This window comes from Bacillus rossius, chromosome 13 (genome assembly GCF_032445375.1).
Source record: "Bacillus rossius redtenbacheri isolate Brsri chromosome 13, Brsri_v3, whole genome shotgun sequence".
Lineage (NCBI taxonomy): Eukaryota > Metazoa > Arthropoda > Insecta > Phasmatodea > Bacillidae > Bacillus > Bacillus rossius.
The window spans coordinates 46,659,512-46,769,733 of record NC_086340.1 but is presented as its reverse complement, the minus strand read 5'-3'; the positions used below and the strand labels follow the sequence as shown (position 1 = coordinate 46,769,733).

General features: G+C 43.6%; 3 protein-coding genes across 10 annotated transcripts; 2 read left to right on the top strand and 1 right to left on the bottom strand.

Annotated features, from left to right (window-relative positions):
- Positions 1–10,617: 10,617 nt before the first annotated feature.
- Positions 10,618–28,695, top strand: LOC134538526 (gastrula zinc finger protein XlCGF57.1-like). Of its 8 annotated transcripts, none has more exons than XM_063379930.1 (4): positions 10,618–10,866; positions 13,511–13,600; positions 14,407–14,545; positions 19,765–21,792. In XM_063379930.1, exons 2-4 carry the CDS (start codon positions 13,514–13,516, stop codon positions 19,782–19,784), a joined length of 246 nt encoding a protein of 81 aa, XP_063236000.1. In that variant the 5' UTR covers positions 10,618–10,866; positions 13,511–13,513; the 3' UTR covers positions 19,785–21,792. The 8 variants fall into 8 exon arrangements, with proteins under 8 accessions (XP_063236000.1, XP_063235996.1, XP_063235997.1 ...); XM_063379926.1 differs by lacking the exon at positions 19,765–21,792 and adding an exon at positions 26,300–28,695 and having other exon boundaries at positions 10,624–10,866; XM_063379927.1 differs by lacking the exon at positions 19,765–21,792 and adding an exon at positions 26,300–28,695 and having other exon boundaries at positions 10,624–10,870.
- Positions 28,696–45,685: 16,990 nt separating this feature from the next.
- Positions 45,686–62,050, bottom strand: LOC134538524 (uncharacterized). The gene is made up of 2 exons (XM_063379918.1): positions 61,702–62,050; positions 45,686–51,903 (listed from the first exon to the last, which is right to left on the bottom strand). The coding sequence occupies exon 2, from the start codon at positions 51,857–51,859 to the stop codon at positions 47,492–47,494; it is 4,368 nt and encodes a 1,455-aa protein (XP_063235988.1). The 5' UTR covers positions 51,860–51,903; positions 61,702–62,050; the 3' UTR covers positions 45,686–47,491.
- A 9,080-nt stretch (positions 62,051–71,130) lies between these two features.
- LOC134538523 (uncharacterized) lies at positions 71,131–93,401 on the top strand. The gene is made up of 2 exons (XM_063379916.1): positions 71,131–82,743; positions 88,643–93,401. Exon 1 carries the CDS (start codon positions 74,907–74,909, stop codon positions 77,028–77,030), a length of 2,124 nt encoding a protein of 707 aa, XP_063235986.1. The 5' UTR covers positions 71,131–74,906; the 3' UTR covers positions 77,031–82,743; positions 88,643–93,401.
- Positions 93,402–110,222: the final 16,821 nt, after the last annotated feature.

Genomic DNA, 110,222 nt, shown 5'->3' with positions numbered 1-110,222 from the left:
CTGCTCCTCACACGCATGGAAGTGGAACACCGATCGACGCACTCAGGGGGCAGGTAAGGTTGAAACCTGGGCGTGGCATACCTGGTGAATCGGTTATAATTGAATAAGAAGTGGTTCCGGCATGACCCATCTGAGGGGTGTGACTCGTGAGCCCTGAGGACTTTCATTGGTATGAGATTGCGGGCCTATTAGCAGGTCGAAAAACGGGTGTGGGTCCCGGAGAACGCCATATCCTCCCTCGGGGCTCCGCCGCCATAATCTGACCCAGGAAGTAGTCCCCTAAGTGTGAGGGTAACTGTGGGACACGGTGAGATACTCTGCTAGGAAGTAGAATGGGTGTTGCCTGTTCCTGTCGCCCCCCCTGGTGTGCACTAGTCACCCCCCGGTCGCTTGCCATACCCTGTTTCTGTATGTTTCCGGTAACGTAGTCCTGCAGGTGGACCGGAGGGCGTCGTGCCCGCCTGGGAGGAACGGTGTTTTCACCAACATTAATATCTAAAACTGTCTGGCTCTCCCCCTCACCCCTGATCCTGTTAACAGTTGTGTGCCCTTTCCCAGAGCTTGTCGCGCCTCCAACTGTCGGTTGCGGTTGTGAGCAGCACGTGCGGGTCATTAACCGCCGCCGCCTCTACGGATACCGCCGCTGCACTGTCTCTCCCTCCCCCTCTGATGTAGGCTCCTCAACGGACATGGTAAACGTGGACTCGCTCAAGCTGACGTCCAGCGGCCACCAGGGCTCGTCGACTTCGTCCTCCACCTTATTCGCGTCCCCATCGTCCGGTTGCCAGACTAGGTGAGTCATCTCCTCCTCATTCCGCGAAGTCGGGGCTGGGTTGGTCATTGGCGATATATCGTCCGCCGCTAGAGGCCGGATGTTAGGTGGGAGACAACTGGGAACTGGAGAGTCCATGATGTTGGTTATTGGCAATATATCGCCCGCCACAAGAGGAAGGAGGTTTGGTGGGGAACAATCGGGGACCGGAGAGTCCATGATGTTTGTGGACTCGGTTGGGGTTCCTGGTGCGGAACTCCCCGTGTCTGACACGTGTGTAGGTGTCGGGGAGGTTGTGTGGCTGTCGTGGTGTCCGCGTGAGCTGGCCACGTCCGGTTCGGGCGAGCCTGGAATAGGGCTCGTGGGCGTGTCTGGTGGTCTATCATTCGGGGTTCCCGCCCCTGTTGGGGCCGGGTCGTTTATTGCGAGACGCAGGTTGTCTCGGTGTACTTTGGCCGGTCGCCCGCTGGGGGTGCGCACGGTGTATGTAGATGGCCCGGTTCGCCACAGAATTTGGCGGGGTTCCGGCCAGCCCTGCGCAGAAGTTATTCTTTCCGGAAGACAAATGGTGTTGCCGCACATACACCCACTGCCCGGGTTCAAGCTGAGCCGGAGGGCGGGTGGACTGCGGTGTCTTTTGAGCCAGGAACTGTGTCTGTTTTATACGTGCCTGCTCCCTCATGGCTGCAATTTCCTCCCCCCATAGGTCCTCGGTAGCCGCCGCGGCCACCCGACACTCTCCAGGGAGGGCCAGGTTCTGCCCCAGGAGTAGCTCGGCCGGAGAGTGGCCCGTGACCACGTTGGTACGTCGTCGCAGACAATACAGTAATTTAGGAAGGTGTATGTCCCACTTCGAATGGTCCTCTCCGAGGCGGAGGCGGAGCTGAACCTTTATCTCCTGGTTCCTCCGCTCGGTGGGATTCGCCTCAGGGTGGTATGTAGGAGTTGTATGGTGGAAAATCCCCCACCGGTGGCATCCGGCTCGCCAGCGCCCCCCGGTGAACTGGCATCCATTGTCCGTTAAAAGTACCTTCGGGAAGCCGAATCGTGGATAAACCTCCGTTTCTAGGAGAGATAAGATGGTGCCTGACCTGACGTTGGAGACTGGGAAGGCTTCGACCCAGCGGGTAAAAAGATCGTTAATGACAACTAAAAATCTTTTCCCGCGTGACGTGCGGGGGTATGGTCCCATGATGTCTAAGGCTAGTGTATGAAAGGGTTCGGTCGGTCTGCGGGGCTGCTGCTGCTCTACCCCGTCGGCCCGCCGCGACTTGCGCTGCTGACACAGCTGGCACCTTCGCACGTAGTCGCGGACGTCCCTGGTCACACCGGGCCAATGGAATTCCCGACTTAGCGCCCCTCGCGTTTGCTCTGCGCCCGGGTGGCCGGCCAGGTCGTGATCGTGGTAGAAGTTTAGGACAGCTAAACGGGCGGCTGCGGGTATGTATGTCCTCCAGGTCTCCATGTTCCCTGGCACCCGGGTCAGCAGCTTCCCGTCCACACATCTGTGGTACGGCTGCACCTGTTCCCCGCACTTGGCCACCCACCCCCTTGCGAACTCGTCATTGTGCTGCGCCTCCAGAACGACACGATGTAGGGCCGTGAGCGTGTCTGGACGAGACGTATCTGGGTCTGTGTTGGAAGCTGTGGCGTACAGAACGGCGGGTTCGCCTGTCCCCAGGTTGTGCGCCGGGTGTCCTACAGGTGGTAGCAGCTCCTCCCAGCTGCCCTCGTCATGATACTCGGTGTTAGGATCGGGGTGACGTGATAGCTCGTCAGCCAGTTAATATTCGCGCCCTGGGACGTGTTCGACGTGGAAGTCAAAGCTTTGGAGCGTCAGGGCCCACCGCGTGAATTTCGACTTCCGGCCCTGTACCGAGTCGAGCCACTTGAGACACTGGCTGTCTGTACGCAGAGTAAATGGCCTACCCTCCAGATGGTGTCGGTAGCATCCTACCGCCCACACGACCGCGAGGCACTCCTGCTCATTGACGTGGTAGCGGCGCGCCGCAGGGCTGAACTTGGCGCTCGCGTATTCCACTACGCGCCGTTCGTCCTCTGGGCCTACTTGGTACAGCACCGCCCCCATCCCCTCCTGACTAGCGTCCATTTGCAGGAACACGGGCTCCTCGGGGCGGAGGCGGGCGAGGGTGTGGCACCCCGGAACAAGCACTTCACGTCAGCCAGCGCGTGGTCCACCTCGTCCGTCCACCTGAACCTGTTCTTGGGGGAGAGCAGGGCTGTCATTGGTGCCGTGACAGTGGCGAAGTGGGGGATGAAGCCCCTCAACCAATTGAGTAGGCCTATGAGTTGCTGCAATTGTTTGCGGGTACGTGGTGCGGTTTTAGACTAAATAAGGTCGAGTTGCGCTGGCAGGGGTCGGCATCCGTCCGCGCTCACAATGTGACCCAGGTACTCAAGTTCCGTAGCGCCGACGTGACATTTATGGGGCGCACAGGTCAGCCCATGTCTGGCCAGCCGCTCGAGGACCATGGCAAGGTGCTGCGCATGTTCCTCCCACGTCCGCGACCAGACGATCACGTCGTCCAGGTAGGCCGCGGAAAACTTGCCCACGAACCCATCCAGGACGCGGACCATCATGGTCTGGAAGGTCGCGGGGGCGTCCATCAGCCCGAACGGCATGGCGCAGAACTGAAATCTGCGGCCATCGGGAGCGGTGAATGCGATTTTGGGCCTGTTCTACGGGCATACTGGGACTTGCCAATATCCTGATTTAAGATCTAATGAGGTGAAAACGCGGGCGTCCCCCAGCCCTGCCAGAGCATCCGTTATATTAATGAGAGGTGGGGGTGCTGGTATGGTGACGGAATTGATGGGTTTAAAGTTGACACAAAACCTGAGCGAGGCATCCTTTTTCTTCGCCATCACCACTAGGCAGTTGTAGGGCGACTCGCTCGGCTCAATAACCCCGTCACGTAGCATTTCTGCTATCTGTATCTGAATGGCCTCATGTTCTTTGGGTCCGAAACTGAAAGGTTTTACAAATTTAGGTTCATGAGGGCGTGTAGGAATCGTGTGCTGCGTCACCGTGGTGCGGCGTAACATGTCCGTGGCCGCGAACACCTGGGGGTGCTGTGCTAGAACTTCGTTGAACCGGTCCACGTGTTCTGCAGGTACCTCATTGTGTAACTCCCCCACGGTGATGGCTGGCGCGGTCACAAGTGGCCTGTCCCCGCCGATGCTGTACACCGTCCTGCGACTCCAACGTCCCACGTGTACCTTACCGTCCCTTACGTCGATGGACGCGTCCTCCTGGACGAGCCATGGGAGCCCCAAGATGAGGTCGTCCCTCAACTCCCGCAGCACCAGGGCGGTGGTCTGACTGCTCATATCTCTTATGGTGATCCTTACATGAGCACGCCCAGACGTGAGCGCGCGGGTCCCACGAGTGGCCAGGAGGACGTCCTCCTCCCAAGGCTCCAGCTCAGCCTCAGGTACCAGGTGGGCGGCGATGTAGGAGTGGCTCGCCGCAGTGTCCACCAGGGCGTGGACAGGTCGCCCGTTGACCAGGACCGGCACATGGATCAGGCCCCCCGCGTTGTCACCTGCTCGTCCCAGCCGGTTTGGTGTTGCCGTCCGCGCTGCCGGGTGCGCCGACGAGTCAGCGTGGCGCGGCGGCAACCCGGGGCGGGTCGGCGACACGTGGTGCGTGGCACCACCGCCTGACGTGACAGGTGGCGGTGGTGCGAGGCCGCGCCCCGCAGGTGGTGCCGGAGTCGCCGAGTGCGCTGACGAGTCAGCGTGGTGCGGCGGCGACCCGGGGCGGGGCGGCGACACATGGTGCGTGGCACCACCGCCTGACATGACAGGTGGCGGTGGTGCGTGGCCGCGCCCCGCAGGTGGTGCCGGAGTCGCCGAGTGCGCTGACGAGTCAGCATGGCGCGGCGGCGACCTGGGGCGGGGCGGCGACACGTGGTGCGTGGCACCACCGCCTGACGTGACAGGTGGCGTTGGTGCGAGGCCGCGCCCCGCAGGTGGTGCCTGAGTCGCCGAGTGCGCTGACATGTCAGGGTGGTGCGGCGGCGACCCGGGGCGGGGCAGCGACCCGTAGTGCGTGGCATCACCGCCTGTCATGGCGGTTGACGAGTGGGTGCGGGCGGGCCTGGTCTCTGGTGACAAGGCCGTGATCTGGGGACAGTAGCCCGCTGGTACGCTGCCCTCTACTTGGCGTTTCCCGCCGGAGAAGTCTCCTGAACGTTGAACTCGCTCCAGCGTAGCGCGGGTAGGGCAATCTCCGTGCCAGTGATATACCACCCCTTGGCAATATCGGCACCTAGGTGGTCGTGTTTGCTGTTCGTTTGCGTGTCGGTTCTGTTGTGCTGCTTGCTCGGGCTGGCGTGCGGCCGTCGGAGGGATGCGGCCCCGCCTCTCGCCCGCCGGTGTAGCGTTTGAAGGTGCCAGGGTTCTGTAGGGCACTACCGCCAGTCGATCTTCCGGTGCTACAGGCTGTGGCCGCGTCGTCACCTGTTGACGTGTCCTTGTCGTGAGTGCCTGTACGTCCCGCTCGATCTCTCTGGCCAACTGCACGAAGTCCTCCAGGTCACGCCCGGTGGCCCCCCTCAGGTGGGGCCGCAGCTCCCGCCTCATCAGCTCGACCACTATTCCTTGGGCCTCGCTCAAATAACCTCCCGTGGCTAGGCGGCGATGGAGCCGCACCTTGGCCCGTATGAAGGCCTCCACGTCCTCGTCGTCGCCTTGCAGGGTGCAGAACAAGGAGCGTCGGCACTGGGCTCGTTCCCGCGTGTCGTCGAACCGGCTCTCCAGCCGAGAAATGATGTCGTCGCATGCCATCTCGCCTTCTCCGACCATGATCCACCAGTCCCGGGCGACCCCTCTAAGCTGGTCACTCACTCGCTCTGTCCACTCATCGAGTGGAACGCCGTAACGGGCCAAACGGTCTCGGCAGGTGCGGCCGAATGCTCCTGGGTCTTCGTGTTCCTGCCCGGCGAACTCGGGAAGACTAATCCCGGCGCCTGCGCGGGCTAGGCCGGCCATGACCGCTACTTGCGTCGGCGAGGTCGCCTTACATTCACACGCCTGGCACATGAATAGTCCGTCCCGGAAAACTAGGAATTCTCGCGCGACTGTACATGTTCGGTGGTGTACCGTGCCGCACTGGTAGCAAGTGGCTAACTCGTCTGACTGTCCGCGGCACTGTGCGGCCCCGCACTCGCCCCCTCGTACGTTCGGTTTCTGCGGCTCCTGTTTTGCGGGTTGGTCACTCTCGTCCCCGGAACGCCCCGCGGCGTCTGTCTCCGCGGTGTGCTTTACCGCCCGCAAGCACGTCTCCCATGGGTCGTCCCCGTTCATGTTGACGTGTGACCTGTCACGCGTTCGCGGCAGACTGTCCGGTCGACGGATCAGGACGTCGATGACAGGGCGCGAGCAGGTAGGGAGGACCGCCTCCCCTCACCCCCGAGTCGGTGTCCCATGCTCGCAAGCCTCCTGTCCCGCGGAAGCCCGGTGATGCGTGCGCGGCTGTGTCCCGGTGACGTCACTCTGCACCGCGCAGGTGTCCTGCGGTTGCAGCGCGCCGTTCCCGCGGTTCCGAGTCGTCACCGATCGCGGTGAGACGCCGTGTAACTGATCCGGCCGTATCTCGCGATGCCGACGTTATCGCGTCGCGGCGAACCCGATCTTCTCGTCTCCCGTTACTATCTCGCCGCGCCGTCTCTCGTCGCTATCTCGCGGCGCCGTATCCCGTGTCCTGGCGCGCCGGCTTCTGCTGCCGCCTTGGCGTGAGACTCGCGTTAAAGATATGAAATAAAATTTAACATTTCTTAAAAGCAAATGTTCCTTATTGAATAGTCCCGAAATGTTGTACGAGTCACAGAACTGAATGTCACTTGCCAGTCTTAGAATTCACTCGTGATAAATTAATTTTGAAGTACTTTAAAATTCGAAAACGTTTAAAAGTTCGCTTTTCGAAAGCCACACTAGTTGTGCGTCAAATGACGCCACCCCCGCTGCCTGTTAAAGTTTTTAATTAAATGTTAGTGTTGAAAAGATCTCAGGGGTTTTAACGGGGTTCGGCCTTGTGGCTGCAAGCAGGGGTGCGCCGTGATTCTAAACTTCCCCGGGCTGTTCTGGCCACCCAGGACGCCTTGTAAATGATTAACACACGAATTACAAAACACTGCACTTTATTCAGCATTGATACACTGATTGGTCCCGGTACTGGCCGAGTCCGTTGTCGGACCGCTGTGACACGCGTATCAAAGAATGTAAACGGTGCGCGCGACCAGGATAGGTTGCAAAGTTATATCAACGGGCTGAAATGATGGACACTCGTCCCTATGTAATAGTCAACAGAAAGACACGGAATTGAGATTGCAACGATCTATGCAGTCACGTTAATACTTAGAGAAAATCCCGTGTTCAGGATGGTTTGCGGTCTAGCCTGCGACGAAATATTAATGTCTTTAAATTTACGTAAAATGCCAGCGGCTGATGTACTCGCTAAAGTCTCTTGGATCGGCAAACTAGTCACTTAAAATACACGTTATAATTTACACTATTAAAATGAAGCAAAGTAAGAGGCGAAAGTTAGTCAGTATTATTCTCAACACTGATAACGAAGGATCTTCGACGATGATGATTAATTGGTTAAAGAGCCGAAAATTGCGTACCACTACTACGCGGTCCTTAAACTGGACATGGAATTACGTATGACACTAAAGTTCCCTGTTGGGATGAATTAATTAAGTTAAAAGTCGCACGTAATATTGTACGACTAAGTTGGGGTCGGCGCCGAGCTGAATAAAAGATTTATAAAGACTTACACTATTGCTGAAATGTTGAAGAGAAGCTAACGTTGATGGCCCGACGTTCGCGGAGCGCCCGACCCCTTCGAGCTCCCGACGGTAACTGAGCGCGAGACCGCCCTGCGGCCTCGCGCCTAAACACGTGGAACGCGGGAAAACCGACCCGGCCAGTTTTGGACTTGAAGACAAGTTACACAACATATGCTTATATTACAATTAGACATAATTTTCCCTTACATGAATCCTTTTTTAAATTGTTATTAATTTAGTTGTTTAATTTAACAGAATAATTATGTGATTAATTAGGCGCATTGCCACACCCGGCCGGGCGCTGTCGTCACTTCGGCGATCGTTGCAGCGCACTTTCCTACACTCGGCGGTTATCACGCTCGGGCGTGTTCGACGCACTTAGGGGCAAGTGTTGTTGTGGCGAACGACCTTAGCGGACCAGAGGGAGCACCGGCGGTTGGCGTCAATTTTATACTTGACAATATTTATAAACAGGTAACAATGAAAATTCTTATTTGTTAGTTGAGCTACGTTCCTAGATTTAAATTCTTCATAAAATTCCGTTTAGGCCGGTATTCCAAGACAATCTGGTTAGTGACACAGCTGCGTTCACGACTTGTTGCACCGGCTTTGGTTGCTCGGTGCGAGAGCTATCCAAACTATCCTCGCAAAATGCACATGCGAACTGGCCATTGCGAAATTTTCGGAACTCGCATACATCAGTGTAAGTCCTATGCTTGCATGTGCCACACTGGTAGCACCGAGCCGTCTCATCAAGCTGTCCGGGACAGCCACCCACCATGCAATTAACACCTGCTGCTCTTCCCACAGTTTTAATGATCTGTTCAACTACTACTAGTGCCGCCAGTTTGCAAGCCTCCAAGAGCCTTACTAAGTTGACGAGACCCTGCAAGGCAAAGGTTAGAAAGTTGCCAGTCCTATTTATATTACCGTGTTATATTTACTTCTTGCAATTACTTTAAATTTTTGACTTTACTTGTCGTCGCCTGGTCGACTAGCCCCTGAAGTGATATTATTTTGCCGGCTACTCAGTGTTCGGTTAAGGGGAGGTCGGGCCGCGTGGCCAAGGGACTTAGTTACCTGAATAATAATTGACACACATGAATACAGTTTCCAGATTCTTTATACACGGTAAACCATACCCTTTACAGGGGGCTGCCACGTTTCCACCTGTGACTGTTTCAGTAGGGCGAAGCCCGGTTCCTCGCACTTATACTGTACTGGAAAAATACGTGACGTCCCGCTCGTGACGAGCATTACCCACGCCGCTAAGACTTGAACTCACTATGACTCGCGCAATAAGCTAACTGTCTGACTGGACAACACAGTGTCCGGGATGGCCCGTAAATCACTGTACACGCAATGGCGAATATCCAGTCCACAAAAGTACTCCGCGACTCGCAAACCTCCAGAGAAACACACACGCGAGAAGAATGACAAACTGCAAACCGCTAGTGAATGACGAGGTGACACACTCGCCTGAATGACAATACTACTGTAAGAAGATAAATTCCTTCTCCTCGGCAAGGCCTGAACTACAGCAAGACACCGCGCCCATTCCACTCTCACCGTCTTGGAGCGATCTCGCAGACACATCCGCTGTCTACCACGCCCAGCTGCCGACTGACTGCTTCCCCACCTGGCGCGCCCTAGTGTCCGCGTCCCTCCCCTCCTCGCGAGCCCGCGGAACACGCTCATTGGTCACAGGCGGAAGCCACGGCCTTGGCGTCCGGTGAACAAGTGAAAACTTATTATACATAATACTTCAAATAATAAAATAAACTATTTACAATAAAGAATGTTAAAGAATATTTACAATAATTAGTCATGTCCGGGTCTTATGTATTTACATTAAATTTCTTCTCTTAATTTTTGCGTGTCGTGGTTTATTTTTGCAAATTGGACATTCGCCGTCGTATGTTCTGTGCTTTTACATTTCTCCCCGGTCATTGTGGTGTACAGTCGGACAGACATCCTATTGTGCGCTGGTCTTAGAGAATTCTTTCCCTTACAGTGTCAGTAATACTCCTCACGGGTGGGAAGTCCCGTATTTTCATTAACATATAAGTGCGCAGAACTGGGCTTCGCCCAATAAAGAAATAGTCACAGGAGGAAACGCGGCAGACCCATGTAAAGTGTTCTTCTTCTTGAGGATAAAGATACAGGAATCTTTATTCAAGTTGTTCTCATTTCAATTCTGGAGACTAAGTCCCTCGGCTACGCGGCCCGGACTCCCCTCTACCGAACCCTGAGTAGCTGGCAGGATGGAAGCATGTCAGGGACTAGTCGACCAGCCTACGACAACGGGCTGTGAAAGCTGGGTCGACACTTGGGTCGATGTCAAACTCTTGCTACATTAAAGTATATTTGTTAATTAAACTGATTATATGGTTATCAATTATTTATCAGTATTACAAAGAGACTATTTATACAAAATATTTTAATTAAAAATATTTGGAGTTATCTTGAAATTTATATCTTGTTGAATAAAGGGCTACATTTTTGAAAAAAAAAATTATTTTATAATTTAACTATTATTTAATACAATACATACTAAAGCAATTGCATTAAAATTTTCCACACACATTTTAACACATAAAAATGACATTTCCATAATTTTATCACAGCTAGGTCTACGATATCTTATATACATAATCTCACAATATTGTTGTAATATGTTAAATAAGTTTGTTAAATTAAAAATTGCCAAATAATTAAAAAGGGGAATTACTATTGTTAGAACTAAATAGAATTATCTTTTTATCTTTTTACTTTTTTTCAAAAATTAATAAATAATACACAAATTTAGGTATCCGAATGTATTTGATAAAGCCTATTTTACTCGTTTGTAAAAAATATATATTTGTGTATTTGTTAATTTAAGTTTCTTTGAACAAAATACTAGAAATTATAATAAATTTAGTTTAAGATTTAAAAAAAATTTGTATTTTTGTTCATAAACTCTACTTGATTTATACCAAAACAAACCAACTTCATTTAAGTCGTGGAGTTAGGAATAGTCATTAAAGTTAACTGAAAAACCGCGAATGAATTACAAGAAATGTGTTGCTTAGTGAAAAAGTTGAAAATTTATTTTAAAAAGAGAGTTAAATTTAAGTAATTTTAGTTAGTCTCATTTTAACAGTGAAATTGGCCTTCAGTTTTTTTGTAACGATAGGAAAAACATTTTTAAATATGGCTTCGTAGTACCAAACTTTCTTATGGCTAGAATGGAAATGTAGGCCAATACGACATACGTGTATTACGGTTAAGTGGCAAGTAGGTATAGATAATACTTATTTTTTATAGATATTGTTTACAGTAATTGTTATTGGATATGCCAATTTTAATATTGATGCGCCAGAACAAATTTTTAACACATGAGTTTTAATTATTTAAACTTTTAAAATTTCTGCTAATGCTGGTGAGAAAATTTAAAATTCCAAAAATTGATTGAATTTTCTTCCAATTTAGCTTTCCCCCTGTGGCAAGGAGTCGCTCTTCTCCACCTTTAGTCTTTCCCTCGGGGCTCGTGTCCTTGCATCTCTCACCTCTGGCATTCCTTGCTCTAGCCCATTCCACTCCTCCCGGTCCTCATTGAGGCCCATCTACAGTTGCAGTGTCCCAACACTAGCCCACATGACCCTCTGACGTCATGCGTGGAGTGTGCCTCCTCCCTGCTCCTTGAAGGGTCCTGCCAAGCAGCCCCAGCACCACAAGCTGAATCTGCTTCGCCCATCGCAGGGTCACCCCTGGGTACTTACATTCGACGTCCTTCTTCATCTCCTGCCATTGCCAGTTAAACGCTTCCCTCGTAATCTTCCTCTTCTGCATGAATCTAACCGCCTTTGTCTTTCCAACATTCAGCGACACCCATTCTCCTCTGTCCATCGTTCTAGCCTACCATATCCGCTTGCATATGTACTCTTCCCCCACCACTGAATCAGTGAAACATTAATTATCGGAACCAACATCGGAATTAATTTTTTTCAGTGTTAGACCATCACTAATACAAACCAATTTAATGGATGGTTTTGGGCAGAGCTGCCTAGTTGGGTTGACATGCCGTGAGGCTGTGCCTGATTTGAAGTACACAGTTGTGTACTTGCGACCTTGCGTACTTCACTTGCCTTTGTGGCGTACTTGACAAGCCCATACAGGTTAAGTGTAGGCCGCTTCAAACATGATAAGCTAGCTAAACAGGTTGATAATTTTTTTCTTCTAATAATCAGTTTTATTGGAACAACAAGGTTTAACTGAAATTAGTATCATTTTAGTAGTGCCATTTGTATTTACAGCAGTTTACTTTATGATTCTATTTTTTCAAATTTTATATCGGTATATACAGGGCCTCTGAGAGAATTTGTGGGCCCCTGGGCAGCTGGGGTAGCAGGCCCACTTCCTTTTTTTTTTTGCATACCACTACTACGTAGGCCTATACCATAAATATATATGGTATCGTAAAATTGCATCCTTCATTTGAACATACATAACGATTTCCTAGTTACACAAAAAAAAAGAGAGCATTGGTATATATTATCTCAGTGCACTTTTACATTGTTAATTCCATTAAAGTACAAATAATAATTAATTTTGATGTATATATTGCTAAAAAAACAAAAAATCTTAAATTGTAATCAGAAATTGCATTATTATATGAGTGTTTAAAATACATAAGTATAATAATTTATTCTGAATGTAAATATTATTAAAATAATATAAAGTAATAATCAATTTTATTACTTCGAAAACATCAAACACACTGAACCACGTTCATTACATTGAAAAATTTGTAATACATATGAATTATTTATAACGTTCCAGGGACGTCGGAACGTTTTCATTAGTGGGGGGCGAACAGATGTATCACACTTACCTCAGTCATAAAGCGGGGGGTCCGGGGGCCCTCCGGAAAAATTTGGAATTTTAGATGCAAAATTGTGCTATTTAATGAGTTTCCGAACCAAAATATTAAATATACCATTCCAAGAATTTGATGACGTAGTATGTATTAAATACTACTCTGACAGTACATGTAGTACAATTTAAATAAAATACCATCCAGGAATTTGCAATCATTTTACAGTATATTGACAATCATAAATTTGATTTTCTAATTAATGTGATCACCAATGCAACGTTTGTAACTACTGGTTGAGAAAAATACTACTACACCAAACATTTATTCTGGGAAAAGGAGGGGTGCGAAATGCCCCGCCCTGCCCCCCCATGCATAACAGCACGGGGGCGACTCGCCCCTGCTGCCCCCCCTGTTCCGACATCCCTGTAACGTTCCCATTTCTGCTACTACGCAAGTATTTTGGTGTGAAATGAATGCTACAAGTACCTACTGCTCGGTTTGGTTATTGGTTATCGACTGTAGTTTTAGGAACACACAAAACATATATATATATATACCTATATATAGTACAAGATGTTTTAATAGCAGGGGGGAAATGTTTTTCCAGCCATTTATTTTCCACTTCCGAGCCGGGCGCCCGGGCCCCTAAGGCTACCGGGCCCCTGGGCATTTGCCCCTTTCATTGTCACGTTGCGCCTGAGCCGAGCGTGCAAGAACCGTCCAACCGCCGTGCGAGAAAATCTTCCGTAATATCAAACAGGTTAAGGCGGGCTTTTCAACTAATTGTTCGTGATTATATTTAAACACATCATTTAAATTAAATTTGCAAAAACTGTAAATAATATTTGAAAATTAAAAAGTATGCAATTTTTGATCAATGTTTTCTTATGACGTTATCACGTAAAATTATCGTCCGCAAACCGACTTTACAGACAACCCCCTTTTTTCCCTTTCAAAATGGTAGTGTTTCGTCATGAAGTGCGCAAGAAGTACTTCACTTGAGATGTCGAGGTGAATGCAGACACGACCGACCCTGCGCTGGTGTCAGGTGTGTTGTCGCAGGCGATGGCCAACGGCGTGTGCATAGAGCAGGACCCAGCGAGGCCTCGGCTGGTTCAGACGGAGATACTGTCCGTGAAGGAGGAGATCAAGGTCAGTGCCGATAGCTGTAATGTTCTACAGTCGCAGGTTTCTTGACAAACATATAGTACCTAAGCAATTGGAAATGGTATTGTTTGAACTTATTAATGTTGTTTAGGTAATTATAAAATTTGACATTTGTGAATGTAAAACATTAATAAACATTTTTGTCATTTTTTTTTTACATCATTTTACTCAGTTTTAAATTATTGTTTTACCGAAATTACAATATGGACCGACTGAAGTACAGTTAGTCTTTTTACTCTTTTTTTTTGTTGGGAAACACATTATATCTTAGTATATTTTAGTATCCTGACATTTGTGAATGTAAAACATTAATAAGCAGGCTAGCATGCTGTCATTTTTTTTTTTACATCATTTTACTCAGTTTTAAATTGTTTTACTGAAATTACTATATGGACAGACTGAAGTACAGTTAGTCTTTTTACTCTTTTTTTTTGTTGGGAAACACATTTTATCTCATAGTACTTAGTATGAATGCACAGTTGTTTGGAGTTTACTGTCAAATACTGGTTTACATTGTATTTAATCACATTAACTTAAGGAAAAAAAATAATAAATGAGTTGTGATTCATTTATCATAGCTATGCCCCTTTATTTTTATTCCTTTGTGAAGTATAACTGTAGGCTTATGTATGTAATATGAAAACTTCTAATACCAAATCATCAGTTAAGGCCTTTTTCACATTTTTGTGTGTGTGTGAAGATATATATATATTTATAAAATTTGACTTAATGATTGCACTCAGGAAACCGCACAGGCTGTAGTTGATTGTCTGGTGTGATGTACGTGGCAGAGTGAAGACGAGGCTGATGGAGTACCCGCTCCGGCCGAGGCAGTCGAGAGCAGGGTGGCGGTGAAGGAAGAGGTAACCGTAGAGGACTTCCAGGCGTGCGAGCAGCTAGCAGCAGCAGCAGCAGCAGCCGCGCTCTCAGGTGTGTATCTGCGGGGAGCACCAGTTCCCATGAAGCAGTGTTGACAACTACTGCAGCCTCGAACTCGCCTGGTCTGCAGCAAGTCACAGTTGTGCCTGGCCAAGACAATCGTTCCTTGCGCATGAAAAATAAGAAATAATTTAAAATTATTTTGGTTGCATGTTGCAGGGGGAGTGCGTCGTTTGCCTTAAACGCATTTTCGAAGCATATTCTCGCATTCCTCATTCCAAACAGGCGTTTGCCCTAAAAGCGTTTGTCCTAAAGGCGTTTGCCCTACAGGCATTTGCCCTACAGGCGTTTGCCCTACAGGTGTTTGCCCTACAGGCGTTTGCCCTACAGGCGTTTGCCCTACAGGCGTTTGTCCTAAAGGCGTTTGCCCTACAGGCATTTGCCCTACAGGCGTTTGCCCTACAGGCGTTTGCCCTAAAAGAAGTTTTTCGACAGTCGTTTGCCCTACAGGCGTTTTCCCTACAGGCGTTTGCCCTACAGGCGTTTGCCCTAAAGGCGTTTGCACAAGATGTTTGATAATCCCATTCGGACCAAGCACCGGCATTTGCCCTAAAGGCGTTTGCCCTAAAAGAAGTTTTTCGACAGTCGTTAGCCCTACAGGCGTTTGCCCTACAGGCGTTTGCCCTAAAGGCGTTTGCACAAGATGTTTGATAATCCCATTCGGACCAAGCACCGGCATTTGCCCTAAAGGCGTTTGCCCTAAAAGAAGTTTTTCGACAGTCGTTTGCCCTACAGGCGTTTGCCCTACAGGCGTTTTCCCTACAGGCGTTTGCCCTACAGGCGTTTGCCCTAAAGGCGTTTGCACAAGATGTTTGATAATCCCATTCGGACCAAGCACCGGCATTTGCCCTAAAGGCGTTTGCCCTAAAAGAAGTTTTTCGACAGTCGTTAGCCCTACAGGCGTTTGCCCTACAGGCGTTTGCCCTAAAAGTTTGCGAATTTTCAATAATCCGAAAATGAATGCTTGCCGGCGTTTGCCCTACAGTCGTTTGCCCTAAAGGCATTTGCCCTAAAGGCGTTTGCCCTACAAGCGTTTGCCCTACGAACCTTTTCGAAGATAGATGTCCTTACGTGTGTCGCCCCTGTTGACAAATGTTGGAACCATTCTCCAAATGAGTACAAAGTACAAAATTCACAAATTAGATGGCAGCACATACGGTTTGCTATCCCAACGTTGAAGTCTAAGAATGCAGCTGGTAATTGAACCTTACAACAGATGAATCTCAGTGACTGGATTGTATTTTTTAAATAATTTTTAACTAAGAGGTTGATGATGTAATATTTTCCAAGGTGGGGGGCGGGGGGTTAACTAGCGAACGAATTAACTTAATTTAATATTGCTGCTATATATAAAAACAAGCGTTAACAAAAGGAGCTTACAAAATTTTATTATCCTTGCCTGCTGGAATTTTCACTTAAAGTCATCCTAAAAACGATGACCCTAAAATAATTTAAGGCAGAAGATTATACATATGAATTTATAAAAACATTTTCAGTGTTTAAAAGTTAGTGTTAAAATAGCCTCCGAGACCTTCATGCCTATTTTCAATTTTTATATAACATGTGCCCAACTGAATCTGTCGTTTTATTAATATGTTTGTAGAGTGCGGTGAAAATACTTCCATCGAGAGTGTGCATATTTTGCTAATTCGCCCAGACCATCTATAGCTTAACCCCTAATAAGTTTTATGGGAACAAGTGAAGAATAATAAAAGACTGATTTTATGTGTGACAGCCAATGAAATGTACAACATTTCAAAATGCATTTAATCATATCATCTATATTGCCACAATATTTGAATGAATGTCATAGGTATGAGTGTAAACTAGGAACAATTTTGATATGTCGTGGAATGTACAATAATGAATTACGTAAATTACACAAAGAAAGATCATTAAATATAACTCTGTTTCAGATGCTAATGAATCAGCAAAAATAGTGCAATTTTAGTTAATATATTTTCAAAACAATTTAGTTTCAAAATTGCTTCGATCTTGTTTTTGAACACTGAATCAACTTCTCTATATTTTTTGCAAGTGAAGATTAGAAAATAATATTTAAAAAAATAATTCTTCGAATTACATAATTTTCAAAATAAACCGTTGCAATTATATTTAGTTAATTACATATTTGTCACATGCCCACAAACAGTCTTACGACTTTAACATATTTATTATTTGGTTAAATGTACGCAATAGGTTTATCCAACCCGACTTGCTTGCCTTGGTCGGCAAATATGTTGGCTGTTTTCTCTGTTAGAACTCTGGGTATCGTGTGTATTGAGTAATGAATTCTTTCTTCACTTCTGCTAATGAAATTTATATACCCACTTTTATACCCATGGGTATAATAGAATATAAAGCATAAATTGGGCGTCGTGCGGGGCGGGCTTACAGGACAGCAAACCATAACAAAAACTGTTAGCATAACAATCATGTATCAAAAATAGTATTAGTTGTGCAAGCGCAGTTCATCTCCACAAATTAAGTTTGTACGTGACTATAATTTTTTTTCTCCTGAGATCGTTTTTAGGTAGATTTCGCAGAGCGACTTACAGAAAATTTCACGATTTTTTCTCCTATCTAGGTCCTATGAATTTCAGAATTTCTAATTGAAGTAAATATGAATGTCTAATGTATTGTTGGATTGGATTTATATCCCATACATATTGTTGAGCCAACAATTAATTTGCAATTTATTGTTACATTCAATATTCTAGAAATATTCATAAGATTTTACATAGTTATTGAAACTTCTGGAATTTTTCAGAAAGTTTTTTTTATATTGGTAGGCTGCACGGCGAAATCTACCTTTCCGACTGGCTGCCATCGGGGATTTTTCATTTATATTTATGGGATATATGATTTGACACTATTATGCACACAGACGCTTCATATCTAAAACAATCTTGTTCAAACGAATGGTTTTTAATTTTTTAATAAGACATTTTTTTTGTGACAGATATCTCAAAGAAAACAAAACCAGTAATTCGACAGAATTCTATACGAGCCTCGTTGCCAAATTTAATGGACGCAAAATAATAAATTACCTACACACAGACACAGCGAGGCTCTTTTCAGCGTAAATGTTACATGGCAGGACAAGATTCAAGAATAGTTTAGCTTGGGAGAAAAGTCCTTTCAAAAAAATGTCAGGTAGGAGCCCTGGTTCAATACACAAGAAAGTCATTCGTAAAAAGATTCGACATGGCACAACTCGGCGTAAACTGGCTTACCAAGGAGATAGTCGGTTGAAACTAAAACGGCGTGATCTCCAATCGACTAAACAAAATGTTGACTATGGATCCTCATCAGGGCAAGTTACTATTGTACAAGGGTGTGATCTTCCTGAAAATGAACTATTATGTAAGTGTGAACATTACATCGCGTCACTGCAAGTCAGTTTGGAAGAAAGAAGGAATATTGTGGAACAAACAAATATGCATACAATCCCGCAAGGAAAGTCGTTCTGTGTGCGGTGGGCTAAAGTCACATTATTATTATTATTATTATTATTATTATTATTATTATTATTATTATTATTATTATTATTATTATTGAGAAATACCATTACGTATCTTCATTATTTTATTTTGGAAATATAAGTGGAATCCACTATGGAAATATGGGAAATATTATGAATGTATTTAAATATATATTATATTACGGATATAGCCTATTTTAAGAATCATGCCAACCAATTACTATTATCGGCCAACTCTTATAACTGAACGTCAAAATGATATAACACAAACATTACAAACTAAATGCAAATTATGGAAAACCCAGAACAAAACGAACTAGAATACTTCTTCATTGTGTACTTCAGCTGTATGTTGTGTATACATTCCAGAATAAAATAGTATGAACAATGTGTAGGAGTTTAATCGCATTAGTACTATTATGGTAATTAAGAAAATGTTTAACAGCTAGTATTCGCATTATTTACCTATATGATCGTAATATTTTAAGTAATCATAGCGTAATGCGCGTCTGACAGCTGAAATTTAAATAAGCAAAGCCCCGGAAAAAAAAATTGAACCTTTTTCCAGCGATATTTTTGTTAAATCGCCAATACTGTTTTTTTATTATACGATTTCTTTTTTTGGTCGAAGACCTTACATCATCTAATGTTCCGAAATATTTTACAGAAAAAAAATATTCGATAACATTGAACTTAGTGCAGGGAACCATCTGTTTGTGAATCTAGGAAGTTCATACCACATGAATTCCCACCAAATCTTATATAGGCTTACATAGGTGCCATCTAGCGATGGTTTTGTAAACTTTGCATTTAGAGGGAAAACATTTATTTAGGTACTGCCACCTGCGGAGGAAATATAAACTACGAGAACACTGTTTGAATGGATACATAATTGAAAAAACCTACATTACCCAAAATAACCTAAGCTTCGTTTACCCTAAAGTCATTTGCCCTACAGGCGTTAGCCCTAAAGGCATTTGCCCTACAGGCGTTTGCCCTACAGGCGTTTGCCCTACAGGCATTTGCCCTAAAGGCGTTTGCACAAAATGTTTGATAATCCCATTCGGACCAAGCTCCGGCATTTTCCCTAAAGGCGTTTGCCCTAAAATAAGTTTTTCGACAGTCGTTTGCCCTACAGACGTCTGCCCTACAGGCGTCTGCCCTAAAAGTTGGTGTGGTTTCGTTAATCCAAAAAAAAAAGTGCTTGCCGGCGTTTACCCTACAGTCGTTTGCACTAAACGGCATTTGCCCTAAAGTCGTTTGCCCTACAGGCATTTGCCCTACGTTTAGGGCAAACGCCTGTAGGGCAAACAATGTGTACCCGTTGCAGGTAGTTGGTTGAAAAAGACTGTCTAGGACTACTAATTTACCAAAAACCGTTACTGATTTGTTTTTGTATAAAAGAGTTGAAATAAAACTTGTAAATATTTCTTCTCTGGTGAAAAATTACGTGTCCGTTACACGATGTGACCAAAAGAAAACGCCCACTTTTGCCTATCACGCCTCACAAAGGGAAAGAGTGTCACCGAGGTTCCGAAGCTCGGAAGTAGGTCCCGGTGACCACCTGTTCACCCTGGCCTCCGCCTTTACGTCTGGGGCCTAAACTTTTAGTCGCAAACGTGCGTAAATTGAAAGAAAGAAACAAAGTAGAAGTACATTAACTGCGGCACGGCCCTGACCCCAGACGTGAAATTGTCCGCCTCTATTCGCTCATAATATTTTTCAGTGAGCCACCGCCCCGCGTAGTACTTGAACGACCGACGGGGCTACGCAACTGCCTGCAGCCACGCAGGAAAGGGGCGGAAGCGGACCTCACCACGCAGTCACAACACAGCTCTTACATACGAGGACACAGTGCCACATTAATACATTACCCTCGCATCAAGGTGTTTCTGTAAAAATAAAACATTCAAATCACAAAGCCCTTTCTGATTGGCTGCCACTAAACCTTGATATATTTGCAGCTTCCTGTGGGAGCTAACACCTGCCTTTTTCTCATAATGAGATATACCCTCTTTTATCACATAATCGTCTTACGCGCGTAATCATCGCACCCATATTTTAGGGCGAAAATTTGGATTAACAAAAAAACCTCTCGCGTAAAGGTCGCATGATGTGTTTGGTCCCGCTATTAGATGCCAAGCGTTTTGTGTAGGTATCTTTTCCGTATAAAACGATGTATTTTAAAGTATAAATATAATATTTATTCAGAAATTACCGCGTACCTATTTCAATAACGGAAATGCGAAGCTGTCTGATGTGTAAATTTTATTTTAAAGACTTTTTAAACGTTATAATCTTCATTGTTTGTTTGTGTCGCCGCAGTGTACCGCTTACAAAAATGTAGCCAGCGCTCGTTGCAATCATTACTGTTTGGTTATGTTGCTTCCCGTATAGAGCGCGCACACGTAGTAGAATATCGATAATCTCACCGATTGCATGCAATGCGCGCTCTCTATGCGGAACCGAGTTAACTGCATTTGATATCCCGCTCACTCGTGGTATTTACTGCGGTAGTTATGCGTTCGTTCGGCTTGCATTTGGATCACAGATTTTGTTTTTCTATTTAAAGTTGAAGAAAGGTTGTTGTTGCATGACTTATTAAATTAAATTGTTTGGCGTACTCTTTTATACTTCACTTTGTAAATAAAGGTACTTTCCATGAATGGGGTTTGTTTTTATAAATACTTTATTTAACCAAAAAATTTTTTTTCCGCCTAATTGTCACACCCCTACTTTTCAAACTTGATTTTAGAATAAAATGTGCGGCGATTATGCAAGAAAACACTGTATACACAGGAAGAAAGCACCAAAAGTCTCTGTAACTGATAAACTGTCTGGAATATTGGCACCGCCACAGAGGAGATAAGAACCAGTGGCGAAATCAGCTGTGCACACCCTAACTCGCTGTGTTGACACATCGTAGGCTAGCCGCCATTTTTGTGGCAAGTATAATTCTGGCGTTGGTATAGCGTTTTAAACTTTGGGATGCTGCAGAGATCAGTTTTATGAAAATGAAAGAGTTTCGTAAATGTTTTGGAGCCACTTGGTGCTTTGCACCAAACTGTCCAAACAACAGTGGTCAACCTGAAAAAAAAACTTCTTCAGAATTCCTATAGATGAAATACTGTAAGTAAAAATAACGTGTCAACCTAGTACCTATAAGTTATGCAATGTTGATTCCACAACTTGCAAAATGTGGCTGTTACTTTTCTTCTTCAATTTGTTATTAATTATCAGTAATATTTTAGAGTATAATGTGGGATTGTTAACTTATGCAGTAAACAAATATAGGAATTATCGCGATTAAAATTGGCCTAGCGTGTTAAAATAAAATAGCTGCTTATAGACCTATAAGTGTTCGAGTAAAACCATCAGAGTGCTTTAAAACATTAGTGATGGACTAAAATTTTCATTTATACCGTATATACTCGTGTATAGCGCGCCCTTTTTTCCCCTCAAGTAAAGGAAAAAAATAAGGATGCGCGCTATACACGGAAAAAAAAATTTTGGGGTGGGGGGGAGGCGGGGAGGAGTGGAAGTCGTTAACTGCCGGGTGACGGGTGACGTTTCTGGCCAGCCCCCACACATACGCACAAGCAACAAGGCCTCTGTTTCACACACACACACACACACACGTGCGCGCGCAAGCTCGCACATCATGGTCTCTTGTTTATTTTTAGACCTCCCCCCTTTTCAGATAGCCAGCTCAGAAGTAGTAAAAAGAGAGAGAGAGAAAGAGAGAATGTTGTCACCAGTTCCCTCCCCCCCCCCCCCCCCCCCCACGGCCAGCTTCTTCGCTTCCTCCATTCCTCACCGGTGAGTCATCAAGTTCTCCGTGCCAGCTTAGCAACGTAGCTCGGCACGCCTCCCTCTTCCTTCCTTCCACGTACCAGTTGTGACGATATAGCGCTTCATTATCTTCCGTTTAGACAGCAGAGTTTATGTATTTTCCTGACGCATCACCACACATCAATTTAAATACTTTTTTCATGTGAGTACATATAGTGTTGAGTAATGATTTCATAACATTGAAACATAATCAGTTGTTACCTAACCTAAGGTAAACCTAACCAAACATAATTGTAACCTAATAAACCTTATCCCAATGTAATCTAACCTTATCATACTTAACAAATGAGGGTAAATGTTCCGTATTGCGTATCCAGGTGTATCCAGATATATCTATGATCCTGATGGCATGATCCTGTACAACTGAACCTGTGGTACATGATGCTTTTTTTTAGCAGTGGGGATGAGCGTAGTGCAGACGCATTTTACAGCGCGAAAGCTGATATAAAAAATAAATTATTTGTAAGATAAATTACATCAGGTTTCGCGCTACACCTCAGCGCTACGTGTCTCTCCCACTGCTAAAGAAAAAATAAGCATCATGTACCACAGGGTCAGCTGTACAAGACCGTGCCATCAGAATCGTACCATCAGGACCACAGGGTTAACTTGGATACGCAATACGGAACTTTCACCCAAATGAGATTAAGTTAGTTCTTTAGTAAAAACAGGGAAATTTTTTTTCAAGACTTTTGCACGAGATGTTTTTCCTGATATTTAGTATATAATTTCAATTTATTGCAACAGGTTGACTACCTACTGTCCTAGAACTAGGCCTAATACTTTCCATGCTTTACTCACTTAGGTACGTACCAAAAGAAAGGAATGATTAGTGTGCACGTCATTTTTGTATTTTTTTTTTTTTTTTAATATTTATGGAGGATCAAATGCAACAAATTTGATAAGTTGCCTAAATAAATTCGTAAGTTGCCTATGCAAACACGCCGTCACATATGGACAAATAGGCTCGTCACTTAATTAAACACGCTCTAACACAACAAAAAATTAACGTCTCATAATACTTCACCACTAGCCAATCTACGCATGAATCGTAACAGAATGCATTCGTTACGTATGGTCCACGCATTTAACTGACGTCGACCGGGGTTACGCCCTCCCTAAGCCCATTGTGCCTCATGCCGTCGCCACCCCTCTCCTCCCACCCCCAACCCTCTATTCAAACCTCCCGCCCTTGTAAGGGGGGGGGGGGGTTTTCGGATGGACGAAACGGAGTAATTTGGGCGCCACCACGTGGAAGGGCACGTGGACCCGGCTACGAACTCTCGGCTCAGGGTCGTGACATGACCCGTGTGGGGCTAGGCTAATTTCCCCCCCTCGTGCGTCGTGTTCGTGGGCTCTTGAGGCGTCCCACAAGCCTCGGAACTCAGGGAATTATACACGTGACCACTGAACCACACATTCTGAGCTAGTGATTTTATTACCAGCGAACTTGCACAGGCGAATTATTACACGGCACGTTACAAAAATGTTAAAAGAGTTTTACTTAAAGTACTAAAAAACACAGTTGCAGGTGATAACCAGTTTATAGGCTGACCAGGTCACCGCGTGGCCTGGCCTCGATAGTCAATCACGTATTACCTCCCGCCCCGTGCGTGTGTGTGTGTGTGTGTTGGGCGCCCGGCAAGAGGCGGTGCTACAGTCGGTGCGACGACCCCTTTCTTTTATTAAAATAAACATAATGTATAAACCTTTTTTGTAATAAAATATCCCTAATTGTCACGCCTCAAGTTTTAGTAAGTAAGGACGGCGCAGCGCCCCATGCGGGCATCCGCAGAAATACCCACCAATAGTTTTTAAACTTAAATAAGAAATAACACCATAACTAAAGGTTGTTAATTATAAATAAGTGTACTTAAATTATGTTTGTTTTTTAAATAATATTTGTTTGATTAAGTATGTTACCGGACGGCTGCCCGGTAACAAAGCGGGAACTTAACCCTTCCCGGCGGCCATGATACTCTGGTCTCGTCAGTCTGTTTCCGTTTGCCGCCTGGAGTAGGAGCGGCCCGCGCACCTCGTCGACTTCATCTCTTTTGTTCACTGATCCATTAGTTTCCGTTGCATCTTTAAATAAATCTAAAACCTTTTAATTTCTTCGAGGCCTGCTCCAGGTGGTAGACTCTTTCTCATAAATATTTGTTTTCCGTTTACGGATATTTCGTACGCGTAATACGTGATTGACTATCGAGGCCAGGCCACGCGGTGACCTGGTCAGCCTATAAACTGGTTAGCACCCGCAACGGTGTTTTTTAGTACTTTACGTAAAACTCTTTTAACATTTTTGTAACGTGTCTTGTAATAATTCGCCTGTGCAAGTTCACTGGTAATAAAATCACTAGCTTAAAATGTGTGGTTCAGTGGTCACGTGTATAATTCCCTGAGTTCCGAGGCGTGTGGGATGCCTCAAGAGCCCACGAACACGACGCACGAGGGGGGAAATTAGCCTAGCCCCACACGGGTCACGTCACGGCACTGAGCCGAGAGTTCGTAGCCGGGTCCACGTCCCCTTCCACGTGGTGGCGCCCAAATTACTCCTTTTTGTCCGTCCAAAAACCCCCCCTTAATGGCAAATTGAATATAATTATGTGTCGAGTGGAAATTTTACGAAATAATTATCCATACTTAAGGAAAATGTAGCATTCAACATGTGTTTATGAGCAGCGCAAACGCCACAAACATGGCGGCCAACTTTTCGACTGTCTGCTGTCGAGTTCGCCAAGATCAAAGAGACTGCGCCTCTATTTCGTCTCTGGTTCACTTATATACTCTATGGCACCGCCGTGCTGTGCTCCTGTTGTCACACACTCTTCTGGTGTAATGTAAATGTCCCCTTAAAAAATATACTTTAGGAGCCTGGTGGATCTTTTAGTTTTTTAGTACAAAAAAAATAACAAATGTAATTTCGTCTATATATATCTGTGCCTCTATATTTATTTAACTTTTCATTAAGTTTAACATAAACCAACAAAACATGATTTCAGTAAACAGGTTAAAAAGTAACTTAACTTACGTATATGTTTTGCCAAATATATTAAAATTATAACATTTGCTATATGGGTTGGCAAACGTATTAAAACTATAACATTTGATGTATGGGCCGGTCCTAATAATTAAAAAATTATTATTAGGTGTCCTTTGACATAGTTAAACAGAATAAGAAACAATAAAAAGTAAAAATAAACAATCCCAGAGTTTTAATTCTTAGTGCTTAGAGTTATTAAAGACTGGTAAGTAATAGTTTCGGATGTTTCAGTCTCTTCAAAGTAGTAATCTAATTGTCGTGCTGTAGACATCACTGAGAATTTGGAAGTATGGAGATTTGAAATTAGCTGGCCGAAGGTGATGTGTTGCGGGCTACCAGGGCGCCCTAGCCGTCTTGGGTCCCCGAGGAAGGGAAAAAGGGTGCGGTCTTCATGCCCGCTCCAGGCTCTTGAACTCTGTCTGTGAACAGGCCCAAATACAACATGGTCAGAACTGTTCACAGACAGTCAGTAAATGGGCAAAAGTGGCCACCAAAAACGGTGATGGTCTGAGAATAAAAATGTTGGCAAAAGCTCACCAAACAGGGAGTGGCTCCTAGCATTCCGGAAGGCAGCCCGTCAGGATGCGAGGCGAAGACAAGCGCCGAACACGCGCGGTTGCCGCGGACGCTTCCATAAATTGGGATGATTAGGAAGTTAGCAAGGTATAACAAATTTCTACTAGACACACAGACTGACTTATTACTGGTTAATATAAAAATTAGGGAAAACATCCCTTGACTAGCCGACTACATTTTCGTATGATGACCGACAGAAGTCTTGCTGGCCGATGATTCGAGGTGGTCAGTCTGCTAGCGTGGCACGGAGTGCCTACGTGGTGGGAACAACACTTATTTAAAATAGGAGCTTGATTTCAAAAGAATGGTGGGGGGGGGGGGGGGGGGGGGGGGTTCGGCTTCTGGGCCGAAAAGTTCCGAAGATTTCCGAGTGGATAGCAAAGAAACATCTGCATCAATATCTTGATTTCGTCGTTAGCGGAGCGCCATCTCTTGGGTGGTGGTAGAAACAGAACACAAATCGACTTTGTGCAACTGGCACAAGTACACTGCTAAAACAAGGGGGCTTATGGAAGGGACTGGTGTAGCTATTTGGCAGCTCGCAAAATAACTACAGGGCACTGCTGCAAAACAATATCTCACTTCTATTTTTAAATTATCATAAGAACTCCCAAGTTATATTTGTCTACTATTCTTTTTGTGTAGGTTTATAATTTTGGAAATAACTTTTTGATCTTAACATGTACAATTGTATACATATATGCAGTAATATAAGATAATACAATTTCTCTTGCCTGACATATTTTGTTACAAAACTTATAATATTATATTTTTTAATTACTTTTTATAGGGTGCAAGGAAAGCAGCGAATGGCTGTCTATGGATGAAGAGCAGACTGAGGATGAAAAAAACTCAACTTTATCAGTTTGTGTGAATAACCGTTTATTACATCAACAATCATGTTCTTCATTTCAGTCAAGTCATTTGAAGACTCTGGGATTGAATGTGGGGAGGCGTACCCAAGGATTGAAGCAATTGTTGAATCACAAGATGTGTCCAGGTGTGATTGATAATAATACTAATGCAAAACACAAAGTAGGGAGATCCTTATCATTTTCACAATGTTCTGCTAAGTTCAGTACAAATAGTTACCTTAAGATACATACGAGAATACACACAGGTGAAAAGCCGTTTTCATGTTCATTGTGTTCTTCTAAGTTCACTGGAAAGAGTTCACTTAAAGTTCATGTAAGAAAACACACTGTTGAAAAGCCATTCTCATGTTCATTATGTTCTGCTAAGTTCAGTACGAATAATTACATTAAGGTTCATATGAGAATACACACAGGTGAAAAACCATTCTCATGTTTATTTTGCGATGCTAAGTTCATAAAAAATAGTTACCTTACAATACATATGAGAAAGCACACTGGCGAAAAGCCATTCACATGTTCACTTTGTTCTTTGAAGTTCACTCGAAAGTATAGTTTGATTGTACACCTCAGAAAACACACGGGTGAGATGCCATTCTCGTGTTCTTTATGTTCTGCTAAGTTCGCAATAAAGAGATATTTGATTCTACACATCAGAACACACACTGGTGAAAAGCCATTCTCATGTTCATTGTGTTCTTCTAAGTTCATTGAAAAGAGTGCACTTAAGGTTCATGTAAGAAAACACACTGGTGAAAAGCCATTCTCATGTTCATTATGTTCTTCTAAGTTCAGTACAAATAGTGACCTTAAGATACATACGAGAATACACACAGGTGAAAAGCCATTTTCATGTTCATTGTGTTCTTCTAATTTCATTTCTAAAAGTTACCTTAAGGTACATATGAAAATACACACAGGTGAAAAGCCATTTTCATGTTCATTGTGTTCTTCAAAGTTCATTGAAAAGAGTGCACTTAAGGTTCATGTAAGAAAACACACTGGTGAAAAGCCATTCTCATGTTCATTATGTTCTTCTAAGTTCAGTTCTAAAAGATACCTTAAGGGACATATGAAAATACACACAGGTAAAAAGCCATTTTCATGTTCATTGTGTTCTTCTAAGTTCATTGAAAAGAGTGCACTTAAAGTTCATGTAAGAAAACACACTGGTGAAAAGCCATTCTCATGTTCATTATGTTCTGCTAAGTTCAGTACAAATAGTTACCTTAAGATACATACGAGAATACACACAGGTGAAAAGCCATTTTCATGTTCATTGTGTTCTTCAAAGTTCATTGAAAAGAGTGCACTTAAGGTGCATGTAAGAAAACACACTGGTGAGAAGCCATTCTCATGTTTATTTTGTTCTGCTAAGTTCAGTGAAAAGCGTTCACTTGGTAGGCATCTAAAAACTCATGGATGAAAATACATTCTCATGTTCCCTTAAGTGCATTGAAAATAATGAACTTACTAAACATAAGAGAAAAATCACTGGTTTTAAGCCACTCTCATGTGCAAATTGTTTAGCTAAATTTTGTGAAAGGAGTTTGTTTAGTAAGCATCTAATTAAACCTATGGGTGTGAAGCCTTACTGATGTTAAATTTTTTCTACTAGTTTCAGTGAAAATATCTTAGAAGGCCTATAAAAAAAACATCCAGGTGAACTGCATTCTCATATTAAAATTTTCTTCTAAGTATGCTAAACAGTGTACTTTGAATCTTCTCTTGTGTACACACAATTGTAAAAAGAAATTCTGTGTTTATTATACTCTCCGGCATTCATTTCAATGAATTATTTGATTATTTACCTTTTGATTCACCAGCAAGAAGCCATTTAATTTTATTTTGTTGTAATTACTTAAATAATGTAGTTCTTGAAATAAATAATGTAAGAAGTACTTTAAAAGTGGTTTATGTGTTTATAATGTTATGCTAGGTTTACCGAAAGTTAAGATTTAAAATTTACAATATAAGAACACAAACTGTTTATTCAACATTCTGTTTGTTAAGTCGTTTAAAGTTTCGTCAAAGAATTGTCATCAATGGACAATCGGAACAGGCATAGGTGAGACGGCACTTGAGAGATGATAATGTTCTGCCTGCATTCAGTTGTGAGCTGGTTGTTGACTTGTACCTGATGAGTTGATAACTGATGTGTATCATTTGTTAAGCTGTGTTCTCCTCAGAGACATCCAGGTGTGCACCTACATAGTATTTCACATGTACAACCAATTAATTAAATATATTGTTAAAAACAATATAACTCCCTAACATGAATATAGTTGAATAAAACATATTTGTACAAATTTTACTGAACCTTTTATTTATTTTATATATGTATATTCTAGACTATCAGGCTAACATTTACACCTTAGAAAAAAAAAGGACGGGCCTGTAGGGAAGTGGCAGATTTCAGATGGTTTTGAAGTACAATGTTTTACAATATTAGACATAAATCGAACCTCTTTTTTTTATGTATATTGTATATATATTTAAAGACACCACAACAAAAGTATGTAAAAATGTAAAAAGGAGGAGCTTATGTCTGCACACAGTCCTTGTTAAGCTTGACTGCAATTTGGTTGCACATTGTACCAAGAAATTGCCCTTTGTTTTCATGTAACACAAACCACAAAACCTACATACACTTCTGGGCTCCATGCATGTTGGCATGGCTGTCTACCTAGATATGTGTACATCATTGTGATTTATTTTTACTCCTTCCCTCCAGGAATGAACCACCCTATATATTAACATTTTGATTCCTCGTGTACACCCAAAAATAATTACTTTATATCATCAGCTAATCTCTGACACGTGAGCACACCTGCTGCTGATGACGTCGCTAGCCCAAGGGCCTATCCACCTGAGCTAGGAACGTCCTGTAGGGAGAACCTAACCTCCTGTGCAGTTACTCTGCTGAAGATCAACCCCTGGTTCTGTCCAATTAGGTTCTGAGGTTCTGTTATTGATGTTGCAAGGTGTTGTCTGTATTTATTTATTTTGCATTTCTGTGTTTGAGGGAATAAATGAAAAAACAACTAACTTAATGTCACCACTCTTTTGGCAAAAAAAAAAAAAATCCAGGATTTTTAAGGTTCTAAGAATTTCCATGAAATATTACTACATTGATAAAAAATATACAAAGCCAACTATTTTGGTTATCAGAACTAATAAATCCAAACAACTTATGAAAATACAACCATAAAATATATAAATAAATAGAACAGTAAAATAAAAATTATTTCTGTAAAACTATAACTTCTGGGATGAAAGTGTTTTTCTTTACGAATTTAGTACTTGTATGTTGTTTAAACTATGGAGTAGTACTAAACAGCTCAATTTTACGAAAAGATAGCATTGGTATAAATAATAATGGAAGAATTAGGGCAAAACTAATATTACTCTAACAGCTGCCTGGGACAAAAGAAATTTCATACATGACATTAATTATAAACAATAACAATTAAAATTCTCATTTGTTAGCTGAGCTACATCCCTAGCTTTAAATTCTACATATAATACGGTTTAGAGCGGTATTCCAAGACATTTGGGTATGGTAGCGAACAAACACTACTTCGTTGGGATACAACTGTAATCTAACTGACAAACCACATTCCAGAAAGTGTCAAACCCAATTCCTGTTAGGTAACGAAAAAGAAACCGTTTTAATAAACTGTTCCCTGCACGAGGCTAGAAAAAGATTTCAATTTTACAACCATCTATTGACGTCGTCCGACCGATGGCCACCTTAAAGCCCGACCTGCAACCGCCAGTATCTGACTCCACTAACGGAACGCGCCCCTAGCCATGGCCCACCCGAATCAGACGAGCGCCGCGGGATTTAGGTATTATCAACGCCCTTAACGTAATCGGCAAGACCAACCGAGTCATGTACACAGTAAATTCACGACACTTAAATGAACCCGCCACTTAGAATTAACAACACCATGCAACACAAGTGCGACGTAGAAGGGCCCAGGCCACTCACGTGTAGTTTTCTACTAAAACAGCTGTAAGTGCAACCGTTGCGGCCTTCAGCTTGAATTCAATATTGTAATATGTGACGTAACTCAAACCGCCCCAAATTAGCATTATCATTCGCCACTGGAGTAGTTATCAAGAAACTAACAGTCTCCAGTATGACTCTAATAATTCAAACTTATTTTAGACAAAATAATTAAATTTCATTTCTAAAACCTATTTATATATTAAGTTAATCATTAAGTTTTATTGTGTGGATTTAGAGCCACTTAAATTTAGTTATTTATATAAAATTGTACGAATAACGGAACTTTAGAAACTCTGACGCGACAGGGAGCTCACCCCTCCCCTCGCGTCAGCACCAGACGACAGTACAGCGCGACTCGCGGACCGGGACGGACGCAAGTCCCACGGGGAGCCATCATCTCTTTGTCTTCATCGAACTTCAATCTGGTAATTATAGTCAGACCCCGAAACCTTTTTCTAAATACTCCCCGTGTTCGCCCGGTCCTTTTCTGGTGTAGGGCCTAACCCAGCCGCGTCAACTTAACACACCCCTAACAAGGCATTACGTGGGGCCGTGCAGTATACGGTACGGGCCGACTCCCACCACCACAGACTTTTAATTAATCGCTAAGTGCACAGGCACTGGCTACAGCTAATCGTAGACGTTTCTTAATTCAATCGCGAACTGCGGTCCACACAGGTGCGCCCGCGCATCGCCGTTCACCAATTACGGGATTAGCCGATTCTAATCAAACACACTCCCTCAACCGCGACTGGCGTGAGGACGTAACGTTAGTGACGGCGCGTCAGAGCGCCTAGTGTATAATTGACAGTGTACTTATGTAGGGAAATCGTGTGAATGTAATTGCTAGTGTAATTTGCCAACGTAATTAAAAGTCCTAACCGCACACTCAGTGCGCGACGTGTGAACGACAGTGCAAAGCCGTGTATGTTATTTCTGAACCTCACCAATCCAGTTAGGGATCAGCGTAATATGCTGTGTAGGGCTAGTGGGGCAACAAGCATTAGTGATCCCTAAAGTCATCACCACCGCCGCCATTCCTAGTGGGCCACGCAGGGGCTTTCGGAACTCACGACCCACCTCGTGGCTAACCACCGCGTTAGCCTGGCGCCCTCCCGGACACGTTTCCCCGCAAGAGAACAGCCTTCCCGCTAGGAACACCGCTGAAACTCGGACACTAGAATCCGGGCAACGGCATTGGCGCCCGCTGAGTGGGGCGAAAAACAGAAAATTCAAGACTTCCCTAACGTGCGTTACAGAAAACTTTCCCGAAAAACATTTTTTTTAAGCCGTTATCTATCAATTTTTTCTTTCCAGCCACAACACGGACACTCGACGGCCATTTTGCGCAGAAAAGAGGATTAGGCTCAGACAGGCTGGCGCGACGCAGCAAGGAGATAAAGGGGCTACGACAACCCCCCCTCCCCCCAGCGAACATTCCAGCCCAGCTCGTGACGCGGACCACCGACGTCACCGACATTACCCCTCCACACCCCTCCGCCACTTCGCCCGTTTCTGTCCTCCGCTTTGTGCGTTTGTCCGGGCGCTCTCGGCCATCGCCTCGCACGCCCATCCGCACCCCCGCCCGCGACGTGGACATTCTCGGCCTCCGTTTTGTGCGGCTGTCCGGTCATATCTCCAGCCGCCAATAGCCACGCAGCGCGCACAACACGCGCGCACACTGACCAGCCCGAGTGAACAGTAAACAATAGGCCAGAACAACCGCAAAACCATGCAGGCACCACCGAGAAGCGTCGTGTGCGCACACTGCCTACTACCAAAAAATGTCGACTTGCTGACGGGAGCACTACCATGTTACCGAACGTGTCAGTGCCAGCCCACCTGAACGAGGTGCACGATCACACCTGGGTCAGACCATGGGACGAGGCACCACCGGAAAAATCTCAGGTACCATTACCGTGGCAGTGGGAACCACTCAAAATGGAAACAACGACCAACGAGACATTGGTAGACACGCTACCAACTACGTGCCAGATGGGTACACACACCCAGCCGACCGCTATTTACGCCCGCAAACCATCGTCACTCGCAGTACCACACACCGGCGCGTACAATCACAGCCCCTGCTACTCAGGGAAGCTGGTTACCCGAATTCAGTGGAGTCTGGCACGAGGACCTGAAGGAGTTCTTAATACACTGCGAAGTGAGGCTAGCACGGTCCGGCATACCGGCAGACGAGTGGTCGGGATGCGTCAGCGAGCTGCTGAAGGGGACCGCCCGCCAGTGGTGGGGCCTCTGGGGACGGTTCGCCATGCCCTGGGAAGAATTCCCGACGTCACTCAGAAACCAGTTCGACACCGATCATGCGCTAGTCCAGTGCACCTCCCGATTCTACGGCGAACAGCAATGTGACGGCGAACCTGCCGAACAGTTAAGCTCAGAAGATCCAGTTGTTCAAGCGAGTAGCACCCACCACCGAACCGATCGCCGCTCTCACTACAGTGACGGCCCTGATGCGAAACTAACTGCAACCCTTCATGCGGTGTTTCCGACCCAAGTCCATAGAGGCCTACGTACAACAGGCCACAGAAACAGAACGTAACCTCCAGGGACTGTGGCGCCATAATAAGCCAAACACGGGGCGCGGGACCACGAGCCTCGCACTAGAGCCAAGGTCACCTGTCAGGCATGACTCCGATACAGGTGGGTACCCACCACCCACGCGGCGCCACGCCATCGAAGGCGATCCACCTCACCACGAAGCAGCGACACCGGGACGGTACGACGGGACACCACAGCGAGGTGACCCCCAACTACCACAGTGCCGCTTAGGCTGCCCCACCGGCACACGTCATTGGCACAACGACTGTCCCACTCGCCAGCAAACCCCCCACCACGACGGGAAACGCAACCCCGGGGGCATGGCGCTAAACATCATGCCTCCGAACTCCACGACCCAGCCGCGCAACACGCGGAGGATACGCCACCCCAGCTGAACCAGCTGACCCGCGCTCGAGATGGACTACTGCGACTCCCGGTGGAGGTCAACGGACACCCTGCGACGGCCCTGGTGGACACGGGCGAGAGTCACGTCTCCGTGGCACCCCACCTGGTACCGCCAGGCATGCTGCAGCCACACCAGGCCGAGCTGAGACTAGCAACCAGCACCCAACTAGGAATGACGGTGGGAAAAGCAGAGCTCAAAGTAAGCCAACGGGTCTTCAACCATCACAGTGACTGCCCTTGTCATTGAGAACTTGCACGAGGAGATCGTACTAGGCCAGCCGTGGTTAGCAGAGCAGGCGACGGTGATATAAATGAGACCCACGCGAGTCCATATAGGTAACCGCGAACACCTCACGATGTACGCTATCGGAGCCACCCCCGAGACACACACGGAGAGCTTAACCTTGGAGCAGTTGTGCCACAATGTCCCTCCCGAGTACCAGGCAGCCGTCAAACGCGTACTAGCAGAGAGGCGAGACGTCTTCAGTGTAACCGACCCCCTCAGGCGCACCGCTGTCAAAGAGCATCATATCCCGACAACACACTACAACCCCGTGCATGAGTCGCCGACAGGCTACGGATTCCGTGAACCTTACGAGCAGGCGGAGTTGACGGACACCGACTGGGAGATCATTTTACCGCTGGGCACAGCAGACGACGGGACATGACATGACTCGGCGTGTACGCGCATCATAGCAGACGAGGACCCGCCCAACACAATGGCCGATGTACAGCACCGGGTCAGCCGGGCCTAAAGGACGTCACTAGACGCCGACCGAAGCCGCTAACAGGTGATCGCTGGAGACAAAGTGTGGCGCGTACAACAGGGGGTGATTATGACACGAACACCGGGAGAACACGGGGACTGGCGGGCCTACATCCCGCCAGAAACTCGCGAGGCGACGCACTGGTTCTTCCATGACCACGATCTCGCTGGACACCCGGGGACCAACCAATCACGACGGGAGATTGGCCGACACTACCATTGGCCCAGTATCATGCACGACGTACGTGAGTACGTGCGGGAGTGCTAGGTCTGCCAGGCGAGGAAGGCATGACGACGGGACGGCGAAGAGCAACAGCGTCCTCGAGAACCCACAACCGCCTTCCAGACAATAGCCCTGGACGTGATGGGGCTGTACCCCAGCTCACCACGCGGAAAACGCTTCCTCGTAGTGAATGAATTATTTACCCGGTAGACAGAAGCGTATCCATGCGGCAAAGTGACAACGCCCACGATCATCACGATACTAACCTGAGAGTTCCTGTCACGCTGGGGCTACCCCCAATGAGTCCTGATGGGCAACACGAGCCAGTTCCTGGGTTGCCACTGGAAAGGTTGGTGCCACGACCAACAGATCAGGCACCATACCATGCACGCCTACCACCCAAGGGCGAACCCAACATAACATCGTAACCAGGAGCTGAAGGCGCAGCTCCGCATCCGATTGGGGCGGACCACTCACAGTGGGACGCACACGTAGTGGACGCACTCTTCTGCGTACGACAACGCCGTTATGCCGCCACCGGACTCACGCCCGCCGAAATGATCCAGGGACACAACCTGCCATTGCCGGGCGAATGGACCACACATGGCGCCCCACACCCCGACGAAACCACAGAAGGACGTTACCAACGACGCATCGGCCTCCACGACGGGGCACGGTGGCGACAGGAAGACTATGCTGCCAAGATAACCCCAATCACCAACCACCAACCACCCGCTGTGCAGGTCGGCGATCAAGTATTCGCACGAATGCACCCACTCTCAGCTGCACCCCGCAACTATTGCGCAGGGCTAGCCCCACGTTGGAGTGGTCTGTACACCATTCGACGGCGACTGGGGAGGACAACATATCTAGTCTGCACCGAAGGACAGCGCCTGAAGAAGGTCCACCGGGACTACATCCAGCTCGCATCCTTACCGGGGGAACGAGTGGCGGAAGAGGATACCCCCACCCCCGGACGACGACGCGGCATGCGGGGAGGACGATTCACCAGAAATAACACCCACACGACAGCCGGAAACACGACAACACCACACGCTGGTGTTCACCAACACCTCGTTCACCGAGAAAGGGGACACGCCCCACGAGGCACCTTGGTCACCCCCCACAGAGACAGACTTCGAAGACGAGGCGAGGTCATGACCTCACCGGCAACTGCGCCTCCCTCGACACCTGGAGACATACGTCCTGGCCAAAACACCAGGGAGCACCGGTGACACACCCACGTTCAACGTACCCGATCAGCCAGAGAAAAACATTCCTCCGGGGGGGACACCGGACGACCGGGTAGGACCGCAGGGAGAGCTCCAGGGCCCCCTCATCGAGTGGCCTGCCGAACCAGACACCGAGGAACCCGCGACACCACCAGAGCAACAGGGCGACAACCACTGGGTACTCTCTATCACCGAGCTCTCCCACACCCCCGGTGCACCGACGGGAGATGACTACGCCGACATCAACCCCGTGGTGACAGAGCCAGGCGACGAGGCCGGGGAAGCCTCCAATCCAAACCTGCCCAGCAAACCGGAATGGGAGAGGAGGCCATACCAAGCCACGGCTTACCCAGCACCGACGACATGCGGCCTCAGGCACCCTAGCCCCACAGCTAGCCCCCTCACCAGGGAGACGAACCCAGCGGCCGACCCCAGAGGATTCTCTGCCCGCCAGGTTACCTGGCTGACTTAGACCAGGGGATGACGTCGAGGGACCACGCCACCCGGCCAGCACCCGGGTGTTCGATGTGTGACGACCTGGGACCAGAGCGTGGAGCCTACCAGCTGCGGCCACCGCGAGCACCACCTGGATGGAGCTGCTGCCGAAGCTAGGGGCGCCCCCACGTGGCGGGGTCACTGGCGTCGCAAGGTTTGGCTTCTCGTGGGGGGGGGGGGGGGGGTCATTTGACCTCATCCGACCGTAGGCCACCCTAAAGCCCGACCTGCAACCGCCAGTATCCGACCCCGCTAACGGAACGCGCCCCTAGCCATGGTCCACCTGAGTCAGGCGAGCACCGCAGGACTTAGGTATTATCAACGCCCTTAACGTAATCGGCAAGACAAACCGAGTCATGTACACAGTAAATTCACTAAACTTTAATGAACCCGCCACTTTGAATTAACAACACCGTGCAACACAAGTGCGACGTAGGAGTGCCTGGGCACTCACGTGTAGTTTTTACTAAAACAGCTGTGAGTGCACCCCTTGCGGCCTTCAGCCTGAATTCAATAGTGTAATATGTGACGTAACTCAAACCGCAAAAAATTAGCATTTATCATTCGACGCTGGAGTAGTTATTAAGCAAGAAACAGTCTCCAGCGTGACTCTAATATTTCAAACTTATTTTATACAAATTTATTAAATGTCATTTATAAAACATATATATATATATATACATACATATATATATAAAGTTAATCATTAAGTTTTATAGTGTGAATTTAGAACCACTTGCTTTCTGTTATTAATATAATTTTTTACGAATAACGGAACTTTAGAAACTCTGGCGTGACAGGGAGCTTACCCCTCCCTTCGCGCAAGGGCCAGACGCCAGTACTGCGCGACTCGCGGACCGGGACTATCAGGCTAACATTTACACCTTAGGAAGAAAAAAAAAGGACGGGCCTGTAGGGAAGTGGCAGAGTTCAGTTGTTTTTGAAGTACAATTTTTTACAATATTAGACATACATTGAACCTCTTTTTTTATGTATATATATTTCAAGACACCACAACAAAAATATGTAAAAACGTAAAGAGAAGGAGCTTATGTCTGCACACAGTCCTTGTTAAGCTGGATTGCAATTTGGTTGCACATTGTACCAAGAAATTTCCCTTTGTTTTCATGTAACACAAACCACAAAACCTACACACACTTCTGGGCTCCATGCATGTTGGCATGGCTGTCTACCTAGATATGTGTACTGACGTCGTACCGACCATGGCCTTTAAGCCCGTGCTCCGCACCGCCAGTACCGTATCCCGTTTTCGGAGCGCGCCCCTTGCCCAGCCGGATTGAGTCAGGCGAGCGTCCCGGGCGTGACCCCAATAGACAACAAACCTTATTAAAAGTCACCGCGGCCACTGGCCTTAATTAAAATGTCCGTGACTAGGATCGTGTCAGATTAGAAGAAATCCAACTAGTACAGCTCACAGTGAGACAATATGTTGATAAATACAGTCGCCAACTTGATGTCACGTTTTAAATAATTAAATACATTAAAACTATTGTTAAGCCTTAAGCACCCAATTACCAGGTGCTACATTTTAATTGGGCACCTGGAACATGTTTTAACTGGTAATATAGTAAATTAAATTAATATATGTTTTTTGACGCCGACTCACAAAGAAGAGAAAGTTTCTCTTCCTTGCGAGGCGGCCATGTCCGGCAGTCTCGAACCACTCCGCGCCGGGAACAGACGTGTGTCCGTGGGCAGCATCCAAGTTTCTTTCATTTTATTAATTTTTATTCTACACTAAATCTTTAAATTTAAACCTCATTAATTCATAGCTGCCCACGTCGACTCGGCGCGTATTTTACGGAACCGGGCCTATCCCAACCGTCTTCATGGTGATACCGTGCGGCAGATCGTATCACTCACGTAAGTGTTTCGCCTAATTAAGGAGCCCGCTCATAGAGCCCCCCCTGCACCCGTTAATGTTCGGCGCTGGCCGTCTCCAGCGAGCATCGACCCGCGTCCCGCGAGACTGCCGCGGTAACCATCAGTGTCGCGTAGTGGTATGTTTTTCTGTGTTAGTGTTGGTGAGAATTTTTGTAGCGAGAATGAACCGCGGAGCGGACTTGTAGAGTGTACCGTGTACCCACATGGACCCCCGGTGAAACTCACAAATTAAACGTATTCTCGCCAACTCGTGTACACTAATTTTCCGTAATTCCCCGTCCTCCACACGTCCGAGCGGCCTTCACAGTCAAGCGTAGAACCATTCAGGTTACATTCAAGCCGTGTACCTGGCGGGGCACGCGGGGGCAGAGTACCCACGACCCCACACCAACGGCCTAGCAGCCTGCTAGCCTGGCGCCCCTCCGGACAACCAGAGCATCGCGACGCCCGTAGCGCCCGTCAGGTACCCCCCGGACCTTTCATATAGGTCGGGTGACGGCAAATGGCGCCCAACGTGGGGCATAACTACAGCCGAAAATCAGACAAACGGGACAGAAGACGGCCATTTTGGACGCGTGCAGTGGAATTTGGCACACAGGAGGGCAGCGACAAAGGGACCACCCGGAAGCGCGCGTCACCGCCCGCGCCGACCCTCGCCAACTTTCACTTTCACCCCCACCCCCCCCTCTTTAGGCCTTCAGCGAACATCCTCGCCCGCACACCCCCCCCCCCTAACCATCTTCACATCCTCGCGCTCTCCGCTTTGTGCGGCTGTCCGGGCGCTCTCGGCCGCCGCTACACACGGCTATCCGCATCCCCCCTTCGCAGTGGCCAGTCTCGGCTCTCCTTTTTGTGCGGCTGTCCGGGCGCCTCTCGGCCAGCGGCCCGAATCAGCGCGCGCGCCAACCCCCCTCACCCCTCTCCATTCATCGGGAGTCTGTTTGTAAACAGAGCCACGTGCGCGCACGAAGCGACTGTCAACACCGACGCGCCGCAATTGCAGACAGACTCAAGATGAACACCTGTCGAGTCTACTACTGGCCACAGGGCAGGGACCTGGTAACAGGGAAAGCGAACCCTCTACAGACATGTAAATGCGCACCGGATTACAACTTGCCGGCAATCAAGGTCGAAGCGCTCATAGAACCGTGGCACGACAGCACGGAGACAGAATTACAGGCGCGAACACCACCGGTGGACCACACACCCCTACCGAGCCATACCACCCCGGCCATCACCGCCCCCCCAACCACCCACGCCAGCGACTGGAGCTCGCACCCTGGCCGCGCGACGCACGCGCTGGACATCACAGAGGCCAAGTGCGTGTGGCCCGGCCTGGAAGACCTGGCACGAGCCCTGCCGCCCCGCAGAGCGACTCTGCCAGAGTTCGCCGGAGCCCCGCACGAGGACCCAGGGGAATTCCTGACGCAGTGCGAGGCGCGCCTGACCGGGTGCCGGACGCACCAATTGGAGTGGGCAGAGCGGGTCAGCGAGCAGCTGCGAGGGACCGCTCGGAGCTGGTGGAGCATGTGGGGCCGGTTTGCCATGCCATGGGGCGAGTTCACGGACACGTTCCGACACCGGTTCGACACAGGATCGCCCCTCGTCGAGTGTTCCGCCTCATTCTATGGGGCTCGGCAGAAGGACAGCGAGGCAGTGGAGGCGTTCATCGCCACTTAACTACAATTTATTCGCCGCATATCGCCCGGCACTCCCCTGTCCGGGGCACTGCCCATCATCACGGGCTTAGTGAGGGACGAGCTGCAGCCCTTCCTGCGTCGCTGCCACACCGGCGGTGTAGCGGAGTACGTGCAGGAAGCACGCGAGACGGAACGCAACTTCTAGAGAGCCTGCAAGCGCGGCCCGACCACGAGCACCCGAGGGGGTGATAGCCCACCAGAAGCCCGGCGAAACGCCGCACTACGGGACTCACCCTCACACCAACACTGAGGACTACGAGCCATCGAGGCACCGCCAACTTGGCGAGCGGAGCGACCGCGGGACGCCGGAGCACGGGAGCAAGTCCCCCTGTGTCGCTTGGGATGCCCGCGTGGCGAACGTCACTGGCACAGCGAGTGCCCGCGGGGATTCCGGGCGGCGCGACCCGCCACACCGCAGCGCCAGGAGACGCACGTGGTACCACCTCCGCCACAGCGCACCAGCCCGGCCCAGTCGGGAAACGGCCCCCGGGGGGGGCCGGGATTAGAGCCCCCTCCCCCCGCACAGACCATCAACCCCGTGCCTGGCGGGGTGCGCGCCCTCCCGACCTTGGGACAGCTGGGCCGCCCGCGGGACAACCTGTTCCGCATCCCCGTGGAGGTGAACGGCCGGCCAGCTGCCGCGCTCGTCGACACCGGAGCGAGCGACGTGTTCGTACGCCCCCCGTTCGTGCCCGCAGGCGCGTTGCATCCGGGCAGCGGCGAGCTGCGCCTGGCCACCACCACACACACCGGGCGGATGCTGGGGCATGCTGAGATCGTGGTGAGTACGCAGGAATTGAACAGTAGTGTGTCCGCAGTAGTCGTGCAAGACTTGTGTGAGGAGGTGGTGCTAGGACTCCCCTGGTTGGTCCAGCAAGATGCGGTCTTGGAGCTAGGAACTCCCCGCCTTAACCTGGGAAGAGCTGAGAGGTACGTGGTGTACGCTCTAGGACAGACGCCCCCCCGACAGGACGCGGTGCTGACCCTGGCGGACGTGCGCCACGACGTCCCCCCCTCCTACCAGGCTGAGGTAAACAAGGTCCTCGCCGCCCGTCCCGAAGTGTTTGCCGTGGACGGAACCTTGAGGCGGACCACCGTCACCGAACACTGCATCCCCACCCTGAATGATGACCCAGTGTTCGACCCGCCCCGCGGCTACGGGTTTCGCGAGCAGCGAATCATCCGGGAACAGGTGGACGAGATGCTGCACGACGGAGTCATCGAGCCGTCCCACAGCCGGTACAATGCGTGCATTGTGCTGGCCAACAAGAAAGATGGGACAAGCCGATTCTGTGTGGACTTCCGGCCGTTAAATGCCGTGACCGTCAGCGCCCCGCCCCCCCAGATTAGCGTCGAGGCCGCCGTAGCCGGCTTGGGAAGGGCCCAGGTCTTCAGCACCTTGGACCTGAAGTCCCGGTACTGGCAAGTGCCCATACGACGCGGGGACCGGGAGAAGACGGCGTTCACGGTGCCAGACGGACGGAGGTTCCAGTTCAGAGCCATGCCGTTCGGCCTAAAGTGCGCCCCGTCCACCTTCCAGTGCATGATGACCCGGGTGCTGGAGGGCAACATCGGGCAGTTCGCCCTAGCATACCTGGACGACGTCATAGTGTACTCAGACACCTGGGAGGACCACTGCCGCCATCTGGCCTTGGTGATGGAGCGGTTGGCCACAAAACCACCTGACAGCCAACCCAGCCAAATGCCATCTCGGAGCCGCCGAGGTCGACTTCCTGGGCCACGTGGTCAACACGGAGGGGAACCGCCCCCAACTAGGTCACCTCCAGCAGATCGCGATGGCCGAGGTCCCACGCACCCGGAAGCAACTGCAGCGCTTCATCGGGCTGCTGAACTGGCTCCGGAACTATATTCCGAATTTTTCACAAATCATCGCGCCTCTGACGGACCTGTTGTCGCCCCAAGTCCGCTACCACTGGGGCTCGCCCGCCCAGACGGCATTCGAGGCCGTCAAGAGCGTGTTCACCCGGTGCCACACACTGGCCCGCATCGACCCCGAGCGCCCACTCGTCCTCCAGACGGACGCAAGCGCCCTGGGAACCGGAGCCGTGCTGTACCAGGTGAACGACCACGGAGAACGGCAGGTGGTGGACTACGCCAGCGCGAAGTTCGGCGCGGCGGAGAGGCGGTACCACAGCAATGAACAGGAGTGATTGGCGGTGGTGTGGGCCGTGAAGAAATACCGTCCACACCTGGAGGGCAGGCATTTCACCCTCCGCACCGACAACCGCTGCCTCACCTGGCTCCACACCATGCAGGGGAGGAAGGGGAAGCTGATTCACTGGGCGCTGCTCCTACAGTCGTTCGACTTTACGGTCGAGCACGTGCCAGGCGCGGAAAATCAGCTCCCCGACCTGCTCTCGCGCGAGCCAGACGGCAGACCGGAGGTGCTGAACGAGGAGGAGTGGGACGAAATCCTGCCTCCATCCCACACCAGCACGACTGCCGACGGACACCCTACCTGCACCCGCCTCACGCTCGGCGTAGAAGGGACCGAAGACCCTCCCCGTACCGAGGCCGACCTGGAGCAGCGCGTCCTCACATCCCAGCGCCGCTCGCCGGCCGGCGCTGCGAGACAGCGCGTGGAGGAGACCACCCCGCCTGGCAGCTCCGGGGCGACCGGGTCATGACCAGACCGCCGGGGGAAGAGGACTAGTGGAAGACCTACGTCCCACCCGAAGCGCGCGAGGCAACACTGCGATTCTACCACGATCATGACCTCGCCGGACACCCGGGCTCGGACCAGACCCGGAGAGCCGTCTGCCGGTACTACCACTGGCCGGGGGTGAACCGGGATGTCCGAGTCTACGTCCGGGAGTGTGAGACCTGCCAGCGCCGCAAGGCCCGCCGAGGAGACGGGACACAACAACAGCAGCCTCGCCAGCCGTCAACACCGTTCCAGACGCTCGCGCTGGACGTGATGGGGCCGTACCCCCGCTCGCCGCGGGGTAAGCGCTTCCTAGTGGTCGTGACCGACATGTTCACCCGCTGGACAGAAGCCTACCCCTGCGGCAACGCACGGGCGGCCACCATCATCGAAGTCCTGACGCGCGAGTTCCTCACTCGGTTCGGCTACCCAGAGTCCGTCTTGACGGACAACGGCAGCCAGTTCCTGGGGGCCCGGTGGAGAGGGTGGTGCCAAGAGGCACACATCATCCACCACACCACACCCTCATACCACCCCAGGGCCAATCCGACCGAGCGCAGGAATCAGGATCTGAAAACTCATTTGCGGCTGCGCCTAGGGGAGGACCACACCCAGTGGGACCGCCACGTCGCCGACGCACTGTTCTGCGTTCGGCGGCGCGTGAACGCGGTTACTGGGATGACCCCCGCCGAGATGATCCAGGGGCGTAACCTGCCGCTGCCCGGCGAGCTGGCAACACACGGCGTACCGCACCCAGGAGAGCAACCTGAGGAGCGCGACAAGCGACGAACCCAGGAGCACGATGCAGCACGCGCAAGACAAGCCCGCTACAGTCAGGGAATCACGCCCCAGACAGCGCGACCCCCGGCACAACTGCGGGCCGGCGATCGGGTGTACGCCCGAGCGTACCCCCTGTCGGCAGCGCCGCGCAATTACTGCGCCGGACTCGCTCCCCGCTGGGAGGGGCCCTACACCGTGACGCGGCGCCTGGGGGCGACGTCCTACATGGTGGACTTGGGTGGCCGCCGCGTGCAGAAGATCCACCGGGACCACCTGCGAGTGCAGGCGACCCCCGGGGAACCACTCCCGGCCGAACCCAAACATGGAGACACGGCAGACGGACCAGACATCCCCCTTGATGCACTCCCTCCTGGAGGACTGGAGCAACAGCAAGAGGAAGCCGAGGACACCGCTCCAGACGAGCCCGAGCACCTCTCCGACGGGGAACTGGACGCGGACGCACCCCACGACCCCGGCGAGGCACCCTGTCCCGCAGAAACCGCGCCACGAAGGGAGACCCCGAGAGCGAGCCGCCCCCGCGGCATAAGGAACCTACAGAGACTCACAGAACGCTGCGCCGGCAGAGAAGGGGCCGGCCCCGCCACGCCAGGTGCCGGGTGACAGAAGTCGCGGCGGACGACTCCGACGACCCCGCCAGAGCGACCCCTGACCCCGAACCCATCATATCCGACCCAGACGAGGACGAAGAGGAATCGCCCCCGAGCCCGACCAAAGGTGGTTGGGTGCACGCGGCCTTCCTTGCCGACGCAACTTTCCGCGTCACCGTCACACAACCGCGCGAGGAGGGGGCTGGACGTCCCCGTCGGACACGACGCAGACCCGCGAGGCTGCGGGAGTTCGTCCTGAACACCACCCCAGGGCGGAGCTCACCCAGCCCGGCGCTGATACCCGAGCGGGAACGCCAGCCCTACGGACGGCAAGGCCCGACGAGCCCCGCGGAGAGTAGCCCGCGAGAGCGCCCCCGACGGGAGCGCCGACCCCCGGCCCACCTGGCCGAGTATGTCCTGGGCAGTCTCGTCACGCCGCCCCACACATCACGCGCCGCGGTACCGCCTGCCGGCCCAGCTGCCCACGCAGCGGCCGAGGCGGTGTCCGCCTGCACCAGCACCTCATGTGCCGCGGCGCCGCCTCCCGGCCCAGCTGCCCACGCAGCGACCGAGGCGGCGTCCGCCTGCGCCGACACTCCATGCGCCGCGGTGCCGCCTCCCGGACCAGCTGCCCACGCAGCGACCGAGGCGGCGTCCGCCTGCGCCGACACTCCATGCCGCCGGGGCCCGCCACCCGGCCCAGCTGCCCACGCAGCGACCGAGGTGGCGTCCGCCTGCGCCGACACTCCATGCGCCGCGGCGCCGCCTCCCGGCCCAGCTGCCCACGCAGCGACCGAGGCGGCGTCCGCCTGCGCCGACATCCATGCGCCGCGGCGCCGCCTCCCGGCCCAGCTGCCCACGCAGCGACCGAGGCGGCGTCCGCCTGTGCCGACACTCCATGTGCCGCTGCGCCGCCTCCCGGCCCAGCTGCCCACGCAGCGACCGAGGCGGCGTCCGCCTGCGCCGACACTCGATGCGCCGCGGCACCGCCTCCCGGCCCAGCTGCCCACGCAGCGACCGAGGCGGCGTCCGCCTGCGCCGACACTCCATGCGCCGCGGCGCCGCCTCCCGGCCCAGCTGCCCACGCAGCGACCGAGGCGGCGTCGGCCTGCGCCGGCACCTCATGCGCCGCGGCGCCGCCTCCCGGTCCAGCTGCCCACGCAGCGACCGAGGCGGCGTCTGCCTGCGCCGACACTCCATGCGCCGCGGCGCCGCCTCCCGGCCCAGCTGCCCACGCAGCGACCGAGGCGGCGTCCACCTGCGCCAGCACCTCATGCGCCGCGGCGCCGCCTCCCGGCCCAGCTGCCCACGCAGCGACCGAGGCGGCGTCTGCCTGCGCCGACTTTCCATGCGCCGCGGGCGCTAAGGCGCCACGCGCTATGGGATCGCGTGTCGAAGTGTGCCGGCTGAGCTAGGGGGTCGTCTTACCGCGGGAGCGGGAACACGGGGCGGAGACGGGCTTCCACTGGGGGGGGCATTTGACGTCGTACCGACCATGGCCTTTAAGCCCGTGCTCCGCACCGCCAGTACCGTATCCCGTTTTCGGAGCGCGCCCCTTGCCCAGCCGGATTGAGTCAGGCGAGCGTCCCGGGCGTGACCCCAATAGACAACAAACCTTATTAAAAGTCACCGCGGCCACTGGCCTTAATTAAAATGTCCGTGACTAGGATCGTGTCAGATTAGAAGAAATCCAACTAGTACAGCTCACAGTGAGACAATATGTTGATAAATACAGTCGCCAACTTGATGTCACGTTTTAAATAATTAAATACATTAAAACTATTGTTAAGCCTTAAGCACCCAATTACCAGGTGCTACATTTTAATTGGGCACCTGGAACATGTTTTAACTGGTAATATAGTAAATTAAATTAATATATGTTTTTTTCTCGCCGACTCACAAAGAAGAGAAAGTTTCTCTTCCTTGCGAGGCGGCCATGTCCGGCAGTCTCGAACCACTCCGCGCCGGAAACAGACGTGTGTCCGTGGGCAGCATCCAAGTTTCTTTCATTTTATTAATTTTTATTCTACACTAAATCTTTAAATTTAAACCTCATTAATTCATAGCTGCCCACGTCGACTCGGCGCGTATTTTACGGAACCGGGCCTATCCCGACCGTCTTCATGGTGATACCGTGCGGCAGATCGTATCACTCACGTAAGTGTTTCGCCTAATTAAGGAGCCCGCTCATAGAGCCCCCCCTGCACCCGTTAATGTTCGGCGCTGGCCGTCTCCAGCGAGCATCGACCCACGTCCGTCGAGACTGCCGCGGTAACCATCAGTGTCGCGTAGTGGTATGTTTTTCTGTGTTAGTGTTGGTGAGAATTTTTGTAGCGAGAATGAACCGCGGAGCGGACTTGTAGAGTGTACCGTGTACCCACATGGACCCCCGGTGAAACTCACAAATTAAACGTATTCTCGCCAACTCGTGTACACTAATTTTCCGTAATTCCCCGTCCTCCACACGTCCGAGCGGCCTTCACAGTCAAGCGTAGAACCATTCAGGTTACATTCAAGCCGTGTACCTGGCGGGGCACGCGGGGGCAGAGTACCCACGACCCCACACCAACGGCCTAGCAGCCCGCTAGCCTGGCGCCCCTCCGGACAACCAGAGCATCGCGACGCCCGTAGCGCCCGTCAGGTACCCCCCGGACCTTTCACATAGGTCGGGTGATGGCAGTACATCATTGTCATTTATTTTTACTCCTTCCCACCAGGAATGAACCACCCTATATATAGCCCAGTCAATAAAGGTTTTATGCCGGAAAAAATTAGGTAAAAGCTGAATTTTGGACAGTTGTTAGTACACAACTAGAAGTGTTTTTCCCAAAAGTCCCCGCCCCTCCCCCCTGTGCTTCCCCCTCTACACCCCCTCAAAGTTCGGATTTGCCGTGTATTGGTTATACGCCGATATCTTCGTACGTTAGAGTCATAAATGGATGAATGTTTTTTTTTGTTTTGTTCCTTATAGTGTACTGCACAAAACTTATTCCAGCAATAATTACGCTAAAGCTACTGGTTTTGCCGTAATTCTAATAAATAGGTGTCAAATAGTCGATTTTAGCTTGCCACATGAATGGTTTTTATCCTGTAGTTTTTACGTAAACAAAAATTCACTAATATTGGCCAAGTAAAAGTTGTAGATCAATCTAAGTGCTTTAAAGCGATACCTTAAATATAGCCTTTTAACTAGTAACTCACCGTCCAGGCAACCGGAAATAGATGATTGTGTCTATAAGTAAAAACTTATTTCCACATCTTTTTGCACGAATCTTTTGTAGTTTTTAAAACTTGCACATTACAAACTTTTAACATCGAAACATGTTAACACAAAACATAAAGTTACGAAAGTAATCTGCACTAAAAAGTCTTGTCCCTTTCCCCTCCCTGCATATATACAATATATATACAGACATACAGGTATATACACAAACCCACTCAAACGAATTGATTAAATTTTATTTGCGCCAGTTTTGGTTCGGGGGGAATTTTTCCCTTACCCTTTTGAAAGTAAGGGTAGTTCCATTATCCACCACCTATGGACCCGCCGTGTTCCGGACTGGCCACAACCGGCAGCTGTTTGAACACTTTTCAGGTACAGACATAGTGTATCTACCATGTTAACAAACAGCATCACGGACCTCCCACCCACCACAAATACAGCAGATTTTTCTTTTCTGACATTTAAATTTGCATTCTTGATTAAATTTACGAGTCTGAGAAATATTACAGCAATTATTTTTACAAAAAAAAATTATAAATTATAAGGTGAATCATCTGTGTTTTCGTTTGTAAATCCAGGCGAGTTGTAGCACGACAGACCACTGCAATTCTCACACATTGCAGTACACTGCAAATTTGATTTGCGGCACCGACAGTAATTTCCACATCCCAGTTTACACGAGCAGGACACTAGAAATAACAGATCGTTGGGTGCGAAAGGTTTTGAGCTGATGGTTGGTTTCAAGGTTTTTTTGAGACATCCATTCTTTTTGGCCACTTCAATTTCCCATCCCCATTCAGTGGGCGAAAGTCTGTTCCCTAACCATGTTTGAACTTGTAAGTATACCCTAAGGAGATGTTCACGACAGGCTTCTGACGTTGGAGGAAGTTTCGCCAAGTCAAAATTTGATCTCAAGGCCGACTTTTTGGTTAACGTCGAAAACCTGTAGTATCTGGTTTCATTCAAGTGCGAGTATTTACTCAACCCATACAGTCCAAGAACAAATTTTTCCCCATCTACCAGTATTTCGGTTTTAGTAGAAAAATGTGCTATGAAAGTTCTAGCCAGTTTCTCAGCTTCCGGTGACTTCAACATTTCAGTAGCTTTATTTTTGCCTACACCAAAGAAACATGAGGTTGTATCACAACCAGTCAATGCATGAGTAAACAAAAGAAGTTTCCTGGTGTGTTTGAACTTTTCTGTCAAAGTTGCTATGTCATAAAAAACTGTCACAGGGTTTTCACCTCCCTTATGTTTGCAGAAATACATTTTTCGCTTTTCTGGGGCAAGAGCAGTTAAAAGTACTGCCAGGTCTGTATCAGAGCCACATACAACTACTTCAGCAAACGTGCTTAGTTTTTTTATAGCTAAATTTACTATATCTATATCAGCATCTCCTTCGCTTATAAATGTTTCAAGTCCTTTGTTTTTTAGTTCAGATGCAAGTGAAGTTATCATTCTTGTCTTGTTCTTTTTATTACTCAAAAATTCTTCTTTTCCTGTAACACACTTTGTGTTGTCATCAAAAGTTATATCACATGAAGATTTTTTCGCGTATCTCCGGTTTTGTTCTTCTTGTTTCGTTGTGGAATCTTCCGGGTATCCATCAAAAACAACTGTTGTATTTTCTCCGTATTTTGTCAGGACATATGTACAGTAACTTTGCATTATGTCTCCATATGTACAGTTTTTTGGCCAAAGAATGCAGTGAAGAAGAAAACCTCCATCCAAGACAATTGCTGCATCACTTAGATTTAAATCATTTACAATACCCTCCTCAAAATGTTTCATCAGTTTTGACTTGGCCCCCTTTCGTAGAGAAACTGCATCAAAAAGGGATGGTGGACGAGGCGCCAATTCATACTCAAGATATGATTTTAATTTTGTTGGGCTGTCACAAACACATAAGATGCGGTTAAATAGCTGTTGTGAATTCACAATTACCTGCTTTGACCGAACATTAACCGATTTTTGCATCGCCTGCGTTTTTACCATGTTTTTCCTATGAAGCTTGAGCTCCTGAAAGTTTTTCCCTTTCATATTTTCCATCGCTGCAACACCTTTTTCGTAAGCTTGGTCACAGTCTACAGAGTCGTCTGATACCAATCCAGATGATAACGATACCAGTTCTCCAGAAAATTTTGAGAATGGGTTATGTTCTTGAAGCCATGAAGTAAACTTTTCGACATCTGCCAGGTCTCTCGTTTTTCTTGACTCCCGGAGCTCAACATGTTGTTCACTGTATGATATGGAAGTCCCCAAAAATTCCTCAACAGCTTCGTGTACTTTAAGATAGAAAGGTGTTCCAAGAATCCATTTTGACAGAGTGCTGTCTGTTATACCTCTACCATGAGTCAAGCCTCCAACAGCTTTCATGGGACGCATGAGGCACTGTTCAATACACATGTCGGACCATGTTCCAGACCAAAACTTGCCACTTCGCCGTATTGTGAACATTCCATTATTTACGAACAAATCGAGTTCCTTCTCAGATAGCTTCGTATGAAGTTTTATCATTTCCTGCACATAGAGATGAGCAGACTTCGCATACGGCAAGTGTCCAGCAGCATGGAAATATGGAAGCATTTCGATTGTTGTATTTAAGTGTAAATCCCAATTTCCAGACCTCTCTGCAAAAATGAACTGTAGAATGAGGTCAATGCAGTTCAAGAGATTCACCCACAGCTTGGCAGTTCTGCTGGTTGACTGTATGTTTTTCAAGGAATCGTTTAATTTTTGTAAAGTACATGTGACGTCAGGTTTTCTCAACATTTCTTCGGGCTCTGTTTCCTGAAGAAGTAACTGTTTGGAAATGTTCTCCAAATGAATAATGGCATTTTGAAAATCGTCGAAGCTGTTCCTCATTACATTTATGATCGCAGAGGCCGTAAGAGTGTAAGCTCTGATGCATCTTGAATATGCACATCCATTCAACATGTGATTAACTGTTGTTTGACCATATACAGCAGCCCACAAACTTTCTAACCCACTTCCTTCCATTATTCGACCTATTGAGCCCATAAACGACATTAACAAATGAAAACCACCCAACCTCAAAACAATCTTCGATATGTCACTTGATCCTTCTGCAGAAGACACTATTTCAAAAGCTTTCAAAAAAAGCGGCTGATCAAATGTAACTATGCATGTCTGGTTGCGTTTCTTGCACTGTTCTGCTGCAAAACACAGTGCTGTGAAAATCGTAGATGGATTACTGGGATTTAAATTTATGAATGGTACACCCATTATATATGAGGATTTACAATCGTCCATGTGACTTGTTATTGTGTTCATAAAACCATTCCATCCTTGCTGAACCTTTGTTCCAGCAAGCCACATCCAATTTAGAGGAAACAAAATGTTTGATGGCTCATTTATAAGACTTCTAGCTGATTTAAGTTCGTTGAAATCCTTAAGTATGATAGCTTTGAAACCACACCGACTGTTTCTTTTCGGGTAGGAACATAAACGGATACATTCTTTGTTGAATTTTCCAGATGTTATTCTTTCAACCTGGATATGTGTTTCAACACTTGCACTAGGTGTAATACACTGAATTCCTCCCATTGCATGAAATGTGTTTAGGCCATCAAGTGTACGGATATTTATATCAGCATTGTCAAACACATACTGTATGAATGCTTCTTCATTTACTTGAGGGGAACCAGCATTTATAAGAGAATTCATGTAAATAGATGCTTCATGATACGACACACATACACCCATAGATGACAATAAGTCAATTAGATGTTTAGATCCGTACAGTCTATGAAGTGTTAATGCTAGGCTAGTTTGTATTGGAGATAAGAATGATCTTGGTCGTACAGTTGATATTACTGCATGATTAATTACAGCACACTTTCGACTCACTGCTTTTGAATCCACAGTGTTTTTCTTTTTCGTTACTCTTTGCATGAAAACTTTCAAACTATCTGGAACCAAGTTTTCTCCACCTGATCGAATTTCATTAACATTTGGGTATGTTTGTGAGTCATACATCATCTTCTGTATATCTTCTTTAATTATATCTGCAGCAGCTAATACTATCCTCAGTCGCTCTGTTGCTGGGTCACTTTCCCTATCGCGGTACCACTCATCCATAATTTTGTTAACTGTCTCAGACAAACAAAAAACATTTTTTCGTCCTGGTGTACATGACACAACTAACCTTTCCTTAAAATGTTGCCGTAGAAGATTTGTTATATGTTTATCTGAGTACGTTTCTTCTTGGCCAGAAATTTTTTTCAGAATGTCTTTTATCTCGCTTATTGTGTATTGACATTCATCACTGTTCTCGATATGCTCACACAGCATTGCAAATGAATCTCCAAATTTACATTTCGGTCTTCCAACAGGTCCCTTAGGTGATATAATTTTAGAAAAATTTGTGTGACAGTTTCTGTGATAGCGTGCTTCTGGTGAAACAAGGTCGTTTACACTTAGCAGTCTGGCTCTGACTCTCTCACTCCACTCATCATTTCGTTCATCACATTTCCTTAAAAAGTTTTCTTTTATTTCTAATGTTGTTATTTGGTGAATTCCTACCCTACGCTCCAAAGGAACTTTCAAATCAACAATGGCCGTCTTGCCACAAATAAAGCAGTTACTTTTGAAATCAAACTTTTCTTCTGAACTTCTCAAATAGCATGAAGATGTCGGCAGCTGTACGTCACTGGATTGTGTCAATGCAATAGCAGCTTTGATACTTGTTGGTCTTGTGTAGTTTTGCCTGCATACACTGTGAACCCTAACATTAGTTTTCCCTTCCAACTTTTCATGCAGATTGTCTTTCCGGGATAAACTTGCATCAATAATCGTCTGTATACCTTTCGTCACAATTACAGTTCCTCCTTCAAGCTCCTTGCCACAAAAAATACACAGTGAATTAATTGTGTCCATTTTTAACGTCAATATGAGCCGATCAAAAAGCCAATTTGTTTTATCTGAAATCAAAGTTATTGCATTAATATTGTTTTTGTAAGTAATACTACGAGTACTAACAAAGTTAGCTAAGAATGTGTTCTGATTGGAACATTTTATTATTAAAATTATGGTTCTGATTATTTGGCATTACGTAAACCAATTGCCTTCACACTTAAATATATAATTTTTCTATCTGCATTTTGCTAATTTAAATGAAAATGACCAAGTGCTACAAATACCATCATTAACTAAATCAACATACCTATTTATTAACGTCGTAATAGTAATGCAATTATATATGTTAAGATTTATTAATGCTAAAGGGACTAACTAGCAAGGCACATATTATTAACAGTTATTTAAAGAAATACTTTGGGTATTATTCCATTACAGCAAATTGCTTGGGATAAATTAAGAGACGCATGCAAACACAGGCCCAGAGAACCAATCAAGAATTGGTTGTTTTTCTGCGAAATTTTATGTGCATTTTCATGTGTACTTAGTTAACTATGACAACTTTTCTTAAAAGGAACTTCTCAGCGTGTCACTGTTTGTGTGCGTAAAACACTAGTTTTCTGTGACATATGGTTTGGCTGCAGTGGTGTAAGTCGATAGAGAGAAGTTGCGTTATTATAATTAATGTAATGAAAAGATTCACATAATTAAATATGTTAACCAGTTACTCACATAAAACATGCTTCTTCAAAAGCAATTAGCAAGATGTTTCCGCTGGCACTGACATAATACAGTATACGGTTTCCACACGCTAAAGAAATCACGACCAAAGCACATTTTACGTCTTGCAACTCCGGCAGTTTCATGGTAACTGACGTTAATGGCGACTGTTTCTATTGTTGCGCATCGTCCGCGTGGAGTCGAGATTGACGCACTCGACACTAATCCGTGTCGCTTAAAATGTGAGTCACTGGTCCAAAGGCTATAAATAGGGTATCGTTTTAAAGAATTTATAATGCGCTAAAACGTTTACTTAGCCAATATTAGTGAATTTTTGTTTACGTAAAAACTACAGGATAAAAACCATTCATGTGGCAAGCTAAAATCGACTATTTGACACCTATTTATTAGAATTACGGCAAAAACAGTAGCTTTAGCGTAATTGTTGCCGGAATACGTTTTGTGCAGTATACTATAAGGAACAAAACAAAAAAAACATTCATCCATTTATGACTCTTATGTACGAAGATATCGGCGTATAACCAATACACAGCAAATCCGAACTTTGAGGGGGTGTAGGGGGGGGAAGCACAGGGGGTAGGGGCGGGGACTTTTGGGGAAAAACACCTCTAGTAGTGTTCTAACAACTGTCCAAAATTCAGCTTTTATCTAATTTTTTCCGACTATCGTTATTTTTTTCCCTTTATTGACTGGGCTAATATTAACATTTTGATTCCTCATGTAAACCAAAAAATAATCACTTTATATCTCCAGCTTTTCTCTGACACGTGATCACACCTGCTGCTGATGACATCGCTAGCCCAAGGTCCTATCCACCTGAGCTAGGAACGTCCTATAGGGAGAACCTAACCTCCCGTGCAGTTTACTCTGCTGAAGATCAACCCCTGGTTCTATCCAATGAAGTCCTGAGGTTCTGTTATTGATGTTGCAAGGTGTTGTCTGTATTTATTTATTTTGCATTTCTGTTTTTGGGGGAACAATGAAAAACAAATGTTGACCATAACAACTAACTGAGGGTGACCACTCTTTCGGCAACAAAAAAAAATCCAGTATTTTTAAGGTTCTTCTAAGAATTTTCATCAAATATTACTACATTAATAAAAAAATATACAACGCCAACTATTTTGGTTATCAGAACTAATAAATCCAAACAACTTATGACAATACTGCATTACTTCTAGGATAAAAGTGTTTTTCTTTAAGAATTTAGTAGTTGTATGTTGTTTAAACTATGTGAGTAGTAATAAACAGCTAAATTTTACGAAAGGATAGCATTGGTATAAATAATACTGAAATAATTAGGGCAAAACTAAAATTATTCTAACAGCTGCCTGGGACAAAAGAAATTTCATACATGACATCAATTATAAACAATAACAATGAAAATTCTCATTTGTTAGCTGTGCTACGTCCCTAGATTTAAATTCTTCATAAAATTCAGTTTAGGCCGGTATTCCAAGATGATCGGGTATGGTAGCGAATAAGCACTACTTTATTGGTATACAACTCACAAACCACATTCCAGAAAGTGACAAATCCCAATTACTGTTAGGTAACGTAAAAGAAACCGTTTTAACCCTGGAGTGGGCGCGTGCTTTTTCGTTACATGTTTGGGCGCGTAGTTGATATGTCACCCATATGATTTTTTTGTTTTTATTGTGTCATATTTCAAGAACTCGGGATATTTCATGTGTGCCTAGTTTTATAGGTATTCTAAGCAACAGTAGTACCAATTTAAGAGGGCGAAGTATATAATAACAATATAATATATTGAAACAAATGAAACTGCATCACAATAAAACCATTATCCGAAAACATTGTATACATTACTATCACAATATAATATATAGCATGTATTTGCTGCTTTTAATCATGTATTTATGTATATGCCCTTAAATTAAAATGTTTTCTTGGAGTTCCTGGTCGAAAAATACCTAAGTATTTGCAAACAATTCAAACATACATTGTGAAGATGTTCAAAACACATCCTTTCATTTTTTGGCACCATCTTTTTTTATGTCACCTATATTTATCTTATTTATGTTTCATGGCATCATATTATATTAAGTCAGAATGTTTCATAAGTACATTATTTTATAAGTATGCTAAATCACAAAATTATACTAATTTCTGGGTAAAGTAAAAAATATAAAGCAATAAAACAAAAACTATCACAACAATAAAACCAAAAGCAGAAAATATTGTACTTATACATAACTGTCAACACAAAACTACTTATGTGGTCCCTTTGCTGTATATTATCATGCATGTACCCTAAAATAACCATTTATTAGAGTTCCTGGTTAAAATACACTTACTTACAAACAATTGTAACATACATCGTGCAAATGATTACCACACATCCATTCCTTGCATTATTGGTAACTTACTATCTTCTTGTTGTGCAGTCTTTTTTGCGTCCACATTCACAACATCGTCCTCTGGAACCCTGTTTCAGATTTTCCTAAGGCTTTCTTGTTGAAGTCACACCCAGTAGAACACATGCACGTCGCCTCAATTCAATAGGCACTTGTGGCAATGCTGATCTGTACTTTATTTGAGGTTTGCTCATTTCCCACGACAACCTCTGCATAAACTCTGTTTTCTCAATTATTTGTTTTCCTTTCTGTTTGTTCGATATATACACAGTGCATTGATGGCAGATATATTCAGTAAATTGTAGAAAATTTCCATGGGCCACCTGCGAGTGTTCCTAGAAACATCATTTTTTTGAATGAGCTGGTCAAGGAGATTTACACCAACCTTTGTCATGTTTTAAAATGTTACTAACAGTGGTTTCATTGATGTTCCTGTTTCCTCATCAATTAAATCAAAGTGATGTAATGTGGTGTCGTGTCCTGCATTTGGCCTCGGTCCACTTGTGTGAGTGCTACATGCTCATCCCTGAAGCAAACATGGCTGCCCCGACACCGAAGGGTATTTTTTACCTAATCTCTACGCCTAAGCTAGTTATCCTGTAAGATGGTGATGCACCCGGCGCCAACAGATGGCGCCTGCCGCAGAATGTAAATAAGTGGGATTCATTGTGTCATTAATCAGGGAAGGAGCGGGCTTCCGCTCGTGTTGGGAGCATCCAGATAGTCAGGACAGTCAGTGACATCTTATAGAACATGCTGCAAAGGCTAAATCTGTAAATATTGACTGTAATGATAATGTAACCGACTTGTATATAAGCATGGCTTGTACTGTACCAATCACAGATCCTATAGAAACGAGAGGGAGAGATAGAAAGGCCACTCTCTGAATAACAGCTAGAATGCTATTTGCAGCTAGGGATGCAACATCGCTCTTAAAAACACTGATATCACGAACATCGATGTTCAAATGAAAAAACATCGTTCTGACAACCGATACATCAATGTTTTAACCTATGTTTTTAAATATCAGGAAAAACATGCCAAAATGATTTAAATTATAGTATGTAGCCAAAAAACATACCTACTACAGGTCCCTGACCACAATATCCACAAGATAGCTGTGAAAGTTGAGCGGTGACCGTAACATTATATAGCGGAGAAATTAAGATAAAGGTGTACCGTACTGCACTGCCCCTAAGTGGTTTCAATATTCTGTATCAGTTTTATGCCTAAAAATTACTCCGAAAACACGCCTTTTAGCCATTTTCACTCTACTAAAAACACAGTTTAAAAACTTAATCCGAATTCAAAAGTACCTTTCGGCATTCAGCGAACACTTAAATTCTTTTCGTAAACAGACCCCACTCGGATATCTTGAGTAGTTTTCAAATCACGTTGTTTTTCCTGAAGCTCTGCGCACCGTATGTGTGTCTGGGCAGACTATTTAATTACCCTTTTTTTTATGTTTTTAGTTATCATTTCATAAATATATTGTAAATAGTACAGATCATGAGAGATCTATCTATCTATCCAAAAACCATTGCCATATGACATTTAGTTTTCAAGAAACCTTTTTTTTCATTTTCAATACTTATAAAACTTACATTTTTAAGTATAAATAAATGTTGTAAATGCTAAACCATTTTGGTTGGTATCCTTATCATTTTTTTTTTTTTTTCAGTATTTTAAGAAGTCTAAAATTATTTTAAAAATAACTATTTTTTTACACAATTTATTTTTAATTAAAAAAAAATAGGGAAAAAGCATGAAGTGTATGTGCAGGTTTAAAATGTAACATTAATTTTATCTCGATAGAGCTAGCGAGACTGTATCGGTATCAATAAATAGCTTGTATGTACAACAAACTATGATATTGTCCATAAAGTCTCGCTGCTTTTTCCCCTATATTTTTCAAAATTTAAAAGAATTTTCTCATGTAAACAAAAAATTTTAACGGCATTTATTTTCAAAATGATTTTATAGATATAAAGTACTGGGAAAAAATTGATACTGAAATCAACCAAATAGTTTAGTATTTACAACATTTTTAATACCTACTTAAAAATGTAGGTTATTATAGTAAGTACAGACAGTTAAAAAAATTGTATCTTAAATTCTAAATGTCGTATCGTAAGGTTTTTTTTTATATATTCAATAAATATTCATGAATTGATAGCCAAAGTATTATAAAAAACTAGGGTAATTTTAATGATGAACTATGTCGATGTTTTTGTACTTTTTCGTCGATGCATCGGTGATGTATCGCTCTTCAAAACATCGATGCTAACATCGATGCTAACATCGATGCTAACATCGATGTTTCATGAATGATACATCAATGTTTTGAAAACATCGATGTATCGTTTGCATCCCTATTTGCAGCGCTTAGAGGTGAGTTGTTACAGCAACTTTCGGTATCTGTCCAACCCACACTGATACAGTAATGTACTAGTTACAAGTAGCTGATACTTCTGAAACAGTTAGAGCAGTAGGGGTCCCAGGAAGCGACAAGGTATCAGCATTCTCGTTACAGGTTACACATCCTCCGTGCCGTCATCACCAGCTTAAAATGTATCGGTTTTTCTGATACATTATTTATCACGCCCGGTAATTCTCTACCTCTGTTACTCTCATGCCCGCCTGATACAGCCAGTATCAATCAGTTCAACATTCACTGCAGTTCGTCCTGGCCGTGTATTAATTACCACCATGTACATTGTTGCGGGCTGTCATGCTTTGTAGTTAGTATCTTTATAGTGAAATAAGGAATGGGTAAGTGCAGGAAAAAGACTTCATTTGTGTGGAATTTTTCACGGAAAATAATGAATTTGCTAATTGTAATTTGTGTAAACAAAAACTGAGTTATAAATCATCATCGACTAATCTGAAGAAACATTTGAAATGTAAACATTGATATAGTATGCTCACTAATGTACCTATCTGTTTTTTTATTTTTAATTTTTGATAAAATCGTAATCTTTTAATGTATGAAAACACTAGTTACTAATTTTGTTCGAAAAAAGAAAGTCCATATGTTGATTACATCTGTTATTAGTGTCAACTGAGAATTTATTTGCATTTTCATAGCTGTTAGCTGCACAAATATACATATTATATCTTGTATTAATGTACTTTTTAATATTAAAATTTCATTAGTTTTATTATTGAACGAGACTGTGCACGCACTGCGCACTGAGCGTACTTTGATGTGGGACAATAAACAAAACGACTCGTAACAATTTCGCTTTGCGCTCTCCTTCAACGCCTTCCCCTGCGCTTCCTCCCCTACATTATTTCCCTTCTTTATCCCTTATTCGTCGTTCCTGCTCCCTCCCCTTTCACAAGCTCCGCCCAAGTGACCGTCATCTGCGATCGGGTTCTGCGCTCATTGGCCGTGGTGTTGTTCCAGGCGAATTCTGAACTGATACTAAAGTACTTGATACTTGAATAGTGTACTCGTTTGCCGTTCCTGATAAAGGCGCATATCAGTTACAAAGTATCAGGTTCATACTTTGCGACCCACCTCTAGCAGCGCTGTTGTGGCCGTGCACAGTACTAACTAGAGGTGTAAAAGTAACGAAAAAAAGCATACCCGTATGTATTCGTTACTTCAGTACAATCAGTACTCGTTCCTTCAGATACCTCATAACATGCAACGAATCGAGTCGTATTGCGTACGCGTACTTTATGACATCGCGTAAATAATAATAAATAGAATATATAGAATTAACAATATTTGATAATTAACAGTTTTTGTTAACCTAGAAACAATTAAATCTCATTAGAGCGGCTTTATTATATTAGGTATCTCTTTTAAGATAATGAAAAAATGGGAAAATTCGCGATGATAAAAAACAAAAACATGCATATTTCTAATTTGTAAAAAATACTTTCTTATTTTGTTTCTGTTCCAATCTCAAACTTTGTCTACACACACAATACCTTTAATAAACAGTAAAAAACTTTGTAACGCCCCTAGTGCCCAAAAATTATATTATTTTAAATTAATTTAAATAAAAACCTTGGAAACAGCTGGGCAAAATATTAAGAAATTTAAAATTAATTACCAGAGGGGACACGAGGCGGTGAACAAGACAAAATTTACACTCCCTGCACACTAGTAACTTGGGAGTTCGTGGATCGTTATGTAGAAGGTACAGTAAGTCCTCGGTTTACGTCGGGGTTACGTTCCTGAAAACCGCGACGTAAATAGAAACGACGCAAAATGAGCCATGTTTCATGCCACCGGCCGGCCACGGCCCAAGGTCGGCCGGAAGCGATGGCATACAGACGTGACAACGGGCAATTTTATCAGCAAATGACAACCGACAGCGTGGGAAACAAGTCCAACTAGTACTTCTCAGCTTAATAGAATGGTTATTTAACCAACTGCTTTATTACCTTTATTGATTGAAATATAAAAACAGATATATAGTACATACTGTACGTAAGAGCAGGAAGCGTCCCTCATGATGTATGATAAGATAAGGCGGTGAACGTGTAGCTTACGCTACATAGCATAAATTAACTACCGAATGAAACAAAGAATTATAAACGAATTATATACGGTGTTTTGGTTAAAATAAAGATTTACGGTCATTGTAAACGACGTTATTGTGAATCGGCGACAACTTAAATTGAAACATGAGTACTCAAACATTAGCGACGTTAATCCGAAACGACGTAAATCGGTACGACGTAAATAGAGGAATTACTGTATATGATAAATAAATACGCTATATAAACAGCTTAGTCTATAGGTTATCCTGGTTTATTTTTAAGAGGTTTTGTTTTAGCATTATTTCGACATGATAATAAAAATCTTAGTAATTAACAAAGTAAAGGGGGCGCCCCTACATTATTTAAAACAATACACATTACACCTTAACAAACAAATGATTACATTAACAAAATTTCAAGTATAGCACCAAAATTTGATTCTCCCACCGATTACATATATATGAGATTCCTTGATGTTACATGTTCTGAGGATTACACTCTTAAAGTACTGCTCGCTGGTATCTTGTTAATTAATTAAGTTCCTTCTATGCAAGTGGAATATATATAGCTCATATCACCCGGGTCTTCCCAGGATGACGTCGGACTGAGAGGAAAACTCTTCTAAAGGGGGAAATCAGCTGCAGGTCCCGAAGTTCATGCGGGGAGCAATTTCTCTCCCCGGAAACTTTGACCTTGTCTGAAACACATGTCAAATTCAAAACGAATTAGACCTGCGTCCAGACAGTCATACACAGTCTGCGCAAAAGGCCAACAAACGGGAATTTGGGGAGAAAAAAAAGGATTAGGCCTACTCACCAAACAGGGTGTGGAAACATAGCTCGCGAGGTATCACGCGCTTACATCAGCATAGCGCGTACCGAGAATTCGCAGATGCGCGAAGGAAACCAGATACAAAGAATAAAAAAAAAAAATTTAACTACACGTGACTTTTTCTAAAAACTACCTCTGCCTGGCTACTGTACAAATGGGATCACATCCCTTAAGCAACTGACTACATCTTTCATGCAACCGAAAATCGCCGTTCCCGCGAAAAGCCTCTTAACACAGAGGATGCCGAGAAGACGTGGTCAGCAGCCGAGGTCATAGTACTGAGTGCCCTCTATGGCGGACCAGGCTTCTAATTAAAACGGGCGCTAAAGCCCTAGGTAGGAGGGGAAAGGTTCGGTTCTAATCCGAAAACGTGCGGAGGTGTCCAAGGCGGGCGTGACAACAACACGACCTGCGCACTCTCTACCGGCGGTAACCGGAAGCTACAAAGAATCGCCTTCTACAGGCCGCGAGAAGAAAGTTATAGTGCCTTATGGCACGGCAGCGCTGCTCTCTAGCGGCGTAAATGGGAACTAACTGAGGCGGTGAGCTGACTTGCCACTAGGTGTCAGGAGGGTAAGCTTTGCACGCTGGCGACCAGGCCCGCGGTTACTTTTTTCGCCGCTAGATGTCGGGGACGTCTCTGTACGACCAGGGAGAATGTCCTTGAATTAGGCCATCGTCTTGGCTAAGTTCCCGTCAAGTCACTGCTCCTAGCTTGATTTCTCAGAACTAATGAGGAGGGGGGGGGGGGAAGGGAAGATGTACAGAAAACGCTACTCCGCTGGGAACACCGGGCCACTGGAGCCCTTTTGTGACGAGACTTGCTATTCTCAGCAGGCCTCTCAGAAGTAGCAGCTTGCAGCCCAAAAGCTGCTCTATGCAATTTTGGTCATGAAGGGAAATAAAATTACAAACTCGGGACGTGACTGCAGGCGGGAGAAAATCAACCGGGCTGCCTACGTCCACATTAGACAGCAAAATATCAGACTGGCCCCCTGAGAAAGGGGGCTTCGGTCCACAGGCACTAAGTTTAAACACGTGGCGTACACCGGCCTAACAAAAAGTAAATCACCCCCTTAACAACCAGATAAATTAAAAAATAAGAATTCTCAAAAAAATTTTAAAATTATAGAAAAATTAAAAACGGTGACGAAATGCCTAATTTCCGGCACATACTCCCCCGCTTGAATGCGGAGCATATAGGGAAAATAAAAAAAACACACACTCCTTAGTAAAATTAGTACCAGGTTCGCCTGTATCCTACTTATTATATTCTAACACCTTTGAGACGCGTCCGCCTCTCAGGCACAGCATATCGATAAACCTTAAACAAACTTATTAACTAAGTGCTTATTAACTAAGCGGCCACTTAAAACTAATACAACTTAATGCTAGCATTCTTATTTCTAGTACCATGGATTTTTAAGACCTCGAGGTTTTTGGCATGCCTAATTTAAGAGAGTCCCCTATGTTAGGGGAAGGAAAGTAAACACATTTATATTAAGTTAGCCTGTGTTTTCTTTAGATGGGAGATGTGCACTCTGGTCACGAATTATCCCGAACTGGGGTCAGCTAGGCTAACCGTAACTGGCGTTAAAAATCTGTCGCGGTTGACACTCCCGGTGTCACACCACCACAAGTTAGACACCCGTCTGGGAACAGCCTTCAACACTCCAATCTTGTTTATCTTTTTTAAGTTATTATTTTGCACGCTGCTCCAAAAAACGAGTGCCCCAAAATTCATAAATAAATTATTCAAAAGGTTTTTAGAAAAGGAAGAGATCAGATTAATAGTATTTAAAATGAAAAGAACGTAATTACTCGAAATGTGAAAAACTTTAATGAGACCATTTGCGCATGAGCATGGTAAGGAATTTAATTTACGACCAAATATCAAAAAAATTACAATTATATCTAAAACCATTTGCCCTATAAAGTTATAGAGGCTTTTAATATAGCCACGTTTTAATATATACCAATAAATAATAAATACTGCAATAAACGCATAAATAAATTCAGACATTGATACAAAAACCGTTCTAAAAATATATATATATAAATAATAAATTACAATACTATTCAAGTAAAAGTTAGTAAAAATTAATGTCTCTCTAAAACATCTTGATTACACCCAGGTGAATTTATTTTACGGCGCTTCATGGCATGCTTGATGGAAGGTTCGGTAAAAATGAGTACGAGGACGCAACATACACTCGACGCGGGAATTAGGGTCTTTTGGCAAAAATCATTTTTAAATTGTTCACTGTTATGGTGGGCAAAGTTTATATCAACGCCCCGGGGTTACAGGGGCAAAAGTTCGGAGCCGGAATCACTTACTTGGATTAAACGTTGAACGTCGCATCCCACCCCGGACCTCCTGGCCCGGAGTTTAGCCGGCTGTACTTTAGCACACATGCTAAATGCTTCATTAACGAAAAAAGTAGCGTAGACTCTTCATCCTCTTGGCAGCACCCGCCACAATCTAAGTATTTGCCGAAGTTCAATATACGTCAGCTGATTTATGTTAAAGAATATTTCACGAGTCCCCGCCGGCCCAATACCACGAGCCATCACCCGCGCTCGTCACGCCCGAAGCGCATACACGTCCACCACGGCGATCAGCTGACGACTCCCTCATACAGCTCATTCCGTCAATCTTGACGTATTTCCCCCACCACTTTATTGCCTTGGAACAGTCCATTTCAATCTTCACGGGGGGGGGGGGGGGGGGGGGGGGGGGGAGCGTCGTACACCGTATTATGATTCAAAGCCCAAATCGATATAATTAAATATCAAGAAACTAAACCATTTAAAAAAACATAATATAAAAACATATTTAAAAATAAGATTAACAAAACTTATAAAAGACCAATACTTATAAAAAAGGAAAAGGGCAAATACAAAAACTAAAATTACGTCACAGCCATAATTCAACATTAATTAAAATAAATATAAAATCAAGTGGCCATGCCACCTATGGCCACAAATCGCTGTATTTGAAAGGGACCTCTCCAGTGGTACGCCAGCTTGACGGAAAACTTATCCACTGCCTTGTTGAGTGGGTGAGCCTTACAAAGCACAAAATCGCCTAGTCTGATAGGGTTAGGAGATCGGTTTTCGTTGTATTTCTTTTTTCTGCTCTCATGAGCCAGACTGAGATTTTTACGAGCTCTTCTCCAAATCTCCCTGATGTCTCTCGGATCATCGGGCAATAGGTCATTCAAAGACCAAAGATTTGAAAGAGGGGCATTAGGTCGGTAAGTGAACATGAGTTCGAAAGGAGTACTTTTGTGTCCTTCATGATGTGCATAATAAAAGGCCATTTGCAGCCACACCAAATTCGAATCCCTTTTATCCTGCTCCTGCGCATGGTAAGCTATTAAAGCAGACCGGAGATTGCGGTTGAATCTCTCAGCATGCGAGGGCTGTGGATAATAAGGCGAGGTTGTGACGTGCAGGATGCCATGTGAGAAGCACATGTTCTTGAAAATCCTAGCCGTGAACTGGGTTGCATTGTCTGAAACTACTATAGATGGGACTCCCGACGTCTTGAAGACCTGATTACGTAGCGCAGAAACAGTGTTTTCTGCGGTGGCTTTTCGCATCGGGATGAGCCAGACAAATTTTGTGAAGGCGTCGATACACACTAGCAGCATAGTGTTTCCTGTCCTTGAGCGCGGGAAAGGCCCGACAAAGTCTATAAACATCTTTTGCATGGGGCGCTCGGCCACATCCGAGGTTAAATAACAGAAACGAGTGTTCTGCGCTGGCTTACTCAGCGCACAGATTTTGCATAGTTTCACCTGCTCGGTGATGTCCTTGTGCATGCCGTCCCACACGAAATGACGTCGGATAGCCTGAATGGTCTTATATATACCGAGGTGTGCGCCCACCGGCGAGGTGTGATAATAATGGAAAATCATATCACGCAGATTTTGTGGGAGCACAATTTTGTATGTTTTTGATTGGGGGGTGCGTTTTTGCAACAGCCCCTTAGATATCCTAAAGTATTTTGGCGCCATTCCTGAACTAAAAAGGTTAATAATACTGGAAATGTGTGGGTCAGCTTCCTGCTGGCTTTGTAAATCCTGAAATGCCAACGGAAAATCTGTCAATAGGGCTTGACATAAGAGTGGTGTTCCTTCGGGTGGAGTCTGAGTTGGGTTTTCGAACATGCGAGTAAGTGTGTCCGCTACTATGTTCTGTGTGCCACGAATGTGTTGGATTTTGAACTTCAAGGAGGAAATTTTTGTAATCCACCGCCCAAGTTTCCCTAATTGTTTCGGGTGTGCTAAAAGCCAGGCTAATGCCTGATTATCTGTCTCTAACAGGAATTCCCTGTGTTCTATAAATTGGCGGAATTTGTCAATGCCAAATACCACGGCGAGCCATTCTAATTCGTAGATTGAGGAGGCTTTCTTCTCGGCGTGGGTAAGTGTCCGCGACGCAAATGCAATGGGCTGTCTGCAGCCTTCGACTTCCTGTGATAGTACTGCGCCAATAGCCACACTGGACGCGTCAGTCTGTAAAATGAAAGGTTTGGTGAAGTCTGCCATACGGAGTACAGGCGGGGAAGAAATCGCCTGTTTCATGAAAATAAAAGCTTTTTCTTGTTCCGGACCCCATGTGAAAGGTGTTATGCAACGTATTTAGTGGTGCTGCGTGCTCAGCGAAATTAGGAATATTTTTGAGTAAAAATTTGTCATACCAATAAAATGTGAAATACCCTTAGGGTTTGTGGGAGGCGGAAAATCACGAATGGCTTGTGTACGTGAAGGATCAATGGTTACTCCCTTGCTAGAAACCAAGTGTCCTAGAAAAGACAGTTCTTGGACTGCAAACTTAACCTTTTTTGTGTTGACAGTTAACCCTGCTTTACGAAATCTACTAAGGACTACCTCTAAATGTTTGATGTGTTCTTCAAATGTTTCTGAATATACGACGACATCGTCTAGATAGTTGTACACTGTTTTGAATTTTAGATCTCCTAGTATCTGATCTAGGAGTCGAGTTAGTACTTGGGCACCGGTGGCCAGTCCGAAAGGTACTACTGTGTATTGGTACAAGTTCCAAGGGACACAGAAGGCTGTGATAGGTTTTGAATCCGCAGTAAGGGGAATTTGGTGGTAAGCAGAATTTATATCAAACACACTAAAATATTTGGCCTTACTGAACCAATGAAAAGCAGTGTTTGGGTCTGGCAAAGGTATGTTTTGTATGACTATTTTCTCATTAACTTTTCTGTAATCAATTACACATCGTTGTTGATCCTTGCCCTTAGGCACCAGAAAAGCTGGGGAACTGTAGGCGGAGGTCGAGGGTTCGATTACCCCTTTGTCTAAAAGCTCCTGAACATGATTGTGCATCGTTTGCATCTTAGGGCCTAAAAATTGATAAGGGTGAGATCTCACTGGAATTTTATCCGCTAACTCAATTTGGTACTCGACTAAATTCGTGCGACCTAGTTTACTAGTCAAGACGTCTAGAAAACTGCTGCATAATTTATCAATGGCGGCCCGCTGCTGTGTATTAAGGTGCTCGTGTGAATTGGTGTTTCCCTGATCCAAGATGGCTGCCGTTGGCACGGCCGGAACTGAAACTATTTGCTTAGGGGTACCACAAGGAATAGGGTTACCCATATTGAATTTGAAAACAAAATTCGTAGCCTGAAGATTAATGATTAGACCTGTCTTGGCAATGAAATCAGAGCCGTAGATTAGGTCTGTGGCAAGTTGATCAGACACCAAAAATGGGAAATTGTTGATGACAATTCCGATTTAGTTCTTTATATGTATCGTTGTCCTTCTAGTATATGTACGTAATATAAGTGATTCTGGTTTTGGTATTATTCTGTTAGTGGAAGAGGATGTTATGTGTTAATGTTGGCAGCATTTTTTTTTTTAGCGACTTCCGTTGTTGTTGTGCAGGCTGCTGATACACTTCGTTTAAAATGTAGACTGTGAAGTCAATCCAATAAAACCATATATATAGTAACAGAAGTGAACGCGTATTACTGTGTTAACTCTAATAGGTTATGGGCCCAGAGCCAGTAGGCAACTTCTGTTCAAGAGATATAGTTGGTTTTATGGAGAATATGCAGTTTTTGGTTAAGGGCTTCATGTGACTCGTGTGTATGGTTGTTATCAGTGTATGGTCTTTGGTGAAACATGTCGTATTCAAGTATGGCGAATGCGGCAAACGTACCATTTGGGATTAGACCATTTGATGGTGTAAACTTTAGTAACTGGTTCTATCGGATGAAGTTACTGCTGGAACAGAATGGAGTATTACACATGTTGACAACCGAACCTCCGACGGTAGAAGCTGATCTTAAACGATTTAAGCAAGAAGACGTCAAAGCTCGAAATCTTCTCGTCCAAGGATTGGCAGACAACATGTTGCCGATGATTATGAATAAAATCACGGCAAAAGAAATTGTGGACACCCTAGCAACTACATATGAAAAACGTGGGATGAAATCCATGGTGACTGCACAGAAAGCTTGGCGGAAACTGGAATACAAGAAAGAAAAGCCTCTTCAAGAATTTTTACAGCAATTCGAGTCTATGGCCTCTGAAGTCAAGGTGGCTGGTGGAAAGATTGAGGAAGATGAAATGGTTAATCAATTGTTGGTGGCGATGCCCTCAGATTTTGATAGTGTTGTATCTGCCATGGATATATTGTATAATAAAGATAAGTCGGCTGTGAAATTTGAGTATGTGAAAAATACTCTATTAGCAGAAGAAGAGAGACTTCTGAAGAAAGATGAAAGCCCACAAAACGTTTTTGCAGCATACAAGGGATTAAGAGGACAATCTCATCAGTATTCACAGCATAAGCATAACAAAGGTAATTATGTTCCAGGTAGAAGTTTTAATGGAAAGTGTTATTATTGCAAAGTACAGGGACACATGAAATTTAATTGTCCAAAATTGAAGAATAAGGATACTGCTGCAACTACAAATGAGGTGGAATTTTCTTTTTTGACATCGTTCGATACAGAAAGTTCGTCATGCGGGCATGTGGACAGTGAACAGCCTGCAATGAATGATGGTGAACTAACAGAAGTTATTTTTGTTATTGATAGTGGTGCAAGTTTCCATATCATTAAAAGTTGCTATCAAAAATATCTAAGTGATAGAACTGATGTGAACTTCGACATTAATGTGGCTAAGGCAGGTGAGTCATTGAAAGCTGTGAGCAAAGGAAATATTTCTTGTATGTCTGAAGGAGGTGAAAACATAAAGATTAGGGATGTTTTAGTGTGTGAGAACTTGGCATTTAACTTACTTTCAGTCCGTAAGTTAGAAGAGAAAGGATGTAAAGTAAGTTTTGAAAACTCTTGTGTTAAAATTGTGTGTGGTCGTAAGGTTATGTTGGGACAAGTGTTTGGAAGATTGTATGTAGTTAAGATGCATCTCATACCAGAGCACGCTAATGCAGCCATGGTGAAAGCTGTGTCAAGCAGTGTGATGCATAGAAGAATGGGACATTCTTCCAAGTATCCCACTGAGTTATGTGATGTGTGCTTGAAAGGTAAACAAACTAAGCTACCCTATCTGAAGGCTATACCAGAAGAACGCAAAGCAAAGAGAGTACTTCAATGTGTGTCTTCTGATGTGTGTGGAAAAATATCCCCACCAACATATGATGGGTTTAACTATTTTGTGACTTTTATTGATCACTATAGTCATTTCTGTGTCACATATTTGCTGAGAAATAAATCAGAAGTCTTTGAAAAATTTAAGATGTACACAGCTATGGTTGAGGCTAAGTTTAATTCTCGCATAGAGAATTTAAGGTGTGACAGAGGTGGTGAATATGTGTCTTCCAATTTTAAGAGCTTTTGTGAAAAGAAAGGAATCAGTGTTAGTTATTCTATGGCCAGAAATCCATCTCAAAACGGAATGGCAGAAAGAATCAACAGAACGCTTTTGGAGAAAACTAGGTGTCTCCTGCTAGATAGTAACTTTGGCAAGGAGATGTGGGGAGAAGCTGTTATGACCGCCACCTACCTCACAAATAGACTGGCTACATCAGCACTGCCGAATGGAATTGTCCCAGCTGAAATATGGTATAACCATAAGCCGGATCTGTCAAAGATAAAAGTTTTTGGATGTCCTGCATATTCATTCATTCATAAAGAAGATAGAGATGGAGGAAAACTCAGTGACAGATCTAAAAGGTTATTTCTTACCGGGTATTGTGACAATGGTTACAGACTGTGGAATCCTGAAAAGAAAAATGTTGAATTTGCAAGAAATGTGATCTTTGATGAGCTTGGGTATACTGAAAGCCCATCCTCAGGTAGTATTACACATACTGCAACATCAGAAGGTGTTACTTCAAACATTCCAAATGAAACACAGGATGTATGTCCTCAGTTTGCACGAGATGACACACAAATGTATGAAAACAATCAGTCTGATGATGATGGTGATGGTGACTTCATTGGTTTTCATCCTGAGGGTGTGTATAATGAATCAACTGGAATCAGATCTTCTAGGCACAAAAAACTACCAAAGTACTTGGAAGATTTTGAGCTCAACTTTGCTGTCGATGTTCTGGCATTATCAGTATCTTCAGATGTGCCTAACAGTTTCAAAGATGCAGTTAAAGATGCTGGTTGGAGGCAAGCACTAAATGAGGAGCTGTCATCTTTAGAAAGTAATGAAACTTGGGAAGTGGTTGAAGCACCCATGGATGCATCTGTTATTGACAGTAGATGGATCTTCTCTTCTAAAAGTGTGGATGGAACTACGAAGAAGAAAGCCAGACTTGTTGCTCGTGGGTATCAACAGCCAACATTGGAAAATGAAGATATATTTTCTCCAGTTGCCCGGATGACAACGCTACGAGTTCTGCTTTCAGTTGCAGTTGAGCGAGGTCTTCAGCTACACCAGCTCGATGTACGATCAGCATTTTTGAAGAGCAAATTACCAGTGCCTGTGTATATGAAACCGCCGGATGGTGTACAGTGCAGTGACGATAAAGTTCTTAAGTTGAACAAAGCCTTATATGGGCTTAGGCAAAGTCCTAAAGCATGGAATGACTATGTAAATAGTGAATTGATCAACCTGGGTTTTATGCGATCAAAAATTGATCCTTGTTTGTACCATAGGGGTACTTTTTATATCTTAGTGTGGGTTGATGATTTTCTGTTAGTATCAAATTCTGGTGCAGATCTCGAAGACACTAAGTCTGCTCTTAAGTCTAAGATGGGCATGAGAGATTTGAGTTCGAATGAAAAGTTGCATTTTTTGGGCATGGACATCCTCAAAGGTGAGGATGGAAGCTTAATTCTCAGTCAAAGTGATTTGATTAGGAGAGTTCTTGAAAAATTTAACATGATAGAATGTAAACCTAGTAAAGTTCCAATTCAGCCCAAACTTAACTTGTCATGTGATGGAGAGTGTAAGATTAAGGTGCCTTATAAAGAGCTGTTAGGCAGCCTAATGTATCTTACAGTCTGCACAAGGCCTGATTTATGTTTCAGTGTATCATACTTTGGTAGATTCCAAAAATGTTACTCTTACAACCATTGGAGACATCTGAAACATGTTTTGAATTATCTTAAATATACAGTTAACTTAGGTTTGAAGTTAGCAAAGTCATATTGTAACACATTAACTATATCCTCATATGTTGATGCTGACTATGCTTCTGATACAAATGATAGGAAAAGTATTTCAGGTTTTGTAACAAAACTGAATAACAATGTTATCTGCTGGGGTTCAAAAAAACAAGGTGTGGTAGCACTTAGTAGCAGTGAGTCAGAGTACTATGCTATTGGTAGATGTTTAACAGAAGACATTTTCGTACACAATTTGCTGAAAGAAGTAGTAGATGTGGCTGATGTAATTAATGTTCATGAGGATAATCAATCAACCATTAAGATTGCTAAGTCATTAGAGACCAAAAGGTCTAAGCACTTTGATGTACAGTATCATTTTGTCAAAGATCTGGTAGGGAAAGGAAAGGTGAAATTAATCTATGTAGAGTCTGCTGAACAGATAGCAGATATCATGACCAAGGGACAGCCTGCTTGTAAATTTGAATATTTTGTTGAGAAGTTAAATCTTGTTAGAATGTAATGTGGAATTGGGAGGGAGTGTTGATGACAATTCCGATTTAGTTCTTTATATGTATCGTTGTCCTTCTAGTATATGTACGTAATATAAGTGATTCTGGTTTTGGTATTATTCTGTTAGTGGAAGAGGATGTTATGTGTTAATGTTGGCAGCATTGTTTTTTTTTAGCGACTTCCGTTGTTGTTGTGCAGGCTGCTGATACACTTCGTTTAAAATGTAGACTGTGAAGTCAATCCAATAAAACCATATATATAGTAACAGAAGTGAACGCGTATTACTGTGTTAACTCTAATAGAAATTCCATGAATATAAATCAATTTTCACCTTGATCACAACTGCTAACATAATATTTAATGGCTGCTCTGAAGCTGTGAAACATTGTAACTTAGTGTTCTCAGTTCTTAGAATTAATTTGCTCTGTTTTAACTTGTTAAACAACTACCCAAAAATCAGGCTGCGCGCTGATCCCGTATCAATTAGTCCCAGTACAGTCTGTTCGCCAATCGTTGTTACTGCATACGGAATTACCGTAGGAATATTGCCAAAAATTTGGTGGCACTTTCTCTTGCCCTTATTTGTAGGATCAACACACGTTTTACATGAGCATGTGTGCGTTGAATTATCATTTCCCTTCTTTTTGTTACTTCTCCTGCTGTTGTGCTTCCTTTGTTTATGTTTGTGACCTCGCTTGTTACTTTTATTCCTGGGCTCCTTGTTGTTATGATTATTGTTTTTGTGTAATGATGTTTCTTGTGTACTGTCATTATTTTGCGCAAGTTGAACTTCCCAATTATAAGAAAAAATTTTAACACTTGAATTTTTCGGTGGCCCTAAATAAGGTTGTTCGGGCCACCGCGTTATGCATTTTTTGGAGTGTCGCCATTTTGTTTGTTGTTTTTGTGGTAACACTGGGACAGGGAATGTCCGTCTCTTTTACAGAAATTACAATGTGCATTTTTTTAATATCCACCCTGTGTCCTTGAAGAGAAAAATGTATTGCCCTGATATTTCTATGCTGCATTCTTATATTGTGAATTACTGCGATCCATTCCCGCGCTGCTACCTTGTTGACTAGCGAATGTGGCTTGTTTATTTCGCTGAAAATCAGTGTATTCAATGTTTGTGGCGTGTACGCAAAGTTTATCTAGCTCGGCATAATTTTGGGGGGGCGCCTGGAACACTGAGCGCGAGCGTTCCGCTGCGTTCAAACCGTCTAGGATCGTAATCACGACCTCTCTCTCTGGAACCTTTAGCCTGAGTACCTGGTTGGCTTCGCGTATGTCAGCAACGTAATTCGGCAAGACTTCATTACGCTGCTGCAAGCGGTTAAACCACTCCATCCGGATGTTTGTGAGTAGCCTACTCGGTATACAAAAATTTAACACATCTTCATGAAACTCGTCGAAAGTGAGGTCATTCTCAATGGCTGCCATGATCCGCTCACTTAAGGGAGCTTGGGTGTATGGATAAACAATTTCAAAAATTTGTTTGTCGGGAATCCATCCCTTTTGCCGTAGCTTAAACAAGACTCGAAGGAAATCAATCAGTTTGTGTGCGTCCAGACCCGACGCATCTGGCAAATCCTTGAGTAGCCTTTCAACAGGATGGGTGATTTCTCCGTAGAAACTGTAGCCTGTTTCTGGGGCTGTCGTGCTCCTCAATACTGAGTCGTGGGGCTGAGCCGCGGCTCCTGCCGGCTGAGGTGAAGGCTGGTGTGACACCGGGTGCGACTGAGTCTGTTCCCGAGTCGCACCCAAGGGGCTGATTTGTGGTGGAGTGAGCTGGGGCGTAGTGAGTGGCGGCTGCAGAATACCAGCACTCGGAAGTGGGGTGGTTTGCCATGAAGGAAACTGTGGCTGAAATTGAGCTTAAGGGTTATAATAGCCCTGAGTGGTCGAATATGGGAAAAACATGTTTGGTGGGTATGGTTGCATCATTTGGTGTGAAAGGGTTGGTAACTCCTGTGAAAATGTCACGCTAGTGACGGGGTGGGTTGTCACGTGACCCGTTGTAATGTTTGTCGCCGCTGTCGTCAACTGCACAAGCGGCTCTGAATGAGTGGTAGATACAGGTATCGGTTGATTTGGAAGCGACGTTAGTGGCTGAGAGTCAGGGGCTGCGTCTGGCGATCTGCTTGTTTCCCTCTCCTGTGTGTTTACCGTCGCCCGTACTCCTGATGGTCGCGTGTCGGGTTGCTCTACCCCCAGGGGCAAGCTAGGAGAGTCCCCTTCCGGGAAGGCGGGACAACCGTTGCCTAAAGCCTGTGCCTCAGCCACATAATGCTGACTGCGTCGTGTGTCTTCCAAAAAGGCTGCTCTCGCCGCCAATTTTGTGTGGAAACCTGCCGTCTGTTGCAAACATCGTTCTATCTCTTTTATATAAATTCCATGGAGAATGTCTGCCGAAAACTGTTTCAGGTTTTGTAAGCGTCGGGTAACATGTTTTAGCCTGACTATATGTCGCTCGACATTGGGTAAATTTTCCTCAACATCTAGGTAGCTTACGAAAGCCGAAATATCATAAAACTTGGCGCAAGCAAGGTTGAATTCTTCAGTTACATCTAAATCCAAAATCGATACGCTAGTGGGCACGCCATCATGAAGGGCGGCCCTGAGTCTCTTCCTGAGGACTTGCACATTGCCACTGGAGGGCAAATTGCGTATCTGTATCTCATAGGTCAGCTCATCTGACAGCAATAACTCCGGCTTAAACATACTGCTCGGATGTAACTTACTGCTAATTAAAACATAAATTTAACACACATGTACGATTCAAACGTACACCATAAATACTCCATGATTACATTAACAAAATTTCAAGTATAGCACCAAAATTTGATTCTCCCACCGATTACATATATATGAGTTTCCTTGATTTTACATGTTCTGAGGATTACGTTCTTAAAGCACTGCTCGCTGGTATCTTGTTAATTAATTTAGTTCCTTCTATGCAACTATATTAATTTTAATTACCTCATAAGGCTTCCTATATTAACATGAAATACCAACTAGCCCCATTGCGCGGTGTACTGCAACATGTTTGTTTTGACAGTTTAATTATTTATTATTATTTACGATTTATTTTATTTTTGTTCGCTCTATGTATAATATCATTTATTTTCAGAAACGGCAATATTTGGTTATGTATGTCTATGGAAAAGTGATTCTTTGGATTTTTACCGGACTATTTGAACGAGGTATTGTTGATACCCCTCTAAGGACTAATGGACTTGAAAACTGTAAACGGTAAAATTAACGCCGTAATTTTATAATGTAAATTATAATTTTAATATTTATGTATTTAAATTTTTGAAATTTTGTTATCCGCGCAATTGTTGCGTTCGGAGTTTACGTTTTCGGTAAGAAATTATGTGACTGAAACGGTCCTTTTGGCCAATCACGGGCCACCATTTAAAAGTGAGTCTTACTGGTTATTTTGAGGAAACTAGTAAGAAAGAGAGTTCTACAATGGCCAGCTGAATGAGCGGCAACTTCGTGACGTCGGCGATTTTAAATCCTGAAAATTAGCTATCTAGCATCAGGCATCCCGGATAGTGGATGATAATTATGAACATTAGGGAGTTCAGAACATTTAAATAGGATTTATCTAAAAAGATAAATATCATAGGAGTGATTAACGTGAGTAATAAAAGTGCCCAGATTTTTGTGCCCTAATCTTATGCACGAATCACGAAACTCCCGTTTTTACGTCACATCGTCGCCGAAACTTATTATAAACATTGATTTCATGAATTAAATTGACTTTATAGATGATTTAGATAATACTTGGAGATAAATTTTACGAATTTACACATTAATTAACAGACTCAGTGGTCCTATAGATGAGAGGCTCTGAGCTCTGCCGATGAACTGTTTGAACCTAACTAGCCGAGGTAAATTGATTTAAGTTCCCTAAAAACATTAATTAAAAACTGTGTAGTGTCAACGAACCCAAATTAAGACTTTTGAAAATATTTAAATGTGCGCAACATAACTCCTGGTAATTGAAATTTTATTGAATTACTATGATGTCACCGTTAAGTTAGGTTGTTGTTTTGGATATGAATAATAATTAAATATATTAATAAGATTGAAATTTTGAAATAGTTTTACCTTGGAATAAAATAATTCTATATTTAATATTCAAAGTGTTGTGTTGTGTCATTTGTGATTTCACCTACTCCAGTGTATATTTATGTATGTTCCAAATCAATCAAGTAACACCTAATTGTGACTTACCTTATATCCACATTACCAGTGAAGAGCCACACAATCAAGAAATCTAATTTATTACACAGTTTTATTCAGCCCAACGTTTTAGTGTGTGTGTGGGGCCTATTTAGTACAAAATAAAGCTTCAAAAGTTCCCCCACATATTTATTTGGAGCCCATACGGTGGGGCCGATTTTGAGGTTAAGGGACACCTCAACATTTTTTTTTGTGTAAATTCTGTACCAGCCAAGTACTGTGTGCAAGTGCACTATTTGTGTAAAATATTATCTGGTCAATTGTTTCATTGCACACCACTATGGCAGATGAGCAAAACAAATACTTTCTTAGAGAAAGATCACGAAGTGTAGGCGAGGAGTATGCTACTGCACAAACCTCAAGCAGTGAGTCGCATCATACATCATCTGCAGGGAATTCACCAGTAGTCACCTGTGAGGAAAGGTTAGGGCGGCCCACATCTCCCCTAATCATAGAGCAGGCAAACATGAATGACACAGTCCTACACACAGCTGCACCCCAGGATAGCACTCCTACTCCACCACCAGTGACACTAGAGTCACTGATGCAGATCTTGCTGCAGACTAGTGCTCAAATGAAGCAGACTGATTCGAAACTAGAGCAAAACAACACCAATCTCACGGCTGAGTTGAGGGCCGGATTGGAACAGAACAATGCCAGCCTAAGGAATCTCGAGCACAGCATCGAGGTTAGACTCGTACAACAACACGAGGAGATTCAGCAGATAGCCGAACAGGTCTCCCAGTACAACAGCAGGGTAGATGGGTTGGAGTCCCATGTCACTTCCCTAAGGAACATGATGGCTAACGAGCACCGAGGACAGGCCAATGCCAGGGAAGAGGTGCGTGAGCACATCCAACACCTAGAGAGCAGGCTCAGCGATATTGAGGTGGCCACAGCTACACTGAGGGACAGGTTTGAAAATCTGTCTGTTCAACCAAGTCCTACAGCTGCATCAGCTGGTAGTATAGGCCAGGCCCAGGCAAGCGAGTGCCATGGACCTACTGTTCCAACACTGCCCACCACAAGCAAGCAACAGGGCGGCACCGAGTGCTACACCGAGCACCAGCCCCAGGAACAGCCACACGTGACCCCCATCACTCACCGACCAAGTAGCAGGACGTTTGTAAACACGTCGAGTATGGACCCTGCTACTCTGATCCACCACCCGGCCAAGCATTGGGCAGAGGCCATGCCCACGTTTTCAGGAAGGGTTACTGAGAACCCTATACGGTTCCTGAAACGTTTTGAGGAATATGCGGCCACATTCAATCTCAGCGAGGCTGAGGTACTAAAGTGCCTCAACAGTGCTTTGAAAGGGCAGGCTTTCTACTGGTGGGAAATGCTGAGTGCAACCACCAGTAGCTACAGCCACTTCCAAGCCATGTTCCGCCAGCAGTATTGGAGTCTGCGCATTCAGAGCAATCTGCGTGCCCAGCTCCATACTGAGAGGTATGACCCCAGGAAGGGCACAACGCTGGAAGCCCACCTCTCCACAATGTTTGAAAAAACTAGGTATCTCGATTTGCCCATGACGGACGAGGAGTTCGTAGCGGCAATACTCACTCAGTTGCCGCTGCGTTACCAAAAGCAGTTGTCCGGCCTGACGTACCGAGACGTCACAGAGTTCAGAGAGAGGCTCCTGAACTACGACAAGCTGGAGAAAATGGACAGGACGCCAGGACCTAAGGAGGACCACGAGAGGGTGCCTCAGCAAAACCGCCAGCCACCCCTGAATAACTACTGGCAAAACAGGGACAACAAGCCAAGGGACAACCGTCAGGCAGCTGTCCACACTATGACGTGGCAACCCAAGGGCAGGGAGCAAAGCTCATATGGCCGGTACGCTATGAGCCAACGCAAAGGCCCCTACAACAAGAGGAAGACCTGGTGGTCAAATGCGAGGAACTACCATAGCGATGAAGAGATGTACCAGCGCAAGAGGAAGGACGACCGCAACGACAACCGCCGCCGCTCCTACTCGCCTGAAGTACGGCCTCCCAGGGAGTCCCGTGACCGACGCCCAAGATCCTCGTCTGAAGACGAGAGAGAGTACGCGAGGAAGTACCGCAAGATGGAGGAACCTCGATACCAGGGCCGGCACGAAGAAACCCGAATGCCACCCCACCATTATTCCCCCCAGACGACAGAGAATCATGGCGGCAATGCCCAGAATAGCCAGTTCTCTGGAAACAAACGCTACCAGAACGCAACGTTTCCGCCACCATTCCAGGCGCAGCATCCAGGACATCAAGCTGCATACTACCAGAGAGGGGAAGTGAACCCGGTAGCAGCCGAGTTCAAGGCTGCAGTGTCCAGCGTCGCAGGACCCAGTAATTGGAACCACAACGAACAACAACAACGTGTTCCAGGTGGACGTGCCAACCAGGGCACGTTAAACTAGAACGGGTTTCAGTTGGATCGCCCCGAACAGAAACCCACTATTCAGGCTCAGGGGTACAAAACGACAAATCTCCAATCTACAGCTGCATCAGTTACGATAAATTTATATGCACTGTTATGCTAAGAGAAAGTGAAAGAGACTTTCTATATAATGAAAATGATGAAAATAGGGTTCATCAAGTTTGTACAGTTTGTCCACATGTGACATTAAAAATTGAAGAATGCAATGTGGATGCATTAATTGACAGTGGCGCTGAAGTCACGTGTATCAGTGAGGAGTTGGTGAACTACCTCGAGCATCAGGGCATCATACTACCCAAGATACCAGTACCAGCACTCAAGATAATTGGAGTGACATCAAGGGCAAGCCCTATTGTAAACAGACAGGTACTGATAACAGTACACGGCCTAGGCAGACCAAAAGACATGACTGCACTAGTTGTGAAAGGCCTAGCAAAACCGCTAATAATAGGTACTGACTTTCTATCGCAATTTGGTATAGTGATAGATTTTAAACTATGTGAAATTCATTCAAATGACTGTGAAACCCCAGTCACACTCACAGGCAAGTGGCATGTGAGAGAAAATTTTGTAGGAATATTGTACAGTGAACCTATGCACAGGCACATATACAATGCACAAGCAAGTGAGCAACTTCAGGCATCACTTGAAGACATAAGACAGTCACTACAGGAGGTGAAGAGTGTATCACCCAGTCAGCTGCAACAACTGTTTGGTGTACTGGCCAACTTTCAGTCAGTATTCTCTGACAAGCCAGGCAGAAACAGATTCTACCAAGCAAAAATTAAGATAAATGAGGAGGCACCGTACCACCGCAAATGCTATCCCATTCCGGTGAAGTACGTTCAGGAAGCCACAGCCTACCTACAACTTATGATCGATTGGAATGTAATCAGGAGAGAAGCAAGCCCCTATGCTAACCCCATAGTTTGTGTGAGTAAACGAGACGGGACAGTAAGACTGTGTCTCGATGCTAGGGAGCTCAACAAAATTACAGTCAAGGACAGGGAAAGTCCCATACAAACGGCAGAAATTTTAAGATTGTATCAAGGCGTGAAGTATCTCACAACCATGGATCTGTCGTCAGGCTATTGGCAGATACCATTAGAGCCTAATTCCTGCCAATATACATCATTTCTGTTCAGGAATCAACAGTATGTGTTTACAGTTATGCCATTTGGACTGTGTAACGCAGTGGCTGACTTTACGAGATGTCTAGACGCAACCTTAGGACCCGAGTGTCAGGGATTTGCAAGGGCGTATGTCGATGACATATTGATAACATCATCAAATTTTGAAGAGCACATGCAGCATGTTGCCACTGTACTGCACAAACTGCAAGAGGCAGGCATGACTGTGAAAATTAGAAAATCGGTATTCTGCAGAGAGGAATTACCCTTTCTAGGTCACATCCTCACACCTGAAGGCATCAAGACAGCTCCAGACAAGCTGCAGAACATTCAGGAATTTCCTACACCGAGGAACGTGAAACAGCTGAGAGCGTTTCTTGGAGTAATTGGGTTTTACAGGATATACTCCAACCAAGTTGCACAGTGTGCAGTTCCACTGTTCAGCCTATTGAAGAAAGGTCAGGCATGGATGTGGAGTGAAGAGCATGAGCAAGCCTTCCTCAGCCTGAAGAACTTGTTCCTGACTGAACACGTCATCTACCATCCAACCCAAGGGAAGGAATTTCTGTTATACACAGATGCCTCTGACACAGCCCTAGGATGTAAGCTTGCACAGGAGGAAAATGGAATTGAAAAGACTGTAGCAATGGCTAGTCGTACTCTCAACCAAGCCGAGAGAAATTACACTGTTACAGAGCGAGAGGCTCTGGCCATTATATGGGCACTCCAGAAGTACAGGGACCTGCTACTTGGAGAAACAGTGAAATTGTTAACAGATCACCAGGCGTTAACATGCCTTAAGGCAGGCAAGTTATTTGGTAGCCGCCTTACGAGATGGTTTTTGCTACTGCAGGAATATGATATTCATATACATCATATCAAGGGATCTGCCAACACCACTGCAGATTATCTAAGTCGCCTGCATGAACTACAAGAAAGTTCACCATCTACATCAAAACGACAGAAGGAATTTTTAGTGGCACCAGTATCCAGAGATATTCAAAACCAACCCTAAACTCCGAGATATCCTGAAGGATATAAAATGTAAACAACAGGCAGATGAGTACTGCAAAAACACTATCAACCAGCTGCAGAAGCAGTCAGCTGATAATAAAATTCACCAACATTTTTGTTTATCAGCAGAAAATGTTTTGTTTGCCCAGTCAAGGAAGAGAGGCATTTTCGAAGATCACTGGAAACCAGTGATACCAGCTGATTTGAGGCAACCAATCACCTGGGAACTACATGTAGCCTTGGGACATGTAGGGAGCAAGAAGCTCATTGAAGCATTAAAGAGGCAAGTGTATTGGCCTAACATGTCACGCTATGTAAGTAAGGTCACAAGTGCCTGTGACCTATGTCAGAAGGTGAAACCACCTGGACAACACCTGCATGGAGAATTGCAGCCCATCATTCCAACAGCACCATTGGAATTATTATCAGTTGATTTATTTGGCCCCCTACCACAGTCAAAGGGAGGTGTTAAGTATGTTTTTGTGATGCAAGATGTTTTCACAAAATTCACAAAATTGTATGCAATTGTGAACCCAACTGCAAAAGCAGTTATGCAAAAATTAAAAACTTTCGTTGAAGAAATTGGTTTACCTAAAGTGGTATTGTCAGACAGAGGTACCCAGTTCACCAGTGATTTGTGGCAAACAGGAGTCAGGAAATTAGGTGCAATACCTACAACCATCAGTGTACGACATCCACAAAGTAACCCTGTGGAGAGACTCATGAGGTCAATAGGGAGTCTGTTACGTACGCTATGCCATAACTCGCAGCAATCATGGCGAGATAAGTTGCCATATGTAGAGTGCATTATTAACCATACTGTACATGGTTCTATTGGAGTTACCCCTGGAGAAGCCATGAGCCTGAATAGATCGGTGGCGATCAACCCGAAGTATTTACCCCGATGTGAACAAACCCCTAATGAAGAAAAACTACCTACAGGAGAAGAGGTAGAAGCTCTAGTGAAGAGGAAGTTGACAGCAGAAGCTGACATCAGACGCAAGAGGAAACCAGCATCAAAATTAGCAAAATTTAAAATTGGAGACCAGGTACTGAAGAAAACAACTCCAGTAAGCAAGGCCTGGGAACATGTAACCAAGAAATTGTTTTTGTTATTTGAAGGTCCTTATGTCATCACAGACATAGTACAAGAGAATTGCTATGCACTAGCAGAGCCAGCAACAGGCCGACCAGTAGGCCGTTATAATATAACGCAGTTAAGGGAATACAAGAGCCCTACTACTATGTAAGCAGTACCGACCTAAGCTGTGAATGCCTCGTGATGGTACAAGGTGTAGTACCATAAACAGCTGAGAGCAGTCTAAGTGCAAGTTTCAGACCAAGGATCTGAACTGTACAGAGGAGTAAGTGTATGTCACAGTGATTATGTGATCTAGTACGCCATGTGAGGCGTAGTGCAGCCACTGTAATTTGTAATGTTAAGCGGAGGTGTAATTCCCGCTTGTTTCTGCGTAAAGGTGAAGTGAAATGCCACCTATGCAGATATTTACCCTGTGGTTATGCGGAAGTGTAATTCCCGCTATATTGCTGTATTTGAGGTGAAGTGAAATGCCACCCATACAGATGTTATTGTAGCCTGTGAAGCTACCAGTGTACAATGTGTATTGTATTTATGTATCAGTTGGCTTGCACAATTCCTCGTATGAGTATGAACTCAAATGTCACTAAGACATATATATTTAACGCTAGACTAGCCTATACCTATGTGAAGCTGTATGTACTGTGTACTAACAAACGAGAAGAAATTAAGCTTATTTAGTGTCGATGTAACTATGTGGTATGATACCCCATCCTGCTGTGTAAACATATGTAAACACTGGCATGCAAAGCATCTCTAAAAGCACATAACACTTCGCAACTACAAGCAGAATAATATAATGCAGGTTACCTTGATTTATTGATGGTGCTGAGTAATCCAATAGGCGTCGTTATGTTGATGATGGAAAATAGAAGATCACTGAATTTTCTAATATTTATAGAAGAACTCACTAAAATTTAAAAAAAAAAAACTTCACTATTTTGTTACCATTTCTGGGATGAATTTAGGGAAAAGAATGATCTTTAGGATTGCATTCTACCCAGAATGCAGATTAGAAAAGTATGCACTCATTTCGCATACAAATCCAATCAGATTTAGCTGAAACTTTTAGTTTATTAAACTTTGGATGTCAAGGTATTGACATTTTATGAAATGAAAACACTGAAATTTGAAATCGATGATTTTTAAGGATTTATTGGGAGAAGCCCCTATACAAGAAAATTACGTCGTCTCAACACTATTCACTCGCAGCACTGTCATAGTTGTTTGAATAGTATTCTTCGAATGATGTGAAGAATAGCGAAGACTGTGGATCTGAAAAACTCAGGATCTAAGCCCTTTGTCGCGAGAAGTGAAGATACTCCGGCAAACAAGTGTCCACAAGCAACTTCGCCTAACAGAAGTTTTAAAATTAGAAAAGCAAGAAAGTTTTACTTCAAATGAAATCAGAAAATATTGAACATGTGATACCATATGTTGAATGCTATCCTGATACAGCATGTTTGTGAAACAGCTGATTGGTAAAAAGGAACCTTAGCTACACTGAAGCCAGGAGCCTCAGTAGATTACAAGACTCATGTTACTGATAGTAACCAAGATGAGATGGAATATGAACGTTACTCAACCCAGCGAGACCGCTACGGGATGAAAACAACAGTAATGAAAGATGAGAAGAGGAAGATAAAGCCTCTACAGCTGTTGAGCTGAACACAGCAGACTGAAATTGAAAAAGTTACTAAGTTGGTAATTGTGTAAACCAACGACTTCTCTGTATGTGAGATGATAATGTAAACAATGAGTAAAGACACTATGAAATTTTGAATTGTATAACCTGTAAACATAATGAAATGTTAATGTTATGATATGTAAATGTTATTATATATCTAATTATATGCAAATGTTATGTTATATTGTCGCGTAGCTCAAAATTATCATTAATTTATTTAATTAGTTTATTTGTTGAAAATACAATTTTTAAATTCTTTTCGCTAGTTCGGGACTTGGTTTCCCTCACGCTAAGATGGGGTAACACCTTTGTTGGATTTGGGTTTGCGGGGGGGCTGGAAGAGTGCGAGTCTTGCACGTCTTTGTCTGGGAACGCAGGCGTGACCGCGTTTCAGCCAGGCCAGCTGACACGTTGTTTGCTGCAGTTCCAGAGAAACGCGGCGCAGACTTGTTTGTCGTTTTTTTTTGAGGCCAGCTGAGAGCGCAGATTGTGCGCAGTCGCCGTGCGCAGGCGAGTGTCGCAATCTAGCGGCCGGTTTTCTGACTACGTGGGCAACCTGGCGCGGCCGACCGCGCGGCCGGCTTGTTGTAATAACTTTACGTGTTTGTAAAACACAGGAAAACTTCCCGTCAGGATGTTTTCCCCGTAGGGGTTTTGCGGCCAAGAAAATAGCTTAAAAGAGATGTAAAATGTTTTCGCGGGGCGGTAATCCTGTGGAAGGCTGTCATGCTGCCCGGCCGCGCGGCGACTTGGTAATGGTTAGGTGAGTGCTATCGGAAATGGCGCCTGAGTGATGCCGGACTCTTAGCCTTCAGTGTTTCTTCGTAGTTAACTTTAAAAATTCTCGTTTGGTGTATTATTTGCTCTTATAAATAATTTGTTCTTAGAAACTTAGTGGTTTTAACGTGTAATACGTTGAGCACTACCGTTCCCTTTTTATTTTCAAGTATAACTCGGTAATTTGTTTGCATCACGATCCTTGTCTTTTCATGTAAATGATGACGTTATAAACTTAAACTAAATAATTTCTAAAATCCGTTTCAAGGTAGTGGATGTTCTTAATAAATTTTAAAAATGAAGTTGTGGAAGAGCTAATGAAGCTTGGTATCACTGGGTGGCCTGGAGGAAATTATTACGATTATGTTAATGTGTTAGTACTACTAAGAAAATCTTATATATGGTTTATTGTTTTTCTGTCGGAATATCTATAAGGCTGGTAGCGGACATGGAAGGTGCCTCATTATTTGTCAGCTTTATTTAATTGTTATAAATAAATGTGATTGTTCTATTGTTTTTAGGTTACTCTTATTTTTTTCTCAGTATCCTGATTTTCTATTCTTGTATAAGAATACACCTACTAAGATTCAATCCTCAGTGAGATGCTCTATGGCTAGTTAATGTTTTGAGTTTCTTATGTTCAGAGCTACATTTTTGAAGAATTGAACCCCCCCTCTGAAAGTGAGACGTGACAAATGGTGGAGATCGCCGGTTAGTAGGTATAAAGAATGTTGGGATACTGAAAAATAAATTAAGATAAGAGTGTTAGGTGTGGTCTAACATTTTGATTTATTTTAGTGAAGAAGAAGAGCATGCAGTGCAGCTGGTGTATTAAGATTGATGTGTTTATAGGATTAATTGTGTAATGATAATAAAATTTATTTTAGGTTATTTCAGGAAACCAGTGGGAGACCAGGGATGGCTGTATTTGTCTAACAATAATTAATTTAAGGTGAAATGTGAAATGTATGCTTAAGTTAAGGACTAATGAAAATAATTTAAGGTGGAGTCTATTAGGGATGGCTAGTAAATACACAATTGAAATATTGGATGACAAAGTAAAAAACCCTGAGAACAGTGATAGTAGTTCTTCGTCAGATGATGAATCATTGAAAGTGTTAAAAGATAAATTAAGCGACATAAAACCAGAATTGAAAGATCAGAATTTAAACATGGAGACAGGCAGGTGTTTTGTGGACCCGGGATATTTTTTTGGAAAGAGATGTGAGGAGGTTGAGGAATTTTTAAAACAGTTTCGCAGAGCAGCCAAGGTAAATGGGTGGAATGAGCAAAAATGTTTGTCATACTTGCCTACATTTTTGAGAGGGCCTGCTTTAAAATGGTATGACAGCTGTGAGAGCACATTGGAGAATTTAACTACATTTGAGGAATTAGCAAATAAATTAAGGGATGCGTTTGTGAGAGTGGGTCACATAGAGGACTTAGAGTTAAGATTGCAGGCGCGAGTACAAGCAGTAGATGAACCTTTCGAGTCATTTGTGTACGACATATTGAATCTTTGTAACCGACTTGATGCTAAGATGAATGAAGCTAGTAAGGTTAGATATGTATTGCGTGGGTTAAGGCCAGACATTGTAGAGAAAGTTATGCTTTTCCCAAACAATACTGTGGAACAGTTACTAGGTAATTTGAGGAATATTGAGGCAGGTCTGTATTACGCTAAAAATCATGAGAGGACACAGTGGGTAAATTCGAAACAGGAACAAGTACCTATCAGAAATCTTAAAGAAATTCAAACACCAGAAAGAGAATTGTCATCTATCAACACGAGAATTGAGGACAGTTTGATAGAGTTTAATAAACAATTAAAACAATTACGCGGGGAACTAGATACCATGAGATTACAGGCACAACCAAAGTCACAGTTTAGAACTCAGGGAGGAAATTACAAAAATAACAGTACACTAACACAATACCATCGAAATCAGAACAACAATTTTTTCAGGCAGACCCCAAGTAATTCATTTCCAAAAATAACTGACAGACCACAGTGGACCTCAGATGGTAGGCCGATTTGTTTAAAATGCAAACGACCAGGTCACTTGATACGAGATTGCAAAACGTCACAACAGGGAAACTAAATAGGGCGAGAGTCGGTCGGGGTGACAACTCGTCCCTTGTTAACCAAATGTCTCTTTTACAAAATGACGGTATTTTAAGTCAGAAGACAAAAATGTTCGGAAAAGAAATCCCCGTTTTTATCGATACAGGAGCTGCGGTATCACTAATTGAGGATAGATTAGTACCGAAAAGTTGTTGGAAATCCGCAGAACCAAGAGGTTTTACAGGAGTCTCAGGAAGAGTTCAGAAACTTAATAAGATGGCCAAATTAAGATTTAAATTAGGACAGTATGTTTATTCACATGCGGTAGGTCTGGTGGAAGCCCCAATAAAAGGGATCATTTTAGGATGTGATTTTTTAACCAAATATGGAGCAGAAATTTCTTGTAAGGGAGGCCAGAAAATGTCATTGACCATAACACGTCCTGATTGCTTCGTAAATACCACAAATACCGAAATAAGGGAGGTTAAAAGCCAAACCAAAGTAAAAAGAGACAAAATTCAAGTAGATCAAAACCAAAATCGGGTTAATCATAATGTAGGTCAGGATGGAACACAGGAGTTAAGCCAAATCGAGCCAGAAAATATTTTCAGGTTAGGTTGTGTGACAGTTCACAATCATGTTAGAGTAGAGCCAAGGATGCATCATCTTATCGAAATTAATTTTGAAGGAAATAATTTACCTGATGAGGTGCTGATAGAGCCTAAGGAGGATATTTACAACAGATATTCTGTACTTGTACCTAGGAGTATTGTAAACAGAAAACAGCATACTCACATTTGGGTTACTAATACTACTAACCAGTCAGTTACTCTTCATAAGGGAATGAAATTAGGATATTTAAATGAGTTTGAGGAAACACCCAGTATCGAGAACAAAGAAGTAACTAAGGTATTACAAGCTAGAGATAAAAATAATGTCGATTTTGATGTGTCTAAATTAAACATTAATCCAGAGTTACCAGAGGAACAAAAAAACAGACTGGTAGAGTTGTTGTATAAATATCAAAATGTTTTCAGTTGGGACCCCAGCCAGATAGGGAGAACAAAAGAGGAAGTAGTTTTTCTGGATACAGGGGACAGCACACCCATATCATCTGTACCTTATCGAGTTTCTCCTGGGGAACGGGAAATTATTCATAACATAGTACAAGAACACATTAAAAATGGGATTGTGAGACCCTGTGACACGAGTTGGTGTTCACCAGTTGTTCTTGTTAGAAAAAAAGACAACGATTATAGGATGTGTGTGGACTACCGTCGTTTTAACACTATTCTTAAGGATAATAAATACCCCCTTCCTCGAATAGATGATTTCTTAAGTCACTTGACTGGTGCTAAGTATTTTACTCACTTGGATATGAATTCAGGATACCACCAATTGAGAGTAGCTGAACAGGATCAGGAAAAAACTGCATTTGTTACCACCGATGGTACTTTTTGTTTTGAAACCCTTCCTTTTGGTTTGAAAACCGCTCCGTCAATTTTTCAGAGATACATGGATAAGACTTTGGCAGGGTTAAAGTGGGGTTCATGCTTAGTCTATTTGGATGACATTCTAGTAGTGGGCAGTACGTTTAATCAACATCTTGACCGATTAGAACAAGTTTTTAAAAGGATGCAAAATGCTAATTTAACCTTGAAACCGTCAAAATGTACCTTCGGTTATTTTGAAACCGATGTGTTGGGACATTTGGTTAACCATGAAGGGATTAGACCCCACCCCGATAAAGTAGTAGCAGTGAAACAATTTCCTACACCTAAGGACCAACGAGGGGTGAGAAGCTTTTTAGGCCTAGCTTCTTTCTATCGTAAGTTTATAGCAAATTTCTCTCAGATTGCGAAACCCTTGTCGACATTGCTAAAGAAAAATGAAAAGTTTATCTGGACCGACAAGCAAGAACAAGCATTCCAAATTTTGAAAGAAAAGCTGATTTCTTCCCCCGTGTTAGCTCACTTCCAGGAAAACCAGCCCATTGAAATACATACAGATGCTAGTACCTTAGGGATAGGAGCCACATTGTTACAAAGAATTGATGGAAAATTACAACCTATTGCCTATGCCAGTCGAACTCTCACGTCAGCTGAGACTAGATATCCTATAACTCACCTTGAATGTTTAGCCTTGATTTATGCTTTAGACCAGTTTCGGCCTTACATTTACCTGAAGCCATTCAAAATTGTAACCGATCATCATAGCCTATGTTATTTGAATCGTTTGAAATTTAATGCTCATAGCGCAGGAAGGTTAACCAGGTGGGCATTGAAATTGATGGAGTATGAGTACACTGTATGTTATAGTAGTGGAAAAACTCATGTACATGTAGACAGTTTGAGTAGAAATGCTGTCAACACAGGGACAGCCCTTGACGAAGAAAAATCCCTTGAGTTACCTGTTTTTGTGATGCATGATGTGGATTTAGCTAAGCTGCAATATTCTGATGTGAGTCTAAGACCTTTAATTTCTGAGTTGACTCAACCGTCAGGAATCGATAATAAGTTAAGCCGACAAGCGAAAAATTTTTCTTTGCTGAATGGTGTTTTGTACAAAAATAACTCTAACCCAAGTGGTAGAGACAAGCTATTAGTAGTCCCAGAAAGCTTAAAGGCTGAAATTCTGAGGGAAAGTCACGACAATCCCACTTTTGGCGGTCACTTAGGAGTAGTTCGCACCGCAGACAAAATTATACGTCGTTATTATTGGACCAATATGCTAAAAGAGATTCAGGCCTATGTAAGGAGTTGTAGGGGATGTCAGGGGAAAAAGGGAGTTCCTCAAAAGAAAGCAGGGTTATTAGAACCATTACCTATCTGTGAACCTTTCGAACGTATTGGTGTCGATATTTTAGGCCCTTTTCCAAAAACCGTGTCAGGAAACAAATACATTCTTGTTGCTATTGATTACGGTACTCGATGGGCGGAGACTAAAGCCACCCCCACTAGTAACGCCAATGACGTAGCTAAGTTTTTACTAGAAAACATAATTTGTCGCCATTCTGTACCATGTTCCATATTGACAGATAGAGGAAAAGTTTTTACTTCCAAAGTCGTTAATGAATTACTTAGGTTAATGGATGTACAAAGTTTGAAAACCTCAGGATACAGGCCAAACACAAATGGATTATGTGAAAGATTAAATGGAACAATAGCAATGATGCTATCTCAGTATGTGGCATCCTCACAACGTAATTGGGATGAATATGTACCCTTGGTCACTTTGGCATACAACACGGCGAGGCAGGAAACATTAAAATTTAGCCCATTTGTGCTCATGTATGGTAGAGAACCTGTATTACCCTCAGATGTTCAATTAAGTCAGCCTGTAGAAGATGAGGACAGCCTTCGACTGCGTACTCGTTGGAAGGAGATCCTGCGACAGTCCAGAGAGAATTTAAAGAGACAACAGGGTATCGATAAAAAAAGGTATGACCGCAGACGACGAGCGGTGACCTATAAGATAGGACAGGAGGTTATGGTGTACACACCTGTTCGAAAAAAGGGTTTGTCAGAGAAACTATTGCATAAATGGTTCGGTCCTTATGTTGTGGTGGACAAATTGTCTAATAACCTGTACAGGTTAAAGAAGACGAGTCGAGGCAGAGATGTTTACGAAGTTACAAACGTAGAGAGAATGAAAAATTTTTACAGTGTATAAGTTATGATAAGTTATGTAATAGAGATTTTTTTATTGTGGTTGTGGATAACTAAATAAAACAAAGAGAGAGAGAAAAAAAAAATAATTCGAAAGTTTTGTAACACTTGTAAACAAAAATCGAGCCTGTCTAATATTTAGTTTTGTATAGAATTTTTACAGAGTCTTAAGGCGTGATCATCTTCCGTACTGACGATGAGGATGCTACACATCGTCCTGGTGCTCCTGCAGCTGGGAAGCAGCAGACAACATCGACCGCTACCTGAAGGAGCAGTGGGGGTGGTTGCGGGAGCGCATTTCGAGCCGATACCTCAGGTAACATTGTACACTTCATCGGTACCCGTAAATTTTAAGGTTGCTTGGCCAATGCAATTAGATGACATTCAGGATAGTATCAAAGAAATCACTTCTTGTCCCTCCAATAGTTCAAGTGAAGGGTGTGTTATTTTCAAAGAATTAAAACATAGCTTAATTTATACTGACATGCTAATTAATAAGGTAAACGAAGCAGCAGGGGATGACGTATTGGATTTTCAGTCTCAAGTTCGGGAAAGACGAGGGTTAAATTTCATTGGAGAGTTTTTTCATTGGTGTTGTGACATTGCCGTCAATAGTCAATTGAATAATCTTTTCCTAAATGAACAACAAATGTCAGAACACATAAACAAGATGGAATCACAAATTTTAAACACTCATGAGGCACTGGCAAATATGAGCAACACTATTTTTGTTATAAACGAGGGAATGACCGGAATTCTAAAAAGAGTACAATCAAAATTCACAAATTTGTCTGATTACTTAAAAGACCTCCGAGAGACTATGGTGACTAAGTTTTCAGGAATGGTTCAAGACATAGGACATTCATTCCAGTTTCAGGTACTGTTGGCCTCTCAATTAGCCAAACAAGCGCATACATTTACAAGACTAGAGATTCTGGACCAGTGCCGGTCAAATAAAATACCTGCCATTGTAGTTACACCAGCTCAATTGAAAGAGAAATTAAATATGCTAAATGAAATTCTTAATAGGGATGGTTATGCGTTGTCCATAAGTGTATCAGAAGTTCAGAAATATTTTAATTTACCCATTTGTAAATGTCAAGTCCACAAGGAAAATTTATACCTTCAAATTAAAGTACCAATTGTTAAACTAAATTCCAATTGGAGATTGTTTCAGTTCGTCGCAGTCCCATTTCAGTGGAAGAACTCAACTTGTCATTTGGATCATGCTCCGAATTTTCTGGCAGTGGATGGAGACCATCTAATCACTATTCAGGGTAGAAATTTATTAGATTGTAGACCATTTGAAGATAAATTGTGTTTTGTTCCCAGGTTCTCCGGAGATACCCTAGGTAGTGCTTTGTGTCCAAAGGCTCTTTTTCAGGGGATTACCGTTGAAAATCTTAGTACCACATGTGCGTTTCGATGCCATTCCGGAAACCAACTGATGATCACCCAGGCTGGACCAGAGCGGTACTTCCTAACAAACCCGTCAGGAAAATTAGACTTGCAATGCATGAAACATAACAATGAATCTTTATTTTTAGGAAGTGGAGACATCCTCGGAGCTGTAGATATAGAAGTACCGTGTGATTGTCGTTTGTATTTAAACCAAGAACTTAAAATTAACGAGTTGTATCCATGTGATGCGTTAACAAAATCTAAATTTCAATTGGTACATGTAATACCAGCTGCTTGGACGAAGTTACGTAAATTGAAAATTTTCCCTCATCCTACGTCAACACATACAGTTTTTCCATCCTTAATGGATTGTTTAGATGAAAATTGGCCAACTCTAATACCACATTTAAATTTTTCTTTGACAAAGTTTGAAACCCCTTTAGACCCGATTCATTTAAGAGAACCAGAAAACGTACCAAGATTTGTAATGAAAAACTTACAGAGTATTGCGCTTTCCATTGTAAGTAGTGTATTATTATTTATTATTATTAAAAATCCATATCTAGTAGGTATTGGAACGCTACCAAGAGTATCCGCCTTGGACAATGTTACTACCCTTGGCATAGAAATAAGTGTAACTGTAATTACTATATTGGTAATAGTTGGAATGTTTTTAGTTCTGTTATTAAAATATCTGAGAAATCGGAAACCCCTCAGTATGTCTGTAGAAATCTCGACTACAGTAGAAAATGCTGTTCCTTCTACCAGTGGAAAGGTAGAATTAAAAGACATACTAGCCAGAGATAATGGTTGTGTAGCTAAGTTATCCAGTGAAACTGGGGAGGAATTGAAAGTAACCATTTCCATTTGTGATGATCAGTAGTGAATGAATTTTGTTCAATGTAAAGCTTTACCTACGATTAGAAAAATTAGAATTTGATTAATGTTTATGTGAAGGGGCATGCGCCCATAAATAATTTTTATAGAACCAAATAACGATGGAGGGAGAATACCAGGTTCAATAAGGGGAATTATGACGTCAGGACTAATCATTGAGAAAGTGGGTGGGATCCTTTCCGTATTCCCATTTTCCACCATAAACCCCCCCCCCCCCCCCTTGTGTTTTTATTATTCAAGAAGTGACATTGATAGTTTTCGTCAATCGAAGAGAATGACTTTTGAGGCGGACTTGTTAAGGGCAATTTCGAAAGGAGTGCTGTGGTGCAGCTCCATCCAGAACTCTTGTCCCTTCTCGAGTTGGGAGAAGGCGCGTCGTTAAGGGTCAGCCAGATACCACGTGGGCCAGTTGGGAGAAGAGGACCTGCTTCTACCCATTGCTGCGGGCTGGTGCCCGTATCGTCGAATCGTGTGGTGATGCACGATTACCAGGAGTATCAGCGGTTTGGGAGTGGCCATGTCCAAGGACAGTGATTACGCATCGCGATAGGGTGTGGCCCCCCAAACAACAAATTTATCGAGAAGACTAGAATTATCCATCGTTTGAAACTACTGACCTGACGTTCAAAACAAAGTGTATAGCAAGACAAGGCCAGTGTAGTTATAAACTTTCAACCTACACGTGGACACAGTCAAGTTTTTGTTGTAAATTTTCCTATTAGGTACCTTACCTTATCCTTCCTCTACGAAATGTGGGGGGTAGGCTTTTCTTCAAGATGTTGAATATTGCAGATGAGTTACGAGTTTAGTTTTTGAATAGTTACTTGTTTTAAGAATCTTTAAAAGTTATTTTTGTGTTGATACCTGGTATGACCCTCCTTGGTTAGTTGTGTTGATCTATGTTGATCTCATGAATACTTCTTGATAAACACATGAAAATACGTCATTAACTTAAGTAAGATAATTTAATTGTTTGATTTGTTCACTATTATTTTGATGTTTGAGAGTTTTTTTTTAGTTGTTTGTAATTGTATGACTCCTGATGCTGCTCATGTATTTTGTGTAGGAATGGTGTCGTGTACCGTGGATGACGAGCAGTTGGGATGAACGACGTCGGGATGAACCGGCTGGGAGAGGCAGAAGTTGGAGTGGGGTGTGATTCTGCAGCTCACAGTTCCGCTGGCTGTTCCTGTCTCTGCCCTGAGTTGGTGCATCTCTTCGCCGTATCCCTCCTGGCTGCTTGCTGTCCCAAGCAGTGCTAACATGTGAAATTTTGTAAAACACATTTGTCCTCCGAGAGGAAATTCTCAATAAGTGCTAGTAGAACTTAGAGTTGGTATTTATACCTAAACAACAACCACTGTAATCACTAATTTAAATTTGTAACTGGATCACATAGAAATGATAGGGACAATTGGTTTTTTTTTTTTTTGAAGCAAACTTAAATATTCCCCAAGCATTGTTGTAAGCTTGTGGGGCACAAGCTCCTGCCGCCCGGGGTGATGTCGCGTAGCTCAAAATTATCATTAATTTATTTAATTAGTTTATTTGTTGAAAATACAATTTTTAAATTCTTTTCGCTAGTTCGGGACTTGGTTTCCCTCACGCTAAGATGGGGTAACACCTTTGTTGGATTTGGGTTTGCGGGGGGGCTGGAAGAGTGCGAGTCTTGCACGTCTTTGTCTGGGAACGCAGGCGTGACCGCGTTTCAGCCAGGCCAGCTGACACGTTGTTTGCTGCAGTTCCAGAGAAACGCGGCGCAGACTTGTTTGTCGTTTTTTTTTGAGGCCAGCTGAGAGCGCAGATTGTGCGCAGTCGCCGTGCGCAGGCGAGTGTCGCAATCTAGCGGCCGGTTTTCTGACTACGTGGGCAACCTGGCGCGGCCGACCGCGCGGCCGGCTTGTTGTAATAACTTTACGTGTTTGTAAAACACAGGAAAACTTCCCGTCAGGATGTTTTCCCCGTAGGGGTTTTGCGGCCAAGAAAATAGCTTAAAAGAGATGTAAAATGTTTTCGCGGGGCGGTAATCCTGTGGAAGGCTGTCATGCTGCCCGGCCGCGCGGCGACTTGGTAATGGTTAGGTGAGTGCTATCGGAAATGGCGCCTGAGTGATGCCGGACTCTTAGCCTTCAGTGTTTCTTCGTAGTTAACTTTAAAAATTCTCGTTTGGTGTATTATTTGCTCTTATAAATAATTTGTTCTTAGAAACTTAGTGGTTTTAACGTGTAATACGTTGAGCACTACCGTTCCCTTTTTATTTTCAAGTATAACTCGGTAATTTGTTTGCATCACGATCCTTGTCTTTTCATGTAAATGATGACGTTATAAACTTAAACTAAATAATTTCTAAAATCCGTTTCAAGGTAGTGGATGTTCTTAATAAATTTTAAAAATGAAGTTGTGGAAGAGCTAATGAAGCTTGGTATCACTGGGTGGCCTGGAGGAAATTATTACGATTATGTTAATGTGTTAGTACTACTAAGAAAATCTTATATATGGTTTATTGTTTTTCTGTCGGAATATCTATAAGGCTGGTAGCGGACATGGAAGGTGCCTCATTATTTGTCAGCTTTATTTAATTGTTATAAATAAATGTGATTGTTCTATTGTTTTTAGGTTACTCTTATTTTTTTCTCAGTATCCTGATTTTCTATTCTTGTATAAGAATACACCTACTAAGATTCAATCCTCAGTGAGATGCTCTATGGCTAGTTAATGTTTTGAGTTTCTTATGTTCAGAGCTACATTTTTGAAGAATTGAACCCCCCCTCTGAAAGTGAGACGTGACAATATGATCAATTGCTAATATGTACTATGCAAACATAATAATGAACTATTAATTGTCAGTATGTACATGATCTGATATATATTCTTGGATGAAATGTTAACAAGCGTGATGAAATGCAAATGTAAATTGCAAGCTAAAGATGCTATAATTAAATACAAATATTTTTAATAATGAAATGTAAACATGTGAGTTACAAATATTGAGTAATGAATATAAATTATGTTAGCTATCAATATGTTATTATGAAAAACAAAACATGTGATGTTTGATATTCAATAATGATATGCTATAATGATATGTTTTGTGAAATGTATGAAATCTCATGAAATGAGAACACAAACAAGCAAATGCACTGTGATGCATATTAATCAAGTACGAACTAACAATGTGATATGTTAGTAGCAAGCAAAGTACTAATATTGAATTTATTGTTTATTGAGAACCATACATTGTTATGCAAGAATTGAGATTTAATAATTAATTGTATTTATTTTTTTCTAACAATGATGTTAATAATGTGAATGTTATATGTTAAGCTAGGAATTTTAAGATTAATTTAAGATATTTTTGTTTTAATGGTGACGTCATAGTGTTCCGCGGCAAGTACACAAGTTGTATTGCCTGCAGACACTTGTATTTGCAAGAGTACAAGTACGCACATAGTGATTAAGTTATCGATTAAGACCCGGACACCTATACTTAAGTCAGGTGCGAAGGTTACACCAGAGTGAGCTAGACATAGTGCGGTTCGCAACGATTGTGTACCTAACAGTGATGGGAATAGACGAGTGCTTCCTTGTGGGAAGTGGTGACCTCGCCCCACGCAATCAGCACCGCAGACGCCACGACGCCGTCTCGCGCGTAGTCGTGAGGCAGGGCGGCTGGATGCTGCCACATCAGCAGTTGATGACGTCAGCTGCAGTGCCAGATGCCGTGCTGTCTGGTACAGCATCATCGCCCCATGCCAGACCCCGTCGACGCGTGGTGAACCAGGCCAGGTTTGTTGGTCGTTTTGAGGACAGGCGCCGTCTCGACGCCGCTGTCCGCTGCAGGAAGGAGGAGTCGCAGCCAGGATGCAGTAATCACCGCAGGTGGACGTTGACCCACTGCCGTGACGTGACCTGGAGAACGTCCTATTGTTGACTCGCGTGTACATTGCACCCCTTCGAATCCTTTTAGTGAATCATACTCACAGTAAGTAAGTCCTCCCGAGTCCTTCTCAACAGGAGCGGCTCAAGGCAGAAGCTGTCGGAGAGCAGCAGCAGTTCCAGCCTTCGAAGATTTTGCACTGCAAAATCCGTGAACTTCTTCGCGCAGGTCTGTTAGCAGCGACGACCCGACAAAAAGTGTTTAAAAAGGCGCGATTTTCAGGCGCGCAACGGTAAAAAACGAATCGAGGAGGAGAGGTAGTCTCTCTCAAGTTGTTTTTTTTGTTTGTCGTTTGGTGCGCGCGTTGCTAGGCAACGAAGAGTGTTGTGTATTGTGCGACGGAGAAAGGGAAGTGCCAATCACATTGCACCGTTTTGAACAGGTCAAAGAGCACTGTTCAATGTAATTGACAAGGGCGGCAAAATCTGTACTGCAACATGTTTGTTTTGACAGTTTAATTATTTATTATTATTTACGATTTATTTTATTTTTGTTCGCTCTATGTATAATATCATTTATTTTCAGAAACGGCAATATTTGGTTATGTATGTCTATGGAAAAGTGATTCTTTGGATTTTTACCGGACTATTTGAACGAGGTATTGTTGATACCCCTCTAAGGACTAATGGACTTGAAAACTGTAAACGGTAAAATTAACGCCGTAATTTTATAATGTAAATTATAATTTTAATATTTATGTATTTAAATTTTAAGTGAAATTTTGTTATCCGCGCAATTGTTGCGTTCGGAGTTTACGTTTTCGGTAACTGTGACTGTGACTGAAACGGTCCTTTTGGCCAATCACGGGCCACCATTTAAAAGTGAGTCTTACTGGTTATTTTGAGGAAACTAGTAAGAAAGAGAGTTCTACAATGGCCAGCTGAATGAGCGGCAACTTCGTGACGTCGGCGATTTTAAATCCTGAAAATTAGCTATCTAGCATCAGGCATCCCGGATAGTGGATGATAATTATGAACATTAGGGAGTTCAGAACATTTAAATAGGATTTATCTAAAAAGATAAATATCATAGGAGTGATTAACGTGAGTAATAAAAGTGCCCAGATTTTTGTGCCCTAATCTTATGCACGAATCACGAAACTCCCGTTTTTACGTCACATCGTCGCCGAAACTTATTATAAACATTGATTTCATGAATTAAATTGACTTTATAGATGATTTAGATAATACTTGGAGATAAATTTTACGAATTTACACATTAACAGACTCAGTGGTCCTATAGATGAGAGGCTCTGAGCTCTGCCGATGAACTGTTTGAACCTAACTAGCCGAGGTAAATTGATTTAAGTTCCCTAAAAACATTAATTAAAAACTGTGTAGTGTCAACGAACCCAAATTAAGACTTTTGAAAATATTTAAATGTGCGCAACATAACTCCTGGTAATTGAAATTTTATTGAATTACTATGATGTCACCGTTAAGTTAGGTTGTTGTTTTGGATATGAATAATAATTAAATATATTAATAAGATTGAAATTTTGAAATAGTTTTACCTTGGAATAAAATAATTCTATATTTAATATTCAAAGTGTTGTGTTGTGTCATTTGTGATTTCACCTACTCCAGTGTATATTTATGTATGTTCCAAATCAATCAAGTAACACCTAATTGTGACTTACCTTATATCCACATTACCAGTGAAGAGCCACACAATCAAGAAATCTAATTTATTACACAGTTTTATTCAGCCCAACGTTTTAGTGTGTGTGTGGGGCCTATTTAGTACAAAATAAAGCTTCAAAAGTTCCCCCACAGCGGGCAGTAAGTCACACTTTCAAGGTGGAGGGGTATGTGCCCAAACTTATTTGTGTATAATGTCGCCGTGCTACTCAAACAACTGCGCGAACTTCCACTGTCAGCTTACTTGCACCACCTGTATACATCAACAGGGGGATTGACCTGCCGCTCGCAAGGTCCCCTGCCTCTACAGACAGAGGGAGAGGGGTGTGCGGGAGGAACAGGGCCGTGTCGTCGCCCTCAGATTGCGGGTCGTGTCGCTGGACAGAGCGGGAGAATAAGGGGTGGCAGAGATAAGGCACGTGTAGACCAGCCGGCCTGCCGCACGTCTGGGCGCAGAGAACTCTCGCGCCGCGCGCAGACTAAACCGCACGGGACTTTAAAACTCAATATAAATTTTAAAATAGAAAAAGCAATATAACTACAGGGTGTACCAGTGATCAGTTCACAATATTGCTATTACCAAATTAAATCCAAAAAAGTAATTAATTTTTTTAATATATTTTTTTAATTTTATTTTTAGGTATGCCTATAGACCAAACCATGCTCTGCTACCAATTGTAATGCCCCTCGTGCCCAAAAATTATATTATTTTAAATTAATTAAAAAAAACACCTTGGAAACAGCTGGGCAAATTATTAAGAAATTTAAAATTTATTACCAGGGGGGACACGAGGCGGTGAACAAGACAAAATTTACACTCCCTGCATACTAGTAACTTGGGAGTTCGTGGATCGTTATGTAGAAGAAGGTATATGATAAATAAATATGCTATATAAACAGCTTGGTCTATAGGTTATCCTGGTTTATTTTTAAGAGGTTTTGTTTTAGCATTATTTCGACATGATAATAAAAATCTTAGTAATTAACAAAGTAAAGGGGGCCCCCCTACATTATTTAAAACAATACATATAACAACTTAACAAACAAATGATTACATTAACAAAATTTCAAGTATAGCACCAAACTTTGATTCTCCCACCGATTACATATATATGAGTTTCCTTGATTTTGCATGTTCTGAGGATTACATTCTTAAAGCACTGCTAGCTGGTATCTTGTTAATTAATTAAGTTCCTTCTATGCAAGTGGAATATATATAGCTCATATCACCCGGGTCTTCCCAGGATGACGTCGGACTGAGAGGAAAACTCTTCTAAAGGGGGAAATCAGCTGCAGGTCCCGAGATCATGCGGGGGGCAATTTCTCTCCCCGGAAACTTTGACCCTGTCTGAAACACATGTCAAATTCAAAACGAATTAGACCTGCGTCCAGACAGTCATACACAGTCCGCGCGCAGACTTGCCAACCTTTACGATTTTTTCGTAAAATGTACGAAAATCACGTCCGTTTTACGATTGTACGAAGATGCCTGTATTTTTTTACGAATTTTAAGTACCAGACGTTTATTAAAACATGTATTTTCCGTCTGCCTAATGTTTTATTGTATCTATGGTTTGTGAAAGCTGTTGCCATGTGTTGTAGACTTGTGTAGTTCGCGAACGAACTAGTTCGGAAGAGCGCTCCCACAGACGAACTACGCGAACTAGTTCCCAGATCCCTCGCTCCTCAGTTCATTAGTTCGTTCTTTTTCCGATCTCCTTCTTTTAATTCTGTGCACATGATCTGGCTCTTATCAAAAGTCATCACTCGTTCTCCCTTTCGGGTATTAGTTACGGCTTTGTCGCTGGTCTTTTTGGCTGGCTATCGTTATCTGCTCGGGTCGGATAGCTGAAATTTCAGACGTCTAATGGATACTGACTTTACAAAAATGTTGACTCTTGATCGCTGCAAATGTTTACTGCAATGAAACATTTTCAGATGATAGCTTTATACTCGAGTCCGAGCATGGTAACTTCGGGGTAGGGAAACCGTGGTGTGTATACTGAGAACAAGTCAGACATAATTACATTAGGTAGTTATATCAGTGTTTACAAAATGATTTCAATATTCATAAAATAATTTTGACAGCTGATGACAACTTTAATATTAAAATTTTGACTTATATAAAACCATTGTTAAATAAACTTATTTTTGACGTGACGTCTAATGAATCGATGAACGCCGGCTGCACGCACGAAAAAGTGTCCCGTTACGCTGTGTCCCGTTACGCTCATTGTACGCTTGCGCCGCATCTATCTCTCTTCCACTCGATTGGAACAACCATCGATTTGACTTTTTCGAGGCACATTAAACTTGAAACACTCCCATTCGTTTCCTACTTTTCCTATCATCGTCCTATCCTTAACAGATAACACAGATTGGAAGAAGTTAAATAGCGAACATGTATAAAAGTTATAGTTAAAATAATATCTTCGTTAAAGTAATAAACATATTTGAATTAATGCGTGCAAATAAAAGTAAATTTATCAATTAAATTGTAGATTTCATTTCACTCCTTCTTTGTATCCATACAAAATAGTGATCATTCAATAACAATGATTAAATTTTATTCATAAAAGTATGTTATCATTTCATCAATGTTTTGTTATGACGTCACGTTAAACTTTCGTCCGTAAACCGACTTTACAGACAAACAATTTTTTGTTGATTAATTCTAAAACTTAAAAAAAAATTAAATTTGCATTTTTATAGGCATAAAACGGTACTTTATTCACTAAAATAAACACATTTCATAAATAATATTTCTTAAACTAGCTAATAAATAAATTGTTTTAGAAATTAAAATTTTTCGATTATAGTGTATGTTAAGTGTTGTTGAACTTGCTAAATTTAGTGGATTATATGTAGGTCCTAATGAACATACACATTCTTAAGCAATATTAGCATAGAATCTTACTTATGAGTTTTTATTAGTTTTTCTATGTTTAATTGTAAGGTAACAAATTAGAAGAGTAATGGGTATTTTTTCTTAATAATTTACGTAATTTTGTAGCCTGTACATAATAACACATTTTTTGTTGATTATTTCTTAAAAAAATATATAATTTGTTTATTTATAAAACGGTATTTTATTCACTAAAATAAACGCATTTCATAAATATTTCTTAAACTAGCTATAAAATAAATCCTTTTATAAATTAAAATTTTTCGATTATAGTGTATTTTAAGTGCAGATTAAAAACAGAACTGTTATATACGCCATTTTACCCAATTATGTAAATTATTGTTTTATTTACTCATTTCATGTATAATAACTCAAAAAATGATAATAATCTAGGCATTCGCAACACTGATCATTTTAAAAAATAACTATTATAACATACAAAGAAGATCGCCTGCAGTAGCGGTAGCAAAGCGAACGAACTATCTGTAACCTGTCTTCTTTGAATTCGAGATGGGAGCGGACGAACTAAAAGAGCGACCTAGTTCACCAAGGAGCTGCGAACTAAAAGGAGCGCTCCCGGTCGCGAACTATTAAGCGCAAGTCTAATGTGTTGTTGCTGTGGAAACGAGTGCGGTAATTGAGTTATATTATTGGTCGAAGGCCAGCGAACCACGTAATTTGTTGTTCGATTGTATATCTTTCCTTATTGGCCGCCTGAGTTAAATTGATGCGCTTACAACCAATCACGAACCATTTTAAATATCATTTTTAGTTTGGCAAGATGGTGTCGTGCATAAGCATATGTGGTGATTCTTCAGTTAAAGTTGAGCCAATTTTGATTTAGTTTATTACAGGTTAGGAAACAAATTAATTGCATGTTTTTAATAAAAACATGTTATGTGCACAATTAACGGAAGTGGAAACAAGTGAAGAAGAAAATGCCCCTGCAACGTGATACGCATTATTCTCAGGCATTTCGTGATACATACACGCGGGATATTCCGTGTATTATTAAATCAAGCAAGGGAACACAGTTCGCATTTTTTTCAGTGTGTAGATGCGACATCAACATTGGGCACGGCGGAAGATATGACATCAATCTCCACGTGAACTGTTCAAAACATCTCGCAAATGTTAAAAGTGTCGCAGTCAGTTCAAAGGTTAGTGATTAGTTCGCTAAAAATAACAGCACAGACAATGCTGTAATACGTGCAGAATGTATGTTTACATCTTTTTGGTTGAACATAATATTCCTTTAAATGTTTCGGATCACGCTGGCCCGTTATTCAGGAAAATGTTTTCAAATTCTGAAGTAGCAAAAAAATTTGGTTGCGCAAGAACAAAGTCGACGGCTATCGTGAAAGAAATGGCAACAGATGCAACTATAAAATTGTTTGTAATTCACAAACTGTGGCATTTTCAGTCGCGATCGACGGCAGCAATGACTCTGAATCCAAATTATATCCACTAGTAGTAACATTTTGTGATGCAAGTTTGAAAATGATTGTGTCAAGGTTGCTTTCATTACCATTACTACAGGGCGATTCTACTGGAAGTTAACTGATATCAGTGTATATTGTAACAAAGGTACACTCTGTTGATTTGTAGGGTACCACAAGGAACGAAGTTTTTTCTTTGATGTGATACTAAGCAAAAATGTTTCCATAATGGTAAATAATGAGAATGATTGTTGGTCTGCAATGTTAATGTAACTATGTTAAAACGATTACATAATTTTGATTACAAGAAAAAATGTGATATCATGAAAGTTTATTAATTTTTTAATTGCCGCGAGCAGTTTACGCGTGTTATATCATTTTGTATGTATTTTACTAATTGAGGGTTTCAAAAGTTGGCAAGTCTGCGCGCGAAACGCCAACAAACGGGAATTTGGGGAGAAAAAAAAAGGTTTACTCACCAAACAGGGTGTGGAAACAGAGCTCGCGAGGTGTCTCGCGCCGACATCAGCATTGCGCGTACCGAGAATTCACGGATGCGCGAAGGAAACCAGATTTAAAGAATAAAAAAAAAAATTATCTACAAATGACTTTTTCTATAAACTAACTCTGCCTGGCTACTGTACAAATGGAATCACATCCCTTAAGCAACTGACTAAATCTTTTATGCAACCAAAAATCGCCGTTCCCGCAAAAAGCCTCTTAGCACAAAGGACGCCGAGAAGACGTGGTCAGCAGCCAAGGTCAGAGTACTGAGTGCCTGCTATGGCAGCCAAGGCTTCTAATTAAAATGGGCGCTAAAGCCCTAGGTAGGAGGGGAAAGGTTCGATTCTAATCCGAAAACATACGGAGGTGCCCGAGGCGGGCGTGACAACACGACCTGCGCGCTCTCCACCGGCGGTAACCGGAAGCTACAAAGAATCGACTTCTACAGGCCGCGAGAAGAAAGCATAGTGCCTTATGGCACGGCGGCGCTGCTCTCTAGCGGCGTAAATGGGAACTAACTGAGGCGGTGAGCTGACTTGCCACTAGGTGTCACGAGGGTGAGCTCTGCCCGCTGGCGACCAGGCCCGCGGTTACTTTTTCTGCCGCAAGATGTCGGGGACGTCTTTGTAAGGCCAGGGAGAATGTCCTTGAATTAGGCCATCGTCTTGGCTAAGTTCCCGTTAGGTCACTGCTCCTAGCTTGATTTCTCAGAACTAACGGGGAGGGTGGGGAGGGGAGAGTGGACAGAAAATGCCACTCCGCTGGGAACACCGGGCCACTGGAGCCCCATTCGTGACGAGACTTGCTATTCTCAGCAAGCTTCTCAGAAGTAGTAGCTTGCATCCCAGAAGCTGCTCTATGCAATTTTGGTCATGAAGGGAAATAAAGTTACAAACTCGGGACGTGACTGCAGGCGGGAGAAAATCAACCGGGCTACTCACGTCCACATTAGACAGCAAAATATCAGATTGGCCCCCTGAGAAAGGGGGCTTCGGTCCACAGGCACAAAGTTTAAACATGTGGCGTACACCGGCCTAACAAAAAGTTAATCACCCCCTTAACAATCAGATAAATTAAAAAATAAGAATTCCCAATAAATTTTAAAATAATAGAAAAATTAAAAAAAGGTGACGAAATACCTGATTTCCGGCACAACTTGGACGACGAATTTCCAAATTATACATTACTTAATAAACAAACATCGTTCTTTGTAACGTAAATTCATCGAATATACGCGCGCATGCGTGAAACATACGAAAAATACGAGTAACGAAATGCAGCCGTGTGTAACGTTTCGTTACTCGTATATAGACGGCGCACCCGTTACGCAGTAACGAATACATACGGTTTGCTACAGCTTTAGTACTAACTGTATAACCATTGGTGGAAGAATGACCTAAGTAGCTATTTAAGCTAAAACCACCTATGTCACAAGCTAGCATTACTATCGAAGTTTGCAATCACATCTACAGCATTAAGAGGGTGGGGAGTTTTTAGCTTCTCGACGTTTATTCTCTGTATCCATTCATTGTATACCGTTTCTTCGTAAACTGGGAAGCGGTGTCTAACAGCAAATTTATCATCGCAACCAGACACACAGCCAGTGGCGGCTGGTGCCTTTTGAAAATGGGGGTTCACAGCATTGGGCTCTTTATATAAAGAATCACCGAACCCCCCTCCCCCTTTTTTTTTGAAGCGGGTGGTCCGGACGTGATCAAAAAGGCATACCGCAGAATAATATGTTGTGAAAGAAAACCTCTCCTTTACTTGATTAGTAATCACATCACATACTTCCTTGGCTGCAACAGTTCTATTTACATGAACATCTTCCACTTTCTTTTTTTAGAATGCTATGCTGCTCTGGCACCGACATTTCAGTTCGCATTCTCACTTTATCCATATTCTCTCTTTCTTTCTCAAATGAAAGTCGAAAACTGTCAACATGTTTCTTGACTTTATCGGCATCGATGCTCCTTTTTTGTAGCTGATTAAACAAAATGTCTACGTGCGGCATTATATTGTGAAAAACTGTCAGCCAAAATAAAAACACTGGATCATTCAACATATGTCGAATAGCTCCCGACTGGTTGATTGTTGTTGACTGCTTGCATGACGACTCAATTTTGTTCATGCATTCAATCAGTTGTTTTCTGTACTTGTACACCGTGTTAACAGTACATAGGGCTCTTAAAATTCTATCTTGTAGAAGAAGCACGAGGAATTCTCCCGCCAACAACGCCATCAAGAACAGAGATTCTCTGTGTGAGTGGCTAAAGAAGTTAGTTATATCACTCAAATTGGAAAAGAATACACGGACTTGTTGGTTTTGGCTTGTAGATTGTGCCACAATTAAATTCAACTGATGCGCATAACAATGCATGTAATGTGCAATAATGGCCTGAACACCATTGTGATGCCCACTCATTACACTAGCTCCATCATAACTCTGAGATATCAATTTCTCGGGTTTGTCAACAATACTTTCCAAAACAATGCGAATACAATCTGCGATTGACGCAGCATCATGTCCTGGAGGATTTACAAATTGCGTAGAATCGTTATACTGCTTGCCCGTTAGGTAACACATAGCGAAAAACTATAACCAATTGGAATAAAGATGATATGTCTGTCGTTTCGTCTGCAATCACTGAAACAAAACTTGCACATGAAATTTATTTTTTGATGTATTCTTGGCAGACTTTAAGCATACAATCTAGCAAATCGTTTTGGATTTCTTTACAAGTCCCTTTGAAAACAGTGGCATTTGCAAGGTGGTCTTTCAAAGATTTGTCTAACTCTGCTGAAAAATTAACTAACCCTCTAAAAATTCCAGGATTAGCAGATTTTTTGTCTCGTGACCTCGCAGTGCGAGTTCAAACGCCCCGCAAATGTTTATACAATCTATAATTTTAGACAAGACATAACGTTTTTTGTAACTTGCTCGTTATGTTGTTTAATGTTTAAACGGTAGGCACAATCAAGTTGTTGGCGAATGTCTAATTTCCCCAAAAGATGAAACTCCCGGACGGAATTCAAATGTGTTTCTGCACTCTCATGCTTCATTATTTTTTGACTTAAGTGAGACAAATCTGAGACGCCAAAACTTACAGAACTAGATTCATCACTTCGTTTCGCAAAGAGCAGGCAGGGAAAACAATAGAGCCGGTTGGTTTCTTCGCATCCACAGATCCACGAGGTTTTTCTCGTAAATGTCCTGCTTAAATTCTCTCCTGAACTCCCTATTTTTTGACTTAGTCACTTGCACTATAATAAGTTTAGGCATTGGCCTGCCTGCTTGTTTTATTTCGATTTTCCTTTCCAATGACAAATTAGAAACACCAGTGTTTTTATGTCCGAGACTGTTAACTTACTCAAGGCCATAACGAGTAACTTAACTTAGTAGTTAAAACAAACTTTTTAAACGTCGCACTAAACGCACTAAAGAAGAACAATAACACGTGACAAACACTGCCGTCATCATTCTCGAAGAGCGAGCCAAAATGGGAGAAACAGGACAAGAAATGTCGCGCCGCGCACAGGATAGTGTTGCGCACGACTGGACTGTGCTCCTAGGCTGGCTTATGGGGAGTAGTGATGGGTCGTTCGTTAACAATTCGTTCAAAAAGAACGAATCTTTGAGAGAACGAAATCTTGCGATTCGTTCGCGATGTAAAGAACCGGCTCTTTGAGAGCCGGTACCTTGAAAGATTCGGAAGAACGAAAACGCGGAGAGAACGAGAGAACGAGATGAGAGAACCGGTCACGCGCCCGGTCTGATTCGTTCGTAAAATGATTCATGACGTCAGGAGTCTGAAGAATTAGTAATCACAGCGTGCGCATGTTCACAAGAGCAAACGATAACTGATCAAATAAAATAGGGTAACATGAAAAGTATCTATACCTGAAAATGTCAACTGTTAAGTAGTGGTTTAAAATTGCTTTTTCACATTCACATACACAAATTTGGAAATAAAAAACTAAAAAAAAAAAAAACCGTATGAATTAAAAAATAACAGGGAAAGTAACTACAAATGTTCACACTTACCATTTTTGGGTTAATTAATGTACTTCATTTGTTTCTCTTCATACTGAATTGCAGTAGTATTAAATTTTTGTCTTTTTTCTCTAAATGTGTTGGTCTACATGTAAACACTTTACTGTCACTAGAGTGTAAATAGCCTATATATTAATATTTGTAACTTAAAAAGTAATAAAATATAAATAATCTTGTTTCATATACGCAACTGTGATTCACTCACTGGCTACGGAAAGCAATGTTCAAATTCAAATACAAAAACACGTACGTAATACTCTAAAGGATGAACGAGTTACGACACCTGATAAAAGAGCCAGATCCCATACACAGAAAAGAACGAATTGACCGAGATGAACGAATCGTTATAGAGGTATTTGAGAAGCCCTCAATAGAAATGAATTTTATGTTTATTATTTTACTTCTTACCTCTATGACTTTGTCTTAGTCCTGTTATGAATTATATTTACCAGTATTGTATCTCTATGGTCAGGTCAATTTGGTTTTACTCTTTAAGTATTTTCATGTTTTATCTAAGTAATAATTTTATGAAATGTCTTTGCAAACATTTGTTAAACGGCGACGAATAGGAAATGAGCTTACACCTTTTAATATTGTTTTTGGGTCATTACTGAGGAAAGAGTATATGTGATTGGACGCTCGACTGCGCATATATTTTATTTAAAGAATTTAGTATTTCCAGTGTGATTTCGGAGAGTGTTCAATAGAGAAAGCTTTGACTGTTTGAAACAAATTGGAACTGGAGTTTCTGTTCTACTATCATGGGAGAAGGATTAGAGAGAAAGAGCTCCGTGATTTAGTCATAAATGAATGTAAGAATATCACGTAAAACATTGGTACGACGACTGAATAGCTAGAATCTACGTGAAATTGATGATTTTATAATAAATACCGGAACTACACAATGAAGAAGAGGTAGTTACCGATGTTCGAAGCTCTACTAAAGAATCGACGACGACGATAAGTTTTGACTAACAGCATAAATAGAACTGGATCAACGACGAATTAAGAAGAAAAGAAGAAAAGGACTATCAATCTTCGAGATGGAAGGAGTTCGACAGCGGTAGACGGCATCGTAGACGGTGTACCGGAGGACATCATCCTTCTAGACGACTCCAGGTGACCGACGCCAGTCCTGCTGGAGTACCAGCAGCACGAGAGGAGGTGCATCGAGACGGAGACCCAACCAGCGACATCGGAGGAGAGTGAGATTTAACCAGCAACATCGGAGGAGAGACAGGGGTTCGGAGAGGTTTTCCACAGCCTCTTGGTATTGTAACGACGCGACGAGGTTTGTTTGCCCCATCCCCGAATTAACAAGAACAGCGAGAAGTTACCTGTCCTATTTTAATGGCAAGATATCTTAAACTATGATGTTTACGATCAAGACCTAATTTGAAACTCGCAAAAACAACTTAATACTACTTAACTACGTAAAGACTTGTAGCTTGTACATACTGGACCTGGTTAACTGACCTTGATCAGTAATATGTACGATATCAAAGTTAAAATCTGTTAAAGTCATTAATTGTCTTGAATGTTTAAAGAATAGCCCCAGGTCCAGAAGTCTTGAGACAGTCTGATCTACCGAAAGAGACTGAGCTAGTAAAAACAAAGAAAAGACTAATTTGCCAGTTAAAATGTGTTTCAATAATATTTAAAATATTGACTGATAACCAAACTATTATTCAGTGATACAATTACGTAAAACGTAATTAGTTCTGAAAGACATTTAAGTATAACGGATATTGAAATTTTGTTTAATGAAAAACCTATTTAAACATGAATAATTGTCTCAAAGGTATTTGTATGTTGCTTGCTAATCATTGACTCTGTCACGTTTCATGTTACAGTTGGATATGTTGCAAAAGAGTATTGTCACCCATACAACCATGATTTTGACCCTAGTAAAAAGTTAAATTTTCATTATATTTTATTTTTCCGATTGATAACCATACTTACATATCATGTGTATGTTAAACCAGATAGACAGAAATATTTAGCTTGGATTGTCTTGAAAGAATAATTAGTTTTTATTACACTGATATCAGCAGTCATAGAGAAGTTAATGCTTTTAAACACACTACTTATATTTGTTGATTTTAAGGTCAGAATACTTACACCAAAGAGAAGGAGACATACTGCTAAGGAATTATACGACATTTTATTGTTTGGTATTCACACTGAGTCAAACTACACCAGTACATACAACTTAAGAATAATTTATTTTCACTATCAACATAACAAGACATATTTTAGTTAATATTCTGTAGAGGTTAGTAGTTGTGCTACATACCCAATCACAGTACTAGTACTTTATAGAGTTTTCACGGCGCCCAACTAGACCACATTTTACATTATAGATATTGGCATTTTAGTAAATATACTCCATAGAGTAATTCTGAAAATACTTATAGAATTTTTGATCACCCAACGGTGGCACACCCTTTTGAAATTTTGGTCGCTCATCCTTGGAGCTGTCTGAAAAATAACAGAAGAAAAGGGAAAATTCTGAAAACACTTCAGAATTTTTGGCGCACAACGTGTAAGCCAACGTTAGGGACTATTTTATGATCTTTTTTTGAACAACTCAAGACACTTTGAAAAATACAGACAGTAATTTTATTTTGTCAAGATGACAGACACAGGTAGGAAGTCATATTTTTTGAGAGGTAGCAATGACACTTCTGACTCTAGTCCTGAACGAGAACCTAGAGAAGTAGTACCAGAACAGCACATCGAGACTACTGGTATGGAGTCACAGCAGGAAATGGAGTTGGGTCATTCGCCGCCGACACCAACTGTTACCCTAGATGCACTGTTCCAGTTCATGAATAAGGAGAAATTAGAACGGGAGCGTAAAGAACAGGAGGAGAAACTAGAACGGGAGCGTAAAGAACAGGAGGAGAAACTAGAACGGGAACGGGAGAAACAAGAACGGGAGCGTATAGAACAGGAGGAGAAGTTAGAAAGGGAACAAAAGGAGCGAGAAAACGCCGAAAGACTAGACAATTTAGTGCAAGTCTTAAATAACACTTTAGGCAGGATTGCAGATGAAACAGCAGAAATCAGGCATGACTTAACTGAAACACAGCACGAGATGCAACAGAAGTTTTCCAGTGTACACACTCGTATTGAAGGTGTAGAAATATTCAGTAAACGCACTGACGATAAAGTAGTACACTTAAGCGAGCGTCTAACAGGAAGGTTAGATATGGTAGAGGCGAAAATAGGGGAAATAGAAAGAGAATCCAGACACATCGCAACATTCTCGCCCCAACTAACGACTCACCACACTAGCGAATGTAATACCGACAAGGAAGACACGCCGGTAAACAAATCGATAACGATAGAAGCCGAGCGAAATCCCGCGAATATTAGTACTGCAATTATGTCAGCAGATCCGGTACTTACACTACACCACCCTTCTAAGAAATGGTTGGATGACGTTCCAACATATTCAGGGAAAAGTAATGAAAACCCTCGAAGATTCTTAAATCAGTTTGGAGAATATTGCCACACATTTAAGTTAACAGACGCAGAAAAATTGAAATGCGTTAGCCACTGCTTGAAAAACACGGCATATTATTGGTGGGAGTTGGCGAAAGATTCGGTACACGCATACGAATCGTTTCAGAAAGCTTTCATATCCCAATTTTGGAATACTCGTATCCAAAGCAATTTGCGAATACAGTTGCATTCTGAAAAATTCGAAAATCGTAAATTTCAAAATTTAGAGGCGCATATCAGCGATATGTACGAGAGAACTCGTTATCTTGATTGCCGTATGGAAGACGAAGAGTTTATTGCCATGATAATTTCGCAATTACCACTCAATTATCAATTACAACTTAGTGGACGGCAATACAGTAATATTGTAGATTTCAAGGAACAACTGTTAACGTATGAACGACTCGTTAAGCTCGATAAAACGGTAACGCACAAAGAAACTAACGAGCGCAAGAACACGAACCAACAGACACCGTTATACAATAACTGGCGTAACCGAAATGAAGGGCAGAACAGCGGACACAAACAACCTCAAATTCACACACTGAACGTTGAAAACTGCGGAAGTAATTGGTATCACAATAGATATCGAGGTCAGCGATATGGTAACGGATTTTATAAACCACAGTACTATCGTCGTAGAAACGAGAAGCGACAAGACAGACGCGAAAATGAATCACAGTGGGAGAATAAACGTCAGGAGGGGACAGTTAATTTCAGAGAGAATTCAGGCGAAAATCGAACAACGAAAGAACGATCGGCAAATTACAATAATCATTCCGGAGGTCAGTACAGCATAAATGCACAAACGTTTGTACCGTCTGAAAAAGGGAACAGCTTTAGCACCACCATTCACGACGCGCGACAAGGAGAAAGAAATTCATATTCTATAGCGCCAAGTCACGAGCAAAGCAACACGGAATGGCCGCGCATGCAATCTAGCAGACGCTCAGATACAAACCAAGGAGGTAATAACACATTTTTGATTTCACCGAATGCAAATAATGGATTTGCTAATTTGTCACAAGAGCAAATTAGAGGATTTAAGGACAGTGCGGTAAACTAATTAGGGATGGCGAAAACCCGCTCCGCACGTCAGTCCCTAATTGTAAGTTAGACGGGGCTAGTATAAAATTGGATCCCGACGCAAATGACAAGAATAATTGTCGAAGCATACACACCATTATGTTCAAAGAAAACGAGCGTGAATTTTTACTCAGCGAGCCCACAGAAACCGAAGTTCAAGCGAAACAAGCACTATGTCCGGAGATATCGTTAACTTTAAACGGAGTTAAAGTGCCTGTACTATTAGACAGCGGCGCAGAGATATCCTGCATCAGCGAAGACTGCGTAGCCATGATAGAGAGCACCGGAATATCATTACCGAGAATGCCAGTACCGAGTTTAAAGATTCTAGGGGTTACATCAAGGGCTAGTCCCATCAT

Bases quoted from the DNA above. Each gene is read 5' to 3' on its own strand.
- LOC134538526 (XM_063379923.1), top strand. The intron at 13,601-14,406 runs GTCAGTGCCGAT...TGTACGTGGCAG, and splicing joins CCGTGAAGGAGGAGATCAAG to AGTGAAGACGAGGCTGATGG. The intron at 14,546-26,299 runs GTGTGTATCTGC...TACTTTTTATAG, and splicing joins AGCAGCAGCCGCGCTCTCAG to GGTGCAAGGAAAGCAGCGAA.
- LOC134538523 (XM_063379916.1), top strand. From the start codon at position 74,907: ATGGCAGATGAGCAAAACAAATACTTTCTTAGAGAAAGATCACGAAGT.
- LOC134538524 (XM_063379918.1), bottom strand. From the start codon at position 51,859: ATGGACACAATTAATTCACTGTGTATTTTTTGTGGCAAGGAGCTTGAA.